This window comes from Anopheles funestus, chromosome 2RL (genome assembly GCF_943734845.2).
Source record: "Anopheles funestus chromosome 2RL, idAnoFuneDA-416_04, whole genome shotgun sequence".
Classification (NCBI taxonomy): domain Eukaryota; kingdom Metazoa; phylum Arthropoda; class Insecta; order Diptera; family Culicidae; genus Anopheles; species Anopheles funestus.
Window position 1 is genome coordinate 61,582,021 of NC_064598.1, and position 140,426 is coordinate 61,722,446.

Sequence of the window (140,426 nt, forward strand, 5' to 3'; positions counted from 1 at the left end):
CGGAGCTAGCGGAATTCGAGTAATATACCACAGAAGAGGGAGTTGGCATTCGAGATTTAGGCCATACCTAACAGAAATGAAAAGGATCCGAACAACACGAGAGTATGTACTAGAAAGCCGCGAAAGCCATCACCATATGCAGTATTTCAAGAGAGAACTAATAGAGGCGTTGCGACACGCGAATTGTTGCGGCAACGGTGCAGTTTCAATTTATTTTAGTCTTCTATTTCAATTTTTATTCCCACAAATATGTAGGTATAAAAGTGCCTTTGGGATGCACGCGGAACTTTTGAAATAAAATATTTTATCTGTCATCAAACATTTTAAGAAGCTGTAATTGTGGTAATTTATCTATCTGTATTAAACTTATCGAACTTTCATGGTTTAGTAGAGTATCGGTTTTATCCAGTATAGTGCGCACTTTTTACATTTTAAAATGTTGATGAAATGCTATCTGCGCACTATATTCGGAAGTTACCAAAACAGCAAGTGAGATTAGCTGGATAAAGGTTCATTTAGTGATCGAGTGGAAGTGAACATAAAATTTTGTTTTTTGAACATATTTCACAAAACAATTGTCCAAATATTATATGTTATATACCAAAAGAGAGGAAATTAAATTCTCTAATTGTTGGTCGGCGGTCCGGTGGTGCATGTGATAAACGGCGCCAGTCCACACGGCCGGACCGGGTTCAAATCCCATCCGGACCGTTCCCCCGTAGCAAGGACTGACTATCCGGCTACGTGGTAAAATAAGTCTAGTAAGCCAGAAATGGCCGGCGTGACCTGTAAGGTCGTTAAGCCAAGAAGAAGAAGAATTGTTGATATTGTTAAAGTGAATAAGATATTAAATTTTATCTATTTCCTCGTTATTCAAAGTTCCCCATTAAATTCCACCGTAAAATTCAAGTTTTTTTCAAAAATTGTTTGTAAAATTTAGGTGCGCACTATACTTGATAAAATACGGTACATTACAACAATCGCAAAAGACTCGTACAATTAGTACGATCATAATATTGATTTGAAACAAGCTTTAATAGACTTATGACCATAGTTGCCGGTCTCATAAAAAAAAAGTTGAGGTCTTGGAGCGCAAGCACAATATAGTGCATTAATAAGGCAGGGCCCAGGAAGCTGGATTTCTCTATCACAATTTGTCTCTGGGAAAAAAAACAAGCATTGAGGTTGTTTATCCTTATCCTTATGTGTTGATCTGTTGCTCACAGTAGTTGTTATTAGAAGATACACCTATCCATGAGCTAACAAATCTTCATTGGATATCCACCAATGGCGGATTTAACGGTATGCGAAGTAGGTGGCCGCCTAGGGCCCCGTCGATCAGGAAGTATTTGAGAACACTTTGAACAGGGTCTCTCTATCTCTCTCTCTCCCCCCTTGCCGCACAGAACTGATAGAACAAAGCAGAACATATGTTTATGGGGGTCTCATGGGGACGCAGTTATGTTCTCCAAAAATGAATTAAGTCCCCGGTCAGTCCTTTCGAAGTTAGGTTCCCCGCGATCGGTCACAGTAAGCCAATGTAAAAAAAATATCTCCCTGATTTCAATATGTCGACAGTGCGAGCATCTTTAGTTGTGGGCCCTGAACTACCATTTCGCTTAGGTCCTCCGAGAAGCTTAATCCGCCACTGATGTCCACCACATATTCTATTCCAAGCTGTGCGTAGGTCGGTTCCGCTAAAAGTAAACAAGGTCCCTATAATCATACTGAAATTAGGAGTAGGTAAATTTACTAACCGCACGAGAAGAAATTCAGCAAAGTTATGACATATTGTGGAATATCACCAAATGGCAACAATTTTTTTCGGTTGCTATCGTGTTAACACTACAGCTAGCGATACGAGATAGCGATACCAGATAAACAAACCTTTGCTTCCACAGTGACGTGCGGTTAAATAAATGTCAACCAGCAGATGTGCTAAACCGTTTGTATTCAGCATTTCTGCAAAATGCAAAACCATCCCGCCAGAAACTCCACAAATGGTTGATGCTTGTGCGTATATTACAGTTCTCTGAGCTGTATTTAATAAACATACATACATATTACAACCAGGAGTGGCTTTTAAAATTGTGATGAAACATAAACGTGCTGTACTAAAATTCGAATTCGAGACTCAATTTGGTTACTTGGGTAAAAGGCACAACCGCTCCGTTCGGCAAATGTCATATCAGCTACGCTTTGTCTACCGATTCGTTGGAAAAGCGCAGTACATGAACCAACCTTGCGCACAAGTTCTTCGTGTTGCAAAAAACGAACATGGCTGCCGTGTGGAAAATTTTTGCCGTCGATTTTGTCAATATTAAACAAGTTTCTCAAATTGGACCTCAAACGAAACGATTGTTTTGAACAAGTGTAACACGACTGCAAGGTGTTAGTGTTTGTTGCATTCCTCTTTCCGGTGCGTAATAGTGCGTCCGAGAGCCCGTCGTGCGAAGATTATTATTAGGCAATTGACTATCTCTCGGTGACGAACACAGCTACGACGACGTACGACATTGCGCGAATGCGACGAAAAACAAGCAAGAAAGATCAATTTTCCGTGTAGACAGGGTCAGAGTGGCGTAAAAAGAAAATCAGTGAGCACTCTGAAGGAAGGCGAAAATCGTTCAGAAGTTTGTTGTTTGGTGTAAATCAGTAATGGCGTGTTTTGTTTCCTTCGCTGCACTGCCAATGACCTAGAGTATTTGCATTTGATGGTTAAATGCCATCAGCTGCCGAGGCACCAACCTCCGTTCCGCATACCCCCCGATGGCATCGATCCGTCGTGATAGGAGTGACAGCAGTAGTGTGACTTCGAAACACACGGCCAGCATACGGCTGGAGAGAAGAAAGTTAGGCATAATTTTTGTTCCACTGCGTTTTGCCCCAAAAGGGTAGTTTGAGGGGATTCGGAATTGCATGGTGTGCTCATTCATAATTGTCGACGCATAGAGTGTGTGCGTAGTACGTGCGTGCGTCGTGCGGCAGTGTGTGTGCGATAAATGAAAAACGTCAGTGCATTTGACAGAAGCAGGTAAAGAGGAAGATGCAGAAGCTAGGAGAAGCAATGAAGAAAGGCATGGATGCAGCAGTAGGAAAGGATTATTGATCTTCTCACGGTTTCTACTTTTCCTTTAATGTGTTGTTGTTGTTGTTTAGTTTTCCATCAGCTAGTGCCAGCAGCATAAGCAGCAGTCGGAACAGCTTACAAAGTCGAAGCAAGCAACTGTAAAACCATGCACGTATAACACTGCAAAAGTGGATAGTGTGCGTTGAAATCGTGTGTGGAAGAAATGCAAACAAAGGTGAATAAGTACAGATGCACAATCTTCACCGTACCATCATCATAGTGCTAATGGGTGTCCACGAAAAGCTGCACAAGAAGTGTGTGACCCAAGTGCGTCCCTAAGCCCCGATCCCGTGATGTAAACCCGTTCCCGTTTTATAGGTGTCGCCCATTTCAGCAACAACAGCAACACCAACAAGATCACCACCAACAACAAAATTGCTTGATGAATGCGTGAATAAATTCTGTTTTCGTAAGCGAACCCATCCGTCGAACCGTGGGCGGGTGCTCCCTGATAGTGTTCCGGGGGAATGTTTTCGTCACGTTACTAAAGCTACGTAAAACCTTTTTACAGCCACAGACGACGTCGTTTACGTTGGTGAAAAGTGTCCTAGGAAGAGAATCAACACCGCAATGGAATAATCGATCCTTGGGTGGTTGACACACACAGCAAAGATTTTCCAGCTGTCAATAAAAGTGTTTACTAGATTGGTGTGAGAGAGCAGCACCAGACAACCGCGTAATTCACACACACACAACGCACTACCGCAACGCTATTCTGCCGCCTCTCCCGGCCTATAGTGCGTCTGGTGTCAAAACATCCGATCGACAAAACACGTTTTTGCCTGGGGTACCGTGACACGACGAAACGGGTAGATTGCGCGTTGGTGTGTGAGTGTGTTTTTGTGCTTTTTGTGTGAAGGCGATTGCGTACGTGTTTGTGTGTGTGCGTGTGTGGTTTGTGCTTTTTCTGTAGCTAGTTGTAAAACACCTCCGTACGTGTTTTGGTGCGTGTTTTCGACATTCACAAGAAGTCGTGCGTTAGTGAAAACATAATTGGTGCAACAAGGAACCGCATTCCGGCTTCCCGGAATTCCCGGACCGTGAGGGATCTGGAACGACGGATAAACGGGCAGATGAGCAGAAGCAGCAGTATGGCCGAAAACACGGTCTCCAACAGCCTACCACCGTCGTCTGCCCAGTCAAAGGTCACGGTCGGGGGGAGCGGCGCTGCCTCCGGCGTAGCAGGAGGAATGCATCATCATCATCATCATCACCATCATCATCACCACAATCATCATAAATCGATGGACATGGGCGGAACAGGCAAAGCAGGAGGTGGAAGTAAACATCACACTAATGTAATTCACCGGACTACGAGTGAAAGTTTACGATTGGGTGGTGGAGGAGTCGGGAGTGGCTCATCAATGAACAACAGTGTAAGCGGCAGCGGTGGCGGATCAACGATGGGCACTGGCGGTAGCGGTGGTGGAAACGGCAACATTGGAAGCAATGAAAACTCTGTCAGCAGCAGCATGCTAAATTCGTCCACATCGGCGAACAGTATTTCGCGAAAGAGTGGCAGCTCATCGACAAGCGGTGGCGGTGGCACCGGGCATGGCGGGGCTGGCGGGGGTATCGGTGGTGCTACTGGACCCGGTGGCAAAACGTCGTCCTTCACGATCACATCGGTGATCGTTGGTACGGGAAAGCACAGTGCCGACAACGGTGACGATTCGGCGGATGATCTAGATGAGTCACACACCGATGACAATAGCCGGATAACGGACTTTGAGAATGAAACTCCAAGCTTTTCGGAGGACACCTTTAGCAAGGAAGATGTGTTCTTTACGAACGCGATCGGAAGTGTGCCAGTCATTCCGACAAGTTCGCAGTACGGGTTGGCGATCGTAGCGCCGAATGATCGAACACATGGTGGGGAAGTGCTGGCCGATGCGATGCACGTCAGCGTTACAGATGGCGGCATTAACATAATGGGGCACGGCAAGGGTGAAATGAGCGACGGGAAGGAGCTCCATCATCGGAACGAGCGGTTTAAGGTGGTCAAAATCGAAAGCACCGAACCATTCAAGCGTGGCCGGTGGGTGTGTATGGATTATCTCGATCATACAACGCTGCAGCAACCGAAGGAAATCTCTACCGGTGCGGAGGGTAACGAAACGACTGGTGGTACCAATGCATCCGTCACAACGCAGGACAGTGGCGTTGGCATGAACGATAATGCTAGTTTCGCACCTTCGGACGGGACGATTGCCGGTGAGCTGACCAGTATAGATTACCATCCGAACGCGGTCAGCTCATCACCGGTTGTAGTGGGTAGTTCGGTAGCCGCCTCGACATCGACGACTACCAGTTCCAATGTAAGCAGTGCGTTACACGGAATGCTAAACAACGAATCTCCCGGCCAGAGTCTAAATCTTCCTCTTGGCGGTGGAAACGCAAGTGGAGGAGGAGCAGGAGTGGCTGGCGGAACTGCTGGCAACACTACAACTAGTCACGTGCAGTCTAACGCTACGGGCCAAGGCAGCGGCACTGTTGGCGGTGGGGCAGGAATACCGCACAGTTTACCTCAGTCGCAGCTTCAGAATGCGCTGGCGGGCCAGCAACCGCAGCAACCAAACGCAGCATACTCGCAAGGACAGCAAGGACAATCCCAATACTATCCCCACACGATGACGAATCTGGCTGACCTGAATCAGCAGTCTGTATCGAACCCACAAGCGCATCAACACCATCAACACGGTGCTACTCTTCCAAGCAACATGCAAATTCACCCGCAATCACAACCTCCCCAGCAGCAGCAGCAACAACAACAGCAACAGCCCAGCAACACTGCTGTCTCTTCCAATAACATTCTTCCGCCACTGGTCGCGCCGATCCCAACATCACAGGAGATGAACATTATCATCAACAATCCGACCATCCAATCGAGCTTCCCATCGCCCCACCAGCAGTTCAAGCCACAGCAACCGCAGCAAACTGCCTCTCAGACGAACTCGCCCGTCGTTGTTCCCACGTCTCTGCTCGACAACAACACGACCGTCACTGGCGCCGCCGGGGAAAGCGTTCCCCTTAACAATGGCACCACGGGAACAACCATTCTGTCCCCATCCGCCGGCACGGGCAATGCAGTTTCTGCCATCTCGACGACCGGTGGCGGCAGTGCTCATGATACAGCTGGCTCTGTATCGATCGTCACGGATCCACTGTTGAATTCGTCACCGTCAGCCACCTCTTCACCGGTGACTTCGTCCGCTCAGATAATTCCACAACCGGCAACGTTTGCACCACCATCTGGTGGTGCTGGTGCTTCGTCCGCTTCCATCGGTGATCCTTCCTCCACGGTTGCTGCTACGGCCCCGAATTCCGTTACTAGCGGTAGCAACAACACTGCTGTCGGTGGTAGCACTACCACGAACGGGACAAACTGTGTCGTCGCGGCCGGATCGCCGTCGTCTACCGGTGCTATCGGTTCCGCCAGTTCGATCCCCGTTGCGTCGGTCGCTGGGAGCTCGGGCACCGATCAGTTGTCGTCGGAAGCGAAACTACTGTCAGCTGTTTCCGGTGTTACGGCTGGAACCGCTGCTGGTGATGGGGAGGATCCAGACAAGGCGAACGCTGAAGATGGTGAAAGGTAAGTGATCTTTCGATTGGTAGGGATCACTGGGTACAAATATGTTCCTTTCTCGATCGCTTTTGTTTCATGCTTGTGTTTTATTTAATGTTACTGAATGTTGTGGCTTAAATGTTATTTACCAACTACTGTTAGATTTGTTAAAATATTTTCATTATAATGGCCGTGGTGATGCATTTGCTTTTCTTCTTAATTTTATTAATTCCTTCAAACACCATTAGCTGAATTGGTTGAATTGGTCCTTATTTTTATCCAAAGAATATATAAAACTTGTTGTCAGCAATAACTAATACTAAGACAATTTACAGTTCAACCAGAATGCAACTTTTCGAGCGTTTTAATTAAATGACTTTATGAGCTAAAGTGAAATAGATTACATTGATATAGTTGAATGTGATCAGCTTAAATAAGTTTCTTGTTGGTAAATAAATGTATGTATATTGCCCAAGCACATTTTACTGTACATGCAATAGAAATTGAAATATTCTTGACATATACGAATATTAACTAACTCATGTTGCATTATGTTAATAGTATACTACTAACAACCTCCGACCATTTAACCGTTGTAAATAATGTGATACATACATGACCGTATTTTAAAAACACAGCAACTCTATTGAAACAATCTCTTGCTGATTGTTTGTAAATAATTGTAAATAATACATGCGACATTTCAAATCAGAGCCATTGTTGGACAAGCTTGCAATTAAGAATTTGCTAAATTTGTAATCAATTACAGAAACATGCTATCATTTCGATTTATTTTTCAACTTATTCTCAACGTATTGAATAAGCTGAATAAGGGTTGAATTGAATATGGAAAATCTTAATACAGTCTTTTCCCGAGCTTTGTGTATTCAAGCGACGTAGATTTGACAGTGCATGGAGTGTTTTATACGGAAACAGTTTTCATTCTGCAATTTTTTAAATATTCCCAAAAATGCATTATATATTATTAGATAAAAAATCTATTTTGGTAAATATTTGCTCAAACTCTCTCTCTTCTCTTTTCTTGGTTTAACGGCCTCTAAGGTCATGGCGGCTATTTCTTGCTTACTACAACTTATTTTTACCACGAAGCCGGATAGTGACAGTCCTCGCTACGGTTCTGATAGAATTTGATATCCGGTCCAGTCGTGTGGAACCGGGCCGTTTATGATATACTCCACCGGATCTCCCTACTCGAACTAAAAAAATTTTTTTTGGAATGTGTCTTGTTATGTCTAAATAAGTATTGAATTATTTCATACGATATAAAAACAATTTGTTGTTCGGGAAATGAGGGTATTTACTCCCTTAAAAACAGTTATATCATTAGCAAAATGTTTGCAGGCCTACACACAATGTTATTATTTTGCTAATGAATTCTATTTCATTTGGTTAAAATGAGCAAAAACGTTTGTTCCTTTTGCTAAACCATTACAATCGTTACTGAACACAGTATTGTTCGGTGAGCGCTGTTTTGGTCAATTCCTAATATTTATTGCACTTCTTGCTTGCAAAACCTGTGGGGTGTATGTATGGGAAAGCAAAATCCATCATCGAAGGTCATGGACAATTCCGTGTCCGGATGCGATGTGCAAAAAAGTCAAGGTAACCACGAACCCAACTAAAGCACTCTACCGGACCTCCGGGCAGCTATTTTTCGTTGTGTGGGTGTATGTAGATGTACGGCAGTGTGTAATATCCTATCATGTGGATGTAAACTGCACCACCAAGTATACAGATTTGGGTTGGATCTAGTGAACAACCACCCTTACGGCACAATTACTTCACTGTATAACAATACCATCCCTCCCATCGAAATGAGCAGAAAGGAAAATATCGACTCAAGTTGTACTACCGGCAAAACATGGACATTCCTCGCTCGTTCTGTACTATCCCACTCGGAAAATAGTATAGCAGCAGTGAATTCTTCATGGTACCGCGCGTCGTATGGAGGATAGCGATTCGCGTGTTAGTTTGTTAGTGAGCAGCTCCATTATCGTATTTTCTTTTTAGACCTTATGAAAGGAACTTGTTGAATCGATATTAACTGCTCATGTTTCGTTTACGGGATATGCGTGCTGGTTCATTGATGATGTCTAATCATACGGTGGGACATATTTGATTAGTAACTTGATTTTAATTAATTGCTACTTTTTACTTGCTTCGCTATAGGAATTGCAACAAAGAATTCGATAGTAATTGAAATTATGACAACGGACAGCCATTTTCTCTTCGACAACTTGCAAATAGCTGTGATAATGTATACTTCTAAAAAAATTGATAAATTATATAATTTTTATTTCAAAATCAGTGGCACATGGGGTTGGAAAGTCATTAACCTTTTAATAGGGTTTTCACGAGCCACGAGGACATATCGAAAGCTTAATGACTTGTTTAACTGTTGTAAACAATCGTGAGCAAAGCTTTCAATGTGCTGAGCTTAAAGTTTCAGCCACTTCCACTTCGAGTGTAACGATCTAGCACCCAACAATCTGTCCAATAAAGAACCATCGATGTGGTGTACGTACTTACTGCTCCGTTCTACTTCCTCAAGCATGACGAATGACGATCACAGCGGATCGTGTTAGGTATCCTTTCCTACCGGAAATAGTCTACTACAACTGGCTGCACGCTTAGAAACGCAGTGGCAGAGCTCGCGCAGTTTAGTTTAGTGTTGCGTTGTGGTGCACCGAGCCTATCATACCCTGGCAGTAGAGTATCCGATATCGCCGACGCGTCCGACGTAAAACGAACCTAGAAACCTGTGTACGATGATGAGCTTTCATCACTGGAGGATCGACCGGGTCGAACTGTATTTGTTGATGTTTGCCGTGTGAACGAAGCAGTGCGTAGTATGTACGTGTGAGGACTATTTTGCGAATGAATAGGCAAATTATTGAAATAACTCAAATTAAATACCACAATACATTTTCCCGATTCCAAAGAATCTATTTCGACGCTAACTTCCGCCATTTCGATACTGTGAGGTGTTTGTTCAAGCCATCCTCAGTAACTTGTGTGAGCATCATAGGGCAAGAATAGACATAGAGGTTGTGCTGGTAGATGAAATGTGCGTTCCTGATATGTATTTCTTTTGTTTGATCGTGCATCGTCAGTTGTAAGTAAACAAATAAATCTTCCTGCAATGCGTCCCTTTTTCGAAATCTACCTTGTCGACCTTGCCATTGCACACATCACCCACCCCGCACACAGTAGACGCATGACGCCGTGACGTATGCAGTCGGTCAGTCTGGTGTGTGGCTTTTAGTCTAAGCGGTCCAAAGTTCCCAGACTCCGTTTACCGTTCCCCGGAGGAAGATCAGTTTACATGGTACGGTCGTGCTGTGCACATAGCGCTGCATCCGTGTGCTACTTCATATATAACCGTGTTAGCAGTGTTAGCTGCTTCAGTGACATTTCTGTGATACATTAATAGGTGTGTTGTGATCAGTGAATGAATTTTGGCCACGCAAAGCGAGTAACCATGTTTGGGAATAATCTAGCCGTTGGGACGTCGTACTATCGAAGCTCCAACTTTTACATCCTGCGAAGAAACTCCATGGTTCCGAGATGGTGAGTAGTGGAGAGATTCGGGTGGTAGCGAAGAATGGATCGAAACGTCGGTTTCGTTCAATAATGCTGTTCGCATCCAATTATTAACATTGAGTTGAGTATAATGTCTATAATGGCCACAGCGCCATTCAACCGCCATTCAACAAAAATACCATCGCCGTATCGAACAATTTTGGATTGCGTTCTACTTGAGCTGGTTTTAAAACGTTATAATTAGATTCCATACACCGCGCTGGACACTATCGTGGGGGATTAACGAAGCGAAAATACTGCTCAATATACCGCGAGATTGTGGTCAAATCAAAAATTAATTTCTTTGTAAATTTAACCGAAAAAACAAAAAGCCCCTTGTTCTTCTTCGCTTTCCAACAACGCAATGGCATTTCTGACAGCAGAAGACTTTGTTTATTTGTACGGGAAAATGCAACGCGGCAAACAACGCGGGAACACCCCGGGCCAGTAAAAACTAGACCAATTCCTGTTTACTTTATTCATCCGCATTATTTTTGGTTGCATCTTTATGATTAGTAGTGGTAGTAGTAGCACAACCGCACAGTCGGCATAGTACAATTGTGAGATCGTTCTAAAAATATTCGATGGCCAATGTTAGAATGCATCATTGGACAGATTAATCCAATAGCACATTGGTAGTAGGGGCAGGATAATAAAAAATAACAATGAATTGATAAGTCCTCGTGCCAAGTGACCGCTACGGGAAGAAAACGAACGGCCTGTTTTGGCGACATCTATCGGATGCTAGTAGAAACAACGTGTGGAGTAGTGTTCACAATCTCACGATAGTCGGGAATCGAATAAATTCATCGGCCATATTTTGTGCGGTTTTACTTTTCCTAAATAAAAAAAAATTGTACAGACTGTCGGGTTGCTGCAAATGAAACAAAACATTTCTAAAGGGGCATTAATGGTCAGATTGATTTGTGCCATTTTTTTCAACGAGATTATTGTCCAGCATTCCGTTCCGGGTATGTTATGGATCGCCAGCCGGAATCACCGAGTTACGTTCTGTGGCGTCGTGCGCAACGTACCTTATCAAGGAATGTTCTCGCTTTCTACTCGATTCGAGCCTGAGCCTGCCGTATATGACATGGGTGTCATGGGGAAGGCCCAATACATGAGAATAAAAAAAATATACGAAAAATACATAATCACTTGACTAATTTTTGGTCGCAGGCCGCAACAATTTATATATATTTTTGGAAATTTGTCCTTCAGAGCTCATCGAGATTAACACCCCTGCTGTACAGTGTTCATTCTTTCGCGTTTCATCAGCATTGTACTGACATCGGCACACTCTGCTGCACTTACAAACAGGGTGATCATGTAACCGATGCAACCGCTACGTAGAAGTTTGCTATCTCTTGTCGCCCTCCCGGGCAACCTGTAGTTGTGTCAAGTATAGTTGTGTTTGTGTGTGTATGTGGTCGGGAATTCGTGATGAAATACGTGTGAAATAGTGTACATGGACGGCCGCGGGTTCTCCCATGGGCGGTAACGTCTCGTTAATACCCTTAGGTGAATTGAATCATCAACTGCTAATGCACCATTTTACGCGTGCCGCATGCACAGGGTGAGCCCTAACGGGAAGGATATGCAAATCTGCATCGAATTTGCCTCCCACGGTTTCTGTATTAGTAGTGTATTCTACTACTAAACGTGATTAGAATGGATTAAAATGAACAATGTGTTTAACGAAAGAAAAAAATTAAAAAAAAAATAATTTACACCTACTTACTCACAATGCTACATATTGCAGATTACGTTAGAGTAACGATTAAAAAGACAAATGGTTGAAATATTGAAATAAACTAAATTAATGTGATGTTTCCTTTCTATGGACTCTTATACAAGCGGAAACGATTGGCATGTTGGCTACATTCCAAGATAGTGATATAAAATTGGGAGAATAATAAATTACCAAGTTCTTTGCTAGTATACGTCATTCTGTACAGAAATCCGTACTAAATATGAGCTATACAAGTGATCTTTTTTTATAATTCATCTCAAATACGCTCGTAGCGTATTGCGTTTGTTGTTTCTGAGGTTTTCAAGTTTTCTACACACATCCTTATCACCCTGTGCCGTCAAGTGCTGTTGTTAGTATTCGGATGGAATGTTTTTGCCGCTTGCGGCGGTCGACGCGGTCAGTTTTGTTTATATTTCTCCTTCCCCCCGTAGTAATAGTGTGGTATACGCGATAGTACATTATGATCTCTGTGCGATCGACAATGATGTGCGCCGTTTAGGGTTGGAAGAAGGCGTCGAGAGCAAAGCGCAACAAATCGTAAATGCACCAGCGTACCGTTTCATTCAGACAATTTCCTTACGCCGATATTGTCGTGTTCTAGCCATCCGTGCATAGTAAATCGCGCGCGCACTCAAAGTGATATAATCTTTTGTGTGGTTCTGAGTAAAAAAACGCTTTCTTATATCGAACATCACGATATAGTTCCATCCCAGGATGGTAGTAGTATAATCTTGACCAATTTTAAGTAAACATTTTGGTGACTATTGTGAATTAAAAGTGATTTCGAGCTGCAGATCCATTCTACTCTATTGACCCAGGATTTGTGTTCCTGCATCGTTTAATTGCAACGCAAATAGCATTGATGAAGTTCGCGAACGATGGTGTTTCACATTTGAAAGAGCCACTAGTATTTGTATATCTGCATTGTTGACTGCACTACAGTTTGAGTCTAGTGATTTATACGCATCTCGCTACGACTGATAACACGTGCGTATACGTGTGTAGGTAGTGTAACTTATGACAAGTGCATCGTATCAGTGGGCTGCGAAAGAGGTAAACCTACCCGCAGTCAAACATTGTGTGGCTGAGTTTAGTGTGCGGAACTCCTCGATCCATTCCCCACGGTCACAACCCTATCCACTAGACCGGTATAAACAGCACTCGATGTTACTTGGTTCTCGTTACGACGAAGAACGGCTGTTGTTGTCGTCGTTGTGTGTGTGGAAACAGGATAGCAAAAACATGTCTACTCCACCAGTCCGCAGAATTACCATCGGTGGTGTCCCGTCAAAAATTGTCAGCATCCCAAGGCGCATCTCCTTAAGGTAAATGGCAACGATATTCGGCTTATTGTTGTTCGGTCGGTCAATACTTCAGATGGGGTCATACGTATATTTGGGGTTACGACGATGTAAATTAATATCCCAAAGACTTCCAGTCAAATAAACACCATTGATTGTGTTGCACTTGAGAGAATCATCGTGTACATGTCGTGACACATAAGATGGCTAAGAATTTGTAAAACTTCTGAATGTTGCAAAGGTAATTCCTCCTTACCAAAGGTTGGTGTGTGAGTCATGAAAGAGAAATTAGATCCCCCAGAAGAAATCCTCATGTCTGTTTATTTTCGTTGAACTCCGTGATGCACTGATTTGCATTCTGCATTACAAGGCTTACTGCATTCGTCATGCTCCAAGTTGATCCGGGTTAATCATTGCTTGTCTTCTGATACTGTGTAATAAAAAGGATTATTCACCATTCTGTTTCATCGCTAAATAATACGATTTTGGATAGGAATTTTGTTAATCTACGACGAAAAGCGCCTTTTTTGTTGCTTAAATTGGGTTACATTTTTTTAAATTGTTTATTGTTACTGCTGTTAGTGAACAACTCTATGCTACGAAAGGTTCAATTTAATGCAATCATCTGTCTCTGGCTCCATTGGTACGGTGTGCTACGGGATGATGAGACCTCATTGTCCATCGTCTAATTTGCCCATACCAACTAGTCTCTACGAAGGTGGGACGACTTGCCCTACTGGCAGAACGATGGAGGAAGGAAGGCCACCGTGTACACGCCTGATGCGGTGTCCGACCTAACTGCCAGAAGATGATAACAAGTCGGCTAAAAATAGTGTATAATCCGTTGGTGTGTTGGTCCGCCACTTATTGCACTAACGAGCTAAAAGCCGTGTGTTTCCTCCCGATCGAGATCGGGCAGACGGCGGGCATAGTCGTCGGCGAGCATCTTCGCGTCTTCTTCGTGCTCTTTGAACCAAATATAAATCCCCAATCACGTTCCCTTCTGACTGATCCTCCCACCCTATCTGCTGTATGCTGGCGATCCGTTGTTGACAAGCGGCATATCTCCTCCAGGGGACGGGTCTTTCGTCTTTTTTTTTGCTTTTGCTCTCCCCATCAGTTAGTGATAGTTCATGCCATGGAAAAATGTTGATGGTTGAACCAGAGGTACGGTACTGGGGATGCTGTTTGTTTGAAAAGTGATCGAATGATCATGCCGTTCGACAACGTCGTCATCAATGAGATTCACAGTGTAAGGAGAGTTCCTCACATACCCCTATAAACGTTCGTCGTCATGTGGTTCGAAGGACATGGAAAATAGGAGAGTAGAATTGGTGATCGTCTAGGCACGCAGGGTTTAACGACGGGGTCGAGGCGAGTGGCAGACGCAGGGCTATACGCCACTAGTGTTTGTGCACTTGTCAATGCGACGTGTGAAACGACAACGACAGAAGCAATTTTGTCGTCGCGCTTCTCGCGCACCAATAAGGCATTTGGGTAAATGCGCGTCCGACAGTGTGTGTTGTCGCTGCCGTTTGCATGCACGCGAGATATTCCTCACAACAGGTTGCTGTTATTGTTGTGCACAGCAAAAAGGAATGGCACTTGAGAAAGGCGCTACAAATCAGTAAAACAAAACAACAAATTAAAGCAAACTCGCGAGTTTTTTTGTGCGCGACACTACAGTGTGACACTACGGCGAGAGGTGCTACTGATGCCGTCTGCCGTTTGATCAACCATCCGTCTTCCCGCCCAAGCCGCGCATATATTGCCGAAGTTAGAAGTGCACGTGTTCGAAAACATTAGCGTTAATGTGCAACGTCCACTCCCACCTGCACGGATGCACACGCACATGAGAGGATAGTGTTACATTCACCAGTCCTCGAACCGGAACTGTGAATCCTTTTTTGTCGCTGCCATGCCATCGTTGGTCACTTGATTTTTCCTCTGTTCGCTTGTCCGCAATTTTATACTTTACGTAACAGAAGGAAAAGTTCGCGTTGCGTTGCAGGTGTGGAGCAGTAAGCTTGCTGTGTGTAAATATTTGGTGGTGTGCTTGTGGTTCTATCGATTTGGCATCATTTTGGTGCCGCTTTGATGGTGCCGCATATTTTACGAAATGGCACACGTATGGAGCAAATCTAGCAGAAGAAATCAGCCGAACGTTTGCGCAGAAGAGCAGCCAAATCTTTCCTTAGGGTAGGTGACATCGTGTTCCGCATGATCATCATACGCAGCGCGAACCTTGTTTGATTTTCATTTAAATTGTTTGTCAAAAAAGCACACACACTTGTCTAATAAGCCCGCTCAATACACGCAAGGGTCGACAACATGTCGGTTTGCATCATTCCGAAACAAAGCGCATAGTTGCACGATGTCAAACCAAATTTTGGTTTCTCATTTTTTTTGCATAAAATTTTGGCAAGCACACCAGACAGCTGGCACCCCGTGTTCATTTTCCGCTACATGTTGTGCTAAAATAATCCGTTTGAATTTCGTTCGCCCAAAGTGTATAACAATTTTATTTCCAACTGTTATACTTTTTTAGCGCACCATCAGTTTACTCGTGGCGCTGTATGCGCTTGCATGCATATAGATGGCGCTGTGCGCATTCGAGGGATATTGTCGTTGGTGCACCATGACACGATTTCTGTTGTCTTTTGTTGAGTTTTTTTTTAATTTTTAATATTATATTAGTGAAGATTCATATTGTGCTTAATTTAGTCAAAAACTTCAAACGATAAATAATTTAAAATAAAATTCTACGGCTTCATCCCTATTAACCGTATTCTTTTTACTTTCGTTCTGCTCGTCGTGCAAATCAGTTTGCCAAACCGACAGTTGTACGCTAACCAAAGAAAAAGCATCCAACGCAAATTGTAATATCGTCACATCCTGAATCTGTACCACCATAATGATATCACCCAATCATGTATGAGATCACCTGGAGTGGTTTGAACGATTTGCTATGTCCAAACGACGGCCAATAAATGATCATAAAAAAACCTGACCAGAATTGTGGTAATGCGTTAACAAACAGGATTTGTTTATTATTTTCGAGCGTTTCTGAACCAACCAACAACCAACGATAAATAAAACCCAGTGAATGTCCTCTGCAACGTTGTGCGTCCCTGCTTCAAGACTTTTGTTGTATAACGTTTTTCACACGCACTATTTGTTTACATCTAGAAGCTTCGTTGGACCACTTATCGGAAATTTTCTCCTTCTTGGTTTGAATAAAACACACTAGGTGATTCGTGGCATATGATGGAATATTACATTGATTTCAACCATGTAGCTTAGCAGTCATTCCTAGTTACTTGCAGGGTGCCAGTTATAATGACTAGTTTAGACAGAACGCTGAAGCACGAGGCCATGGAACCACCTCCGATATAATGCAATGAAAACAGCATTTTGACTAAATACTACACCAACCTTCAATATTACAATGATGTGATTCTTATATTCCACAATCTTAAGAAGAAAACCATTCTCTATTACACAAAAAGTCATTGGTGATAATACGGGAAAGCTGTAATAATAAAATTAAAAAATTATTTGGCTTTGGTTGAAAATTCTTAACCCATTTTGTATGCTTTTACCCGATTTAATACTATTTTTGAAACGGAAATATTAATTTAATAAACAATCAGTGAGCTTCAACATAAATTGGGATGAATAAATTGGGTGAAAGATTTTACATTTCTAACAGATGTAATAGAACATTTGAATAATTCTAATAAAGTCAAAAATCAACAGACAATACATATGTACGATTCCCTACAAGCGTTTGTAGTAACACTAAAATTATTCGTATTTCACATTCTTCAATATATATTAATGTGCTTTCCGATGTGGTTTAAAATAATATAAAAAAATGATGGTTTAACTTTTCGCAAATATCCAATGAAAATTACATTACTCGGGAAGGAGATGAAAGATTTAATTTGTTTTGTTGTGTTGGATTATTTTCTGTAGAGGTCGAGGAACTCCCACGTATTATGCAAATAGAGATATTAGACTTTTAACATGATTTGAAATGAAAAGCATTTAAGTTCACAGTAGGTTACGAAAAGCAGTATTATGACTTCTAATAAACATAAAAAAAATACATAAGAAGTTTTGTAAAGACTGCATTTCTACACATGGTCATGCACGATCAATGGTTACGCTAAATACGCTAGCTACGGAGTAATGTAAGATTGAACCGCGGATGATTTAATCAGTTATTTTACCTTTCTTGGAAACAAAGTTGCGACGGAATAAAAGGTACATATTAATCTTCGACGAATCTTCATGTGATCTCAAATGAATACAGCGAAAAGTATCATAATCGTCAAGCTAATGCAAAATGCTTCTGCTATTTCTCAAACCCTTGAATGCAACATGGACGGTGGTTCATCGTTAAAACTAATTGCAGCAATGAATCTAATGCTGGTGAACCTATTGCAAAAACCATGCCGTCATGCACGTGCATGTTACATGTGTTGCTGGATGTATGATTTGGAAATACTGGTCGCCCGCCACAATCCTCTGCCCTGTTCCGTCAATGCCTATGCTCAGTGCTACTAGTGCTCATGAAATGAATCGTTACCGATCGTGACTGATTTAGTCGAAGTGATAAGGTAGCGTGTGTAACACACTGGCTGGGGTTAGAATTGCTCTGTTATACAAGCGAACTTGTCACTAATAGTACCGGTGTAGCTTTCTAGTCACGTAGCTCGTTTACCGTTTTGCAGAAATTGAGATGAAGGATTTTGCTGAAGAGAATCAAATTTTGCCATGTATCCCGATGTACAAAAATAACATACACAGATGTGTAAATTCTCAAATACGATCGTTCTTGTTTGGTGTAATTCATCAATCATAATGTTTCGCTTTTCATCTGGAATGCCTTGTTCTTAGTAACAAGATCTTAAAATATTAGCTGGGATACTGCGGATGCTGTTCGCAGCACTGTTTAACGCGGAATGGGTGTTTTGTTACTGCTTTGTTGATGCATGAGAATGCAATCGTTTCGAGCATGGTTTGCGGTGTTCGGTTATACATATTGTGCTCTGCCGGCTGCTTCATATCATCGCTATCCATTCATACAACGCTGATCGGTGTTTGGTTGCATTTTGTACTTGTGCTTGCTTTAACCAGGCGTGTGCCACATTTCGCATATCTGCTGTTGCTGATTGGTAATCCGCCTGCTCTTGATTTCACGACTCGCGCCCGACTGCTCACCATTCACGACGTTCACGGACTGTGTGTGTTTTTGGTCGTCAAATGTTTGCGACCAGTGCGCTGACACCATCATCAAAATGCATGTACTTTCATGCGACTTCAGGGAAACAAATCATCGCAAAACCGCCTACCTTCCTCCTTTCGATCGTTGCGATGTCCTGTTTCTTTTTTGTTTGACTGGCGATGTGGTTTTGAATATTTCTTGAATGATTATTTCGTTGTCTATAGCAGCAGCGGGTTGCAGGCGCAGCAGCAACTGCCGTCTCTGCCATCTGCAAAGCAACAGCAGCAGCAACAGTTAAGCGCAAACGCTTTTCCTGATGCAAATGTATCGAATGACAACTTCCAGAATGCTTCGCTAGATCGTGGCGTTATGCAGGCAGCACTGCAGCCACATATCGCTCAGCAGCCACAGCAAATGCCACAACAGCAGCTGCCGCAACAGTATCAGCAATATCATGCTCCGTTGTATCACGATAATGCAGAAAAGCTATCGAAAGCATACTCACTGCCACCGTCCATGAGTGCCGCGGCGAAGGAATCGCTTCGGAAGGAACTTGCCCAAAGTCGGCTGGAACAGCAGCAGCAACAGCACGCAGCCCGCAAGTTCCAACCTGTTGCACGCGCTTTCAATGTTGTTATTACCTCTAGCGGCACGGCAGGGACCACTAATCCTTCCAGCACAACGCACGTTTCGGGTCAGGCGAACACCAGCAACATCTACACCGATATTGCACTGGGGAAAAGCATCCAAAACCTCATGAAACCCACGCCAATACTGGCAACGGCAGTGTCCAATCGCTTGGTCGGCGGATCGTTGACACGTTCAATCGGTGCCCTCGGGTCTTGTCAAGAGCTGCCGGAAGGCACATCGGCCCAGGAAGCAACGGGTTACTGTCGAGCTGCCAGCAGTCTGCTCGGCAATTTCACCGGCAGCAACAGCGTGAGTGCGTGCACAGCAACGCATCCGCACCGTTGTGTGCAAGATTTAATCAAAGAGGAGCTGGGCGGCAATCGGCTGAGTAAGGCAGGAAGCATGATTAATATGAGCACCGATTCGGATCTGTTTACCGCCGGCGGTTCACAGTCGCATCCTGCCTCGGGACGCTCGAGTCCAGCGTTCATGCAAGGAACAACACCGGTTGGTAGTCCGCCCCGATACCTGAACACCCTCGGTCCTTCGTACAGTGGCGGAGGAAGTGCCCGCGTAAGCAGAGCTCCCTCGCCCTCTGTTCTTCATGCAAGCGCTGGTGGCGAACACGCAAGGTTTGAAATTTTTTTCGAGTGTCTATTCAAAATTTATATCTCTAAAAACAATCGCAATAATTATATCAGGTCTTGCAAAATGTCCTAACGATTCATGCGCTCTCGATGAACCTTCCATCAAGTGTGAATTAATGGGTTGTGCGTAAAGAATTTTCACGTCAACACGTTTGTACTCTCTTCCTTCGCGATGCATGCAGCCTCATACGCTCTCGGCTTAGTTGTTCTGACATACTCGAGAAGCGATCAATGTTGATCGCAGTTTTAATCTCATGTATCACGAGATGTAATTTCTACTGTAACACAACTGTCCGCTTATCGATATCATTGTTAACCGTTGTGTCCATCGTTTGGAAGCTGCTGATTTGTGTTCCTTTTATTCGTTTTTTTCTACTGCAAACTAACATTTTCTTGCATACACGCCACCACACATATAAATTATAATTATATACACACACACCTGCACATAGTGATGCTAAGATTCTTTCGCAGATGTAAACGTTTAATCGAGAGTGTAATAGTTCCCTTCTCGAATAGTTTTACTTATGTAGCTAATGTTGATTGTTGTTGTTCACTATTTTTGGGTTGAATTTTCAGTTCTTTATTATTCTTTTCGAATGCTATACAATAGTTGGTATCCCTTTTTTGAGAAAGGTTTCGTCTTTTGCTCTCCGGAATGAAATGCGGGGTTGGGTTATAAACATATCAGCTTCCTAGCGATAGTATTTAATTCTGTTTTATTCTCTTTCATTACAGGTCAGTATGGGTATTTGTGGTAATATGTTACACAAGTAACACCGCGGGTTTGTGTACGTAGGTATTGTACAACTTGGTACGTTCGAACATGGTAATACGTGTTGCGTTACGTTACAATAATCTATAATCTACACTAGCGTAAGTATATTGCAACACATCTTATGCGCCAAACAGCTGCTCTGTAGTAAAAGGGGTACGAGGCGTGTTGTTTTATTTTTGAAACATTTCACTTCACACATTTCTCTTTCCGCAATGTATAACGTAGATGAAAAGGACGACGACGGGGCAGGGCAGTGACTTAGACCGGACCTTAAACATATCGGCCTCAATCGCTTTGCTAATATAATTAGTGCTAATCAAATTATCAGCGAACGAACTTGACAAATGTCAATGTGAAGAGAGAAACCTACCGCAACAGTAGACAGTTTGTCGCCAACGGTCGAGGTAACGGGCGTTCATATGTTGATGAATGATTTGCACGCATTTACACAACATTGGCTAGGTTTTTGAATAACCTTTCTTTCGACCGCAAAAAACATTCCATGCAGGGATGTGTGAATCAAATCGGAAGATCAAAGGATTGCTTTACTATTGCCATTAACACGTGTATTAGCGCATATCATGTCATACATGTGTCGTACCATATTGTTTAGCAGCTTTTATTTGTACACATTTAGCTATGACGTTTCGCTAATGTTAAATGGAATATAAATGTGAACAAGTATGTTACCTACATCAGTTTTCGGTAGTTTACCTATTTTTGGGAATGTGAGCCATATTTCGCCAAAATGCGTAGTTTGTGTGGCTTTTTATCCATTGGCCGCGTTGTTTATGACTTCCATCACAAAGACCTTCACTCAGCCAACATGATTGCTGAAATGGTCAATTTTAAATTACTTAACAAATTTCAATCTACGTTTTCAGCAAAATAAGGGTTGAAAAATGTTGTAAACATATTTTTCCAATCATTTACGTTGATTAAAACGTTTAACGCTACATCCTTTTATTGAATTGCAGATTTTTGTGTGAATTTAATTTAAACTAAATTTGAATTGCAGAAAATAGGAACACATTCTGCCGAAAACAAGAGCATAATAAAATAGGAACAATGTTTATGTTTGCATTTTGATGAATATTCCTTGTTAAGGGCATATGAAGCACTGGAATAAGTTTTCTGAAAAATAGTACGATAGTTTATCAAGCGATATAACATTAATTTGAAGTTATTTTAGTTTTTGACATGGAAAGTATGATGGAAACAGCCACGGCTTTTTAGGCACTGGATTTGGAGGCGCCAGTATAGGCCTCGAGATACGAGTGCTCTTACATACGTGCGATTTGATATACGAGACGTCCAGTGACCGATATTTTGCTTTAATTTTAATTTTGGAACTTAATAGGTTTGAATGTAATGATTTTTTAGTTTGGTATATGTTTACGTGTGTAGAGATTAAATTTTAAATGAACATTAAGCATTAAATGTATCAAATATATGTTTATATATAGGTGTTTTTGGAGCTGGAACGGATAAACGATATTTCAATGTAATTCGAAGGAAAAAAAGTTTTGTTTAACGAACAATTTGAAAAACGAACAAGGTAACGGAACGTATTAAACTCGTATCTGAAGATACGCCAGTGCATTCTAATAACTTGACGAGTTGAGTTTTAAAAAATCAAATTTAAGACATTATCAGGTTATCTGTTAGGCTGTAACTACGATAATGGTGGTTGTATAAATAAGAACAAAATTAAACCGTTACTCAAATGTTTTTACGAACTTATCTACGAGATCTACTGTGCAATTCAACAACTTGCTGAAAACGTATTTTATGTGAAAGAATAAAACAACATCCATGTAACCCTGTCTCGATTCGGTCGTTCTCCTAATCGCAGATCCGCATATGCGATATGCAGAATTTACATTAATTGAATGGAATTCCATCTGTTTGACAAATAGAGTGAATAATTTTACAAAACCCTCGTTTTTGGATGGATAATCATGCCTCGTATAAATTGTTTGAATGGCGCTATATATGGGATTGCTGTCAAATCATTTAAATCTCAGCGTCTTTTGCTCACCTCAGAGCAGGAATCGCGAATAATGCGATATCAAATCACAAGCAACTGAAGCTTAGCAGATCGCATCGTATTATCGATACGTGTGTATTGATTTCACAGACACTTCAACTCCAAGTGTTGCATAACTTCTTTGCCAAGACATCGAAGTGTAGCTGACGATCTAGCCACAATGAGCCGTAAGCATATCTAAGTGACAACCTGTATACTTCATCGTCATCACATCGTCGTTTGTTGCTGTAAGGCTCGACAGTGTACAGCAGCGTTTGAATAGCAAAACCATACTCGGGTGTCAGAGAGGTTGCTTTCTCGGTTAGCAGAACTAATCGCGCTTCTGCTCCTCGTCCAGCTGGTACGAATGACGCAAACGCAAAATGCTTAACTGCACAAATGAGACGCCAGCGATTGCACAGCATGCGTTTATAAGTGCTACTGGTGCTGTAGGCGAAATAGAGGTATATGTACTTTTTCCCCTCCTAACGTAAGCGCACCGCTGATGGAACCGACGTTTAGCAACAAATTAGTGGAAACCATTCCAGGCAGGCAGACAGGGCAGAAAGCAGGGCAACCAGATCGTAACCACATTGAAAGTGAAATACGCACAAGCCAGACCAAGTTCACCAGGAAAAAGAAGGAAATATGCTTGCAAATACTGTTGGTGGCAGTGATTGAATTGAATAAAAAATCAATCATTTACGCTTATCAAACCGGGATTGACAGTTGACGGCAGCAACCGTAACCTGATTGCTGTTGGGTTGTCCTTATGAGGAATGTTTTTGTTCTACGTTGTACTACGTGCATGCATGTGTGGGATTTGTGGTTCAAGTTTTTTTTATCACAGCAGAGTAATTAAATGCAAACGAAACTCAACCAACTGCACTACCGTCTAAATCAGAGTAAAAAGCTCACTTTATTTCCTTTTGGGCGTAGCACATTGGTTTCTAATTCGCAACTTGTGCGAAACCTTCACGTTTGGTACGTTTGCATAAATACAGAGTGGCGGTAACATTTTTTTCATATTGAGCCACACAGCGCAGAAGTCGGTGTAAAACGGTAGCGCGATGGTTCGTGCCGACTGTTAGGGTTATTAACGAAAATGTCGTGAGGGCGAAAACTAGTCTCAGAAAAAACCTACCTGACGTTGCTGAGAGAACTGTACGTTCGTGGTCAACCGATGGTCGTCATTATGTTTGCCCCCGGCCAAAGCTCCATGATGCAGGAGTTTGAAATCAACCAAAAAAGTAGAACGATAGAATGGAGGCGAAGGAACGCGTTAATGAGCTGCAAAATTTGACAAACGACCTTCGCAATTATACGAACCATTTGCTATGGCGAAATCTGCCAATGCCAGCGTCAAGCGGTGGTTTTGAACACCCAAACCTTCATCGTGTTGTACTATGTGACTAAAATTGTTTGTTAGTAGAATATTAAAGCTGTCCCTTTTTGTATCTAGAAAATCTCGTCTATCTTCTAATTCTGGACACGCCACACTGCATGGTTTTGTTTGAGAAGGAACTTTAACATAACGAAGATCATTATACATCTTTTGAAGCGTCTGCATGAAATTAATGCAATCTTGCAAAATGATTCCCATCCAGGAGAATTGAGCACTCAGAGGAATTTCGATTTCGAGTTCCCGTTCTGGCCCTAGGTCATGGGTTTCGTTCTTGATGTGCGAAACTTATGCTCTTTTCGTGAGTGTCTCCGGGAATGTTGGTGCGCAGGCCCAGACAACAGCACCAAATCAATAGTGCTACAACAGCCAAATCCAACTCACTACTTTTTGTTTTTGATGTTTGGTGTGGAAATGCGTCACGATCGGAAGCGATTATTTGTGTTCTTCTTTCGCTCACATACTATTGCCTAGTTTTGGGCGCAAAAACGACATACCAATAAAAAGTCACACTGACTCACACATACACACATCGATGAAACAGGGAACGAAACGGATTTGTGATTACAAAAATATTCGTTCTGTAGTGAAATATTGTGCGCTGTGTCAAGGCCGTCGAAAAAGTGCGCGCAGAGAATCATCTTTTACCCGCCAATTTTTGGCTAACGTAAGAGAATATTAACCATATGCAAGCAATAACCATTTTGTACCATAGTGTCCAAAATGGAAAAAATATGTGATAAAACTAAGTAATAGCCCAGAATCGTGCATATATACGTGGCATCAATAATATTCCTGGTTCGTGTTGTATTGGTTGTGAAATGGTTTTCTTCTACCTCGCTCGCAGTGGCAAAAGTTGACGCATGGAAAACAAGTTCATTGACTTTCCGAGAAAAAGGACACAAACGAACGCTGGTGCTGGTCGTTTAGGCAAAATAAAAAAAGTATTACGAGGTTTTCACCACACAACGTTTACACAGGTACAATGAATTATTGAGTGTGTTCGTTCATTCGGGCATCTTATTTCCAACGCTTAATCGACTTTGCTTGGACACAAGCGATTATCGGTCGCGTTGTAAATATTGAAAGCAAACGCTGAAAATGGTTCCCGGTTCTAACATCAAGTGTAGTATGTGGTTTAATCAGGTGATTTTCATATACTTCGAAAAGTACAAATGAAAAGGAACAACATATACACATAGCAAGCGCATGAAGTGCATCTTAAGTGTAGTTCATTGACGACATATATTCCCCACGTCAAACACTGCCATTGCGTCCCAGTATCACCATTTTTGTATGCAGTATTTTCCAAGGACTACCATTACTGTTTTGAGGGTAGGTTTTAACATAGTAGATGATTTTATAACGCAAAAATAAGAACCAATCGGTTATATATTTAATTTATTAATAAGTTAAATGATCTAAATAGTTCGTCTCCGGAATCTGCTCTTCTGAAATGTATTTTATTATTTAATAAATTTCTTTCACTGCATTCCACATTTAAATCGTCGGTCTCTATACGCATAGTATATGCTTTTTTTAATATACAAAAACGTTTACAGTAAAGAGAAAGATCATTAATGGTACGGATGGTCGTTTGGTTTAAATTAGTCATTATCTACCCTGGTTTTTTTTCGCCGTACATTTCATACCAAACGAATAGTGGAAAGAGGAAAGCTTTTCGATTAATAATGTGTGAAAATGGTACATTCGCTGGCTCAAGCAGTGCGTACCATATACGGCACGGATCGCGCAATTCGCCACCACGATCGCGCAGCCGAACTGCTGTTGCGCACACACTTACGCCACCGCAACGCATAGTGCGTAAGTATTCGTGAGCGTACGCACTTTTTCCCTTCCTTTTCGCATGGTGATCGACGAGATGAAATTTAATGTGTTTGCATCCGCCACTGGGAGGCCGCAAAGGAACTGTGTTGGGGATCAGTCGGGAAGGGAAGAGTATCGGATTTAGGTCAGCAGCAGCAGCAGCAGTCGTACGTTTTTTGCTGTCTCCACTTCGAAACGGAATCCACCACACTCAGCACAATTTGCCGCAGACGTTCCTTGTCGTTTTTTTTTGCCATCGTTATAATCTTCTCCCGTCTTCTTTTGCCAAGTCCAAAGATGAAGCCGGTACGGTGGATAAAAACCGCTAGCATGTGTGTGTGCGTGTTTTCTTGTGTCCGAGTGTGCACACGTTGTTGAAGGGTTTAAACTTTTACTTCTTAGTTCCCATGGTTGGCCTTTATAAAAATGAGCTAATGCCATCTTTATGGTGTTCATGGTGCAGTGCGTAGTATGGGACCGGCTTAAGATGGCGGTATTGGTATTTGTTTCGTACATTTGCGATTGTCGTTCTCTTTCGCTCTGTTTCTATTACTGATCTGCTCGCACAATATCCTTGTCGAAGCATGCAGTTGCGGTAGTTTGCCTCGTCAGCAGCTTACGCATACCCGAGCCGGCAAATAATTTACTCGGCATGTTCAGATGATCTTGAATGCGATCACGTTCGGCCGTCCTTGAGAACTAAAATAAAATACCATGCCAGGTTTTTGTAGGGATAGTTTCGTCTTTCCCCACAACATTCTTTCATCCGTTTCCAATTACTTACATTCCGGAAATGTAATCTCCTTGCCCTTGTTGATATGTGAATCTTGATGATCAACTTTTAAACATAATGTGATATAATGATGAGACTTTGCAATATGTTATGTAAGATAAAATAAATAAAAAAAAGTTAAACAAATTTTTAGTGTTGGGTGAATCTGATTCCGTTTCATTCATATAAATGAAACACTCTTATTCATATAAATGAAAAATTAAACATAACACTGCAAGTTTTACTCCTTCCCGTATGCCTAAATTTTCATCCCTATTGCTCATATTTTAGCTCCACAACGAGAAAGATTTCGTCGAAAGACACTCACCTATCCAATGCTGAGCACTTATGTTGAGTTATGCAGCGCTCCCTCCGAAAATCTTATGTTTGCAAGTGTGTTTGCAATATGAGCAAGATAACGCTCGTCACGGAAACCAGCATAGCATAAACGGTGTGGTTATGCCTTGCTGTCCTCAAACATTCTTACGAAGAGCCCTAACATTGCAGACACCATGGGAGGAAGTTATGTTTGTTTATGTTTTTAGAAGCTCTGTTCGTATTTTGGATGTGATCGCAAACGCCACAACGCACACTACTAGCCGATAAATGCTCTTTCTCTGCGAGCATTGATTCTGATCAAATCCTTGTTTGAAGAGAATTAAATCCCATTGATACTCACATTTCTTGGGAAAGGTGTGTGTTTGTAGACTAAAAGTGAAAGAGAAGTCTTTAAATTGTGCCGAAGTTTATTAAATGGCTTTCAAAGTTCGTACGAGTAACTTTTACTTTTACATAGTCTGATACACGTCACATAAAGCATGCATCACTGTGGAGCACACAACTACACTAGTTCCAAAGTTTTAGACTTCATTTTAGTATAGCCAACAAGACAGACAAGATAGAAGATTCCAATGGATGGAAATATCCATTGATTGTCTTTGATATGAGTTCATTTGTTTTGATATTGGCCGTCGAATTACAATTGGAGTTTTAAAAACACATTCGAACCTATCTCAACATTTGGCAATTCACGGGAACGCATTTCTGACTACCAAATTCCCATTTTTAACTGCATTATGCTCTTCGGGAATTCGGTTCTCCCAAACTTAACTACCGTTATTGCTCTTATGTTGGCCGGCTCACGTAGAACATAGAAGAGATCGTGTTTTGCACTCTGTGAAATATCTTCTCCCCTGTCCAACACCCCCAACCCCCCTCCTTCCCCTCTCCTCTTCTTCCTCTTCTTCATCCCTTCTACAGCTATAAAAATTACACATATACAGATACTTTTGGCGCACTCTCGAAACTCAGGGTCTCTCGAAACATTGGAAGCAGTGGTCTTCTCTCTATCATGCATCCCTATCGCTCGCAGTTGTTGGAGAAAATGGTCGGAAAATGTTACCATTTACTATCCGTATGCTCCTTTTCATAGCACGAAACATACGATGTATGCGTTGCGTACTCGCGAGAGCTTTTTAGCAGATCAGAAGAAATGCAGAAAAATTGGAAAATGCTCTCCGAAGAGTGCGAAGGCGAAGCAGTTAAAATGAGAAACACTACCAACCCCCCATTTGTTGTTTCCCACAGCGCCACGGGCCTCATGCTGTGTGCCGTCTTCGCAATGCTCTGAGAGCTGAGGTGTCGCGTGTATGCGTGTGTTGTTGGGGCTCGATGTTTGGCTCGAAATAACTGCATCGTGTGGCGTACATTCTCGTAGTAAAGTGCGGACTTTTGAAAACACACCATGTCGTCGAAGCGTCGGGCAGCTTCAACTGCGTAGTGTAAAAAACCAGTTCGTTACCATCATCATCACCGTGTTCATGTCTCGGTAAAGCGGTGTCCGCGTCGTGTCATGAAAGTGCGTCCGTGTGGCTAAATATCTACAAAACGGGCCTGATACTACGCCCCAAAATAATCAACTCTCAACCTCCAAAGCGAACAGACCATCGATTCCGTTCTTGGGAGCGAATCTCGTCCGCCACCTTCGCAGCTGTTTCAGCTCGAAGATCACCCGAGATATACGTGTGGTAGCATCGAAGCAACGACCAACAAAAAAAAGAAACAACGAAGGAACTAGTCCAACAAATTGTGTTGAGTTTCAAAAATGTGATCTACACTCTCATCCGTACAACCGTCGCGTCGTCGTTCGGTGTGTCGTGCTTGTGCTGTGCTGCATCTTTTCTCAACGCCTTCGACGGCGAACCTTTTTCGTGTGCGGTTTAATAGCGTTTCTGTCTTTTTACACCACACACCAAAGGAACCAAGAAATACGACGAACGGACGAGGAGTAGTGCAAGCTAATATTACAGAGTTTTCTTTTTCTTCGACGACGACGAAAAGGTCGAATATAATGTTGTCCCTAAGTCATCGGTTATTGTGGCATTAGTGTATGCTGTGATTATTCATAACCCAATCAAAGGTGAAGTAAACGACAAGCCCCTCACGGGCGGTGGCACTCTGTACCGTTCGCTTATCAGCACGTTGCGCTTTCAAGTCAGCAAGTTGTGTCCCATACCCAGGACAACGACCAGGAAAACATGGTCGGCTTATGTGTTTAGAGCTCCGTTTTGTTATCTCACAGTCAGCCCTATTTCTATACGCGGCTCAATCAGCCGTTATTGGTTCTGCAAATAGTGAGACAAACCTTTACTGCAACGCGTGTGACTAAAAACAAAACAAGTGCATTCGTTATTTGAGGTACTGATTCGCGTCAGCTCCAGGTTTGATAGAAACAGTGTTTAAGGATAAACACGACAATTTTGTCCCTCTTTCTCGTAGCTAGTACAGTAGCTAGCTGCAATTACTCGTCAAAAACCTTCGGCGACCCGCACAGGGTGGCAATCGGCCATTTTGGTTTCGTCTGTATTATTGATTGTGCTGGGTTGTGAAGCTGCTGTTGCTGCTGCTGGTGCTGCAACGTCGTGGTGTGCGTTTATTTAGCCCCGTGTACGCTAGCTGTTGTGCATGAATATATATGTGCAGGTGTCTCTGCCCGCTGCATCGGTAGCAACCCCTGCAGTAGCAGTTGCAGTTGCTGCATAGCGTGTGAATTGTGAAATGCATGTTGATAATCTACTCTAGCATCCGCGTGGTTATTGAAAAATTCGTTAAAAACAAGAGGCAACATAATCCTTTGGACCAAGGATAAATACAGCTAGCGCCAGCACATACCACAATTCGCGCAGGCCTACGGTGGAATGTGTCGTGAGAGGAGCGATTAAAAAAATGTGACTGTCACGAAGGGCGTTAGTGATATTTTGACAACACGAATCATACAATGCAAATGGTGTTTGATCCTTTGACAACAGGGCGCTTGGTGTGAACAGGCAAAAGCGGAAAAGCGTAGTGCCACAGCGAGGTGCGATTGATTTTATTTTATTTTACGCTCTTGTTCCGGCACCTGAGAGCGTCCGTGAATTTTTTTATAGTGTGTTTGTGGTGCAAGTGCAGTAAATCGTCTGTTAGTAATTGGTGATGATTTGTCTGCCATAGCTGAGATCTTTAAATACGTCATTAATTCTTCGCTGAGGAGCCTATTTCATCCCAGTTGCAGTTTTCTTACTGCTTACTTATGCTTGGCTATTGTACGCACCGCTACTAGTTCGATTAAAACCTCGCGAAGTTCGCAATTTGCTTTTTGGTTGCCGGCGCCTTCCAAAAATACACCCTGCGTGCGTGCATTATATTTGATCCTGAATTGACGTACAAAAGCATCGAAAATGAAAAGCGATATCATGGCTATGCACCAGTATTCCGTGTCCGGCAAAAAGGACATCCTGCGGGAGGTCGTTATCAAGTACATCGATCATTTCTATCCAAAGTAAGTGCTCCTGTCTAACGTCGCCCATTCTAGTCCATTACATGTGAAATCCGAACCGTCCGCTAGCTGTGTGTGCCGTGCAAGCATTAATGTTGCATTGGACGACCGAGCAGAATGACCTATACACTGTGCCATATTCGAGAACAAACGCTTCTTGTACTCGCTGCCGTCAGTTGCTGCTGTGTAACCACATCAGTACTACAAATAAATGATCGAGGGAGACAAGGGTTCTCCGTGTATATTTTTTTTCCTTTTATTATTATTTTTTCATTCGTCCTACATTGCTCCAATGACAGTGAGAGTGAATCGTTGGGAGAAAAGTGAAAACTGCTGTACGCAACGACAGTGGCAAACTGCGCCAATGCGACTCTATACATGATGGGAATGGAATAAAATGGCCTCCGAAAACAATAATCGTAGACTTTCGAAAACTCTGGAAGTCCCTTTAACACTGGCGCTGCGTCCTTCGGTGGTGGAAGTGAAGTTTTAGAATGGGATTTTTTTCTTATTTTCACTCTACCAGTGCAACACGCGCTACTACACCAAGCATCGTAACGCAACGGTAGGAAAACCCAGTACCACCTCCCCCGAAGCAAGAAAGACGTGTTTGCGCAATATCTGTCCGTTTGTCCGTCTGCTCACACTCGCTCGTCTTGTCGCGGGCCGCGCATTCATCGATGTTTGTTACGGTGGAAAGGAAACACGATTTGCAAGCCCCCTGGCCACATCTCGTACAGCTGCTAAAGGTGGCTGAAAAACTAATAATCATGCTTCAATCTGGTGGAAGGGAGGAAATATTGATTGATGCCTTTCAGCTCCCGAGACGTGTGGGACGGTGGTAAGGGAAAGGGCCGGGAAGGGTAGGGGTTTTGGGGGAGGCATGTTTAAGGCTTTGCACGGCTACGGCCCTTTTGCAATAGCGATCAAAATGATTCTCATTTTTGCATGGCTGGCATTTAAAGCGGCATAAAAAATGTGACACACTAATCGATTTCCTTTTCGTTTTCATACTAGTAAGAGCGAAATGATGAGTATGTTTCGTAAAGGTGTGTTGCATTATTATTGGGAGTGTTGGTTTATGATTTAGCAAACATTGTCACATCGATAATTTGAGCAGGGTTCAGAGTTACATATTATTTTCACAAGTCGATCATGTGATTGTGACTGTAATTAAAAAAAGGAAAATAGTATTACAAGCTTAAAAAGCTGGTTTTTTTACGACCTGGTTTAAAGAAGCTGGTTTAAAGAACGACCTATTGCTAAACTAGGTAATTATTATAGAACTATTTTTAAAACGTATCCTTAAAGATACACCTGAATTTTCGATGATTTGAAATAGATTTCTAAACTATCTCAAACTGACACACAAGAAACTGATAAGTCGAACGTTTTCTGATGCTGACTAACGTTTTTCTCTCTATAATTTTCAAGGATACATCATTGCATTTGCTAGACAAACAATATCCAGGGTCGTTTTTTTCTAACGTTTATTGCTCTTAACCATGAATAATGCATAGAAAGCCTTCCATTGAAAAAGAAAGCGTTTGAAAGTAACTCCCAAATAGCATTACCTAACTGTCTGTTTCGTATCAGGAACTACGTAGCAATGCTTGAACTTGTACTGCTTAACGTACATAAGTTTTTCTAACGCTAAACGTTACCAGCAGCCCAAACCAAACGGTGTCGACAAAAGCTCTGATGTTATGTTACCAGACTTCACGCTCAAAACGCAGTTTTCCCACCAATACCTTTTTTTCGTTCGCATCGTGCACGCTTTAGTGTGAAGCGTGAATTAAACCGAACAAATACGCAAAGAGTTATTTAATTTCCACTCGCAGTGTGAGACACGTAAATCAATCAACCCCAAGGGTTGGTGCTGGGGCATGAAGCATCGAAGGGGGTGGGTCGAAAAGAGGCGAATTAATAAAATGGAAACATAACAAACCAATCCGAACCGAACCGATGGAAAACAACACGAAAACACAGCAGATACAAAACACTCGAACGCGCGCGCAGATCGTTTGCCATCGTTACTGAGTGCCAATGCAGCAAACAGTAGCGTTTGTTTCGCGATCGCGATAAAACAAAAGCATCGTTTCGCACGGTGCGAATTTTAAAAACCTCTCCTCTGCACACACCAACCCAAATGGCTCTGGTTGGTACAAAGCTACGGGCTCACCCCGATTGATTGTGTGATAATTTTTTGGAGCTGATCGTGCGTTCCTCATTGCGCTTTTTACACTCGTACTTGTGTTTTATTTGTTCGCCATGTGCAAGATCGCCCTCCACCCAATCAATCGATACTTGATGGTAGTTGATGGTGTACGCGATGTGGCCGTTTGCTGCGATATTTAAATTTTAAATCCGATCCGGTGGTTGTAAAACGGGTTCTTTTTTATTTCCACCGTGATGACTTTACTAAATAGATCTCGAAGTAAAATCTGTGCACTCGTTTCGATGGAAACCTTACCATAACAACCCATTCTGTTAAACGGGTCCGCTTGAAGATGTTCAGAGAAGTATACATGGCAAACATGTGTACACATTAAACAAGTGTACATGACGTATTTTGAGAACACCAAAATCAAAATGTCCAGATGTAAGTAGTTGGCCATCGTGAAAGATATATTCTCGTACGTACTACAGCGAACAACCGTCAAACGATTTGCAACCACATTCAATCGATTGCAAACCATCCCTTTTTTTCTGTTTTTGTACCGTCGATGACGTAGCACTGCCTACAGTATGACGAAACATAATACCGGCGCTTGCTACTACGCCACATGTTAGTTGGAAGGTGGGCTCACACATGTGGTCGAAGTTTGCAAATGGTCGACAAAAGGCAAAAAAACAACGGTGAGAGAGAAAGATATTAGCGATCGTGATGTGATCATAAGGTGAATAATTCGTGAATGAGCAAAACGTCGTTCGAACAGATCACCAAGTGTCAATGCAAATATTTTTTTTGTAAGCTCCTGTGTCAATAATCGAAAATGCTTTTGTTTGAAATGTTACGTCAGCTTCAACTTTATTTAAATCCGATTTGATGACTCCTTCGGTCAGTGTACTGATTTGGAATTTTGTTGCCATCAAAAACCGTCAACTATTTTATTCTTGGTTAACTTAATTATCTTCTGATTAGTTAAGTTGAATGATTAAAAAAATACACACCATGTGTGTGGATCCCTTTAAAGCGTAACAATGAATAAAAGAAGTCATAAAATACCCCAAAACAACGTTTTCGATACTGATATCGATATATCGTATGTTTTCTGATTGGCAGATAAATATATAAATTACGCTACTAGTCTATTTTTGGGACGGTAATATCTTCAACCAATTGATATGAATTTTGTACAGTTCAATGACTAATTAATTTATCTTTGTTTCATTTATTTCAGCGCTTCGGGAACAAGTGCGGTCGCCATCGATAACAAAATCGAGCAAGCAATGGTAAGTTTATACAGCACATAAAATGTCTGTTCTAGTTGAACGTAAGAGAAAATTTGTCATTCTATTCCAGTAACGTGGCAGTAAGTTTGCTTACTGATAAGATATGGAGAGAATCATATTTTTTATTGTTACGCTATTTTTATCAAAGAACACGTAATAATGTTGAAAGTGAGAAAACTTGCATTTATCATTACCACAGAATGACTAATGTAGGCATAGGTGTATTTTATTTTATTATGAATCAATATTTAGCTTGTTTTCCACACACACAAACACACACAGAGCTCAAATTTGCGGTTCATTTGCCACTAGAATTTTTTTTTTAAGTTAAAAAATCTCGTCCGAGTCTTATGATGTCACGTGGCGAAGAAACGAGCAACTAAACGTTACGGTAAACAGATCGTCCATCATGATTTCGAGACCGTACACATGTGTTTGTGCGTGGCCAAGGGCTTATCATCGTTTCTTGTTGGTTCGAGGATCCGACGAAATGTTTACTTGAACTGCTTTTTCTTTCCCTGTTTCTTGTATTTCCAAACCCAATCTTACTCGGGATTGGGATGGATGCTCCAAGGCAGCGTAAACATCGTGCAATGGCTTTACTTTATATTGCTGTTGATGTTGAAACCGGTTATGGAGATTCGACCGGCTAAATATTCACTAATGTACAAGCTTTCTTTCCGTTTTCAATTGCACAAAGCCTTACGATTACTTTCATAAACAATAGGTTATCTGATGAAACAGTTTTCTTTATATTAAACAGTATGATGATAATAATCACAGTTGTTGATATTTCACGTCTTGAATGTGTCTTTTGCACTAAATTTCTGCAACGATCATGATAGAGCCATATAATGTACAAAACCTCATCAGCTTAGCGTTCTTCCAGTTGTATTGACGTGTACACTTGATCGTTAATGTGATAACAGCATTTATGTTTATTTGACACCATTTTCAAACGTACTCTATCTAGGACTGGAAGACTTTTCCTAACATAGTGCTTCTTCCTTGGAAGAAAACAAACTCTGCTTGATGGTGGCAATGAAGAATTTGGTTTTATTTACATTAGAACGACCAAACTGTGTATGTTTGCTGCAACGTGTTGTAAAGCGATAATTTCGCTTTACAGTGTGAAATTGCGCATTTTTTTTACTGTAGTTCTTAATTAACGTGCTGTTTGTCGTGTAATGTTTGTTGAATTAGTCTTTGTTCGTAGCGTGAATTTAATGACAGAGAAAATAATACTTAACACAAAAGAAATCATTAGAATTATGGAAAGATTTTTTTTTAATTTGAAATACTTTCAAATTGTAGACTAAATATATTTTTCAAGGTCAATCTCGTTATGTCGTAGTTTGACGTTCGGTCTAATATACGAAACTGGACTGGACCTGGTAACGACAGACGCGAACAAGCTATGCGACAAAAAAATATTCCGAGTAAAACATTAAATAGCCGGCTTGACCTAGTTGGTAGTCAAGCCCAAAAAAGCGGGGACATTTACTTTTCCTTACTTAAGTTTCAAGGTTACAAAACAGAAAATCTAATCGACTGCTGAACCCACCGTACTTTGATATGGAATAAAAACAGGAACAGGCATGCCAAAATTCGATCTCAATTATCGCTAAAGCCTTTTGATATTTTTTTAGCTTATCTACTCGCGTACTATCTTGAAGCGAGCGTTGCGTATGTGAAATGTAAAAGTTTGAGCTCGCATCTAGTAAATCTTGATTACGGCTTACTTATTTCACTGCCGGACACACGTTATCGAAGGAAACACATCTTAGAGAGAGCACCGGTTCATGGTTTGTCTATTGTGGACAGACCACGACTTGTAAACTCCACATATGCACATGGTGTTGCAGTAAGAGAACGAACACAGCAGATGCACTTTCTCCGTTCACCCGGCGGGACAGAGATTTGGGGGATGTATGTGCATGTGCACGAATTGTTGCTGGTGAGCTGTAGCATGTTTTTGCAAACATAAAATGCAAAATCCTACCGTCCCAAGTAGGTCAATCCAATTAAGGATAGAAGCTACACTGCCACGATGTGTTGTCTTTCACATTTTTCTGTACTCTGAACGAATGCTATGCATGATTTTTTAACGAGGGTTTACATTGCCTATTGATTTTACTACCCACTTCGTCGTATATGGAAGCAACGGCATGAACTTACAAAACAGGTTAAATTAAAATTAAACTTCATTCATAACCATGCACCTGAGCTGACATTCATCAACTTGTTAATCCTGTTTGTTTGACACAAACGCTAGCACTCGACAATGAACAGATCGATGTTTTATCTTGATTCGTTTTTGTCCAGTTTTTTTGTAACATTTGATGTTCTTTTTAAATAATTCTTTCTTTCAATTTTATCTTTGTGTGGTAGCTTACAGCCCACTTCTCTATTGTTCGTAATATTTAGTTACAGTAATTTCTTATCGTACGATCACAGGAACGCGTGACGCATCCGATTCAAACATAATTCCAAACACACAAGATTTAATCAACGCATCAAATCGTCTTTGTTGCACCTTCGTTCATATATTGCCGTGTGTGTTACTGATAACCGCTTTGCTCGGCAAAACAAAGTTTCTTTCAATCGCCGATATCGCACCATCGGTAGAGTCTTCGTCGAAAACAGTCTAGTAGCGGGACAGATCGTGCCTCGCGATTGTTACGACACGGAAAACTCCGACACCAAGAAAACTTGATGTCAACCGACTGAAACCAGTTATTACAAGTGAAAAGGCCAAGCCTCAGCACCTCATTACAAATCTTATCAGCGGCAGCTAACGATGTTTGTCGTTTGGGCATTGCTTTTCGAGCTTAAAGAGAAGCTTTGAAGAGTAGTAATCATATCGATGTTTTGTTTTTAGATGTTTAAAACCTCGAATGAAAACAGTTTGCACTGTTTTGCCTTCACAGTTTCAAACTCGCAGTTTGCATCTGTGTGGACTAGAAATAATTTCTCGTTTTTGCACTGTACTGCCCGTGGGTCTGGTGTTTGATGTAGAACTTTCCGTTTTGTGAACAAGAGTTGTAAGAAAACCATTTTTGAAGGTAACGCTTCAACAAATATCAAATTAAATTGTTCGGAATGTGTAAACGATTGCAAATGCATAAAAATTACCTACGAGTGTCCGCACTTTCGCTTCCTTTCTCATCTGTCAGCCTGGGTGGGTTTTTTATTTGATGAAATAACAGGCACAGCCTTTATGCTTTTTCTCGTGGATGAGCGTGAGCGCGACTCGTCTACGTCTAACATGTGATGCTAGGTGCTAGCGTAATGACCTTCGCATTTCTTCTATTGCATCGAAGTGAATAGAGAAAATGTCTTACAGATGGAGCGCATTGGTAATGAAAAGAAAGATATACAACTTCCAACAAAAGCCTTGCCACACTCTCTCCTATGTACATATTTAGAATCTGATTCCACCGAATACTCGTGTCGAATGTTGATAGAGATCTACACTCTTTCACATTTGCCTGCCCCATTCGCCTTTGGCAAAGCTTGAAAGGACGTGCCGCTGGGCGTACGGCAAGGTGGAAACATCAGCAACGCTATCACGCCATGGGCTCGTGTTTGTGCGGTGTACGATTGAAAGAGGTTGTATCAGCTTACAGTCAAAAGGTGTAGAACGTTCGTTTACGTCGTTTACAAGCGAAATTGTAATGGTAAGAGTGCACAGTAAAGAGAAAAGGGAGAGTTTGGATAAGATGTAACGATGCACCGAGCATTCTGATAAATGCGGCTTCTCCATATTGTGCAGCACAGATGCATTTGCTCCCCCAATTTTCCACGATCAGTCTCACATTTTCCTAGCGAGGCGAGTGTAAACCTTTCGCTTTCGAGCGATTTCGGGCCCATGAGAGCTGCTCACATGTGCTGAGCGAAAAAATCACTTTTTGAGCGAGACACCCCAACTGGCAGCTCACGCACTAACCTCTCCACATTAGCTCACTCACGAAGGAAATGTTGAACAAAACAACATGAGAGAAAGAGAGAGAGGGAGAGGGAGAAAAAGAGATAAGTAATCAGTAGAACAGCAAAACAACCCCATTTAGAGGGAAGGTTGTTTGTGTCACAGCAGGTCCGTGGGAGATGACGATTGTTTGTGCAAGCAAGCTGCACCGCCCTGACGTGGAGAGCACTGTGTACAGTTCACACATAAAACTGTTCACATCCTACCGCCAGACAGTCAGTCGCCGTTTGAAAGTCTGCCGGATCGTAACAGCAACATTATTCATTTCGGTGGTGCGGCATTCTTGAGCCTCAAGCAGTACCGGGAGCATTTATAAACCGGTTCGTGGTGAGACAGCAACAAGCACATTTCGCGCGATAACAACAGCCCCCCGGGTGTGGTGTGGTGCAAAGTGTCCAATCGCATCAGCTGTAGACGGGCGATAACACCTAGCAAAAGCCGTGAATTGCGAATTGTTGTGCCATTATCAAAAAAACAAAAGCGATCGTCCTTGAGTTTCGTCTTGAGTTAGTCGCAGAGTGTGAACTTGCTCAAGAGCGCGAATAAGATATAGTCGTGTCTGTTCGCATCTGCGTCATCTTGGTATAGTAGAGGTGTCGGAACACGTATGTTAGTGCAGAATCTCACCTCACGCGATCACGTGATCAAGGAATAAAGTGCCTTTTCTTTCGCAAGAGCTACACCCTGTGCCAAAGTGTTCTTAAAGACTGCTAAATTACTACGTGCGCATAATCCGTTACTGATCAAGGAAAACTTCGTTAAAGTAATAGACACACACATACGCGTATTTTATTGATTGAAGTGTTCGTAACAACGGGTATTAAGAATGGAAACCCTTCCGGTGATAAACAATCCGTATCCGGCCCTTTCAACGGTTCTGAGACAGCAGCAGCAACAGCAGCAACGATCGACGTCATTGGCGGAGAACTGGCTTTATGAGATTAAACAAAAGGGTCAGGACAACACCTACTACGTGATGGTGCAAAATGTGAAAGTAAGTCGACCGAACTGGACACTCCTTTTATCCGCCAAACTGCAGGAACATGTGCTACGAACACGTGCAACACCTCGCATCGGCTATCAAATAGAACGCCATTAAATCGCCATCGAAGGCAAGGTGTGCGATTTGTGTGTGATTTACCTGCGTTGTTCTACACTGCGCTACCGTTCGGTTTTCTTGGGGCTCATTAAATTTAAATTGCAGTGGCATGGTTGAGTTCGATTACTATTTCGCTGAAATTAAATCCGATAACCTTCACCCTCCCTACGGGGCCAAACAGCGCCCGGTAGCATATGGAGTGGCGTTGTTAAGAATGCGGGATAGTGTGTTGTTGATGAGTCATTGGTTTGGCTATAAAACACCCTTTTTGCCTTGTCAGCATACGCCTCAATTTTAGATTTGAGACTACGGTCTGGTCGTCCTATTGGAAATTAAAAAAAAAATACACCTCATTTTCTATTACTTCAAACCCACCCTTAACCAAATGGGAGTATCTCAAAATACATTTCTTCTAGCAAGAAAATTCCTCCCAATGGTAAAGAAATGGAAAAGAATTTGGCACAATTAATGAAAAATGACATTTTAACGAACCTCGATGGAAGCATGTATTTCCTAGATCGGTACCAACCTATTTTACACCTGTTGGTTGGTTACACCTTTACCGACCCGAGGTGTGGTCCTTGAACTCGGTCGTGTAGGTTCGCCCAAATATTTCATTGAAACCGGGACAAAGTTCGATTTTCACTTTTTTATTTTTCCGATCATGAAGCATATTTAAGAACCACTTTCGAACAGAAACCTACAGCTAGTGTCGGGTAGCTTAAAAGCTACAAAACACACACCCTACATCATGTGCTGCTAGTGAAAACATTCTGTTCCCTTTTCTGTACCACTTGATCAATCGAACAGCACCCGAACGCGTTGGTAACATATCTCAATCGAGGCCACGGAATCTTCCTCTGCGGCCGATCGTTCGTATTTTCAACCATGTGGCCATACATATACCATTCCGATGCTGCCGTTGTTGACGACTGGCTGGAATTGATTTTAATTGAGACAGGCGGCCAATCACGTCCCCCACTTGCGCGGTACCGCAAATGTATATTTTGCTAGTTTTAAAATGGATGCACAACCCCAGAGAAGGCAAATGTTTTTTTTTCGGACGATGGTGTGAATGGAGCAAACAGCAGCAACACCCAGGATATAAATAGAATATGTTAATCTGTGTGTTTTCGTTCCCGCAATCAATCGGCTCGAAAATAGTTAATGCTTTCTGCCCTCCCAGGAAGGCAGTACCATCCGTCGTGCCGGGCGGGCAATCGAGATTGGTCCAGGGTGAAATATGTTTTTTGTTATTTTGTTTGTGAAATAAAACGATAACTATTTCGAACGAATGCAGCTGCTTGACGGTACCGTGTGAGCGTTCGGTTTCCTTTTGCGAATAATACTTACTGATAATTGAAAATAGAAGGGACTGTTGGTCTTTATACCAACCGCGAATCGATTCCAATGTTCATTGACGCGCGAAGATGATCTTTGGATGACAAAAGTTGGACGTTGGGAATGAAAATTTGGCGATAAAATTTCTTCCTCATTCTACCTGTCTGTCACTATCGTGACGTATAGAGATTACTTTATCGCGTTGAAACAATAATAGAATAGGGTGAACAAGGTTGCGATAGCAAAAGCAAGAAGTTGTTTTGTTGCCTCGGAGCAGAATAACCAACTATGTACAAAACAGTGAACTCCTCGTAGGAGTTTGTACAGGTACACAGATATACACACGAGTGGTTTTATCTTATCTGTGCATCTGCTTCTTTTTATTACTTCTGACAATTACAAGACATGTTTGTGCGGACGTTTTGTTCCCCCTTATTGGTGACGTTTTTGTCTAGATCTTTTTGATTTTGTGAACCGGTTTTGTGGCGAATTGATTAAAAGCTTTGCACGTATGTATATTACGTGCCAAATAAAATTTGGTATTGATAATATAAGGATTTTGAAGGAGGTGTATGTGCTAAATGGCGCTGGTTCCACTCGATAGGATCGGGTATCAAATCCCATTCGGACTCGTCACCCCGTAGCATGGACTGACTCTCTAGCTACGTGGTAAAAACATAAGCCTAGTAAACCAAAAATGACAGGCATGGTCTTAGAAGTTTAAACCAAGAAGAGAGAGAGAACGAATATTTAAGGATTTTCTTTTATTGGGCACCTTTTTATTTCTTGTCCGTCCAGCAGAGATTGGTCCGTACTGGATGGCAATTGAACGCTCTTCCGTCATGAAGTGTTTCTAAATATAGCTGCCATTGATCGGATGCAGTTCAGTAAGGAACGCAAAATACTCTACTACCGCCGTTTAGTATCAATTAGCATCACAAGACAAAGCGGCTACCCGTGATCGAGTCGCGTCTAGTACGATCGGGTTTGCTTCGAACGTGTACCATGACGTTATGGTGATTCGTTTTTCCGCAATGTTGGCATGGTTTTGCGTCGCGTTCGATTGGCTTGTGCTGCGTCGAATGACGATCGCTGTGTAGTAGTAATGGTTTCATGTGTCGTGTGTAAAATATGGTACCGATGACGCCATCAAAAGCCTTTCTTTACCTTTTTCGTTCTTTTGTCAATGTTTGTCTCGAGCGGAGATTTGAACTGGGAGATCATTTTTTTCTGTAACGTGATCAATTCCTCACACACCGGAAGTGTTGATGATTCAAGCAATTACTAAACATTATTCGCTATTGACATTCGCGTCAACGATCGTTACGTGGGAAAAGTTGAGAAAGGGGAAAAGTACTTTGTCCCATGACCAGTTCCTTACTGCTTCCGATTACATTAAGTAGTTGTACAACCTGAATGCTAACTGAATGCTATGATGTGTTGCGTAGAGGCCAGTAATTGAGTGCTTTAATTAAAATAATATAAATAATTATCCATATATCAACAACTGATTTCAGGAATTTTATTAGAATGTATAGATTAATAAGTACAGTTGTTGGTTCTTTTTATACATTTGTAATAAGAAGACGATGGCTTATCAATTTAGTTAACATATTTGCTTTTCTTCTTGTTTTAGGATCTGGTCAAATCGCACCTTATGTTTGCCGTTCGCGAAGAAGTTGAAGTACTGAAGGAGAGGATATCCGAGCTGATGGATCGCATTAACCAGCTCGAGTATGAGAACAACATTCTCAAAGCGAACGCATCCCAGGAAACATTGGCGCAACTGACGACCGGCGGTAGTAACGTGACAGCCGCGCCAGCAGTTACAGCAACAGTGACACAGCAGGTCACGACGGCCCCTACCGCCAATGCCGGTTCCACCAAAGTACCAACCTCCTCGGCAAACCCTGCCAACGGTTCTGTTTCCTAAGCTTAGCGTTCCAAACCAGCCGTTAGACGTACACTTGACATAAAGACTATAATTACTACTACTACTACTAGTACTAACCGAATCAAGTAGCATCATCACTGAGAGAGCATCCTATGCGTGTAGAGAAGCCGCAGATATTTCGGGTTAAAAGAGCTCCCGCTCAACGCTACTCGAAACTATTGGAACAAAATAGGTCCACATCCTACGTTTTTGCGATGCTTCTTCCTAGTCCAGCGGGTAACTGACTCTCTGTGATTGTTGAAGTGAGCGGACAGAAGTGTTCCCACTCCGACACTGGTTGTCTCCGGAAGGAGAAGCCTTGTGTGAGCTGATGCTTTTCGATACAGCAACTTCAATTCCAAGTCCCTGTTTAGTATTAACGTTATTGCACACCGAGACCCGCGCGGTTCATGTTTGCACATTAGCTCGAAAGTGGCGGTTCGCGTCACCGAATGCCGGTTCGGGTTTGCAGAAGTGGCAGCAAGGTGAATTGAACAATTATACGTGCACCCACGACTCGCGGATATATCTAAGGATCAGCTAAATGAGAATATGGAACGTTTCATTTAGCTAATTCGACGATAGCGGAAAATGACGCCAAACACACTAGAAATCGAAGCTATACAAACATGCGGCCGTGGTTGCTGCAAATGTGTAGACGAAGCACGAATAGTGAAGGAATCCCGAAAGAAGAATCTAACATAATGTTGCCAATGGTAGTTGAAAACAAGTAGCTAAGCATTCTCAAACCCGTATGAAGCGTAGCACCACTTCGTAGAAGTAGGGGGTTAAGGTAATGTTTATTGGTTTATAAAGCTGAACCATTAACCATCTCGACCAAAAAAAAGGCATCGAGTAAAACAGCAAGGCGACCAGTAAAAGTGCAGGCCTATTTAGTTGAAACGATAGAAGAATAACACACTCACACAAACAGTTGTCTAAATTTTATATGGTATAGCTTGGCGCACGAAATACAAGCAACCAGATTGTGTAGGGATGGAAAGACAACAGGTTAGCGAAACGTTGCAGAACGCGGAAAGAAGCCAACAAACGGAACTGAGATACGTTAAAATGTGATTTAATGATAGGAAGTGACTAGTGACAAGTGAATAAGGCAAAGTGTTGTTGTTAGTGGGAAAGCAGATCGCACCATACATTTAGCCGACTCCCAAAGCAAGTAGGTTATAAAACGCACCGGAGAGTAATAAACGAACGCCGTAACATATGCTGGCCGTAACTCAGCATTATTCAAACTATGTGCTTTTATTTCAAAGTATTGATATGTACTGTGTTTTAGCCTTTGGAGTTTTATCTACCTAGGTTGCGTCTTTTTGTAATTATTGGCCGTCACTGAAAAAAAAGTAAAGAAATATGCAGTTTAAAGTTTATTGGCTATTTACTTTTCGCTGGCAACTACGAAAAAAAAACGATCGCTGCCCCTTCGCCGGTCCGCACGAGTGATGTTACGCGAAGTAATGTAGCAAACAGCAATGATAGGACGACAGAGAGAACGAATCCTCCCGGCTACAGTTGTTTAGTACTGGTGGAAGTAATACTTTGTTAAATTATTTTCTTTTTATAGTTTTCCTGTTTGATCTACTAGTTCGTTGATCTTAGTGCAAAACCCATCAAAACATAAGGAAAAGGTGTATCACAAGAAAAAGCAGGTCTTTGTGTGAGTTACTAGGATCCGAAAATTCAACAAGGATTAAGAAAACAGCTGGTTAAAGGCAAATAAATGTGATTCGTTTGTACATAATGATGATAGGGAATGTTTAACAAAAAAAAGAGATTTATCGAGCCGGAAGGCACGACGCAGAGTACCATTCACGTTCATGCCATGGGCGTCCGAGATAGGTATAGAGTATACATGTAATAAAAAAAACACTTCCGGACCGTAAATCGATTGGCAAGCAAGAAGTATGTGATCGAAAGGATCGCTAGGTGTTTACGGCCCGTGCTTTTTTATTGTTTGTGTTTTTATCCCGTGTCCGTAGTCTAATTGGTACCAAGTACCAGGCGCCTGCACGGAATCAAACGAAAGTAATAAAAATCAGCTACTGTTATCATTGTTCCGTACCGCAAGCAGAACACAGAACCATGCAAAAACTGACGGTCGTCGGCACTACTGTACTAGTGGCCCAACACTCAACAAATTAATTCAACTCTGAAGCGTGCCGTGCTGGTATAAAACAAGTAACAAATCAAGTCACACATACATGAATGCAAGCACATAGCATCATATTTAAACACCGTAAACAAGTATCAACACACACACACGCATTCGAACGATCGTTTTGAAGAATAGGATATGATAAGGATGAATGTTTAGCAAACCACTCAAGTTCATCTCGCCTCATATGTTATATATTTTTATCGAACAATGCAACACAATACGATGTGAACAGCATGGTGGTTCAAGCAACCAGCAGGCTAATGGATTCGAAGAAAAGAAAAACAAAGTCATGAAAGCATAAATAGTAGATTACCCTTATTGCTTGTCAACCGCGCCTAGCGTTTAAGTTTAATAGGAAAAGAAAAATCCATTTAATTAAAACTCCTACTCGCAGGGTTAGGAAAACAATAGAGACAGAAAACTGAAGGGAAGTTACACACATTAACGGATAAAACAAGACGGCTGCATTGTTTTAGCATGTGCCTGTAGCAACGGTGAAAACATTTAGCTTCTGCTTTTTGTTCGAACAGAAATGGTAGAAATATTGTTTCCGATTCTATCGCTTTAATTTCCTCGGCGAAAGCATGTCCCCTTTTATTTACATTGTTTTATTTATTGCAACAAAAGGTCCTATCGAAATAATCCTACTCTAATGCAAAATAAAATACCAAAAAAAGGAACAAAAACTGAATCGAACCTACTATATTGCAATGGCGTGCTGACGCCATTAAAGGAAGGAAAAAACATGAAAGTACTGAAAAAAGAAACGGATTATAATAAATCAAAATACAATCAATTAAAAGTATTGCCGGTTGTGAAATTTCAAGAATCCGAAAAATATAAAAGCTTAGACTCGATTGGAATCTTAAAGACTGTCAAAGAAACAGAACAAAATCTATACAAAACATTATAACTTAGCGATTGTTTTGCTTTCCCTTAACAAGTTTCCAACAGTTGTAAAACATGTTTTTTCACTTTAATTTTTATTAAAGAATTTTATATCTACTTCCTTTGCGTTGAAGTCTTACCGATAGGAACTATAAACTTTATTTTAAATATACTCTACTAACAACTTCAAACTATCGTTGCGCTATATGCCATTGGATCAATACCTATGAGCAAACTTTATACTAGCATTTAAACTTAAAAATCTGTTTCCGGACTCATCGGTCGGCCGGAAACATTTCGTGATTGGAAAGCGAGCCCACTTCTTCCCGCCTCCGTACTTTCTGGTGACATAGCCCGAGGAGAAAATAGCCCATCTCGGGCATAATCACGCCGCACTCCAGGGTCAGCTCTCGGGCTCGATGGCTGTTGCTGCAGGCGCCCTACCATCGTGGAACGATACTCGCTTTCATCATCGCTGTCTGTTTGGCCGCGAGGTAAGCTTGTCGCTGACCGGAAGTCTAGCTGTTCATCGATATCGCTAGAATTTTCTCTCTTGGGCAGTTCGCGCACCACCTGAGCATACGTTGCGGAACTTGCAGCAAGTGGTGAAATTGATCGAACCGTTGGATAGGAGGGTTGGGAGTTCTGAATTGTGTGAACCGAAGGTACACCTTCATCGGCGATCAGCGTTTCCGATTGCATGATCGTTTCGGAGGTCGTCGAACGATCCACCGTGTCTGCGATGGGATAAGTATTATTCAAGGGCATCATTTCCGTCATGGTTTGTGTCCTGGCTGGCGATATGAAACGCATCTCGATTGGATCGCTGAAGTGAATATGAAGTAATAACGAAAAAAGTGTTTTTTGACAGGTGACACAATCACTTACCGAAGTAGTGTCTCGTCGTCTTCGCCATATAAGGACATATCCTTAACAAAGTAGAACACCACCATCTCGAAGATTAACCCAATTATGATGAACGCTGCCGTAATCATGTTGAGGATATTTCCAAACGTTGGCGTCTCATGTAAGAAGCATTGCCGCTCATTTGAGGACCAAAACTGACAGGTGTGAGCTATAAAATATAGAAAATATAATATTTTCCCACACCATACAGCTTGTATAGCAGAACAAAAACGTTGGAAACCCGATAACTTACTTGCCACCACCTGATAGATGGCTGTCCCAGGTAAATGTACCACCAGTCCCACCAATGTCAACTCCACCGCTAGAGCCATCGCCTTGTCTTGCGTCAGCACCGAGCGCAAGCTGATGATCACCTTACCCGTCAAGCCCGAGGCAAGCAGCATCGCCACAATCACCGTCAACACCTGAAACACGATCCAGTACGGTTGGCAGTCGTCAATCCCGCAGGCACCCTCAGTTGCATCGCCACCGCTCTCCAGCACAATGTCCACATCAACGCCGCATGAACAGTTGCGATATATGACGATACTGTTAATTTCTTCCCTGTCCTGGCAACCAGCATGGCACGGTGAAAAGTATGTGAAGCGACTGTCTATAGGACAGACCGGCGTAAAGGGCACATTTTCCGTACAAACACAATTGGACGCACAGAACGGTTTGATCAGCTTTCGGCCACGATAAGCGCCAGCAATCTGTTCTTCGCCGCAAGAGATGAAAATGTATGCTGAAAGTAATGGAAAGGTTAGTCTTCCAACGTACTTCATAAAATATTTTTTGAAGTTAGTCTATTTCAAAGCAATTGTTGTAAAACTAACATTGAAGTAAAACATTGTTTATTGACGTAGTTATGCTACTCTGTAACAGATGGCGCCACAGAAAAAAGCATGGCAAATATAAAATTTTAGTTGTTTGTGGTTTCTTTTGTATTTGCATTGAAAGTAATCGTTTTGAAATTGCTGATTCTAATAGTGATCAATCATCTATTATTTTCACTAATCACTAAACCAACATCAATTTATTTAGTTTTGAAAATTCATTGAGCGCTGTGAGAGATAAAGTATCAGGAAGGGCTCATACATTAAGATGCAGCAGTTTCTGAATATGATTTCATCATGGTTTAAGATGGAAATGGTGCCAGTCGTACATGGCAGGAACAAATCTCGCCCGAACTATCTCCCACTAAGGCCGACTTGACTATCTCGCGAAGGATAATTAAAGTCAAGGCAAACCAGAAATCGCAGGCCAAGACCTCTTGAGGTTGTAGTGTCACAAAATGAGATTAAAAATATGTCCTTTATTCGAAAGTAGTACAACAATTAATTTTGTTGATGCTTGTTCTGGCTGATTGACATCATTTTAAGTTTGTTTAATTTTCCTCAATTTTTGTGCTAAGCTTTTCGGCCTTTTAAAAAGATTGCATTGTACATACCTATGAATAAGGCTGTAGCCAGTACTCCAACAAAAAGGTTCCATCCAGCTAATTTCCTACAAAAAAAAGCAAAAAATAGAGCATATTAAAAGGAATCAATTATTAATATTTTCTATTGGTGCTTACGATCAACATTTCCTATTTGTGCAAGGTTTCCTTTTAATAACCATTTATTGCTTGAGTTTGGCCATTGAAACGCAGCTCTTTTATGTAGCAAACCGGGGAATTATATTAATTAACGACAGTTATCCTCACGGTTATGGCGGTTATGCCCGACGGATAAATTAGTTGCAGTGCCTTGAACAACTGCACTGACTTCAAAGACAATGTAGAGAGTTTAATACGTTTAATTAAAATTATTTAACCTGTTTTGCTACGTTGTCGGTACGATGCTATTACTAAATGCTCTTTACATTATTATTAGCAAATGTAACAATTTATTTTTGAATAAAGTTTTACATTTACTGATTTGTAATTTATATTAACTGTTCAAAATGTTATTTTCTTAATATTTAATGATTTAAGAAACACTATTTTTCCATCGTCTCCAGCATCCCTGAGATTCTTCCGTTTGTACAGAGAACATTCACAACACAATACATAAACGTTACATACCTGGCCGAAGGATTCGCGCTTGCGATGACGAGTGCCGCGACAATGACACCCATAGCAGCCGCGAATGGTCGTATCAGGTTGGTAATCAATCGCGACGCCCACTCATCGTTGATACCGTCAGCGTGCGATGTCGGCAGAAAGAATCGCGACTGCAGATAGGATTGTTCATGCGAATGGAAGTTCACCATGCCGGTCTGGATGAATACCAGCGCTAGCACATTGCAGAGGAGTATCTTGTTGGAAAAGACGCGTCTCACCGTGGACCAAAGCGAAATATCCGCGAGCCATTTGTCGGCGGTGGCGATCGATTGCATGCTGTTGTTGGTGGCCGTTTCAACGATATCGTTTGCCGCTTGCCGTACCATCGTGGCGAGCAATCGTTTGGGAAAAAGTGAGATGATGAAACCGAGCAGGAATGTTAGCGGCCCTATGATGGCCCATCCGAGCCACCAGCCGAGTGTGGTCGCTCCGACCGCTAAACCGATCGCAAGTCCAAGCTGGGCGCCCCAAATGCGAGCCGCTATGACGCACCCTGCCGAAAAGAGGTACAATATGATGTTCGTGAATACCGTATGTTCGTACCTTTTGCGAGGGATACGCACCGATCAAACCAGGGCTGTGATGTGTCCGCACATTATCGTCAACATAGCTGATGCCAAGAGTGTAGATGGCAACATTCGCGAGGCCAATCAATATCTGTGCGATAAACATTAGCACCAGTGTTGTAATGGCGTACGGCCGATCCAATACCAACTTGGCCGATTGCTCCAGTGTGCAAGTTTTGTCCATGTTTAGTGCCTCGATGGTGTTGCTTTCCTCCGTGCTGTACAGTAAGAGGTAAAACGCATTAATAACTTAATAATGACCTTCCATAACACGATTCATAGAGACCGGAAGATCACTATTGATCGTGCACAAGCCTTTCACACACAAAATACTAACAAATTCAGCATAAACACAATTTTGATCACTGTTTCGAAGGAGGGGTTTTGTTTCTAAAACCCGGCTCCACGTTATCACTCACTGCGTACTCACTTGTGCGTCAGCGTCGGTATTATAATCACGATCAGACTGATTGCCTGTAGCATAAATATTCCTCCCAGCCATGATATCCGATGAATGCGATTGCCCCAATAGCTTACTAGCAACGCAAACACGCCCTGGGCAACACCGGCCATTACCAGCAACCAGTCCAGGACGATCGGATCGAAGCTTAGCTCACTGGCAGCTTGATGCGCCGCCAGCCGGAAGTAGCTTTCGATGCCACCGCTGACGAAAGCCACCAACGACAGACATATTACGAAGGAGGTAGCGGTGCCAAGTCGTATACAACCTGGACCATTACAACAGCTGCATGCCGTCACACCGCAGTCGATCGAATCTGTCAAAAAAGCGGTACAAATTCCGAGCGCAGAATGGGTTTAGTACGAGGTAAGCAAGCGCTGATAACACGACGCTATCTACCGAACATTGGGCGCGGACCTGACTACGCAACCTGCGGGCTGGTGAGTAATGTAGTATCTCCCTACCGTACTCACCTTGCTTGATGTTGTTTGCGTTGGCCTCTATACGCGGCTGTCGCTCGTGGTTGCTTAGCAACGATTCTTGGCGCATCATTTTGTAGATTTTACAAGCTGGGTTCCGTTTCCTTAATCAAACACCATCCTGTCTCACAAATTTAGTATCGAAACGTTGTAAAGTTAATCCTGAATCGCCGTCGCCAAATTGCCAGAATTACTACGTGCCCGTGGATTGATTCACAGGCAAACTCTTACTGAACCATGCAATCGGTGAGGCAAGTTGTGAATTCCACATTATCTTATAGTACTGCCACCAACGTTATCTAATCTTATCGAAATGGTTTTACTCTTGCTACAGTGACACTGGGTGGTTCTGAAAATGCGCAAAAACGCGACCTTGTGTTAGAAATTTTTGTTAACTTTCCGTTACGTTGAACCTCTGTTGGTACACCTTAAATACTCCAAAGATGAAGTTGTTTATTTGAAAGTTTATTTATTGAAATTTTGTAGATTCTTCAGAGTTGCTCAATGTTTCACCATATAGAAACATTCCATCACAATACCTAACTCGTGACGAGTAACAGTCATAGCTGTAGGTCATTCATGTATGATTTGCTAGGTCAAATAGCCTTTGAAGTTCCGAAAACTTTTACCTGATTAGATTAGATAACTAATATTTCCTATAACGCACAGATATCATCAAAACCGATATTTGATATCGTTAATACGTTTTTCAAAATTCCTGCACGTACAATATTAAAACAGAATACTACATAAGTGACTAACTTTTCACATTCACAAAAGCCAAAGTTTAAAGTAATAAAAAAGGCGAAAATGAATTGTTTTTTTCATAAATTCATTTGCATACAGAATAATGATGATATTAAAACTTTGTATTTAAAAAAAAAACAATTCCCTTTTGTGTGATACAACTGCACATCTTCGTATCTTAGGTAATATATAGTACAATGCACAACACGGAAAGATGCTGCTGTGGCCCTTATTAACCGGTCCATATTCGTGTAGACTCACAACGTCGATCAGTGCTTTTCAATCATAAATTTACGGCATGAAAGTTATGGAAACGTTTCTTGTTGCGCTAGTTATGCCGAATGAGAAACTCAATCCTTATGATAGCGTATATTTTTTATATATAATACGGTTAGAACGTATTGGTATAAAGTTAGCCTTTCGTAATTGGCAAATTCCTAACAATAAAATTGATATTGAAGAAAAATAAATACATAGTTCTGAAAAAAATATATAATTTTAAATTCAATAGTAATATCAACGTAACATTTATATCACAGTAGACATCATAATAATTACTAAAATGATGTGTTATAAATCTGTTCTCCATTCTTCTCATAATCATGTATTTTTCTCTTTATCTCTTATTGATGTTGCTTTCGTTTACGAAAAGGTTGACTGTCCGAAATTTATTTCACCCTTTGCTGAATAATGGCTCTTCCATTTTGGGTTCAGCAACGAATGTTGTTTAATCGGTCATTACCAATTTACTAGTGTTGAGTGAATCTGATCCGGATACATGAATCTGAAAGAACTGAATAAGTGACTCTGAATCCCTGTTCTGAACATTAATGAATCCTCAAAGGCTTATGCATCCTTAAAGATTCCAATGGAGAACTGGTGATCCTCAAAGATTCGAAGAGAAAGCTATAAATAGCAGGCAACGCAAGATATCCCTTTACGTTCTAATGCCACAAAGGAAACAGTTGTAAGAAAACAAAATTCTGCTCAATCGATCTTCATAACCGAATGCTATCAGTACTTAGACTATGTTTTCTTTTACTGTGGAACAACAAGAGGTCTTGATAGTTTAGAGTACGCCCAGGGTTGGATTTAGTACCGGTCCCATCGGGTGCGAAAGTCTGGGGCCGCTACTATACCGGGTCGGTCATTTCGGTTATTTCTTTTGTAAAATAATAACAATTTTTCTGAAGCCAAACACGTTAATGTGTAAATGTGTAAAATCCTAACACCTTAGAGATATGATTTTATTAGGTTTTGTAAGCCCAAAAGCATTCTTTAAGGTGTCGACTCATGATTTTAATGTCTCTTCACTGAAGATTCATATGAATGACATTTTTCATAGGATTATTAAAGCACAATACTAAAATTAAATTACCAAATACAACAATACAGAGAAGATAAATTAAAACTTATATCATTTTACTTAGCAAACCTCAAAGCTGGGGTTTACAACTTTGACATCACAAAAAAAACTACGGCATAAACTTAGTGCAATAGTTTATATAGGCCCAAACTATCATTCCTGTTAAGGCCTCCCGGGAGCTTGCATGATGATCGATCGACTGCTCGATCGCAGCACAAAATACAATAAGAATAAAAAACCATATGTAGAATTGGTCGATCAGTCAACAATAATTAGCTATAAAACCGCAAAATAGTGTAATAAAATTGGCATTCACCAACAGAACGAGTCAGTGATAATTACTCTTTAGTCGGAGTGACCAGCGCATATCTAGAGAAAGGCGTTGCGAGGTTAGCACGCGACAGTATTTCATATCAACCAATTTCTTCAATTATGATTCAAATACTAACGATTGAGCATCCCTGACACCGCTTCGCTGCAGCGTTCATTGGCCATCGGAAGCTCTCATTCTTTAGTTTGAGATCACGTCCCGTGCGCACTGCAGGCACATTTAACAAGTGGTCGAGCAGCTTTCGAGCGCGATGTCCCGCGGTGCCAATCGAGTGAAACTTCCAGACCAAGTGACCAAGCTGGTCGACGAAATATCCAAATAAAAATGTGTGCACAAAGTTTGACCCGCCGTACTTGAAGCTTTTCTTAAATGTGCTTATCGATTGTGCGCGGTAGTGGATGTGTGTGACACTTAATGCGAAACTCAAAGTCTTCACATCTTCACAATACAAATGCATGCTTGTGCTGCTTTTGAGGCAACGCAAAATACACTAAAGTAATGAATGTGACAAAAATGTGCTACATAATTAAACACTTTAAATCCCATTCGCAAAATCATTTTACCAATCGCGCTCAGGCTCAGGTTTCGTACGGTGATCAAATTACTGCCACGGTTCTATTGTGCGCCTACTCAACGCCACAAATTTCCGTCCCTTCGCGCGTTCTCTGTCGGGTGTGCGGAAGCACAGATGCGCTGATGTTATTATGATAATAGTGTGAAATTACTACTGTCCACTGTAGACACCGACGCTTGTGACGCTTGTGGGCCACGTTACCGTTTTGTTGTCGGAACGGGTTTTTTTTATTCATTTGGAAACATTTTTTTTTTCGGAACCATGCTATGCTCACATGAGCGCATCCGTGCTGTAGAGTGTTCCACGTGTGTTCACTATCTAGAAACAGCGTGACCGCAAAAGAATGTTCTCACTACTCGTGTTATTACTGTAGCTCGTAGCGCGGATTGTAGTGGATAAAGCTGACCTACTGATCATCTGTCGTGCCGGAACGCTGTCCCATTGTTGCTGGCTGGGATGAGTGGTGGAAATTTTGAGATTAAAAAAAGTAAAATCCAGCATGCAATACTATGAATTAAACGTTATCCAAAATGATCACCGACAAACACACGAACACGATGGTGAAAAAGCTAATGATCATGAAGATTTCCAGAACATCCGCTAATTTGCAAAGCGGCGCGTTTGCATGTTTGTGATTGTGTGATAGACTATTTTATAGTCGTTTTTTCTCATAGTTTTCCGATATTGATTTATGACCATGTTTGAACGAAAAATTTGAAGTGTCATACGTGGGCAGCAGAGTGCTTTAAAGATCGTGCTTTAAAATAAATGGTGGAAGTACCTATTGTTTAACATTATTTAACAAACGCTGCACTGTTTGCAGTTTATTCAATACGTAACAAAGCTCTGCCTAGCCTTTTTAAGATGTTGTTTTTTATCTGTTCCCATGTTCAGCGTTCGTATGAAGTAAGTTGTTTCAATCACTTAAATTACTCTTTGCGTCACCCAATGCGCTAGATCGTAACCGCCGGTGTATTGACATTTGCGCTCATTTTCTAACACGAAAAAGGTATTGAACATGTTGAGAATGCCTACGGTTGGTGTTGGAGTAGAAATTCTAAAACCGGTTGTACGACCTTTACGCATTATGTTCATACAGCTTCCCAGCTCATCATCATCAGTGGTAGCATTACTGAACAAGTTTTCAATTTGTTTACTGCATCCATGCGTGTAAACACGCAAAACACGCCACAAGAAGTAAAAAGTGGCTAAACAAAAAACTAAAGAAAAAGTTTGCTTTTTTCGCATTCAATGATAATCGAATGGAAAGACAAAAAAGTAAACCACCCGTTACTGGAAACATTCTACAAAAGATTTGTAATTTCATTGGATCTTGGATCTTGAAGTGAAGTGGGAATTCTAAAACGAAAATCTCATGAAAAACTAAAAAGAAACTAGTCTAACTACTAAAACTAAAACCATTTATTTGATCAAGAACGATCATCGTGTTGAATTATGATTCTTTATGTTGCTTTAATATAAAACTCTCCCTATATATGGAGAAGGAAAGCCATTAGTCGTAGATCAAGCTTATTTGTTAAAGTTTTAGTCCCAAAAATAACATTGATAATGTTAAATTATGCCAAAAAGTAATAGTAAAAGCCTTATAAAAGAAACCTTTTTTTAATTATTAAAATTCCTTTTCAGACCATTTTCATTGTATAATCATAACAATCTCTTGAACTTTCCTCCTAAAACTCTAGTGTTTGTCATGTTCGGACGTTAAATGCTATTTGTCGACAACGCAGCATCAAGTGCAATGGTTCACATCTCGTGCTATTTGTACTGAGAACGACTCATGACATCATTTCGAAATTTTCTACGGTTTGATTTTTTTTTCTTTATTCAGGTAGAACGGCCTGGTCGTGCTAATACGGTTTGAATTCTTAAAAAAAATAAATACACTTTGTTCCTGAGTCTAAGAAACATTAATCATGTTGAAGTTTGTTTGTAGAAAGTCCCTGAGTATTCCTGAGTCTAAGAAGAACTAATATGTAGTTTTGTAGTAACTAATATGTACAATATGTAGTTTGAAAAAAGTCTGCAAGACTCTTTATTTCTGAGCCTAAGATCAACTAATCATATTGAAGTTTGTTTGGAAATAGTCTGCACGTATGTCCTCAGCACTACTCCTTGAATTGCTATTATCTAAATAACCGTCATAAGTTGTCGATTATCATCAAAATGAGAGGTTCCTTTCCACACTAAAATTTAAAGGACTTCCTTGTCTGAACCAGTCTTTGTTCGTTTTTTTTTATATCGAACTTCGATACACGATCGTGCGTGCGTTTCACAACGCTTGTTAACTACCACGATAACGTCCACGTAAAAGCACAAGCATTGTTAGTACATTTCTTAGCTGTCCCATAAGGCAAACCAATTTCGATGGCATTCATTTTAAATTACTAAAATAGTCGACCCCACACAAAGCATACCTCTTTAGTATTCTGTGTGCGCACAGCGAAGCAGGAAATGTACGGCAAATCCTGCCAGGCCCGATAACATCCTTTCCCTTTTCAATTTTTACACGCGTTATGGACGTAATTTAGCAGCGGCTTCTTATCGTGTAAAATTCACCTGATAGTACAGCAACAAATCTCCCGAAACCCTTCACCATACATTCAATGGCAGTTATCTCCGTATTATCTCCTCCAACGCGACAACACATTGACGCGTATCAATAAAATTAACCCTCAATGGGAGCAGGTGTCAATACCGCATCATCAAACCCACAAAGCACTTACACACCTACATGAATGAACAACTAACTATGCGCCATTGTTCAAATTATGCATGCTTGGGTAGAGTGATGATAGCCGGACAGGACAGGTTGTTTTGGTGTTTCCACGAGAAGTGGAACTCTCGTCGCTACCATGGGCGGTCTTGTCCAACAATGGACGGTACCCTATATCGAACCATCCTCCAGGCTTTTCGCTGGATTGTCATTGCCCATCAAAACGGTCACGATGAAAGACAAATAACAAAAAAAAACTGTCCATTCATTGCCTCCTTCTGCTCTGCGCCCCATTACCGTTCCGACCCACGGGACCTGAAACAATTCCCCCGTTACACTCTTCTCCGATAAATGATCTGATTATCTCGCAGCCAAACACGGTACGGCCGTTCGTATCAGCACTTGTCCTGTGAGCGAGGGCCCAACACCAAATATATCGCACCCTCTATCAATCAATCGGGCAACAGTCGTGCGCGGGATCGGTTGCCATCGTGGGCGAATCCACGGGAAAGTTTTCTTCCACCGTCCGGAGTGGCCTTAGCGGGCGGCGAGTTGCGTGGTCATTATCGAATCAAGCGCATCTTCCAACGTTTCGTTCCAGCCCGTTCGACGCACGCAATGATAAGTGATAGTGATTTTCGGGACTTTTGCAGCGAACTAACAAAACCTAACTGGAACCGAACGGACCGGTTCGCTCGTCACAGTAAGTGCAGTGCATAGGCTAGTACTTATCCCTTTTGGAAGTGAGTTCTACGGTGGGTGTTCAACAAGTGACGTGCAAGTGGTAGTGGAACATCGGACAGGTGGTGTTTAGAGGGCTGTAGTCTAGGTACAACGTTGCAACATGAAGTCCAATCAGCTTTGCGGTATATCCTGCTGGCATCCGGCCTGGCTACAGCGGTTTGCCACGCCGCGATCGTTTATTATGGTGTATGGGTTTCTCGGGACCGTGCAAGCGATGGCATACATCTACTTCGTCATCACACTCACCACGCTGGAGAAACGCTTCAAAATACCTTCCTCGACCACTGGTAAGTAGATGGGTAATTGCAAAAACGGATGCGGGACAAAAATGCTAATCGCTATTTTAATGGAGATGAACCCGTACCCGTACAGTCGCCTGTGCGTTACAAATACTAAGGAGTCAGTGGAGCGAATCTGTCGGAGGTTCTCTATCAGCAAAGGAAACCGATCGGCTTTATCATTTGGCACGTTCGTTAGTCGTCTAGACCGCGTATTGATATTGCTGTACTAATACCCTTGCTGTCAACGTCTTTATTGAGCGTTACCACTTGGCTGAAGTTTTTTTGTGATAATACCATGCGCCATTATATGTTTTCCAAAAAGGCATCCACTATTTCAGTTATCTCATATCTGATCAATTCCCAATTTACACAAAATTTTCCACTAAATATTTCACGCACACGCATCTTGGACAATCCTTTTCTACCACCAATCTGATCGAAACCCATCGCCCTATCGAAGGTGGAATTTGTAATGGAAAACTCACTAACCACAATGTCAATAACCTGTGCACAACTGGCTGTGATACAGTGGCCTCCACAGCGAATGGATTCCTCCGATAAGTTCAAGTAGTGTCGCTACTTTATCTACTACTCACCGTTCAACTACTGAACAAATAGCAACCTTAAGGGAAATCCTTGACGCGGAAGGCAAAAGACTGGATGGAAGGCTTTAAAATGTGAGTCGTTAAGCTGAATTGTTTCCCCTTTTTTGCTAAGCTTGTTGTGCGTTATGCAACGAGTACTCCTATCGTTACCAGACGCCATGTAAACGTTGGCAAAACGGACGAGTGTTTCAGTACTTTTACTCTCTCGCATGCTGATACACAGCTGCACAATGTTATCGATCGGTAAACAGCTGTTTTTCTTCGCTGATATCTGATAAAAGAAAAGCTTCTTTTTTTCTCTCTAATAGGACACCATGTCAACAAGTAGTACTGACACATTTGTGGAGGTTTTCTTCTTGCTTTTGTGTTTTCGCTCAACTCCATTTTAAATCTCCTCGTGTTAGTTGTGTGCATCTTCTTAGAGCCTTAGAGGAGCACTTAGTAGTTACATTTGGCGCCATTTTATTGGATGATTGATTGATTGGCTGATTGATTGATTGCTCACAATAGGGAAACGGCATTGCTTTATCGCTCCATAGCCAAAGCCTCAGTTGCCATTCAACATTTCCCGACGCTATAAGCTCACTGCTAAACCAAACTTAACAAACACACACACACGCAAAGAGATTAAATCAAATCAAATGACTTAACAAATCGTGCGTCTTTATTATTGCATGCTTTCCTATTGCAGGTATCATCCTGAGTGGTAACGAAATATCTCAGATCCTGCTATCTCTCATACTGTCGTACGTCGGCGGCCATCGGAACCGGCCTCGCTGGATTGCTTGGGGTGTAGTGTTCTGTGCACTTTCCTGTTTCATTCTCGCTCTGCCACACTTTATCTACGGTGCTGGCGATGAGGCACTCCAACTTACCAAGGAGTATATCCGCGAACGGGAGGAAGACGAAGCACGGATACGAACGCACCAAAACTACACATTCATGGTGAAGAGCACTAACCGGCTGTGCTTGGATGCGTCGTCACCGAAGGAATGTCTCGAGACAATATCGGTCGTACCGCTGGTACTGATCTTTCTGTCCCAGTTCGTGCTCGGTATCGGCAACACGCTGTACTATTCGCTGGGCCAAACGTACCTGGATGATAACACGAAGAAAACCAACACACCGCTAATGTTGGCGTATGCGTCCTCTCTGCGCACCTTCGGACCAGTCGTTGGGTTTGCACTTGGTAGGTAGAACGAGCGTTTCAAAGCCACCAGGGGAAATGGTGTCATAAAAGGGATTATCGTTCTTTTTTCCTTTCAGGATACTTTGCGCTTAAGATCTACATTGATCCCACCAAGACACCGATTATCGATAGCTCCGATCCGCGCTGGTTGGGAGCATGGTGGTTGGGCTGGATACTGCTCGGCGTTGCGATGATCATCTTTGCCTTTCTTATCGGTATGTTTCCGAAGGAGATACCGAAAAAACCCAAATCGGTGGAATCCAACACAAAGCGACCGCATTCCACCGTGCCAGTCATTCTGATGAACGATGCTGAAGCATTCGGCAAGGAGAAAGAAAGTCTTAGCAAACGACAACAGCGCACCGTGTCGGAGAATGCATCTGAGTTTGCCGAAAGCATTGTAGAGTTCCCGCAACTGAAAGGTACGAATGCAAGAATGTTCTTATGGACCAGCCGCTTCTAACGTTCGCTGCTTGATTTCCAGATTTTCCTGTAGCCCTGATCCGTCTTCTGAAGAATAAGCTACTCATGTTCAACATACTGTCCGGCATATTCTACATTCTCGGTTCTAGCGGGTACATAACGTTCCTAAGCAAGTACATCGAGGTGCAGTTCCATAAATCCACTGCTAACGCGACGGTCATAACTGGTCCAATAACGCTTTTCGGTATGGTAGCTGGATTTTTGATATCCGGCATTATCATATCGAAGAAAAAGCCTTCGCCCAAAAAGCTGCTTTTCTGGAACGTGATCGTCGGTGCGGGATACATGGCTGGACAGATATCCTACCTTTTCCTCACCTGTCCGGACGGTACCATGCCGTTGGTAAAGGGTCGGCTCAATCTGACGACAGACTGTAACAGTCACTGCCATTGCGACGGGATCCCTTACAGTCCGATCTGTCAGGAGGAAACGGGCATTACATTCTTTTCCGCCTGTCATGCCGGTTGCGATACGTGGCACATGACCGAAAAGTATTACGACAGTTGCTCCTGCCAGAATGAAAACTATTCACCAATCACAAAACTACCCTGGGAACGGTCGACAACAACCTCATACACACGGACGACTAATCCTTATGATCCTCACACCAATACACCTGGAACGGGTCAAGAAAGTACTACGAAAAGTTTGTTACCTTCGGTCACTATGAGTACTAGTTCGTCAACGATCGAACATCCGGATACAATGACACCTAGCCTCGGAACAGACACAATCAAATTGTTAGCTGGCAATGAACCAGTGGTCAACTATACTCTCTCACATGACGAGCTAAAGGAAGATCCCTACCTAGAACCTAAAGACGTTCCCGATGAATCTACTGCAAAGACTGAGAATAAAGAGGACGATGAAGAGACTACGGTGCCTCCTGTGACAGAAAACGTCCCCGAGGATGCTACAGAACCACCTGCAGAAGGATCCAGCAGACGAAAGCGAGCGGTGGAAAAGATTGATGAGCAACAACAATATTCGACAACAACCGCTTCGAGCCCACCGAACAGTATACTGTACACGGCGAAACTGATACCTGGTGCTTGTGTGAAAGGCTGTGCAATGGGTTTCTATCTGTTCTCCATCATCTCCAGCATTATCAATTGTTTGGGTGCATCGGGACGGATCGGTAACCTGCTTGTTAATTATCGGTAAGAAAGGGAGGACTGTAAATGGGTTACCCAGAGAGTGCCCTTTACTTCTATACTAACATGTCGCTTATCCCCATTCTAGATGCGTCTCGAAACAGGACAAATCCTTCACCCAAGGTTTGATACTGATGATGATCAGTCTGTTCGCGTTAATTCCCGGCCCAATTATTTATGGCAGAATCATCGACAGCACGTGCTTGGTGTGGACGGAAGAGTGCGGCAAACGGGGCAACTGTCAGCTGTACGATCAGAAACTGTTTCGGTATTATATCAACATAACAGCACTGTGTAAGTAATCTCCTTAACTGTTTTCTATCCTTTCGAGTGGATTTAGTTTGCCACTAATAACTTCCGAGATACGATCTTATTCATTTCAATTGCATCAACCCATATCAACAGGTCTTACATCAGTTGGAGTATTCTTCGATGGATTGGTATGGTGGTACGGCAAAACGTTAGACCTGTACGGGGAACGTGAACTAGCGGAACAGCAGCAACGACAGCAGCAGCAACAGAACAACAAAGTTCACCCAGAACCAATCAGTAATCATGCGTTTAAACATGATACGTGATACGCAACCATGCGCCGTGTGCGGTGGTATAACAAGCTGTGTAAATGTACTACTGTTAACATACATTTGATGTACTGTTTATGGTCAATAAGAGATAAGGGTTAATTTACAATAAATGGTATACGTCTTAATCATGTTAGGGATGCTGCTTCCATGTGTTTCTTTCGCTGAGGCTTGCTTAAATTTGAATCAGAAGGTAAGATTCGGCAACCCATTAAACTGTGTTAATACACGGCTCTATCAAATCGGGTCAGACGGGCAAATAATCACCGCTTACTGGTCCAGCACAAAGACATAAAGTTTGATGATTCAACGCTTACGACGTCCATTGCTCTCGATAGACTTGCTATTACTACATGTTTTATCACTTATAAAATGGTAGCAAATGTAATTAAATTTAGCTAATTGCACTCCTAGACTACATTCAATGGAGGCGCCTAATCTTTGAGAGGAAAGAGGCCACTAAGCCATTGAAATTGTACATGAGATTGACATCAACAAAGTGGTTGAAAGCAAAGTAAATTATAAACGATGATCCATTCATATGCGATCACTTACGTTTGGGTGGCATATATATTGAAGTTGCGTTAAAAAATACCATTCGGAATGTTCCCCCATATGGCGGAAGGACTGACTATGCAGCTACGTGATTAAAATGATCCGTTACTAGTATCCTCTGGAATACGTGTGTAGAGAACGGTATTCATTGGTATGCTCTCGCCCTGTTAGTGTAACTTGATGGTCCGTTTAGGAGGGACTTCTAGCTCTCACAAGTCTAATCATCGGTTTGGCTCCGTCCTGTCGCCCAAGCAAATTAAGGGAGAAGAAATCGGCTGATGGGAAAAGAATTCTCCAATAAAACATTTTATATCGTGACCAAAAGCGAAGATCGCAGAATCTACATGTATGAAAAGACTACAGTGTGATAGTCCTAGGTAAAACCCAGAAGCAGTGACCGAAAAATTGTGCCATTAGTAACCCGTTCAAACCACCAGCGATCGCACAGGATATCGAAATACACATAATAGATTTGATGACACTGAAGAAAGTGGACCAGCAATGACATCAAAATAAAATGTCTCATTCATACACGAAAGTCAAACAAACATCTCGACTGTTATTTAGACCTATGCCTACCTCACTTCCGTTCGTCAGAAGCATGACTAGCATAGTAATTAATTATATGCACCATCGAACGCTCAACATGGGTGCATAGGGACGAACACAGTTGAGTTCATCAAAATTTGACATTCTCTCTCGGCGGCTTGCCAGCTAGCTCCTGCGCATGTCGATCACAATATTTTACGATCCTCATATAGCAACTCAAATGCCATAAGATCTGCAACCAACTTTCTTACATGATGGATTTTTCGATAAATAGCGTCCCATTGTGAGAGTTATAAAACAGAAATAGAGATCGTAGGATAGTTAGCCGGGGGCGGCCCGGTGGTATATGTGACAAACGGCGACGGTCCACACGGCAGGACCGGGTTTAAATCCCATCCGGAGCGTCCCCCCGTAGCAAGGACTGACTATCCGGCTACGTGGTAAAATAAGTGTTGTAAGCCAGAAATGGCCGGCGTGGCCTGTAAGGTCGTTAAGCCAAGAAGAAGAAGGATAGTTAGCTCCGCAAAATAGCGAAACATCACTAGCGATCAATAACATTAGTTTTATTACGCAAATAGGAGAAAAATCGTGTTATTATAGAGGACATTGTAAAAGGCAATTAGAGCGAAACCAGAGAAAGAACAAGTTAACAACATTTTAAAAGATACATCTGTTTGCAGAGGATATTGTAGAATTGGTGATCAAGGGAAAGTATCAGGTAGAATTATAGAAAAAACATATAAATGGTTAACAATTAAAATAAAAGAGGACTCAGGATATACGCTTGAGGCACAAGACACCATCCTACAGTAGTATGTTAGAGAGCATTCAAACTGTGTATGATATAACACTCACCAGCTGACTAACGATAGTCGGCTTTTGATTTATAAACTTGGTCTCTACCAAGCACATGACCCCTCGTAGTACGTTCTTCCAACGTTTACCCCATTTCAACTACACCTGTAGATCACCACAGCAGACATATAAGCGCAATTTTCAGACCTTTTTTAAAATGTCTTGGCTTCGATTATGTCATTGGATATAAATCTGTGACGATAGCGAAGCGTACACCCGAACAAAACAAGACAATGAATTGGATTAATGATTAATGTGACCAAGACGTAATACCTACTTGCCAGAACCATTAACTGAGGTAGGGTTCACCCGGAAATCAGATTAGCAGTTCACGGTGTAGATGAGTTCTGTTGCACGATCGTAACGTTTGATAATAATCTATGCGTCCAATCCTTAGTGGCACAATCTTTTGGGTTAGTTGTTCAATTATCACAAAAGGACATTAGCTAGACAAGACACATAAAGTCAGATGAATTCCTTTAACGTCTTCCTTGAAAACGTTTTCTCATTACTAGTAGAACCGAAAATATCACAACAATACATAAATAACGTTTAACGAACCGGTTTTTTATTTCGTTTTTTTTTGTTTTGTTCACTTTTACGACTGATTGTTGGTTTGCTAAAATGTCTGCTTTACCTACTTGTTCACAGCTATTCCATACCTCTTTTCTTTTTTAATTTTTCATCCCAACAGAATCGCGACTTAAAATTTGGATTCAAAAACCTTGTGTTCTTCGAGTGGACTGTATATATTTGCAAGAGAGGACACAAGTACGAATTTCGGGAGCAAAGAAAAAACACGTCCTTTCACTAAGTTCAATACTTGCACTCTGCTTTATTCATATTGGTATTTGTGCACACTTTACAGGAAGCCAAGGTGTCCTTATGATTGAGGTATACTTGGCTCCCAACTACCAATTTCAAAAATACCCAAATAGCATTACATCCTCCCCGGCGTTGAAATAGTATTTCAATCTTCATCTTCGTCTAACGGCAACAAACAGACTTCGGTTACCGCACGTTTGAACTCCGCTCCATTCGACATTCTAACAGTAACGACGCGCGTTGCACCGTCATCTCCGGGGTGTACAGCCGCTATTCTTCCAAGAGGCCACTGCAGAGGTGGTGTATTCTGGTCTATCAGCAGCACAAGAGATCCCACCTTGATCTCCTTCCGCTTCAACCATTTCGAACGATTCTGCAGCTCCGGCAGATACTCTGCAGTCCACCGTCTCCAGAAGTGTTGCAGCATAGACTGCACCAACTGCCATCGTGAGAGACGGTTTTCTTTAAGGATAGAATAGTCAGGTTCAGGAATAGTTTGCAATTCCCTCCCTATCAGGAAATGTGCTGGGGTGATTGCAGTGTAATCGGACGGATCATCAGAGCTCGGTATTAAAGGTCGAGAGTTTAATACCGCTTCTACCTGTGTCAGCGTCGTGTAGAGCTCCTCGTACGTTAGTTTTCTTTCACCAACAATTCGTTTCAAGTGGTGTTTGACCTGCTTCACGCCAGCCTCCCATATACCACCAAAGTGCGGACTTCGAGGTGGTATGAACGACCAGTCAATACCCTTGTCAGTGCAATAATCGGTGATCTTCTTCGTGGCGCATTCGTTCTGGAACATACGCCAAAGCTCATGCAACTCCGTTTTGGCCCCTGCAAAGTTGGTTGCATTGTCAGAACGTATAGTTTTCGGGTATCCGCGACGGCTGGTGAATCGTCGCAAGCTTGCAAGGAAGGCATCCGTCGTCAAGTCCGAGACCAATTCCACGTGTACGGCTCGAGTTTGCAAGCATACGAACAAGCAGACGTAGGCCTTCGTAATTTGTGGCTTGCGAGTTGTGGAAGACTTAATCAAGAAGGGACCAGCGTAATCCACACCTGTATTCGCAAAGACAGGTGCTGGCTGAACACGATACGACGGCAAATCACCCATTATCTGCGTCGTCTTCAATGGATTTGCCTTGAAGCATACGATACATTTTCGTATTACCTTACGGATGATGCTCTTCACATTCAGTGGCCAGTACCGTTGACGTACAACTGCAAGCAAACCTCTTTGTCCGATGTGCAAGTTGTCGTTGTGTAGTTCACGAATAAGTGCCTCGGTGACAGGATGCTTAGCTGGTAGCAGCATCTGGTGACGACTATCGTATGGTATGAGAGCTCGCTTGATTCTACCCCCTACTCGTAAAATGCCATCGTCGGGATCCCAAAACGCCTTCAGTCCATTTAGTCGACGGTTTTTGTTTGCACCGTCCATCAGCGCGAGGATATCTGGCTGGAAAGCTTCGCGTTGAACCATCCGCACAATTACGTACGTCGCTGTACGCATCTCTATCGCTGTGAGTCGACCCTTTACCAGCTCCGTTTTGCGTGACTTGATGAACCTAGCAAAACGCACCAAGTAGGCCATACTCCTAACCATTTTTGTAAAACTGCTCAACCTCTCAAACATCGCGAAACGTTCGAAAGGAACAGTCATGGTCAACGTCACTCCAGATCGCATTTCTGGTAGCTCGTTGTCTGGTATTTCCAATTCGTCCGCATTCTTGGTGATGAGTTGCAGTGGCCACGGTTGCCACCACATCGTTGATCTAATCAATTTCTTAGGCGTGACTCCACGGGAAATCAAATCGGCTGGATTCTCGTAAGTGGAAATGTAATGCCAGTGGAATGATTGGTCGAGTTGTTGAATCTCCCTTACCCGATTTGAAACGTACGTCTGCAGGAGCTCCGGTGGTTTCTTAAGCCAAGACAAGACGATTTTTGAATCGCTCCATAGATGAACAGACTCAATTTGAAGCTCCGTAGCATTCAGGAACTTTACGACCATTCTTGCTAGTAACAGTGCCGCCAACAGTTCAGCTCGAGGGGTCGTAATGGCCTTCTCCTTCGGATTTCTCTTCTTCGGTAGAATTCGGGACTTACTGCAAATCAGTTGCATCCTGGACTCCTCGTTGGCAAAAGATCCCTGTATGTACAAACATGCACCATAGGCTTGGTCGGATGCGTCAGCGAACCCTTGCAGTTCCAACTTGAGCACATCCTCCCAGGAAATCCATCTTGGAACTCGGACTTCCCTCAGCGCTGTCATCTCGGTTCGGAAGTGTTGCCACTTCTCGTTGACTTCGGTTGGGACTGGGTCATCCCATTCGATTTTCAGTTCGCCGACCTCACGTAGTATCAGCTTAGCATATGTAATTACTGGCCCAAAGAATCCAAGCGGGTCGAAAATCTTGGCCAGCTGACTCAGAAGTCTTCTACGAGTCATTCCTTCTAGGTTGTCGAAGTCAGGAACGGATACCGAAAACCAATCCTCAAACGGATTCCATGTAATGCCTAACGTCTTAACGGTCGTCTTGCAGGTGTTGTCGGTAACCTCAAAAGAATTTCCTCGTAAATCTTCTGCTACTCCTGCAACGATATCGGAATGATTAGCACACCACTTATGAGCGCTGAAACAAGCTTTCGCTAGCAATTTTGTCACATCTCGTTGTAGTTGGCATGCTTCCGCAAGTGTATTGGCGCCCGTCAGTGTATCGTCCATATATGTTCCTCTGTTGACCACCTCGGCAGCCCTCGGGAACTCATCCTGATGATCGTTTGCAGCTTGTTTGAGCGCCATGGTTGCTTGGAATGGAGAAGGTCCCAAGCCATACGTAACCGTGAGCAGCTCTCTTACTGTAATTGGATCGTTCCGATTGTATCTCCAAAAGATTCGCTGGTACCTAGTGTCTTCCGGATGGACGATCACCTGACGAAACATCTTCGGAATATCGAGTGTGAAGACGTATCTAAAACCTCTGAAACGAAGCAAAATTGCAGTGAGGTCGTTCTGGACTGTTGGTCCAGTCATCAAGACGTCGTTTATCGAAACACCTGTTGACGTCTTCGCCGACCCGTCAAACACGACTCGGAGTTTAGTTGTCGTGCTTGAAGGCCTCAGCACGCAGTGATGAGGTAGATAAAACACCGACCCTGGATCCTCGTTCGGTGCTTCCACAATCTCGCGCATGTGTCCGAGTTTCTCGTACTCTCGGATGAACTGCGAGTATTGCTCCTTTAGGTCCGGCTGCTTGTCGAGTTTTCTCTCCAGAGCCAGAAAACGTCGCAGCGCTGTTTCACGCGAGTCTCCTAACTCGCCCTTACGTTCGTTGAAGGGATGTCGAACCACATACCGACCCTCCGCAGTTCGCTCGTGAGTGCGTTGGAAATGTTCCAGACACACCTCTTCGTCCGCCTTCGGAGAAGAGCGGGGCTCGTCGCAGGATTCTACCTTGTAGAAGTTCCTCAGTAGATCGATCGAGCGACTCATCGTCAGCAGTATGGCAAAGTGTGCGCGCAACGATCGTCGTATCACTCGCAATCACACCGCCGGCTATCCAACCTAGCTTCGTGTATCGCAGCACAGGTCGATTAGGACCGAGTTCGCATCGGCCATCTTGCATCAAATTCCAAAAACAATCGGCGCCAATCAGCATATCGACAGGTCCTCTTCTGTTGAAGGTAGGGTCGGCCAGCACCTGTTCGCTCGAGATGGGCCACTGTGATATGTCAAAAGACTTCGATGGAAGTTCACCAGTGATTCGTGGGGTCACTAGAAAGTCCAGTTCAGCAACAATGTCTCCGGCACGAGACCTGATCGTCGTGCGCAACCTACGGTTTAAACGTGTTTTATTACCATTTAAACTACTTACGATGACGTCCGTGGTTTCCATTTTTATCGAGAGAAGGTTAGCAAATCGTTCGGTGACAAAGTTTAGTTGTGATGCAGAATCCAGAATTGCTCGGCACGGGTATGGCGTACTACACAAACCGTCTACTAAAACAACTGCGGTCGAGAGCACGGTTTGTCTTTCCGGATCCACTTCTTTTGCACACAAGGTGGTCGGAGCTTCAGCAGGCACGAACGTTGGCGCTACACTAGCGGGAACATGGCTAGGGTTGTCTTCGTGGAGTAAGCTGTGATGTTTCTTGCCACATCGACGGCAAGAACCAGACTGACATGCTCGGATGCGGTGACCATTCGATAAACAGTTGAAGCAAGCGCCACACCGTTTCACTATTTCGTGCCTTTCACTGACACTCTTCTGCTTGAAAAGCTCACAGTGTCTTAGTTCATGCATGGCGCTGCATATTGGACATTTTTCCTGTTGCTGAGATTCACCGACAACTAGCGTTTTTGCCACTGCCCTTGGCTTCGCAGCTTCCGTCGAAGGTTTCACGCCGGTGTCTATCTTCTCTGAAATTCTACATTGCTCCTCCAAAAACTCGATCAATGTAGCGTAAGTTGAAAACACGTTTTTCTTTTGTTTAGTTTCCCACGCAACCCTTAGTTTCTTATCCAACTTGTTGGCTATAAGGTTTACCAGCATTTGCTCACCAAGACCATCTACCGGAAAACTGTGATTTTTCAACGCCTCGACGTTTTTCGTACAGGTGTCGATCACCTTACGCAAGTTTGCTGCATTGTCGCGACTGACTTTGGTTAGACCAAAGAGGTTCTCTATGTGTTTGTCTACGACAACCCGTTTATCCTCGTAACGTTGCGTAAGGATCTTCCAAGCTGCTTCATAATCGTTGTTGTTTACTAGCTCGTCGTCGATGATACCTGCCGCCTTTCCGACCAGACTGTTCCGGAGATGGAACAATTTCAGGGCTGGTTCTTCCTGCTGGTATCGATTCATTACGGTAGTAAACATAGCCTTGAATGAGTACCACTTCTCATACGATCCATCGAAAGTCGGTAAGGGCACTTTCAACGGTGGAAGGTAGGGCTGAGCTTGCGGCAGGATCGATGGCACAACTGGAGCTGCTGCCTCCATTTTGGGCACGGAATCTAAGCACATGCTCAACTTCAGCGAAACTTCGTTAAACACTTTCTCAAACTCGATGTACTGATCGTTCTGCTCTTCGTCATCGGCTTCAGAGAGCGGTAGTTCGTAGATTTTATTCTGCACTTCATTGCATTCGTTGTACACGTTTGCTAAAGCCTTTTCTTGGAGCTGAAGGAAGCGCACGTTTTTTACGTTGGTGTTGGGTTGTTCATCGCTATCACACAAGGCTGCACTCACACGACTTAGCTTTCGACGCACTGCCTCGCGTTGCTTCACTAAAACCTTCAACTGAGCATCCATTTTGTTTGAATCTTTCTTTACTTTCTGTTGTTGCTGTGTTGGTTCTAGAGAATGAGATGTCGATTGTTTTTCTGGTGTTCGTTTCAGTTTCTTTGACCGTGTAAACGGTGATTGCATTGTACACTACGTATGCACACTCACTACTTCACTTGCGCCGGTCCGCCATTTGCTTTAGGCAAAACCCACGCCAAGCTAAGTTGCACGCGGTTCTATACTGAATACGCACTTTTTTCGATCGGAATGCCTTCGGGCTGACATCCGACGACTCACACTTTCCGAATTACGGTCCTTTGTTTTTCGGATAGTGCTACTCTATTGGCTCGGTAGCGACGCACCACGTGTCACGCCACTAACATCCGACTGTGGATGTTCCATAAACCGATTTTACGCGAAAAGGCACAGATAACGCACACTGGTTTTCAACGTATCCGGTTCCGTAGGACCAAACTGTTCTTCGAGTGGACTGTATATATTTGCAAGAGAGGACACAAGTACGAATTTCGGGAGCAAAGAAAAAACACGTCCTTTCACTAAGTTCAATACTTGCACTCTGCTTTATTCATATTGGTATTTGTGCACACTTTACAGGAAGCCAAGGTGTCCTTATGATTGAGGTATACTTGGCTCCCAACTACCAATTTCAAAAATACCCAAATAGCATAACACCTTGCTTTAACCAATTCGGCTAGAAGAAACGCAACAATCTTCCAGATGGTTTTAAAAGCATTTTTAATATATTTCTACCGTACGGGGTATATAAAAAGGTTTTTAATCTGTCGTCATTCAAAATGACCCATGGGTATCCAAACATTAGAGATAAAAGTGTTTAACACATGCAACATTTAACCATATGGTGTGGCAGCGTATGCCTTTCTAGCTTCACTACAAAACAAACTATTTTATAAATTTTTTGCATCAGTTTTTTTTGCTGCAGCAACGTTCCAGCTGCATTCCACCAAACGGAATGAGAAATTTACTTTCGGCATTGGCTTGGTTTCGAGACTACATAATATTAATGGTTAAGTCTTCTCTATCTCACCAGGTGTGATGTGGTACAATTCACCAACATACGCAGTACGCAGAGGATCATCTCATCCTCTTGTATTATCTTGTAGGCCCAACAAAAGAAATAACGATTTACATAGTTTGTTTGCAGCTTCCGTGCGTAGTAAAATTAATTAAGGCACGGAACAATATAAAACTGAATCGAAACATTACACGGCAGTTAATCCACATAGGTTTAAAGCTACCGTAAGCAAATTTCTATGGATTTTTTTTCTCTACAATATCGCACAAAACACGCAATTTTGCTGAATTGCCCAGTACAGTTCTACACGAATGATCGCATACCATGCTGATGTTGCTGCGGTTGTGATGAAGGACGATTGTTTTTCTGTTTGCGAAATTCCGACGCTCGATTAACCGTTGGTATGCCCAGTTTTTGCGCTTTCGAAAGTGATCGCCATATCTATCAGCAAACGTAGAGGAACAGTATGAATTAGCTACTAGGATCAATAAGCCAATATATCAATTGTTAACCCAATGTACCTTAATCTCGTAATCATCACTGGTCGTCACAAGCATCTCATTGTCACGTGGGTTAAAGGCCACACTATTCACTACATCCGAGTGCTGGTATTTTGCCAAACACACACCATAATAACGATCCCACAGGTAGGCATGCATGTCTTCCGCACCGCTACGGTAAAAAGGGAACAAAACGAATAATTAAATTCTGTTACAATCTTCTCAACAGCCGACTGACTCGTTCGTCCTACCTGGCCACATAATTATCACAGACGTCCAGAAAAATGAAGAAACACTCCGTATTCGGTGTATACGCTTTGTGAGCGCGCAGCATTTTGCCCACCTTCTTCAGTGTCATCAAATCTATTACGTGTATGTCGATCTCCTGTGCGATCGCCGGCGGATCGAGCGGGTTCCGAATGACACAATTTTTCGGCCACGGTCGACTATTCACGTACAGGTAGCGATGGTCCGGGCTCAACCCCATCCCGATGATGTGGCCGTGGAGATCAATCAGCTTGTCCACCTTGTCGAAGCGGCCGGCAACTGCTTCATAGTTCGCCCAGTTTGGCTCATTCGGAGGATCCTCATTCTGTAAGATATACTGCAGGCGGATTTCTTCCGGTGACATCTCGGCCATAATTACCTGTAGTTCGCGCTGCCGGTCGCGCAACGCTATGCGCTCACGCAGCGATGGTCCCGGATCGAGACGGCGCGGAAAGTTTACGCTCGTGATGCGCTTGAATCCTATCTGATGCGGAGTGTACGTTTTTGATCCGGTGGAAAATATCAGATACTTGGGACAAAGGTTTTCCAAATCGTCCTCTCCCTCGGACAGCTCTTCCTCATCGGCATCGTCCTCGTCATCTTCCAGACAGTCGTCCGACGATTCGTAGTAGGATTCCTCATACTCCTGCCGAAATTCCTCTAGATACTGTATCGGACTGGCATAGTCTGCCTGATCACCAAGGAGCAACTGGTACGGCACATCCTCTGTAGCCTTATGTTCTTGACCTGCAATGAACACAAGGAAAAATTTATTTAGCCCAACCTGTCCGCATGTACGGCTAGGCGATACTATGGCAAACACTCGCCATCATCCAGTCCTTCATCCTGCTCATCGTCAGAATCTACGTCCTGATTCATCTGGTAATGAGAAAGTGGATTTCCCGCACGACGATCACCACTACTGGGGCCAGGTTCTTCATCGGATGATTTCAGCTCGCTGCCACCGGTATTGGCGTCCTTCCCATTTTCTCTTTTACCCTCAGTTTCATCACTCAACCAAGGACAGTTGGCAACCATGATCGCACGTATGGAGCTGGCATTGCGGTTGTAAAATTTGTACATCTGATTTCTCACTGGCGTATGCTCGGAATCGACCTCCTGGTTCGCTTTATTGAGCCAAAGTATCGACGAGCTGACCAAGTGTGCCAACCAGCTTAGATCCCCGGACAGCAAATGTTGATCACTGAACCATGTACCGAATATGTCGTAGGGCCGATTCGTTACCCGACACTTTAGCTTAAAGTTGTCTGTTTCTAGAAAAGAGGTAACAACGAAAATGCATTATTTGTTCCCCTGCAAAGGTTCACTCAGTGGCGGATTTAACGGTAGCGAACTAAGCAGTCGCAGTGGGCCCCGTGCTTGCAAGTGTATAAAATCAGAACTATTTTTCCTTTTCAAGCATTTCGAAGGGGCTACGTTTGCTTTCCCGCTTAGCGCCCCCGATTATGTAAATCCGGATACTAACAAAGAAACGAGTGTTTCTCTCATTTTCACTTATCAAAAACTTACGTTGTACAGTGAACACCGCAATCTCACCGGAAGTGCTGTGTGGCGAACCAAAATGAACTCCGGACACGAGCAGGAGTGTGTCGCTTTGATTGAACTGAGAAAATTGAGTATATTTCCAGCTAAGTTTACGCATGTCATAAGAATCGCGTATCGTCGACGGGTAGGCCGAATTCCATACCTACAAGAGAACACGTAAAAGTCATCAAAATCAATTATGCTAGGTGCAAGACTCTTGTTCCGTTCTTCCACTATACTTACGATGACGAACCCATCCTTCGAGCATGTGGCAAACATTTTCCCATTGTGTGAGAAGCTGACGTGTAGTACTTGATGTGAATGGAAGGTCAATACATCCGTCATGACCATTGGTACATTATTAGTCAAACGTCGGTACTCAGCGCGCCAGGATTCCGCACCTGCAAAGTTATCGAATAAGGAACGTGAGTCATTGAATGATGAACTGCCTACTTTCCTGCACGCCTTGATGCGCAGTTTATAAACAAGATTGCTCTGTGGATTATGTCACCAGCAGCACGTTGATCGAACGCAGCTTCTGTGCTCTCTCTTTCACTCTTTGGCAATGTTTCTAAAGATGTAATGGTACCGTGTGTTAATCGAGTACCTACCCCTTTTCAGCGGAATTGAGGCATCCACATTGAACTCCTTGCGGAAGTACTTCCGCCATATGTAATCATCCTTGGACAGTTTGTGCCACCGCTTGCAGCATTGCCCAGCGTTCAGGACATCACGAGCCTCAAGCTGCAGGAATATTTTGATGAACAGCGGTTCGGGCAAGAACACCCACGGACTGTTATCGATGTATGTTCCGTCGTCCGCACCCTGCTCGCTGTTTGACGAACTAAATGAGCTATTGGATTGCATACTTTCGCGGACGCGATCGTGCTCCATCAGGCCCTCGCTGCTGTCGGCCATCGGTACATCGTCAATTGTTTCTGCCATGGCTATCGTCTCAGACCGTTATTACGCCCCCGCCAAAGCTTTTCACACACGCTTGAGGAAGTTGCGCTGCGTACTTTCACTATCGTTGTGTATCTGTTGCTACTGATTTTCCTTCCTGTCTCTGTTCTGCTCTTTCTACGCAAAATACGGCGCACGGAACGGAAGCATTCCACCGTGCAATCGACTACGGGAGTTTACGAAGCTGAACGTTCTTGCTGTACCAGATCAATCGACGGATTATCTGTTTCACCACTTTAGCCAGATATGTTCGCGTCCTATCGAAAAATTGTATTACACATCAAGAAAAAAAACCAAAATAATCGTTAGGCAAATAAAAATAATCTTTGACAGCACCTAGACTTCCCAAGTAACAATTTTGTTATTCGAAGAATGTCATTCTTTTGCCACCGAATATCGAGCATGGCGCCGTAGATTGATCGACAAAAAAATATTTACTAAAGTATGATATAGTATAGTATAGCATAGTATGATATACCATCGTCGTCGATTTTGTTGGCTCTGGACTATCTGCGATATATTTTTGATGTGCTCTATTGATGATTGCAAGAGATGATGGTTTACCAGTTGAGCTTTTCTTCGGTTTAAAGTATTTTGAGATTGTTTGGAATATTTGTTGAGTCATGGGTCAATTGTGTGGTATCGACAACTCCGCAACAAACCAATATTCGAGTCTTGCTTAATCTAATCATACGTTCGCGATTGTTAATTCTTCACCACATATTGCTCATTAAAGCTACAAGTTTGTACTTTTAAATTTTGTTTATATTTTTCTACATCTTGTCATATTTTGATTTCAATTACAACAATATCGACCCAACATCAACCAAACCCATCATTGGATTTGGGCTTCAAACGAATACTAAAACAAATTAAACATTAACTATAAAGCTCCTTTCTCCACATGTAAAGACAACTATACTGCTAGCGGTATACAACCGAACAGGAGAGAATAAAGCCTATTTACTCAACTTAAATCTTCATTTTTTTAAATAATAATCTTCTTTTATTCAGCCTTACCCCGTGCCTACATGCTTAGCAATTGTCGCGTTTGCGAACGCGACAATCGTAGCACAGTTTTCCCAAAAAATTTTGCGACTTTCGGCGCGACTTCAAGGTTGTTTAAGTTTTTTCGTGCAAGGTTTGTTTATGTTTTCAATCTGGCCGGTAGCGGGAAATTAATTTCGAATTAAATTAAATTAATTTAAACAAAGAAAATTATAATAAATAGTAAATTTATTGTTTTGATGAAGTTGATGAGAAAGGCAAGTTTTTTAACTCCAGTGACGATGTTTCAAAACAATGGACCATCAAGAAAGCTCGTGGCAGGATGCTGCTAACTCCTGTGATACAAATAACGGCTGTTGCTAACAGTACCGCAGATTGGTCCGTTTTGTTTTCTTGTGTGTTTAACGCTGGAAAATCTTTTTATAATTTTTTCCGGTAGCCAGGAAGAATTGTAACAAGATAAATAGGTGAACGAAGATGTGTTTGCCCACTGCGTCATACACCGGGCAAAATAGAATTGGGATCGGCAGCTTCGAGTAGCATAAAGGTAAAAATCTTCGAATACGGGTAATCAAACGTGTATGGCTCCTTTCTCATTTCATGTCCGTCACCGTACCCTCAATATACAGGTATACATAACCACAATTCCAACACAGCTTCCAAACTACCATCAATATACAGGTATTCATAACCACGATTCCAACACAGCTTCCAAAAGGGATCGCTGTGGACTATCTAATATTTTTTCTAATCAATTAATTCAATTAATTACTAATTAATTATTAATTAATTTATATTGTTCAAGCAACTTCAACATACAAGTAATAAATTCATAAACAATGCAGCCATGCATTTGTCTTCTTCTTCTTCTATTTTCTGAAGCATTTGTCCACGATATGGGATTTTTGTTTTGAATTAACAACGATTCTTCTGTTTTAAAAATAATATTGACATTCACAATAATTATATACAAATCCTGCGTACTTTTAAAAAATAAATAGCACTCGATTTGTTAATTTAATTTACAATATTTAATAACACTCAAAATATTTAATTTTTTAATTTGTATTAGTTTACCTTGGTATTGCCATGTTTACCTTGTTATTACAGAAAACTGTCATGGCGTCAAGTCGCGCTTCGAATCGCGATTTTTCGCTGAAAATACACGTATAGCGACTTTTCACAATTTTTTTTATATGGAGTTTCACAAAATTTTTCTGATTCGCGTTCGCAAACGCGACAATTGCTAAGCGTTTAGAGCCGGGGTTAACCTAATTTTTCAATTTAGGTTTATGATTTTGAAATTCAAATGAATTCTCGATCGCTCTTTTCATTCTTTCACTTTTGATTTAATTTCTCTCGCCGTCTGCGACCCGCATAACTTTCGCCTTATTTGTATGTCCAGTTTATTAACGATATATTTATGTACACATTTGGTTCAAAATGATAAATTATTACAGGTTCGTCAATATTGCAAACTTTGCCGAAGCGATTTATGAATTCAATCATTGGTGCCGATTGTGGTAGTAGTTTCATGTAAAAATTGTATCTTAAACAACACGCAGATAGCATTTTGTTTATGAAACTATTCTCCGCTTGGTGCCATCGAAGGTTCATTTGCTCTGCTGTTTGCGGCTGGTCCATTGGAAGTTCCATCGATATCATCCGAATGATTTGCATCTCCGTCATCGTCGTCGCCGTTATCGCCATCGTCTCGTTTGGCAGGCATCGGTGGTACTTTCTGGTTTTTTTTCTTCAGCTCAACGTGACCAAAACAATGCTCACACTCATCCTCACTTTCGGACGAGCTTTCGCCAAAAACTCGTGGTTTTACGTAGATGCAACAGCATTTCGACTTTTTCTTATTCATATGTTCATTATCGACGGTCCCATTCGTCCATTGTACTTTTTTGCCATTACGAGGCTTTTGCAACCGCAACCGTAATACTGGTGGGTCCTGAAAATCATTTACAAACATATGTTTAGATTCTTTCCATGGTACTGTACTGTATTCGTAAAAGTAAAAAAAAGATTATCTGTTTATTGTATAATTTTTGCATCCCGCAATCGTTCCATTTCGGCGTCTCCATAACCAAGCAAATTACGAAGCACCTCGTCCGTATGCTGACCGAGCTGTGGTGGAATGGATGTAATTTCATTCTTGGCTTCCCCGTACACTACCGGTGGGCCTACAAGTTTCACTTCGCCCGCCATCGGATGGGGAAGAGTCTTAACCATGCCAATTGCCTGCACATGGCGATCCTCAAACACTTCCTTCATACTGTTAATCGGACCGACAGGAAACGAAGCGTTTGCGAAAATTTCCATCCATTCCGAGGAAGATTTGCGCTGCAGGATGTCCGATAGTATAGCAATCAACTCGTTCCGATGTTTAACACGCGTTTGATTGTTAGCAAATCGTTCGTCCTGAAGTAACTCATCCATTCCCAGCAAACGGCAGAGTGATACAAACTGGGCATCACTGCCACATCCGAGCGTAATATAGCCCGTGCTCGTTTTAAATGCCTCATACGGAACAATACTTTCGTGAGCCGTACCCCAGCGTTTCGCTTCCTTTCCGGCATTCAGATAATTGCTTGCAACATTAATCAAGCAAGCGACTTGTGTGGAAAACAAATTCACATCGATCTTTTGTCCCCGTCCGGTTCGGTATCGCTGTAAAAGAGCCGCAAGTATTGCTCCGTGCGCATACAATCCCGTTGCAATATCTGTGATAGCAATACCGACTTTGGCTGGTGGTCCATTCTCATTTCCGGTAATGTGAAGCAGTCCACCCATCGAGGCAGCGATGACATCGTATCCGGGTTTGGTTTTGTACGGTCCCTCCGATCCGAAGCCCGTAATCGAACAGTACACCAGCGAGGGGGCAATTGTTTTCAGCGCATTGTAACCAAGCCCGAGCCCGTCCAGCTTCCCGGGTACGTAGTTCTCCACCAGCACATCGCATTTCTTGGCAAGCTCGTAGATCACCTCACGACCTGTTTTCAAATTCACGCATACGCTCTTCTTGTTGCGATTCGCAGCCATAAAGTACACAGAATCTTTCGAATTGCGCATGAACGGTGGACCCCATTTCCGTGATTCATCACCCTCAAATGGTCGCTCGATCTTGTACACCTCGGCGCCAAGATCTCCCAGCACCATGGTACAGTACGGGCCGGCAACGATGCGCGTCAGATCAAGGATTCGGATTCCTTCGAGAGGAAACTGTTTGCCACCATCGAATGCAGATGGTCTTGTCGCTGAGCTATAATTCGCACGGCAGATGCCATAGTGGTGAACAGAGAAGCGCAAGTACTTAAGCAACATGCTCCCGAAACAAATGACCTACGCAAATTAACTGTCGCACAAGAGATAACGCAGCGCAGGTGGAAACAGGTGGGGCGTAAAAGTTTGCTACGCAGCAACACCACTTCCAATACACAGTGTGGATTTATGAATGTTTACCCACACATCCCGATAAAGCCCCGCCGTTGTGTGCATAACAATCCTGTGTGATGCTACTTGCCTGATGGTTGCTGCTGCTCGTGCCGGGAATCGACTCATTCTGCAGGACTGTTTCGGTGATGGTTCCGCCGATACCGGTTGGAGTTTCAGCGCTCATTGATGTTTCCAGCAGCGAGTACAAAGGCTTCAATTTTCGCACCTAGTGCGCCGTTTTGGATACAAATTTTCTTTAATTTTCCAAACTGCGTTTTTTACTTTTTTCAACTCGTTGACGTTTCTGCCCGAATGTTGGATGTAAATAGAAAAGTGTAGTAGTGTTGGTATTCGGACGATACCCAAATAACCAAACGAGCAATGTCAGCACGCATGTACAGTTGTCAAAGGGTAATAAAAATTACTGCGACGGTTTTCGTTTTTATTCCACAAAGTACTTGCCTAAAGCACTAAAATTAAAAACGTTATCAAACTGCAATTATTTTTCTTTAGTTTTCACAAAGATTTCTCATATAGGAAGAATTTGTAGGAAATTGGTACTTGGGAAATCAGAGTATCGAAATGACGTGCGAATAAACACACTTCTACAATATTTTAACAACAACAAAAGTTCACATATTCCAGTTTTGGTTAATTCTTTCTTGTTCGCTGGCCTTAGAATAATCTCCATGTGAGATATTCGGTAAGCAGTGCAATCCCGTGAAAAAAGAACGTACCGCACATCCCCGAACAGGGAACTCCGCAACGTGCGTTCACTTGAAACTGTGCAGTACTCTGTTAGTGTTGGTGGAGGAGGTGGGAAAAAAGAAAGTGTCCGTGTGAGGTTTGGTTGCAAGCTCCGATCGAAGTGCGACCAGCGTTGCGTGGCCATCTAGCAGGCACTGCTTTCAGGCTAAACCGTACCGATAAAAAACCATCAAGACGCCGATCGTAACTGAGAAACTGCCCCGCAGACGAGGTCAAGCTTTGGGCTCAAAAATTGCTCTTCGGTCGAAAAGGCAGCAGCCCCCTCGTCGGAAGTTGGTCCATCCGCCATTTATGGACCTTCCGAGGAATTTGCACGATTGCTACTTTTTCTACTATTCGACATGTAAAAAGGGGACCAACTGCGAGTATCGCCACGAACCGGCGGCACTCGGCCATGAGAAAACCTGCAAGCTGTGGGCGGAGGGCAAGTGTTACAACCGCACCTGCACCATGCGCCACATGAAGATCGAAAAGCCGCGCTCAGCCACGCCGTGCTTCTGGGAGGATCAACCAGGCGGCTGCCGCAAGCCGCACTGTGTGTTTCAGCACAAGATTCCGAAGCCCGCGCAGCCAACGACGAGCAATGTGGGCGTTCCGGTGCAACCGGCAGCTGCTGCCGCAGCAGCAAACGCAGCCGCGGCCCATCTCATGCACTCGACTTCGACCGCCGTTGTGCTGGACTACAACTATGCAACCTTGCTGCCGAGAATCATCTAAAACACAAGCATTTGCATCTGTACCGAGGAACGGCTTGGCAAAGCTCTAATGGCGACCAAACATGCGGGAAGTTGAATCGCATCTGTATTGTGTCTTTCCACGCTAAAGTGTGTGAGTGCGCGCCGATTTGCCCAGATCCTGATAGACAACAAGTGCACAGGATTAACGCTTCCTCTACGCACTATCCCTTTCTCTTCTGCGACGCTTTACATGGCGTATTTATTATACAATATCCTTAAATGGGTTGGGAAATAATCAGCTATTAGTTTGTATTTATTATATTTATTATTTTTTCTTGCTTACCATACTATTGTTAATATCTCGAACAGCATCAAATTTACAGTTGAATAATGCGCCTCCTTGTGTGGCATGCGGTTTCGAATTTGCAAAACAAAGAGAAGAAAAAAAATAGTAGAATCCGTTATTCGGACAGTCGTCTTTCCGTTGTCCGAATAAAAGTTATGAACTGAAAACAGAGCGATTTAAATAGAGCCAATGTTCAACCATTTGTAGGACTGGGCAGTAGGGTCCTTTTTGTTCAATCTGCATGTGGCTCACGAAACAAGAATTATTATTATTGAACACTTTTGGGAACTTACAATTTAAAGGAATATTACGTAATTGAATTTGATTTATATTATGCGTCCAATTAAAACTGCAGAAGAAAAGATCAACTACGATCACCCAGATACAAACACAAACACACATTAAAGTCGCGACCAAACCAAATCGCTCCACTACCCAACTTAGTACCAGGTTATTACATTGTTTTTCGCTGTGTTGATACTCATTTGCAAACTTTCATAATTTGTAAATCAAAAGCAAAAAGTAACAGAAAGTAGATCCATAGCCATTTCAATAGATAGTGTACAACCGCTGGTTTTCCGATACATGCAAGTTTCGTTGGTTTTTCGTGAAGGTTTGTGATTGAAAGTTCCTTATGCGAAACAAAACAACATAAATGCTGAAAAAATAAGGAAAAACAATAAAAATAGAATCAATGCAAGTTAGTATATCAATTAAAGGGAGTATAGCAACAAAAAAACAGATGAACGCACTAGAACATTGCAATGAAAATTGAAGTCTAGAAGTACACCAGGAAGTTAAAAATATAATCGAGATTCACTAGCATTGGACGTTAATTTCAAGCGACGAAAGTAAGACGAATGGAACTCTTTCTACGGAATAAATGAAACGAAAATGAACATAATGGTAACCATTCTATACATACACACAGCAGACGTGTAGAAAAATGCTAAAACAAAAAAACAAGCTAAACCGAAGTCATTGTGAATGCAAATAGGAATAAATTGAAGACGTTAAAAAGCAGATGGAAATACTCTGAACAATGATCACGACATAATAGGACCGACAGATGCAACAAAGACAGCTTAGCACACTTGTTCGCCCCGTGTACTCCATAGAAATGAAAACCTTGCAGGATATAGAGATTTTTTCATTTTGTTCAGTCCAGTTTATGACGAGTACCGGTTGCAAAAGATGAAATTGATCAACAATAGCTTTTTAAAAATATACTTGGGTGGCATTCTGCATCCTATTCTTTGAAGCAGTAACACATGAGATAAGAAAACGAACATGGTCTATCTGCAACCTAAGAAAAGTAAAGGAAATAAAAGTCACAAACATTATTATCTAGCAAAGGTTTCTTTCGGATTTGCATTCTCAATTGAATGACTACCTTGAACACGAGTTAAATGATATTGGGCGCAAAATAAAGTGGACTATAATCGCAAAATTTAAACGTAATAAACAAGTAATCAATGGATTTAATGCAGCGTTTTATTTCGGTTGAGCTCAAGCATAACAGCACCGCAGTTTGTGTGATGTCTGGAACTTGCGTTACTTTATGGATGGAAAGAATATTTTCTTTTGAATATCATGAATCTGACATGATCGTTTTGATCAGTGAAAATTCACAATTATACACTTCGATCCGATTCGAATAGGGAAAGTGGGTAGTTTTGCAATATATCTGGATAAAAGCGAAAAAAAATATGAATCTCTTTCCGTGCAGTCGTTTTTGAAGCGACGAAATGCGAACTGTGAAATATTTCACAATAATTTAACGAATCTTTCGTATACACCACACGCTGGCAGTTTGCAGTCAGTTTTGACAGTTACATGCAACAGCTATATATAGATGAGGTAGGCCTATCGATTTTTTTGTCCGTTCGTCCCTTTGTATGCTGTCATATTGTACTTGACGGACGATCTGTATATTCTATTGACCTTGGTATTTATTTTCATTCATCATATCGCGAAATTGTTCGTCGTCGCGAGGAATCAGATCTTCTCGAAAAAAGCAGAAAGGTCACGCGTAGTGAAACAACAAACAATGGCAAACGCACTAGTGCGTATTAATTGTATGCCAAAGCAGCAATTAGGTAGGTACATGCAGTAGTTCGCCACGAACGCAAATTATCGATGTTGTTTTCCTTGGCTACAAGACAGGTGTAAATTATGTAATTTCGCGTAATATTCTAACTTTTCCAAATCTATTTTGCACAGTTGCTCTTGTTCCGGCAGCTCTGCGCAACACTGCGGTTGTTGCTGGTTGTAATAACAAGCAGCAAGTGCGCCTCCAGTCAGCTCAAGCATCCGCACCACCACCGCAAACAAAAACCAAGTTCGGTGCGTTGGCCGATCAAGACCGTATTTTCACCAATCTGTACGGTCGTCATGACTGGCGTTTGAAAGGCGCCCTCAAGCGCGGCGATTGGTACAAGACGAAGGAAATCCTACTGAAGGGCACGGATTGGATTTTGAGTAAGTGCAGCAGTGTATCATCAAACCCTAAATTCAATGTTTATTTGACCTTCTCCCATCTTTATCCTTTTTAGATGAAATCAAAGTGTCAGGTTTGCGTGGTCGCGGTGGTGCCGGTTTCCCGACCGGTATGAAATGGTCCTTCATGAACAAACCTTCTGATGGCCGTCCGAAGTATCTGGTCGTTAACGCCGACGAGGGCGAACCGGGAACGTGCAAGGATCGTGAGATCATGCGCCACGATCCTCACAAGCTAATTGAAGGTTGCCTGATCGCAGGACGTGCAATGGGAGCTCGGGCAGCTTACATTTATATTCGTGGAGAATTCTACAACGAAGCTTCCAATATGCAGTTGGCAATCGCGGAAGCTTATCAGGCGGGTTTAATCGGTAAGAATGCCTGTGGTTCCGGTTACGATTTTGACGTTTTTATGCATCGCGGTGCTGGAGCGTACATTTGTGGTGAGGAAACCGCCCTCATTGAATCCCTTGAGGGTAAGCAAGGTAAGCCGCGACTAAAGCCACCATTCCCGGCCGATGTCGGTGTGTTCGGATGTCCTACGACGGTCTCTAACGTGGAAACAGTGGCTGTGGCACCGACAATTTGTCGTCGAGGTGGTGTTTGGTTTGCCAGCTTCGGTCGCACCCGTAACTCCGGTACGAAGCTGTTTAACATCTCCGGTCACGTCAATACGCCGTGCACGGTCGAGGAAGAAATGTCGATTCCGCTGAAGGAGTTGATTGAACGCCATGCCGGAGGCATTCGTGGTGGATGGGACAACCTGCTCGGTATTATTCCCGGAGGTTCCTCTACTCCCGTCATTCCGAAGTCGGTTTGTGAGGATGTGTTGATGGATTTCGATGGTCTGGTGCAGGCTCAGACCTCCTTGGGAACTGCTGCCATTATTGTGATGGATAAATCGACGGACATCATCAAAGCTATCTCGCGTCTGATTATGTTCTACAAACACGAAAGCTGCGGTCAGTGCACACCGTGCCGCGAGGGAATCTCGTGGATGAACAAGATTATGCATCGCTTCGTAAGCGGCGATGCACGTCCGGCAGAGATTGATATGTTGTGGGAAATTTCCAAACAGATCGAAGGACACACCATCTGTGCTTTAGGCGACGGTGCTGCATGGCCAGTTCAAGGTAAGCACTATAGAAAAATTCTCAGTAGATATGTGCATCACACTTACATGTTTGTTTCTTTCTAGGCCTTATTCGACATTTCCGTCCGGAAATTGAGTCTAGGATGAAGCAGTACGAGCAAAAGCAAGCTGCCAGTAAGAACTAGAAACGATTAACTATCTCGCTCACGTTGATATCCTACAAATGACGCTGCTGTAGTGATGGATTGAATATTAAAACACGAAAATGGGCACCGCACGTCGTACGGATGTAAAACCTTCAAATCAGTTTGATGATGCTTGTTAAATGAAGTTTTTGAGTATGATATCAACAAAATAAATAAATGCCGTACTACTTAGACATAAACAAATGCGACTAATCAGTGTTTTAGGATCAACGGCCGCAACGAGATATCATGTAAGTTATTTATTGTCATGTAGTTATTTATCATGTAGTATATTTATAAAGATGTTGTACCAGAATGGTCCACAGCCTGCATGTGGGCTGACCATCAATACATTTTTTGTGGTATCCCTTTCATGGCTTGTTCAAGCTTCGCATATTGCCCGAAATGTATATGAATATGTACATATATGTATGTCTATCGAATGTATCTTGGAGTAGATGGTGCCAATATTCCAATCACGAGGCATCGTTTCGTTATTCCATACCTTAATAATAATTTGGTCAATTTCGTGTTATAGTGCTGCAAATACATTCTTGATCCGTTCAGCTACTATTACGTCGGTGTCGCGTGTCTTGCTATTCCTGAGCCGACTGATTGCCTTTCGGATTTCTTCAATAGTAGCATGACATAATTTGCTTGTGGAGCCTCTAGTTGGTCGTTGAACTGATCGTTTAATGATTTTTTTCAAAATATACACAGGCTCGTTGAGTATTTACCCATTTCAAGGTTGCCTATGTGTTATCAAATTGTTCTGCACTGATACCATTGAAATGGAAAAAGTCAACTAATTTTTTCGGCATTCAAGAATTCATAAACTAGGCACATATCTCACATACATTTGTCTTGTTCAATGCTTGCCGAGGGCAGACAAAACGATCACAACTAGTTCTGTACTAAAGGTAATCTTGTTGCTCATTCCGACTTCGGTATAGGGGAAATTTCACATTGGCTTCAAGTAATTACTAACAATATTGCTGCATGATCGTTAAATCATTATCGATAAGAACAAGAAACAAATTTTAATCTACCTATCATTTATACTGGAATTCTGGTGCTTGTTGAATCTGTCATTTGAATTTAGCTAAATGTAGAAGACCTTTCACAACAACAGAGAACTGCACCAACGCCTATAAACACATCGCACGACCCCGGATCAACGAAGCAAAGCTGCGCTTGTGTATGTATTTTTTTTATTCTGCGTACAAAAGCCAACGCGAGAGGAGTGTTGTTTGTGCGCTAGCAACTAGTTGTGAAGTTTCGATTTGAAAAGAAAAAGTTTGTGGTAAAAATGCTGATTTGAAGTCTTTGAATTGGCCTTGTGTGTGAGTAATAGTTGGTGTAATATTGTGAAACTAGTTAAATGTTTTACTCATACGTGATGTGTTTGTAAATAGCCATTGGGTGTGAGGCAAACTAAAGAGGTATTGTGAAATGTAGTGGTTATTTTTAATGAATGATTTTTCTTGCTAGTATGGAAAAAACATCAATTGTGAAATACGTTGCTCGTTTGTGTAGAAAGGATCTAGTATCCCTTAACAAAGTGACAAAGGAGACGAACGTGTGAGAAAGAAACAAGAAGCATTAATGATTCCTTTGCGCGAAAGGGGTGGCTTCAGCCGTTTGTCGAATGGAGTAGGTCATTGTTTCGCACGACCTCTTTTTTATTTCTGTTCAAGTTTGAAAGATAATAGGAACAAGGGAGAACAAGGATATGAAGGATTTTCCGCGTCCTCGCCAGTGTGTACGCGTGTATGAGTGTGTGTAACGTTGAGCAATGTTTGATTCATGCCATTCCAATACAGTCCGCTTGTTTCTAGTGATGCAAATGGTTCATTTCTTAAAAGAAAGAAAAACACAACTAGAAATGCTTAAACTTAGTGCATAAATTGCAAACTGGTGCTCAATGTGAATGTAACGGCGTACAGGTAAAAGAAAACTAAAGGTTGAGTGAGTGAAAGCAATGAAAACTTGCGGTAGCGGTGGCCAGCGCTTTGATGCTTAAGTTCCGTTGGATGACCTGTTTCGTACCGTTGCCATAGTGACAGGGTGCATGCATCCATAGCCTAGGCTGATATTGTGGAAGGCAACCGGATCTACGTACGATTTAGAATAATGCTTTTCATAAAGGTTTTTCCGCAGTAGTGCGTTCGTTCGTTTCTGTGAAAGGCAACTAAATTGCCTTTGGAGTGAAGTAGGAAAAGCAGTTTTGCAAAGCTTCTAATACTTATGGGTTATGTGAAAATAGTGAAGTAAAAGTATTAGCAATACGTAGAAATATGCGACATAATTGAAACATTTCTCTACTATTGGTCAAGTGTGGTTTGTTGCGATAAAACCCTATAAGACGAGCCAATCCTGTCTCTCCTGGTTGCAAGAATTGGAATACACAGAAGATAAGATAAGGGTGACATGTTGTTGCAGTTTTTCCCCTATGTTTCCTCTCCATTTGAGGTATTGGTACTATCAGCCGCAAGAGTACTGCCACCGTCGTCATTCCATTATCTAAAGGTGGTTGCGCCATTCGTCATTGCAAAGCGCGAATTAAAGGAAACGAAGAAGACATCCGCGACCTTTTCCATAAACTGCTGTGTGTTGTGAAATTCAGGAATTCCGGGACAGCTATCAATCGATACTTGTAGATTGTCACGTTTCTCATGGTGTTAAAGTACGGAATTGCACGTTTGCAAGAATTGCTTTATTCTCGCCTACTTAAACCGGCAGTCATTATTCTCTGTGGAAATCGTATTGCATTTTTTTTTTTTGCTTACTCACTCCTTTTCTTTCTGGTTTCTTCTACATCAGCCTTATCGCCGGTCAATATTCGGGAATCATTCATCGCAACGAGAGACAATGACAACCGGCTTCAGCTAAAACCCACGACGTTCGCGTGTTTTGTCCATCGTAAGGTTCTTTTTTTCGTCACAATTCCACTCCAAGGAAGAAGTAATAGTGGTCGTGCATTTGGTTTAAACGTAACCCGTCGTTGCCAAGGAAAACAATGTGTTTACTATAGTGTGTGACGTGTGCCTCCCTGTCTGTGATAACGCGCTGTTGTTCATCAATGTAGCGAAGGCGAAGCGCTCGGCAAGTTGTGTGTCTCCTTCGTTAGTTACGATTAGATTGTTCGGTTTCGGTGTGCGTATTTGCAATCGCGAAAATGTGTACATGAAGTGTTTGTCAATGTGCCCGGACCGTTGCTATATAGGCTCGTGTGACGTGTGATAAATGTGTAAAATTACGTAGCAGAACTGTTATTTTTAATTTCCGCAAAATGAAGCATCAGAATCAGTCATGCTCATTTGCTCTGCTACGGAGTAGCTAATCGTTTGCCGATCACAAGTTCCATCTGCAAGTCGGAAGGAATCCTGCTGGGTGTTTGTACATAGCAGCGCGGTGCCCGAATCGTTCCTGATTTTGTGTAAAAAAATTATATAGTTTTTTAAGTGTTGATAATAGTTTTAAATATCCCTATACTTAAGTAAGTGTTGTTGCAAACCCCTAACACTAAGTGCGTTATTCTACCACGCGAGATATCATCTGTTTCAAGTGTTCTACATAGTGAAGCTTGTTGTTTTACTACTGCCGGCATTGTCTACGGCTTTGGTGCGCCTCACCAGTCCTCGCACGTTGCAGATAATGAATACACTAGATACGAGTACGGGTAATGCCTCACCGTCGGCTTCGGTAGTGCATATCAATGATTTACTACCCCGCTTGAACAAGCCCGACGAACAGGTGGACGGTTCGGTCGGTTTTGTGCCTCTGATTGGAAGTGTGGTTACCGATGGTGCCGCAGTCGTTACTGGCGGTGCTACAGTGCCAAATTCGGCACCCGTGCCAGTTCATGCTTCTCCGGGCGCTGGTTCAACCGCAGGGCCGGATGTCAGCGCTAACGTGGCCATACTGAATCGTCTACTTTCCGCCCAAATGGGTTCGGGTGGAAATGGGATCGAACTAGGACGGAATAGTGGTGGTAGTGGTACATCCAGCAATAGTAGCAGTACAAATTCCAGCTACAAAAAGTGTCCCTATCATCGCCACTGTTCGAGCCATCCTTACCATCTGCATCGGCATTTGCAACATCAGCAGCAGCAGCAGGCTCCCGGAAGTTCGTTTTTAGCTGGATCGAATCGATACAGAAACGACGGTAGTGCGGCGAGTAGCAGCAACGGTGCACCATCCGCTTCCTACCCGTTACGGGATGCCATCTCGGCGAACGTTACGCCGCCACCGTTAAATGCTGTTATTCTAGTCGACCGGTACCTGTTGATGGAACCGGTCGAAGGAAACAATCTGTATCGATGCTACGACATTAAATCGCACGAAGAGCTTGTGTGCAAGGTATGTAAAGTGCGCGTTACCTGTTATCCCAATATTGGGCATAGTATACCACGCTTATTTTCTACCTGAAACGTTATTAATTTCCCTTAAAAAATATATTTACCTGTGGATGTAACATTGTTCAACAAATTATCTATGACGACTGTTAAATTGGTCATTAAAAACGAACACACTAGAATATTGTAACAAGCAGTTAAATGGTTTTCGTGTTAATAGCATTTTAATTGAACATCATTTGGCGCAGTTTTTAGTCGCATAAAATGAATAAAATTTTAAACGGCCGTACAACGATTGCTGAGAAATTGCAACGATTGCTATTGGGGAAGTTGAAATAAAAATAAACACAATCATAATGATACGTGCTTGTTTGTAGCACAACGATGAATCACTTGTTGTTACGTAGTATTCTACTGCGTCACTTTGGTGTAAATGCGTACGCCGTCAAGCTTATCTATTTGTATTTCTAATTTTGGAAAGTGGCCCGATAAGAGCAATGGCTTGAACACAACAGCAAAAAAGGATAGAAAATGTGGTATCAATAAGCTCAGGTTGTTTTATTTTAAAAGAGCATCATACTTACATAATGACATTCAATTGCAGATTGCAAATAATCCGTGCTCTAACCTGCTAACGGCGCACTTTCGTTTGGATGGACACCAACACGTCAACTCGCTGCACAAAGTCATACAGGGCAATAATCAAACATATTTGCTGTACAGCCCTTCGGAGGTTAGTATTAGAACACCTGTGTGGAGATTGATTTTCTTCAGCTAAGCATTTTTTGTTTGTTTTACCTTTTCGATTCAACAGGGCGATCTACATTCGTATGTGCGAGTGCGCAAACGACTGCGTGAACCGGAAGCGCGGCGATTGTGTCGGCAAATGTGCGAAGTAGTCAAAAGCTGTCATGAGCAAGGCATTGTCTTGCGTGATCTCAAGTTGCGGAAGTTTGTATTTGCGGACCGTGAAAGGTAAGTAAACGTATGCAACAAAACGCCATAAGTTTAGAGTTGTTGGTAGAGGCAGGCTTTCCTGGACTTCGAATTTCATAAATGGAGCGAACGGGTTATCTACCCAACATAAACTTCTTAAAAAAGCTAAGAGAATTAACTCGAAAAGAACATATTTAAGCAACTGTGGATGCAACAGGTTGGCACTCTGCTACTAACGAGCAAGATTTTTTCGTTCGCCGCGTAGGTGGAACGTTAAGATGGATCTGGTTTCCACTTTTGGAAATCCAAAAATTCTCAACCAGTTTGTAGCTACAGCCTTGCACTATGATGTCAGCCATGAGCCACAAAGTGTGAAAGTATCGACACAGCGAATAATGCGTTCTTGATCGTCGATTGTGCATTATACCTGGCAGTTGCTGAATGAATCAGTGGCAAGCGGCAATTATACATATGAGTCTTTGTTTGAGTTTGAATAAACGGTGCACAGTCGAATAGTTACATTTGATACACGTGGCATTCAGTAAGCATATCATAGCCGCAACGTGGTGTTTGTGCTCCGAAACTGATTCATTGTTGTAGTAAATTTTACAGTTTCCCTCAATACAACGAGTCATTGAACAGACGGAACGGAGAAGGTTACAAACAGTTACACGTACACGAGCATGTTTACATTGTGAGTAAAGATTTTTCTCCAGCATACAGTGAAGAAAGGGAAAATAGCCGCACAGAATGTTTTCAAATGTGAATGAAAACAGTTCTCACGTTAGCGAAACAAGCGGGCGTTGAAATTCATTAGTAAAACCGCAGAGATGAGATTACACTTATCAGAGAGAACACATTTTATCTGAAGCTAGTTGTTTGGTTTGTGGTTGGAACGAAATTCGCCCTCTTGCTAGTTTGTACATTCGTAACCGAATCACAAATTTTCTACATCGACGAAATCGAATGCGCGGGAGCATAATTGTAGCTCATGTAGCTTATGCTTCGTCTACCGTTTGGTGAAGGTTATGGGAGATTTTAAGAAATGATGCAAAACTGTATGTCCCATTCACCGGAACTTCCTGTAGCCTAAATGTGTGTCAATCACGCGCACGGTTGCCGTAGACCGTGAATCGGATCATAATTGCTGGGTAACAAAACACTGTGGCCTTTTGAGTCGAATTCAATGCGCGAGTGAAGTCCGAGATTGAGCAGCAACTATGCTACTGTTTTTTTTATTTTATTGTTGCTGCTGGGGAGTGTTTGTTCAACAATGCAATAGTGGTGGTCTGTAGATGAGGTTAGCTAATAAAATTAGTGTCTACTTATTAGAGAGCTTATGGGTGGACGACAACCTAACCACCAGTCTCGGGGGTCTCCGGACGTATTCGCACCGATGTACAGAGGTTGTACAATATTAAAATGTGTTATGGGTTTTCTACATTTTGAAATCCGTCTCGTTGGAAAATTTTCAAAGCATTATTACAAACCGATAAGACTTGCCAGATGGAGTGCGTTGTTCCTTATAAACACTTATTCTACTTCTTACTTTCAATAATTTTTCATAGTTGTACAGACTTTCCTATTTCCTATTAATATAATTTTCTTGTATTAAAAAAATACCAGTGCTAGATATCTAAATTCTGTCTAGGACCACTTACATTCAACCACAACGATTATCACACATCGGATGATAATTGTACATGATAGCGACACGCGACACGGACGATCGTTTTGCTGTTTTCAAAATAGAAGATTCTCCCTTGGACCAGCGAAGAGAACTGAAGCAGATCGCTTTGTCGGGTTTCGGCTTTAGACCAATTAAAAAGTTAGGGCTGGACGTATTAAAAAGCACAAGGGTGAGCAAACCTTCGTCACCATTCCAGTTCAGTGAGCAAAAGCGTGTTTAATGTAAGAATCAAGAATCGGGAAAAGCAAATTCGCATAAAATTTGCCACTGCCACGTGTTGCATATCTGTTAGAGTAGATGTACGCAATTACTATAGTGCGCGTGTCGGAAAGGATGAGGGCGCTGCATTTTAAGAAAACCGTAGAGGGGACCGAATTCTTTACTTTTACCTCGTAGCCGGAACCGGTTAATCAAGCCAGTATCTGGGTGTTTGAGCACGCGTCATTCTTAGTAAAACCATTAGCCATGCGTACTGAACCGATATTCTTTTCTTCACTAGACCGTGAAAGGTCATCATCATTGTGCTCGCGTGGCTCATGTAGCATGCGTGTTTGGACAATATGCAAGCACCTGGTGGAGCAAAGAAACATATTCGTCTTTGATGATGAAGTCCCTGCAGCATTATGATTTTGATTTTCGCGAAAGGGTTCCATATTCTGAAGCATGTTTCAATTGTACCATTGTACCTTTATTTCAGCAAAGACTTGATTTGTTCTGATGAGAGAGTTGATGCCGAGTTCAGCGCTCGCCATTGCTTACCACCGGTTGGCAAATTGTAGACCTCCGCCGATACCACTTTGGTGGGTAGTAAAGTGGAACAACGGAACCTTGAAAACTATGGTTCAATGAGTAGCCTTTACACGGACAGACTGGCCACAGATGAGAGCACGTCATGTTTGTTCATTCTCTCCCGCACAGTAGGTCCTCGTTGTGCTGTCTTCTTCGCTCCGGTTTTTTTTTACCACGGTGACGCTGGTGCAGCAGTCCAGGTGGGACCGTGTCTTGGGTGCGGCATGCTAGCGACGGACATACGGGTTTTTTACTCTTGTTTTTTTTTCGCTACTCATTTTTCTCACCCAACGCAACACAGTATGCTTACTGGGTAGTTCGATGCTGGGGTTTTCGGTGCTTGCCCGCGAATGTGCATTGCCTTTGGCCATATGCTCTATGACCTCAATATACGACCACAATATAAGCATTGCAGTGAAACACACCATCATAATTGGAGAGGAAGAGGTAAATGTGCAAAGGGATGGAAAATCTAGAGGAAATAGAGTCGCAATCGTAATGGAAATCATGTTCCAAGGCAAATCGTAGTGGTAGAGAAGCATAACGCGAGCGCAAGCGCGGTGTCCGAAAATTGGAAGCACGTGGTTCTTAGTCATGCTGTCATGCAAGCATGGCTTATCGATAACAAATTGGGCGCAATTCGTACACTTTCGGATGCTGCTACAGCTTCTGAATGATCTTGTACACAAGAGAACAGTGGTTAACTGTACTGTATAGAAATTTGGAATAACTGTCATAAATACATTACAAAATAATCTAAGAATATAAAAATGTTTAAGAACAAAAGGCATTTGTCATAAAGCTGTAATTGAAAAAGCATAAAAACGATATTAATTTAGCGATCGTTTTAGTGAGCGAGAAGACGGATCTGTAATGAATGGGGCAGAACAGAGACAAAAATAACCGGTTAAAGCAGGCTAGCACGTGTTGCAACGTGACATTGGATGCGTGGTGTAGCGGTTTCGCCGTCGCGCACGATCGTCAAAGTTATCGCAATGCCAATAGAGGAGACCCCACCGAGCAAATGGGCAGTCTCTCCGCTGCTTGCCTAGCAGCTCGACAGCAGCTCCAACGCACTAACACACAAGCAAAACCAATGCTGTTGGTGTGTAATGCCGCGGTGCGAAAACGTACAACCGCTTCGGATGTGTGACCACTACCCATGCTGTAAAACAAAACGGCGTTGTACAGTGTTTGAGTGCGCCGCCGGTGTGTTGGAGTATTGCGAGGTCAATTGCATTGCTTGCGTTGGGTGGTACAGTAAATGGAGGCTGGTGCTAGATCGACGATTGGGTGGCATTCAACATAATCTTCTCACCTAACACCGAATACCGCCCTGCTTATACGCCGAGCATGTAGTTGTGTTTGTTTCGGCTGTACGATTGCCTCGTACGATCGAACGCATCAGAGACGTACAGCAGGGTTGGCAGATGAAGGATTGAGCAAGGAAGCACGCCGGTGTACGAAATCAATGGAAAAAAGAGACAGAGAGTGGGACGCAATCGCGACACGAAGGTAAACCGACATCTCGCAATTCTTTCAAATAATGGAAGTTGATCTTTACCGTTGAAACATGCGAAACACACCGACAAGTCTGGCGCTCAAATGTTGGAGTTGTAGGCGAGATGGTGATGTCGCGACACTCTATACAACATCTGCTACCACTTTTTAGGTACGTGGAGGCCAAAACTGCATCCTATAACCTAACAATGATGCGTTGGATTTTTGGAGTGAAGACAACATAACCATACCGCTGAGACCTTACAGAGAGAATGTAAAAGGTTAATAGGTAAACATTGTGAAGTTTGCGACCAACATACTTCACTCTTTTGGTGTTTCTACTCCGGTGTTAATGCGGGTGGCGCTACTGATTGTGCTACCGAACATTTGTGTTTCGTGCTGGCTGTTGCACAACATCCAGAACAACTCCGGTGCGCCGCCGTCGATAACTGACCTTCGTTGGTGCGGTTGTATTGATGGCGGCTGTGCCGTGAACAGAAAGAGTGTGCGGTGCCTAGGAGTAAAGGCAGGTATGCGGCCAAAGTGTACTAATTAGTACCCTTGAATAAATTAGGCTTAACAACCGTACACTACGGTGCTCAGAGCAATGACAACACGAAGTAGATGGTCGATATCATGAAAAGGGTGGAACAAGGGGTACCGTGGCAGCTTAGAAGGACAACCCCTGTCGGTATGATGCAATTTTGATGGATTTAAACAACAAATGATTTTCCCATGGAAAAGTCGTTCGGTGTTTATTTACATACACACACACACTGGCAGCTTACCTTCCACTAATGTTGTTAGCACCTGTCTAAGTATATTGTCATTTGGTTATAGGTTAAAGAATTTAATCAATGTTGCACAAAAAACTATCAAATGTATAAATTGTTTAAACATTTAAAATTGAAATATGGAACTCTTTTAACAATACATGTGAAAAGACTATTGAAATGAAAAATAAATAATCATCAATAGCATGATCACCACCCATCATTCTGATCTCTAAAACAATGAGGAGGAGTTCTTGTTGCAATGATTACTACCAATCGTTAAGTAAAGCTTACGTACGCAGTCGATAAAACGAAATTTATCGAATACGTATTGCCAAGGTGATTATAATTCCATCTTCTGTATAACACGTCGGCAATTGTTGCAATATATCGACCGCAACTTAACTTCATCAGTATCATCTTCCACATAAGCGTTTGCTAACAGAATAAGAAACAACAAGACAAGACGGTGGTGGGTAATATCATCTTCCGCTGGAGACCGATTTTATGACCGACGGAACACTGTTGGAGCTATACGGTTTTTCCGTTTGAAGGTCTCGATCGAGCTACAACGGGGTAGGAGGTATTTGCAGTGTGACAACGGACGGTGTACATTTGACCGAGATCAAGACCACAGAAAAGGCCTTTCGTCTGGTATTTGTCCACACCATCTTTCTGGTTTTTAGCGGTGGGGCGAATATTGAAGTAGAAGTTGCAATTGGTTAAGTCTACCAACCGCTCTCTGCACACCGATACCTTCGAGACATTGAAGAAGAACGATTGAAGACAACAATTGCAATCGTAGACGAAAAACAGTTAGCAGGCAGGGAGAAGCCACGGGCACTGAGAAGGTGAGAGCTGTTTGACCATGACCAAGATTTTGTTCAGACCGCCAAAAGTCGATCCGCGGCCAGTGGAGTGTGTATGCCCCTCGTCCAAGTCGTGGACGCGATCTGCATCTAATGCTTTTGTATTCGTCATTGTGGGAGATGTATCATTTTTCATTTTCTCAAACAGAAGATCAAGCCAAAACCTTGAGTACGGTTCGGTGTTGTGTATGGCGATGTCGGTTTGGAGGAAAACGGTACATATTGCAACAACCAAGCACAATTGGATTGGCATTGGAGCTACCTCATCATTATCCCTTCTTATCCGTTAGCAAATTCTAAACTTCAAGCTAAATGAAGTTTTGTGTAGCGTTTATGTTTAATACCATATGAACAATATTTGGTATAGTTTTGTTGTGGTATTTATATCTTAATTGTCATATGTTTTTTTTTAAAATGATGGGTTCATTATTCAACCTATGCTGTTATACAGTTATGCTCAACTTTGTTTCGCTGCTGCTTAAAAAGCCAACTTTTCGTAGTGCGTATAGCGCCATTGTATGTCTCCTCGAGAAGTATTATTTATTAGATTAACAGCAATTAGTTCCTACTCATTACCTCATCTACTAAGTGAATATAGTCAAGTCATATGAATCGCTTGCAGAGAACGAAGGTGGTCACTGGGAAAGAGAGCTGTGAGCGGGCTCAAAACACGATCGCGAAAGGGCAGTGTCGATTCCAAATTGAATTAAAGTGAGAGAAAAAGTGCGGTGAAATAAAGTAAAATTAGATAAGCTTAATTCAATAAGCATAAATTTAATAAGGGGAACACATACTCCCCAACATAGGCCACCAATGTGTCAGCACATTTGTATGTGTGTGTTGATACGTATGTAATCTATCTGTGTGACAAACACTGTTGTCAGTGGTTTCTCAATCTCAACGTTAATTGAATCGCAATTTGACCTATCGAGCATAATTAACTTCTAACTTTATGCGTCTAGCTGCACTTATTCGATTAGAGGCGCTAACGTAAGACTACAAAATGGTAACACATACAATATACCATTTTGTTTTAGTAGTGTGTAATAGTCTATTTCATGTAAATTTTTAGAATATGTTGACAAGACCGAAAAGTGGTAGCAATTGTCAGAAGAGAATTAAAGACCAGAACGGTATCAACCATCAGTAAAAGAAGAAGTGTTGGGCAATCACTCGAAATTGCAAGTCGCAAAAAGTAGTGTGAACCAAATTTTCAAAATTAAAAGATAATTTAAAAAGTAATAATAAGTTTTGTAATACTTTTGGAATATACTGTACGCAGTGTTTATTGTCATTAAAGAAATCCCATTTGATTGCTGCAGTTTGATCAGCTGTAAATTGGTTTAGGTTTTTGTACGGTATGGTAAACGAGCTATCATTCCCAAACAGTACTATTTGGGGGTACAAATGCAATTAGAGTACGTACCGAAAATAATCTGTTCACACGATCATGAATCTTTGCGTCACCAAACATTGTGTGGTGTGCATGGTTATTTCTTTAATTCCCTTCTTAGACGTTCTTGAAATTTATCAGCATTTGTAGGAGAGTCAGTTATGGCTGTACAGCGTGCTGTAACATATTCTCCTTTGATCAACTAAATGTAGATAGCTAACGCAATAGCATGTTTGAACGAAACATGTTTTTCGATTTTTTTATCTATTTTGGAAACAGAGACACAGAAATACAGAAGCGATAGGAGAAAGTACGTACATTCGCGTTCGTATCTTAACGTGATAGACTAACAATGATTATACGCACACATCCATTTTGTATTAAAGCGGCAAGAATCTGTGGGAAAAAATTGGGATGTTATAATGGTTACATTGAAGCAATAAAATCACCCACATATCAGTATGTGTTTGCATTGTCTTTAACATAGAAAAAAAACAGTTGTCCTTTTTCATCCATTTACGACTGATCGTTCGAATAACCAGACCGAATAATGGTAGCAAAGAAAGCCCAAAACCGTTGCAGATGTTCAGTGCTACAGCGCAGTAACTACGGCAGGATGATCGGTTAAGTTTTTATAACACATACTGTTTGTTGCACTGTTTTACAACGGCGTGCTGCCTTAATGCACCCGAAGAGTCCTGCAAAGAAGAACTACAAGTCTTGTGCTTGGTGCAGCATTGCACTTGGTTTCCAATATGTTCCCACTGTAGAATTCTATGCGTTACACGTCGGAAAGAAGCAAAATATAAAGGTGGTATGCATTATCGACCCACATACACGCTTCCCTTACGATAGTTCTTTGATGCATGATGCACATTGGATAGTTGAGTGTATAAATATGGGAACAATTTTCATTCGATTTTTCTCCTCTTTCGTATCTGTGTTGCAAACGTTTCTTACCTGAGGTACGTGAGTTTCGAGGTCAGGGATAGCCTCTAGCACGGTCGTTTTATCTTTTCTATTTGAAGAAGGAACGGTTGCCGTATGAAAGATCAAGGATTATTACGGTTACCCAAAGGAACTACCCAGAAATAGAAAGGGCATTGTTACCCTCCCGGACCGCCGTTTGTTATTTGCAGCGATACTCCTGTGGGCTTGCTTTGAACGTTTGATTCCCGACCGGCTCTCCATATGTTGCATGGTACGATCACATGCCTGGAAGGTTGGAAATGTTGCGGGAGGAATGCATTAGGGTTCCTTTTTCCCTGTTTATGTGCGTTAGTCGCTAGATTCCACTTTTGGATTCCAGTACACGGATAACTAAATGATCCACTGGAGCACCGAGCGTATAGTGAAATCTAGACAAAGCCAAAATGCGGGTGACAAAGGCTCATATGCGATACGTGTACTCGCAGCATAGTTTGGCCTGCTGTTGTTTGATCGAGTTTCATAGAGCCACAGAGGAGGTCTACCTAGGATGTGTGAGGATCCTTCTGGTCTACCTGCGACCTGCGTTGGTGTGAACGCAAAAGGGACTATTTTGAGAAGATTTTATCCCAACACAAATGATGTTTTAAAAATCAGACGGATAGGATGGGAACTGGGCACGTCCTTTTTAGAATTGCATTCAATTGGTTCATGTTGGACAGATGCATGTTGGGATCGATGCTGTGGAATTGTTTGTGAAGTTCATATAGGAAGCTTATTGTCGAAGTAGGAAGTTCGAAGTAGGAAGCAGAGTCATAAAGAGGTAAAGCAGATCAATTGATTACTTTGAGCTTCTGAACTGACCTAATAAAAACGAAATCTGAAAGTTGATAAAACGTTGCATTCTATTGGATTGTATATATATTCCTGATAAAAATAACACTAACGAAACAGACTTTTACATAATTCATGTACGTCTACTCTCTTAATAATCTTTATGCCTATACAAATGTAATGATTCGTAATGTATACCTTGAGTTAGTTGGCTCACCAGATGCATTATTGCAAAAAAGAGCGGTGAAATTGCGTAACTATTCGTGTACATACGATCACTCACTTTTCTTCCAGTTGCACTTGCATTTCACCACTGCTTAGTAAAAGTGTAGTTTTCACCTGGCCAAACAGGGCGTGCTGCGACTTGAAAATGGGTCTGTGCGTTATACATTCACTTCCCTGTTGTCGTGTAGCGCATGGAAGGCGCGCCGTTGAACGGGAAATAATTCAAAGTGCGTTTCAAGTTATGTGCTGCCGTCGTTTGAAATATGTAACGCACTACGATTGGGAATAGAGTGATTCGTTATGTTTTTCCCTCTCGTTTTCTCTTTCTCTCGTTTCGTTCGCTTTTCTTCGCTTCGTACATATCGCACGATCGTACGTTTGGTTGGTGTGGGTTTTCCTGTATGTTCACCTAACCGCTAGTGTGCGATCGCCTTAGGCTGATCTATTGCTTAACAAACGCAATTGATTATTAAACGTATTACCGTCAGAGACACACATAGTCAAGGTGGCATTCCTCCCATGCCCGGTAGACTTCTTCCTAGACGCTCGGACATTGTTGGTATAAGCGAAAAATCACAAGATCGTAAACTTTGGAAACGATTTACCGATCACCGTTATACTTTACTGATAACGAATATCTATTTAATTTATATTTATTGTATCCATTGTATCTTGAACAGCCTTATGTGTGACGAACGTGCCTTATAAATGGAGTCGCATTCAACAAGAGAAAGAACACAATTCTGTCTTTAGGAGGACTCTCTTCCATACGTTAAATCCAGTTTCTCTAAACTAGAGGACCATGTTTCGCGAATGTATGTTACTGTAGTTACATGAAGTGATTGTGTAACAGCTCTATTCAATGAAAAGCAATCACAACCAGGAACTGAGAACTTGCCCACAAAAACAAAAATCAACCTCTCTTGCTGAATACCTTCCCGATTTCACATTGACGAGAAAAGGTCGATCGCTTGGGTCGCAGAGGAGAAAACATTCAGAAGAAAAAAAAACCCGGAGATAGTACCTGCCTGTTGGTGGTGGTCGGCCATAGCATGCCGTAACTTTCTCAGGTTTTCCCTGTGTATATAAAGTTTGCTTCGAGCTATTAATTTGCTACGGTGCGAGGTGCTTCCTCATCCCATTCCTCTCGACAACAACAATTTTTCGCAATTGCATATTTTCGTTTTACGTACAACCTTTGGTAGGATTTTCTTCGTTACCTTATGATCTTCATTCTTCGCTATCGTGTTTGCTGGAACTCTGTGGAAATAGAGTTACTCCGGGCTACAGACGCGCGCTGTAACGGTACGGAAGCGAAATCACAACGAGGAATGTCTGAATGGCCATTAGTGTATGGCGGATGGAGGCATGAAGTTGAAGGCAGGAAAATTTAGATAATGAACAGGAAATCAATGGGTTCCGGGATACGTAACATGTTTTCAAATGGTTTTGTAGTTGAAATCCAATAGGAACAGGAAATGAATATATGTGAGACTCTGTTACCCATTGAGATAAAGAACGTGCTGGAAACGATGACAAACGCAGATTGATTGGGATCTACTTGACGCTTTTCGCGTTTGTAATCACGTCTCATACATATTTGTTTTAATGAAGAAAAGCAAACACACAACCGATCAAGGGATACGAAACAGTTTTATCACATTGTCGTAAGTATTGGTATTGAAGCAAGAAGCTTGCTAAAAGATACCTCCAAACAGTGGCAAATCACACCTCACGATCAGCAGCTCTAGCGCCAATGGCCATAAATAGCTGAAACATTCTCCCATGTCAAACTGCGTCGCGACGTGGCCCAAGCCGCCAACACCTACATATATTTATATATATATATTTCCACTCGGTACTTGGACTGTCTGTCAATAACCTTTTGCCGACTTCAGCAGGCGTGTTCGTTGCAAAAATGGCATCGTGCTCGCAATGACCACGATCATGGTTTAATGCACGACCGAGACACGCAGCTCTCGATGTCGTCCACCATTCAATTTCATTATGCCATGAGTGAGCGTAATGTTTGCTGCAGTTATATTCGATACTTTCCTGTGTCCATTTCCTTTTGGAAATAAAATTTAGAAGTTTAGATGTTGGGTTTTCCGACATAAGGGGATACTATTATTTTCTTGTACATTAAGTAATATTCCTTTAGTTCCATTTTATCGTTTCATATTCGATAAAATACAACAAATGTGAAAAATATTATTGTTTTTTAAATACCGTCGGTACATTCAAACTTGCTAAAAATATATACAAATTTGTCCGAAAATTTGTTTTAACGTATGCCTCGGATGTCCTATCATTGATCGATATTACAAAAGCAGAACACATTTAGTAATATCATATACCTGCGACTGGTTCGCATCTCATCTGTCACTGCGCGCGGTAGTACTATTTTTATTCAAATGTACACATACTTATGTTGCACCATCCATTGCTGAGACAGGAGAGCGTGTTTGAACTTGAGAGCTTGTGAGGTTATTTCGCTAAGCCCCGACTCAACGCTGAGATGATCGCAGCGTGATAGCCCGGCTTTAGATCCACAGCGCAAACACTCCCAAACGTGGCGATAGGTGTACCATACACGCAATATGCTGTACCCGTAGTATAAAGTGTACAGAGTTGGCATTTGCTCGTGTTGCTCGTGTTGGAATTTAATGTTATTCGAACACATTTAGCAATATTTAACGGATTGCAACGAATACTACTGCTTCGTAGTAATGTATCCCCCTTTACCGGAGCGTCATTCAAAAGACACGCGTTGGCAATAGCTTCGTATCACCAACACACACGTCGTGGATTGTACCAAAGCTGTCTATTTAAAGTAATCGCAGCGGAACCGAGTTCGCATTCGGTAGACTTTCTTTCGCGTATTCTCGTTCTAGGTTAGCGTATTGATTGCAACACACTTTACGCGTCTACACGGGTTCTAAGCTGGCGAAATGATCGGCATCAAATCATCACCTCCTCCAGGTCTCTCGCCCTCGTGTACTCTGGCCGGACGAAGCAAATATAAATCACAACTTGAAAAAAAGGTCCACAACACGGTGTTATAGGACAGCGGGGCTTGTTCGTACTTCTTAGATAGATAGTTACTCGCATACACTCAGCAGCAGCGAACGTGTATGGCTCGTGTTCTTTCAGTTGGACCTTTTTCACGTGCGCATTGCATTAGCATGATGCAATGCTAATATACGTTACTGCACTCCACCACGTCGTACCACGTACACAGACACCGACTGCCGATGACGCACTCAGAAACGGACTCAGAGAGACGTCGCGGTCGAACCATGTGGAGAGTAGCGCGCGCAGTTGGTGGTGTAGAATTGCGTTATTCGAATTTGGCTGAATGGTACGCCGCGCGAAGTAGCACGCGGATTTGGGAGTCTCGATTTGTGTATGCTTTGGCGTAAAATGTTTGTGTGTCCCTTTGCAATCCCCTTTGTGCACTCCCGTTCATGCGGGGTTTCGAAACTTATGAACTGAATCTTAGAAACCACCACCGTTTTCCCCCGGGGGTTAGCAAAAGAGCAGTCCCATTCGGCGCACACATGAGAGATCAACATGATTGGTCGGAGGTGTGTCTGTTGACATTTTTTTTTTCGTTTGTCCGTTCATTTTAACCCGTCCCCAAACGTATTGGCTATTGTGCATTTTTGCCTAAGGGTTACTTGTCTTCACCCCTGGTTGTTGTTGTGTGGATGTCTTACAGAGACTTTGATTCCAAAGGAATTCTTTCGTCTCTTTTTCACCCTTGGTTCGTGCCGATTCATGTGCTACAATTAATTAAAAGCGCAAGAATATCATAGATAATTACCGAAAAATCCATGAAAATTTTATTACTATGAAAAAAAACGAACAGATATATTGCTTTGTGTTACTTTGAAGGAGTTGTAAAATCGTTACATTTTCACCATATTACACCACTCGCTTGTGGGTGTTGTGAAATTATAAGAACAAATGATTTCATTCTGCTCAAACATACACAGTATGATATGCAGTCGCTAGCTAGCGACCATGAAAGCTATTGTGTGCATTGCATGAACAGCGGGTATTATGTTTCAAACTCTTTGAAACTAGTAGATTAAAATATTTCCTAAAGGAAGGATCTAAAGTCCCGCATAAATCGGTTCCTATACCTATAACCGGCGTGTGCTTGCGCGGTGGTGTAATGCAAGTTGTAGTATGTGAGTAATGGTTTATTTGATTCATTTCACGATGTTGCGAAACGTGTGGCGCACTGTTTTGCACTGCGCGGCTATCCCTGCGCTCCTTGACGCTCGATCGAACAGCTCACACACCGGTATGTGGTGTTTGTGGAGATTTACGAAACATTCGGATTCAACCTTTCAGGCAAGCAGGATGAAGCGAAAACCCCGATCATATACAAAACTCGATCGCGCGCTTGACTGTCGTGCTGCTCGCAACAACGATTGACGACAGCGTTTCGGATTTTACAACATACAACGCCCAACGCTAAATCTGTCGCATGGTTGTTGGTGCCATTGCTTGCCTGGTGTGGCTATAGTTCGCGATTTATAATCATCCCGCGTTTGTCGCAGGAAAGCAAAAACGGGACGCACACGGGGTTTTTGTGCTTTTGTTGCGATTGCTTAAATTTTGCATCATTATTATTATTATATTGCGCGAGAAATGGTTGGACCGAGGTATGGGGCTGTGTGTGCGGTTTTGTTTGTTGATAAAATGTTGGCCCATCGTGTTGCTTTCCCTTTTTCATATTTTCCCATTGCACCATCTCGCAAAGGAAGCGTAAGTGTCACGTAAAGGTGCAAAATAAACGAAAATGTTAACCGGTGGCGAACAACTTTATTTTAACAATGAGGGTGAAAATTGTTTCTATCCTAAATATTGTTGCGGCCATATTTTGGAGACGCAGACACAAACAAATGCATATGCAAAATAAAAGTGCATTGATATAGTGTCACTGCATATAAAAAAATGTTTTGAGGAAGGTGCATTCTGCTTATTTTTCTTAGGTTTAAAATAATGATCAATGTTTATACCTAATATTGAACAGATGTTTTTTTTACTTGTTATTTAAAGAAGTTTTAATTGGTTCTATATTTTGTATAATTTTATATTTTATTTTTTACGTTTCGATTTTCTATCAATTCGCTTGTTCGATATTTTAAATGCTGTTCAAATATATGCATGACCTTTTTTTTAAGGAAGCGTGCACTCGGTTGCATTATAGTGACCTTTATTTTTTTTTTTCAAGGGAAAATTTGGAAGGAAGATTCGTTCGGAGTGGGTGAGGAAGGGTTGATCGCGGGTGATAAAGCGTAAAGGTGACGATGCGTGACGCACCATGCGAAGAAACCGTGCATTATAGAAACCGCGATGAAACCGTTCGGTGCACCGAGTGGAAGCTCATTTACATGACAACAATCCGGTGTTTCACCTTCGGCCAAACCAGCGCGGCCGGCAATGGGCACCGGATATATCTGGCCGGTTCGGTTTGCCGCGGCCCAGTGTTGGTTCTGCGCAAGTAACAGCCGAAGAAGGAAGGGGCTGTGCATTTACAGTCAAAAAAGAGCGAAAAAGACGATTAGTGTGTGGAGAATTGGAAAACAGAGAGAAACGATAGATTTTTTTATGGTTGTGGTCATGAAAATTTCAGTGTGAAACCAAACCGCCTGGAGGACACACTACCACTACGCGTAGCCAGTGGTCCATCGGGCATTAGATGACGAAATTGATGATCGTCCGCTTGTTCAGGGGCAAACGTGCTCCATTCAGTGTTGACGAAAAGAGAAACAACAAAATGCTATAACAAAAAAAAACCCACTCATGTGAGAATCTATCACTGTGTGCTGTGCGTCTTCTAAAGACATCATTTGCAATGTAAAATATTTGCCGAAGTTATCAATTCCGATAAACGATGCGTTAGTTAATATTTGAAACATTGACTTGTCTTTTTCGCAACGGAAGCAATTTTTGTAGGGAAAGTGTTAAATGCGACAAACAGCCGACACCCAAAAATTCCGGCCACAAAGTGCAACCCATGCCGTATACACGTTGCGCCACCCTTCCCAAAGCACGTGATCATGTGATATTCCACAGACACGCGCGCGCTGGTGGGGTGGTGTAATGGAGAAACATCATGCCCCCTTCAACCCTGAGGGCCAAGGTAACGGTCGTGAAATTGTTATTTACACAATGCGCGAGTAGCGAGGGTTTTTGCAATCGTGTGCAAGGATATTGTGGTAGACAAATGTTTGTAGGTAGAATATTTAAGCTTTGCATAGTTTATGCTGCTTAAGAACGATGAGAGCACAACACGAATGCATAAGGTCAATTAAATAATCTTGTACATACTTTCATAGATACGTTTTGTCAATGGGCCAAGAAGAATCTTCCATGTAAAAATTAAATAATTGCTATTTGCTATTTTCCTTTTGGGAGGTCCACTTGAAGTCAATTAAGAATAATTACTGTAGTTCGATTTTATATCAATGGAAGTTATTTACAAAAAACTAAAAAGCAATATATCATCAACACACTGGAATCGCTCGTCTAAATGATCTACCTTTTTTTGCAGGACGCAATTAAAACTGGAATCGCTGGAAGATGCCGTCGTACTCGATGATCCGGCCGAGGATCTGCTGCAGGACAAACGGGGCTGTCCCGCCTACGTGTCGCCGGAAATCCTGCGTGTCAATACGACATACTCGGGCAAGGCAGCCGACATGTGGTCGCTAGGCGTTATACTCTACACGATGCTGGTTGGAAGGTAGGCGCCACACCAATACACCACTCATACATTACGGAAGTGGCTAATTGCCAAAATAGAAGTAGGAACGGTTGTAATTCGGGTCGGCGGTCGGTCTCTGCAAAAGAACCCATTATACTCACTCATTATGTTTGATCAATGCCGGTATGCTTAACTTGGTTTTGATTTAATTTGATCGCGCTCAGGTTCGATGATCGATCGGAATTGAACGTGTGAAAATATTCTGCCTCTAATAGACCACGCAGATACTGATCAATGTTTGTGCAAACGACGTACATTGGCGAGTAGCAACATCATTGCATTGTGGTTTTGTTTTGGCATTATTAAGAGATTGCTCCAGCGACGCTAATCACTCTTCCTGATAATGGAACTCTTGATAGTGCATAACGCTAACGCTAACGGCGCAGCAAATGAATGCCGTTCCATGTTGGTATCAACACGATTATTCGTGCACATCTGTGACTGTGCTGTACGAAACAAGAGTAATGGTAACTTATCGAAGATAACCAATATTTGTCGTTGTTCCGTGTCATCAGCATATTGCATTCCTGGTTTTCACCCACCCTGCTCTGGATGCATTTTGTACGAAAACCATTGTAGCGTGGTGGAGGCATTCAAACGTTTCATAGCGCATGACGATGATCTCCGACTCGAACGCCTGCCTTAACCTGCCCGAACATGATTGTACGAACGCGTTTGTGCCGCTGATGACTCCCGACGGAATTATGTCAGTCGTTGACTTTCGAAACGATCGTTTCCGTGCTTTTCATTATCATCGACTTTACAGTTTATTGCCGCGACGGTGTGTGATGGGCAAGCGTTGGAATCACGTCGAAACATGCTTGCGTTACTGTTACTCAACGAACGCGCGACACGATATGTGTGTCGATCCGAGTATACGATAGAATGGTTGCCACTGCAGAATTTGAATGCTGCTGCCAAATACTGGGGAAATTCGAATTCTTGAACTCTTTGAATTTTTTGGTATTTCCCTGTCGTACATCTCATGCGTGAGGGAGATTTTACACATAGGTTCGTGATGTACGTCACGATGATATCTGCTGACATCAGACCACGTTGAGACCGAGCATAATTTGACTATTTAGTGAAGATTATTTACGGCAAAAGATTTCTTTTGTCTGTCGTTAGTCATTCTTTAATGCTTCAAACGGGTAAACAGGAATGAAGAAGCTAGTATGAGTCATTCAACTAGCTGTTGTGTTTGGGTGACGCATTTCTTTCATGATTATCTGTGCACACGGCTATGTTTTAGTGAGAGTAAATAAATATTCTTACTTATGTTTTTTTTCTTTCTATTGTTTAGCGCTGAAGTGCTACAAACAAAAATGCTTACTGAATTGTGTTCAAAGCATTTTATCGTTAAGATTATGTTGGTTGTACAAGATTATGACGTATTGTGGCACAGTACTGAGTAGCATTTGTTGTGCGTAAAATACAGCACTAATCGCGAAAGGTAAGGAAGTATCAAAAGCAAAAGAAACACATGTATTTTTTGCCACGCTTGGAACAAGGAAGAATAAGGAACAGCTCAACTGCCCAAAGGGCAATAGCCGACGCCAAACGTAGTAAAGACGAAGGATGCGCAAAGAAAATAAAACAAAACACGCAACGGTCAAGCGGCCATATTTTCTAGCAAAAGCTGTTCAACAAAAGCAAAAGCGAAACTATCAGCGAGAAGCGTGTGGACGTGAAGAATCGAACCAAACCAAAAAAACAAAAACGTATAAGCCTTTAGCTGGGAAAGGATATGGACTAACAACAACAGCAGCAGCAGACAACCAGAGGCAGCAGGATATGACCAAAAACGGAGTAAAGAATAGCTGCGCGGCAGGTGCACACGCGACCACATTTTGTTTTTGGCTTTAATTTGCGTGCTCGTATACATATTCACACATACCGGTCCTCGTTCCTGATATGCCGGACATCCTATTCTTTTCATTTGTGCCTTTTGTTGTATTCAGGGGACCGGATTAAGCTGCATTAGAAAAAAACCAGTTTGCGAACCGTGCACGAAGATTCGCGATACAAAGCGTTGCATCTGCACCGGACTGATGATTGTAGAGCTGCATTAAAAAAGGAAGAAACTCTGAATTGAATAACTTCGTTGTACCATGTACACATCACGGAAGAAGTGTAAAGGCCACTAGCATGCCCACGCAATTATACAAGCAAATGAACTTTAATGTTAAGTTAGTAAATTAAGATTTTGGTGATCGCACAATTTGATACGAAATACGTATTTCAAAATATCACATTTCCTTCGATAAAGAATGCAAGCATGTTCGTCCGTATCGTCAAGTTCAAAGTTAATCACATGATCAAACATGATGGAGTGATGTCATTGAATATGACAATATTTCGTTTACGATCGATCGTGATCGTATCACAGCTGTCATCGTATGACCCTGAAACAAACGTGGGGCAAGCTGTACAAAGAAACACATTTGAAAAGCAATACGGTCAAATAGTCACTGATAAACTGTAGCTAAGGACGCGATCGTGAAACCAGTTTTATCTTCAACGTGCGTCACTTAATCAAAATAGTTCAATCAGGCATGTTTAGCCTGCAAGAATACTTTCCGAGATGCTAGAACACTAAATATTTTCGATTTTATACATTTAAAAATAGTTTAACTTGCCATTTCGCGATAAAAAACGCAGTTCGTTTTATCCGCAAGGCACACATGTTTACTAACGACAATGAAAATATGTAGTTTTAAATCCCAGAAAAACGCATCCCAATCATGCGTGTCCCTGCCAAGCAGTTATGCAGTTAGCAGATAAGCATCTGTGCTTTGGTGTATGCTCTGCGCTTGCACTGTTCACATGTCAAGCGAAGGAGGTCCGGGGTTCGAGAAACCTGGCAGGAAATATATGAAATGAAATGCACTGATCGAAGAGAAACCGTAAAAAACAAGCAGATGTATTTCTTTTCTTCGATTCGGCAGTGTATGTGTATTTTTTTCTCCAAATTTCCTATTACACTTTCTGAACTATCCTCTGGCCATGCTGCAGCATGGGCGATAGTAGGTAGCTGCGCACCGCCACCACACCATAAAACGAAGGAAAGGATATTAAACATCAACGTTTTTAGGTTGTGTTGCCTGTTGTGCCTGATGATGGCGTCCGGGTATATGCCCTATGGGTTCTTTGCTGGCATGCACTTGGAAGGACAGACAGGACACGACTGCCAAAGGTAGAAGGACGAAGAGGGCAACATAATGATGAAACACATGTTGCTTGCCAGTTTCCTGTCGTTGCCAAAGGATATGTGTAGCCGGCTGTTTTGTGTATTATCCTCGTCGTTCGCACCGTTACACCGCGTACTACGAGACGAATGTAAGGATGTTGAAGAGCGAAGAACTAAGAGGAAGAAGAAAAAAAGCTTGTAAGGAGGAAACTGGCGGGTGGACTTTTCATAGTCATCGAGAGCAAAAGCATTTGGAGTCGCGAAGAGCGTATCTTGCTTCTGTTGCTTGAGCAGAAGATGATTCTTCGCTATGATACAGGTTCCCGGCACCGCTACTGTCAAAAGGAATAGGTTCCCGAGGGCTTAAAAAAGACACAGATGCACGATCAACTTCCAGGTCCAGGTCCTTTCCTTATCCCATTTTGAAACTGATGCATTATTTTTTTTTTGCTTTTTCTTTCGCTTGTCGCTTGGACGCTTTGCACGGATGACGTTAAGATGGATGGAGAGAAAATTATGCTTTTCTCTGATTGCCACTTCTTGCGTTCTCTGTCTTTCTGGATCGCTGTTCATCTGGTGGAGGTTGTGCGATGTAAAGCCGATTCCATTTAGAATCCTGCAATTATGTTAGTCCACCTGCCGTCTGTTTGATTTAATTTTTCTTACGAATTTACAATTTTTACCACGAAACAAAAAAAAATCGCTCGCGTGCTAACCGGTTTGATGCAAGTGGTTGATAGATTCACATTTTTAATTTAACCGATAGAAAAATAGAATTAAATATATTTTGGAAAACGGCTTCTATTTACTAGATATGTAAAGTATAACTTTATCATCCTTTTTTTGTTTCATTTTAGGTATCCGTTTAACGATTCTGAGCATGCATCGCTGTTTGCAAAAATTAGCCGCGGACAGTTCACTGTGCCGGAGTGCCTTTCATCGAAGGCCCGCTGTATGATACGTGCCCTACTCCGGAGAGATCCGGAAGAACGTATTGCCTCGGAGGATGTGCTGTATCATCCATGGTTGCTGCACGACGATAGCAAAGATCATGCTTACGGCTTACATACGGGCAGCCGTACCAGCAGTAATGGTACCGCTGTCGATGATCACTGTGTGCCGGAATGGTACGACCCATCGGATGAGAACGACATCGGCAGATCATCCTCCCGTCTGCATTACTCCACTAGTGGAGATGCTTTCGATAACTAGGGAACGGTGAGAAGGCAGTGGTAGAGAGATCAGTTCTTCCTATATATTAAAGCACAATGTGTTGCTAACTATTACCAGCCTGGATCAAAACACGGAAAATGCTCCAGGATTCACGGATTATGCTGTGATTGTTTGATTTGTAAGAGGCAACAGAAGAAGTATGATCAGTGTATCATTATCTCACGGAAGTAAAGCGAACAGACATGCACAGTTTTGCTAAATGCGATTAATTGCATATAAACAGCAAGTAGTGCACGCCCAATAATATGTAAGAAGTCCGGCAACACTTTTAAGCAAATACCCAAAACAAGCTAAGAAACTGCTCTAGCACTGGCATGCGACTTATGTTGTGGTAAGCAAAAGGAAACGTGCGCTTTATAGAAGAAAAACACACTCAAAAAACACAGAGAAAAAAAAACCATTGCCGTTTTGAGTGAATCGAACTCGTATCAGAGAAATTGCTGGACTAAACTTACTATGTAAAAATAGCTCCACAGCAATCGATTCCGCTTGACGATGTTCGTACAAATTACAACTAGTAAGTAACTTCTCCTTTTTTTAAACTTAATTCCGGTTCGCCCGAGGGCTGAAGAAGTTACGATGTATGGAATTATTTATACCAACAATCTGCGTAAGTGTGATCAACGTCCATTATTTCGCACATGTCGATCCGGAAACAAGCGAATCGTGATGGCAACTATTATTGCGTTTTCATCTAAAAGCGAATGTTAATTTATTTAAAAAAAACTTTACTTTGCTCCTGTTTTAATGTGTCGCACTAGTGCAATTAATGAAAAGGGTACGCATACTGGGTACACCGTCGCGCCAGCTTGTTATAACGTTAGGTTTTTTTTTCTCTTTTAGGATTTTTATTTGGCAGATATTATTTAACGACTGCTTCCGCCAACATTATATTGATAAAAAATAATGGCAAAGCGGCTTTAATACAGAACATTTTTATCAAAGCATTTGGTTTTTTTTTATTTTTCACTCAAATTAAATAGTTTGGATTAAAGAATTGAAAACATGCAAAGCGGACGCAAAATTTTACTTAGAGCCAGATATTAAAGTAGCATTTTTTTGTTCTTCACATTTCACCTACTCCATACGCCTGAAGGGATGGTTAGTGGTGTATTCAGTGTGTACAGTAAACCAACAAGCTACAGTAGCATATCGGAAATTCATACAATCTGTTATTTTATCATATTCAATCAATGTATTCTTTTAACAAACGGTAGGATATTTTTTTACAGAGAAAATGCAAAGAAACCATGGAGTAAAGCGAAGAGAGATATATTCTGTAGATGTATAACGTTGGTATTCTTAGCTATTACGATGAAAGAGATTTTGCAATTATAAAAACTACTACAAATCTTCCAAACGAAGGAAAAACATTTTTTTTCTGCCACTATACCTATAAATAATGACATATCTTCCCAACAAATATCTGTTAGTGTAGCTGTAGGCCACTTTATTCAGATAAATACCTTCCATCCATGCAATCAGCGTAAGGCGCGAAACGTTTTGGATCATAAAAAGTTAAAAAAAAAACAACTATGTTATCTTAATTTTCCTACGAATTTGGCCAATTCTGATGTTCATGTTTGTTGTTTGAAAATTATTTTTTAAACTACTAAAACAATGAACAACGATGTACAGTAAAACGTATGGAAGCAATACAGGAATTCCGAAATATGCCCCAAGAAGGATGTATGTGTAGTTTAGCAATAAATGAAATTTGTTAAAAATAATTCAACGAAAAACAAGTCCTTACATGCGAAAGAAAACAACCAAAATTTAATGTTATGTATAGTTCGTTTAAAGATAAAGCCGTATTGGCTAAGGCTTTTTGTGCTTAACCATATCCATTTCATGTCGACTATGAATTTAAAAATGTTGTTACAGGTCCTAGCGTTTTACTTACTATCTGTCCACATGTTGCTTCCAACCCATTCCAACTTGCAATTTTAATATCAATATTCCTTGGTTATTAATGCGCTTTTCTGGCGACCATTTGATTTCATAAATATTTTCTCTGCTCGCGTTTTATGGGGTAACTAAATTGAAAACATGTCCTGACATGTTTAATAATACCCTAAATTATAAAGTATATGACTAGACATTAGGGTTAGTTAGGGACAAAAGTTCCTGAAATAAATTGATCACGGTTGGGTTCTCGTTGTTTGCAAATCGTTTCTGCACATAAGCAACCTCAACTTTTGGCGACACTTAGTGGTATCCCAGAATCTTGAGATTGTGCCATCCTCTCCCTCAAGAATGCGATGGTGACCATTACAATCCTTACTATCCAGGTAATCTTTAGTAGTTATCTTTAGTAGTTATCTTTAGTAGATAACTCCTTGCCCAGAGGAAGATTAAGGACTTCGGAGGTTCTAAGCAAAACGACTGAGGGAAGTTAATAAAAAAACTGGGTGAAGGTTGCCCAATGGTAACCCAAACCTGGCTATCTTAGTTCAATGTTTCGGTGAATTGGTGAAATAACAAGAAACTTCAACAGCAAAAAAATACAACATGGTTTTTCTACTTATTGGTAACCTCGGAGCTCAGGCCCCCGCGTCCCCGCTTATTCCACTCTTAGGATGATCCGACTTTATCAATGCTTGAAATCAAAGAAGAAGTAGAATAAGTTAAACTTATGTTAAACTGGATGAAAATCTGAACAGTCTTTGTTTTTCCGTTTTGAAGTTTCTCCTGTTGGAATTCATTCTTTTATACATGGGACTTGTCCATCTTATGGGATTACCGATTGCAATAATAAAAGATAACATTCTTCAATGAGTGCCGAGTAATTGTTAACCCATTATCAGGGTAATTGTACTATATTCACACTCAAGGCGACCGAGTATCGCAATACGGATGGTTTTACCCGATACCTAAAAAGAGTTGTTTGTTTCGCAACTTTATGATCTACCTTCAATTCGTTGTTGTGATTTTAGATGTGGAAAATAGGTAAATCAATTGTAAGGAATGGTGTTTTTTGTTAACTACAACAGTAAATAATTTCATCTTAAGACCGTCATAATGGAAATATTTACTTACACCTCTTCATTGTCTACAAGCAGCGGTAAGCGATATTGTAGTGGGTAAGGTTCACTGACGACAGTCAGATTTTACTTTAAAACTTGAGACTTTAAATGGTTGGTATGCGACCGTCTAATAAAATAAGTTTCTTCAAGAAAGAAATTATATTTCACAGCTACGAATTTCCCGATGACCGTTGCTGGTCCCAGGATGATTCGAGAATGGGCAATGTCGGACAATGTGCATCAGCGTATGTGACCAGCAAGGTCAACGATGGAAGGTTTTGAAAAGAGTAGCTGACAAAAATTTCCCTATTTTTCTTGAAAAGTCGCTATTAGAATTATATGTACATCTTCAAACCCGTAAATGGCATCATCCAGTATTCAAGCAACAGAATGGAAAAGTTCTTTATACTAGCTAACCGGTTTTGGGAGGTAACTCTATTTTTCGGATGAGAAAAATGGCAGAAGTCCATTGCCAACGTCAACCATCGTTTCCTCATTCGTATTTCTGGATGTTGGTGCCGGTTAGTTAGCTCCGCTATCTTCGGGATTATATATTTGATATCTTTATCTTCCGGCATCCTAGTTGCTACTTCCGATATCTTCTCGTTCCTCAAAATCCCAACCCCTCCAATGTACTAGACTTAATTTTACCAAGTAGCAAGCTAGTCAAGATTTTGTGAGTATAAAATTACTTCGGAGTATACTCCGATTTTTATACGCCGGAGTCGGAGTGGATTGAAGAATCCACACCGGAGTTCCCACCACTATTGTGAACCGACCGCAACTGAACATGCTAATGTGTTGGTACGTGTATTACTGGCAGTTTTAGTACGAGTAAAGAGCATTCGTATGTGTAGTCGGCAAACTGAATCATCCTCACACTGATTGATATCCTGTCGCCATACGGTTGGCGTGCGGTAGAATCGTCATTCATGATTCTATTGTGCGGATCTCGTTCACTCAGTATAAAGATTGGAACGAATCGAACGGTTCTGATTCAATACGCGCATGCCTACACCATTAACATACCACATGCTCACAAACCTCAGCCTAGGCCTGCGTGGAATGTATCGAGTGTCAATCTACAAACCCGTCTAACACAATACCAAGCACAAAACATTCTTATAAAATTTAAATTCTGTACTCTACAGAATATTTTTGTCAATGCTCAATGCTCAATGATCAATGCTCTACGAACATTTTCGAAAAATTATGCTAAAGCAAAAAATTAACATTGAAATAGAATCAATATACATTGGAGTTAGAACAAGATAATCAGATAATCAGATAATTAAACAAGAAATAATACTACCTAAAATATCACGATAAAGAGCAAACAACAAACAAGCAAATACAACAGACTGACTGCCGGTACTGTGTTCTGCACGAATGTAACGAACTAACGGTATATGTTTTATGATGCGATAGTGTGATTTATGCCATAATTGAATATTAATTTTATTACCAATGTTTTTATTGCATAAAACAAACGATTAAATTGATAAACACTCATACCCAAGCACAACCTATGGATCTACATATATCTAGCACATGTTTTCAACTAAACTAGTAAGCAGCATGAATATAACAAATATTCACAGCATAAGTGTTAGATCATTTAAAAACATATAAAAAATAGATAATTGCATTATTCCTATCTATATCGGCTAAGGATTAGTGACTAATTCTAGGCAACTACATGATATGTACGTACCACGGGGCTTACGGGCTAGTATTGCACGATTTCGGAACAAACAACTGTTCGTCGCATTTCATTGAAATTTGCTCGAAACTTTCTGTTTTTAATCATCTTTGCTTCGTGTTGCTTTCTAAGCGTATGTTTTTGTCGTACATCGTTTGAAAAAAAATACATTTTACATGGCTAGCATATTAGCAAGCAACTGGGAACGAGAGACTGTATCTCACACAATGGCGTAACTGGTGTACTTAGATGAAAATCTTTCGCCCTCCAATAGTATTAATGGCCGACACCGTTCTGTTCGTTCAACGGTTTAGACAGACACCGAATTCACGGAGCATATCATTCGATCGACTGGTCTGACCGGCCGCAGTTAAGTTGCAAGCAACGGACCTGGAACAAGAAAATACAAACAAAATGTCCCATAACTATCAATTTCTATTAGATGAATATCGTGTGGTAAGTAGGGCATCATACCTGCTGGTGTCGTTGCCTGATAGCTTACAGGTTGCTGGTTTTGCATGCATCCGAAAGCAAATTATATGCGCGGAATAAAGCAAAGTTTGTTGTTTAGTTTCTACGCGATAGCCATCCAATTCTCTATGGCACTAGTACCGCCGCGGTATTGTCGTTGTATCCGGCTGCCAGGTTGAGTTTAAACTTGTGGAACGACAGACAAGAGGCTACACCCTTCCGGGGGGCCATAAATCCTTCATTGCTGCGTCCCGTACTTAGGACCACACCGTCTAACCCGTAGATAGTGATTAGACTGGTCGCACAGGCCAGAATGTCCGCACTGGTGTGGATGGCCATTGCTGACACATCCGCTCCGGCGCTCCAGTGCTGTACGGAGGAGTACGCTTTCCGTATGTCATACAGCCGTACGACCGCATCAACTCCGGCCGTTACTAGCGATTCGCAATCATCCCGGAGGCAGATGGCCATAACCGGGTTAATGTGTTCCCGTATAGTCGCACATCTTGTTTCCGATGGTGGACAGCGTCGATCGAATATACGAACACTTCCATCGTAAAAACCGGCCGCAAGCAGACCATTAGGCGCGCAGGACATCTTCAGCACGGCCGTGTCGGACCCGCTTGGAATATCACAGATACGCATCTCCCGCTCAGCATCCCACAGACGTATGTATTTCGCTTCGCCCGCTGCCATGATCGTTTGCGACCGTTGGTGCCACGCAAGAATTAGACCACCCGGGGCGCTACTGCTACCGTGAGCTACCGGTGCCGATTCAGTGCAGCTCACCTTCGCTGCGCTCGAAGTATTGAAATCCAGCAAACCGTGCCATGCGGAAAGCAATTGATTTTCATCGCTTGTGTCCTTCGGGCGCCACAATCGTATCGTGCTGTCACTGTACCCGGCCATTATCACACCGACATCGTGCGCATTGAGGAACTCCAGCGAAGTAACTGCTAACGCTTGGTTACCGATCCCATGAGTGGGTAACGATTCGCTCGACGACTTCGACTGGTGGTGCGGAAATGATAGCGGTTGCTGTGACTGTGACATCGAAGGATGGTGCTGCTCGAGAAAACTCATCGATTGATTAATTAGGCGATGCGATCCGTGATGCTGGCCAGACTGGTACCCGCTGCTGCTGCTGTTACTGATCAAGCTGCTAGAACTGTCGTAAATGGATTGTCTTTGGGCTGTAAGAGTGTGCGTCACTTCCGTACTCATGTTCACTACAATAACTCGATCTCTGAAAATGGGAAAATAATAATCCAAGAGATTTGTGAGAATCTTGTTCTGATAGATTATTATTGTTGTGTAAGATTGAAAATTGCCACTTAAATACGATCACTCACTTGTAGGCAAATGCCACCTGCTCGTCGTACGGATTCAGCTTAATGATCGTCGGTGCATGCTGCGTACGGCAGTACCAACTTTGCACATCTAACCGCTTAAAGATGGCCTTCTTTCGCTGCAACCGGCCCTCGGCCCGTACTTCTTTGTTGCGCAACCAGCGAGACTTTCGGATAAGAAATTCGTACGAATTGTGGTCCGTACCGGCTGCTATCGTTTCGTTCATGCGTTTCGACGGTTGGGCAAAGAAACTAACCGACCATTCGATGAATTTCGTCCCAACGATCGGTTTAGGCGGTGTTGTGGACGACTGTAGTGAGTGTGAGGATGTCTGCGGTGTTTGCTGATTCGTAAGCCTATGATGGCTACCCCCGTTATCGTGCAATCCGCCATGCGTGGGGGGTGATTCACCGGCCAGAAAACCAACACGGGTGTTCGGCGATGGAGGTAAACTAACGCTGGCCGCACTGCCAGAATGATGCGAGCTCTTGTCGCATACCGTTACCTCTTTTGCGATGTCGGCGCGTACATAATCAACTACTTTCTGTGCCATCGTTGCCACCTCCGGGAAAGGATCCTTCGACAGGGAAATGAATCCATTCCAGAGCTTCTGATAAAAGCCAACCAAGACGGATGCTTTCCCCACACCAATAATGTTGCTCGTGCTTGACACACGTTTCATCGGGTTGGTGCTACGTTCGGGGCTGTCCAGCTGTAGGAAGGTACCGGCGAACTGCGTTTCGAAAAACAGAACCATCCACTGGAGCGCCGCTATTAGCTCCATGCGCACGAGCGGGCTCATATCGTTGCTAACCGTGGCAAACAGGTGCATGGCCGTCGAACGATCGATATTGTTTGCATGATCGGACCGTTGCTTCACGGAGCTAATAAATGTGCCGAGTGCATAGACAGCGGCAGCTCGCACCTCTGGGTAGGGATCGCTGAGCAATGGGTAAAGCTTTTCGTTCGCATTGTCCCGCACGCCAGACCAGCGAGCTTGCTCGTAGTTTTGCCACAGATGTCCCAAGCAAATGGCCAACCATTGTCGCAACAGCGGGTTACTATCATCGTTCAGTTGATCGAGGCAGATTGAAACAAGCTGACCCTGCAGTGCACTCGACTGTCCATTGGGGAAGTTATGCACTATGCTAGCCAGCACGAAGGCAGCGTACGTTCGGTGATTGCCCTTAAATGGTTGTCCACCAGGGTTTGTATCTTGCAGGGCGGCAAGGAAATACTTATGGCCATGCTCACGTATAAGATCGATCTGGCACGTACCGTCAACTGCTACTATTTTCGCCCAAATGAATACCAAACAGGGTCGCAGTTCTTTCGCCGAACTTTGCAACAGCTTCAGCACGTACGGAAAGATACCAACACTCAGTGCCAAATTCACGGCCCATGGTCCGAGGTCGACAAAGTGTCCTAGCAACTCCAAGGCACGCAAGCGGTGAACCTGCGACAGAAGCACCTGCAGCACGATCGGCAACTGTTCCGGGGGGCTTCGCTGTTCGGTGCTTCCTTCCAGCCAGACTTGAAACGCCGTTAGTTGCTCCTCGAAGAAAGGCGAATGCTGGAATGGTTTTCCTTTCTCAAGAATGTCCGGTAGTTGAGCAAGCGCTTGATCGAGCGCTAGATCCCACGCGGACCACATTGGATGTCGATAGCTGGGGGGTAGTGCTGGGCTCGAGATGGGCGTACAATCGTACGCACGCAGTATGCGCTCGGCGAGCAGGAAATTACGAAACAGGCTAGCGACAAGCAAATCCTGCCGGAACAGTTTCTGAAACAGCTCCGGTCGAAGAGTATTCCACGCGATCGTATCCGTAATCGCGGTAAATATCCAATTTAGCTCACCCATCATCGTGCGACGATCATTTAGCTGTCCCGGAATCTTCTCGATCAGTTCTTCCGTCACTTCCGGCACAAGCTGAGAGGTGGATTGAAGCGTAAACCATCGCAATGCCATTTTAACCGGCGTTGTAAGGCAGGAAGTAAACAAATCCGCTGGAAGGCTTGGATTCATCGGCAGCAACTGATCGGAGGCACACGCTGCAAGTTGAATACAGTTCCTGTACGTCGTTGTACCAGCCGCTCCGGCCGAAGGCGAAGGCGATACGCGGCTTTCGTCCGTCTGCAGATCCGTGCCAGTGTGCAGTTGCCCTGCTGTACTTCCGCTCCGGTTTCTCATCTGTTCCAATTCGCTTTCGTGCTGTTCGGCAAACATATTGAAGCTGTTCACAATGATACCGGCATTTGAGCAGTCGTACACATAAATCGATGGTGCACCCATCCACGTTTGCAAATCGTAGATCGACAGCGGGATGTACTGCGTGAACGTCCTGTTAAATACCCATATCTCGCCGTTGGAAGTCGGACGAGGTACTCCGTGTCCGTTGTAGTGGAACAGCACCCGCTCTTCTTTCGCGGTTCGGCGCAGCGAGGTACAGAGCTTCTTGACGTCTTCCATCGTTGGGTCGAGGGAGTAGCGATAGCGCGCACGCGGCTGCCATCGTTCGTACTGCTTCTGCAGCTGGTAACTGATCATTTCCAACGCTTTGCCGGGGGAATATGATGCCGGATTGATCCAGCACTCTACCCGCGCACATTTGTCGATTTTTACTACATCCGGTGGATCGACGCCAATGTTCAGACACAACACTAGCGCAACGCTGACCGTCTTCATACGGTCTCTTACGCGCCAACATTGCGTGGTACAATTGATGCCCAGTATCTTGCCACGGTGGCGTTCACAGTTGAAACAGATCGGTAATAAAGCGTCATCCTCATCTTCCGTGTCGTTCGAATCTTTCGATTGTTCTGTTGTTTCAATCATGATTTACATTCCTTTTGCCGCTGCTACGGCAAGAGTGGTGTGACGATTTGATGATGGGGAAAAATTCTGCAAAGAATATTGAAGGTTGAAAAGTTAATTGAACGGTTCGTTTGCATAAAGGTACAATAACAAATTCTATAATACAGTGTTATGGACAGTTGCCGGTTTTCATTTGTTTTTAACTGTTTCATTTAGTGAGCTTAAAGTGTAGAAATCAGCCATTTCACTAAAATAAATAATGTGCAATACGATTTCAAGAAAAATATACGCATAAAGTTGAATAACTACAATTTATGAACATCAACATAAAAAAACCCAATGCTTCCCAACATCCTTTAAATACCTCAATTGTTCGGATAGCGGATGCGGTGATGCTGCTAAGAATTCCAATCAATCTTTTCCCTCGTATTTGTTGTTATCAATGTTGCGCCAGATAGTGCCACAGGCAACTGTGGGTTCTTTTTCTTATCTCTCGACGGACTTCCTCACTGCTACAGCTGGCTCTTGGGTTCTAGTTGCAGGATTGCCACCTCATGTGCGACACGGTGACAATATTATGGACATTCACTATATCCGGTTTCACTACGGCGTACGTTTGTTTTTATTTATTTGTTCGTGCACTTCGCGTGAAAATTTTGGATCTTCTGCTGGACCGTTGCTATGAGCAGATGTTTGTTTTGTGTTTTGATCACATCACATGTGGTGCGCAAAATGAATGGGGAACGGTCGATACGTAAAACTATTCCTCATCTGAGCTGGGAATCGCACAGCGCAATTTTATACTTTCATTTCGCAGGTACTGGAACGGTCCAGCGGAACCTGTTCACCGATAAAGCGAATGCTCCGTTGAGTTTCAATCACACGTCCCGCGAACGAAAAGATGGGTAAAGTTATATTTTCCCGACAATAAAAACGCGTATTACGACAGTTCGCACAATCTAAAATGCTCTATTCGGATAACATCAGAGGTTAGAAATCACACACTTTTTCGTTTTATTGGCGACCTTTTCTTCTTCTTCGCTCTAAACTTTGACAGTAGGCTTGAGTCATTTGCTTGTGTTTAGATTTCGATTCAAACTGCAGTAATTCCGGGAAACATCAGTTGCGCGAAGTATTTGAATGAAAAACAACCATAGATTAAGGCACATCTGCATAAATAATACATTCGTCATTAACTTGGACACTAAATGTTGCGTATATTTCCCCTACAACGTTTTAAAAATGTTGATTTTCAGCCAAAGGACATACACACATGAACATAAAACTTCAAGCATTGGGTATAAACACGTATAAGGGAGAAAGACAGAAAAGCCAAACGTAAACACCACTCAGCTTCAATAATATTTATTGTCCTACGTTGTCTATCGCGCGTACTGTGTTAATTTTCCCTACAGCCATGAATCCCGGTAGATTGGGGCTTACACCAATGGTTCAAGAGAATCCGCTATGGATTTCGTGGCACGACTCAAACTGGATACCGGTTCTCAACCCTGGCAATGTAATGGACTACTTTTCGGAGAAATCGAATCCATTCTATGACCGAACATGCAACAACGAAATCGTCAGAATGCAGCGACAAAGTTTGGAGCTTCTGAAGTACGTCTGAACTTCGTCCACCAGGAAAGTGTGGCAAATCCAGATTAATATCTTTTTGTCATCGTTCGATTACAGCAACATGACCGGTGTGGAATATATTCCCCTTCACGTTCAAGATCCGATACTGTACGTGATACGTAAGCAGCACCGTCATTCTCCGACTGAAGCTACGCCGTTGGCTGATTACTACATCATTGCTGGCACAGTGTATCAGGCACCGGATTTGGCCAGCGTTTTCAACTCGCGGATACTTTCCACCGTACATCACTTACAAACAGCATTTGATGAAGCCAGCTCTTACTCACGTTATCACCCGAGCAAAGGATATTCGTGGGATTTCTCCTCAAACAAAGCCAGTACGTGTTCAATGCATAAACCATGACAAATTGAAAGCAATCAGTGTGATATTAAACGTTTGTCCTTGTTCCGTAGTTGCCGAAAAGACGAAAACACAAACCAAGAAGGAAGCTCCAGTTAAAGAGGAACCGAGTTCCATTTTCCAACGCCAGCGGGTGGATATGTTGTTGGGTGATTTACTCCGCAAGTTTCCTCTACCCTTGCCACAGATGACAAACAATCCAACAGGCGTTAATTCGTCAGAAGGGAACAACGTGAACAATAATCATAGTGGTGGTACCGGCGAGAATGATCACACCGGTTCAGATCATGCAATGATTAAACAAGAACCAACCGACGGTGGTGGTGGTGGTGGGCGGGGAAGCAATAGTGATGCACCACCCGAAAAGAAAATGAAATTATAATTCTTTTAATGTATTCTAATTATATTTAATAATAAAAATTAATATCCCTACAAGAGATGAGCCTTTCATTTGCTATAGATCCATAGGAAGTAAATCGTACCTTCAGAACGCACTTCCTGCAGAATGTAGAGATGTCGCAGCATTTGTAATTTGGAATAGCTCTTTTTGTCTAAAGCTTTGCCAGTTTTACGAGATAAGTCGTCCTGCGTAATGAATTTTTGATCTGCGAAGAAAACGGAGTGAACGGAGTCGAGCGAATACAACGTTAGCGTATTTTGAAAATACTGCTAAAATACACAAAAGTAGCACTTACCCGGAAAGTTGGCTTGCATACTGTTGTATACTTTCCATTCATTAAGATCGTGCTGGTTTACGAGAGCCTTGCGATGTTTGTACATAAGCGTGTATTTTTCCTCGAAACATTTTACGACTTCCTTTTCGAGAAACTGTTTCAACTCGGACAGTTGCATACGGCCTTTCAAATACCTGGGAATCGTTTCGAATTCTTCCTCCGTGATGGCAACATCAAAGTCATAGAAATGGATGTTCCTAGCTTTCGAGCGTGATGCAAACGGAGATTTGGTGTAATCCTGCAGGTACATTTTGGAAGGATTTGCTTCGTTCTGCAGCTGAAAGGTATACGAGAGTGGAGTTTTAAAACATCGTTTGAAATGTACATCCGTTTGCACGATCAATAAGGACCTCTTTTAGTGGCGTCTCTTTCGAGATAGAAGATTGAGCTGATCTCACAGTCGCATTTTCATTCTGTGCTCCCACTTCCAGTAGATGGAGCATAAGAAGCTCATTGCGCCGCATTTTCTGCATTATTTCAATAAACTGTGAACACACATCCTTGCGATCGGATTCGAGATATAGCTTGGTGCTTTGTAGTTTCTCTCCAGCGCTGCATACTTCTTCCTTCAGTTCTCGCAAATCGTCTGCTACGATTGGTTTGCATTTATATATGTCCAGAAAGAGCTCTATACGCTGCATGGTGTCCAACTGTTTTTGGAAAATTGTGTCCAAAGATTGATCCATTTCGTACGCTTCGTTTGATTCCGCACAATAGAGTTTGTTTGCGTTTGAAATTGTAACTGCATTTTTTTGTCTACTTGAATGACATTTAGTTTTATGGCACGTGACGTTTATGCCATTCAAAGCAACCGTTGTGTTGATGCTTTTGACCGTTTTCTTGAATGATTTAAAATTTTCGTTTTTTCAGCACCCAAATGTATTTTGTAATACTATCCATATACGAACGAAGTGAAATGTGATTCAAAAATAATTGACCATATTTGAAACGTTTATTATTAGATATTTATGAATACAAATACCAAACCGCCATTTGCTGGCTAATTTCCAAACATCGCTGAAATACGTTCCAAAGTTCAACGATGCCAGAATTTCCAATATAATTTACTATACTATTAACTTCATTGGAGGGATCCGCTGTTTTAATGATAGCGCTATCCATTCTCCGCAGTCCAGAACCGGTACCGTTTCTCATCCGCTTCGCTACCTTGTAAGCAGAGCTGATCCGATGCGGCCACAAAAATATTCGAGGATGTTACCGATTAGCCGAATTATGAGTTCTGTTACGTATTCTTAGGCTCGAATCCAATCCAATTATTCCAAACGACATTTATACAAAGTATTGGCCCACTTGTGCAAAGCGTGACATTCGAAGCTTACAATGTTTGAACCACACGAGCTCCATCGTGCGTTGTACAAATAGACGCAATAGCTTGCAGCGTGCTACACATACACACAGCTAATGCTGAATGCACTTGCCATGTGCGGAACTGCCGTTCTATGCATTTAACGAATCCTATTTTTATGCTCGTATAATCGCGATTTAAGTAGGTATGGCGCACATTGTTCAATGTAGCAGCAACCTCAGCAAGTCACACCCTCTTTCGTGTTTGTTAAATGTTTTGTACTTACACCTTTACCGTAGATTTGTTTAACAGATCACTTAGCGCTCCGTAGTATATACAAATTGTTCTCTACATACGACATGGCCTTTTTTCTCGTAATTTGTACTGATAGGGGTGGAAGATGATGTAAATGTGGTTGTGTTGATCAAACCCGTACAATCAAGCAACCTCGGATCACTCACAGCCTATTGCGACGGGAGCAAACTTTTCATTTAACGTTGTGCAGTCCGATCTATCGGCACGTAGTTGAAGATTTTCCACGGTTTGGTACAGTTTCCTATCGTTTTCGAAATGGCTTCAAAATCTGCTTTCAATTGTCGCTCCCATGCAAACAGCATCGATCGCAGAGAAAGTAGTAAAGTTTTCGAAATTGAACAATGCATGTACAATTTATCAGAGGACTTTCTCCGCCAGACCACTCTACGAGAGCCTGTCGACATGGAAGGCAGCGATGCCGGGCTAGTCACACCGACAGTGTTACAAACAGAGGAATCCTTCGATGCGGCATCCATGGCACATTCCGTGCACCAGCTAGAGGATATTCTTCGTCGTCCGATTTCCGATGAGGTTTTGCGAAAACTGTGCTTCAGCGAAACGTTGCTCGTGTGTGATGGAAACGAAACAATCGTTGGAGGGGCCGCTATCAATGTTAGCTTGATAGCGGACGAAGTGTTGGCGGCATTTTCCAGTACGAGACTTACATTCCTTGGACATTCTACGGCCGAAAGTGAGCTGATGTCATTTGCGGACCGAAACTTTCGACCGTTGCAGGAGCGAAAATGCGAAACGTTGTTGTCCGGTGCAACAGGCAGACAGGTGGGTTGACGAGGGTTGGCTGGTTTGCGCGGCCGTGTGATAATTAACACATCGATTATCGATGGTAACTACGTCAAACTTACGTATTATTGTGAACTTCTTTTTCAACAGGAGAAACAAATACAGCTCTATTTTGATGAGGCGTACAACGTCACGGCCTACCGCCAGGAATGTAATGGATTGCACACTGAAAGCTTTCACGGGTTACTATCGGGCAGGGAATGTAACGGAGAGGATAGCGGTGACACAAGACAAACGATTCTACCGGATGGGTTGCAATTGCTGCTGGTACGCTATTTAGTGTTGAGCAACTTTGTAGGCGAAATCTGTAGCCAAACAATCGACGTTCAGGGGAGAGTTGGAAATTGTATACATAACATTTCAGCCTCGGTCCCAGTACCGAAAACGCGTCGCCAAAATGCATCCGAAGCAGTCAAAGAAGTGAGAAAAACAATATGGTACTCGGACGGAACGGAACCGGAGGAAAGCGTATCACATTACGATTCCGCCACGGGTCGGCTGCAAAGGCATGGTTGGAATAGTTCTAGCTATATCCTTATTGCAAATCCTCTCGGTACGACGTCACCCACAGCGTTGGTAGAACTTGAACGGAGCATGCAAGATTACGTGCGTGCTTTGTCGGGTGTGATCAAAAACCGTTCCTCTGTAAAAGACTTGCTGGATGATATGCATTACTCCGTGAAAGAGATGGATCAGTGTAAAAACATTGTTAATCCAGTATTAATAGACATCATAAAAGAGTTATGAAATACATAGACCATATGTTTCAAATTAACACATCTTATTTGGCTGGAATAATCAAGGATACCGTTGTCTAGGCGCATGCGTTGTCTTGGTAACAGTCTTTATAGCAACATAATGAATATTTCTAGTTCATATTTCAACGGTCTAGGTAGGCCATACGCGTTTTTGCTTGATGTTAATTATTTGCAATAGAAATTTCAGTAAAGTAGAAAATGGCTCAACTTAACTGTCCACCCTGTACGCCGTGTGCATCCGTGTGTATCGAACATCAACCAATCCAAACGGTAAACAGCTGCAACTGGTTTAGCGTATATCGATGAAAAATTCACTCCAACCATTTTGCAGGAAACTTCGGTTGATAATCCATTTCATAAGCCCAGAGAACCGTCGGCAGCGGACATTCATGCATATCAGCAAGAGGTATAGTAATTTCTTTAAATTATCTATGAATTGCTTTATATTATACTCGTTATCCATTTAGCTACAAACGAGCCCGGTCGGATTGCCTGCTAGTGACCCACCGCCGTATCTTCCGCAACGGGTTGGAAACTCGGACGGATATCCTTTGGCAAAACCGATGGGTCCGATCGGCCCTTGGGCTACTGGTCGTGTCGATTGGGGTGCTTTGTCCGGTCAAACCGGAACACGTCCCGTAGTCAACCAGTACTCTATTACGCGTTACAGTGTGGACGAATGGCGCCAGAGAAACGCGAATATGATAAATGCATGCGACACCACCGTCGATCAAAGCGTTCAGGTGGAAAATGCAAGTAAAAATACGATCATACGTACATACGCCATAGCGGACAAAACGCAAACCGATTGCACTCATAGTTTGCACGTGCGGGCCAAAAATATAGATAACTTAAAATGTGAACTGAATCGAGCCATTTCCAGCATGCAGGAGGAAATAGCCGCTCTCGAACGACAACGCAGACGCTTGAAGCAATCACTAGCAGTGCTTCGTATGCCAGAAGCAATCGGTAGAAAATGACCATATTGACCATGACATTTTAAATATTCTTAACTTTTCCATTTACTTTTAGCAAACGAGTGCTTGGAACGCCGTACGGGTCGTCCGGACACGGAATTAATTCGCGATCGGCCCGAAGAGGAGTTGATACAAGAAATTAGTTTGATTTCGGAGATAAAAGCGATTTTGCTGCAAACGCTTGCTAACATTGAGCTGCAGCAAAGCGATAACCGAGCTGTGCGGCAGCGAATGGAATTTGATTGGAGTGAGAAAAAGGTGGCCCACGAAAACGATGCCATTAATTGTAACCTACGCAACCAATCCACTAACACGTTGTTCAAGCCCGGTGCTACCAGATGCTCTAATGAGTAAGTGTTATGATAGATTGCAGAACCTTTGAAAATAGCTTTGCTTTTTGTGTTGATCCTATAGGCAATCAACTGAAATCTATTGGGAAAAATTCACACGTGAGACGCTGGACATGTACCAGAACTGTCGCCATAAGTCGGAACAATTGCGGAACACGCTGGATGCAATACTTACAAACGCGGCTAGGGATCTGCGTACACAGGCCGATAGCGTGGAGCGGGCTCTAGCTACACGTATATCTTGCATGGAAGAAATTCGAGAAAAGCTGGAGATTGATCTGCGAACTGTATGCAAATCGTTTGTTCACAACATACTTCACAATTACCATCTTTATCTTATTATCATGTTGTAGATTCTGCAGCGTTTGGCAGATACGGAAATTCAAATCGAAAAATTAAAGGTGGCAATAAGAAACATGGATTACTCCATGATGGTTGTACAAACTCGTCTGGATAATCGCAATCAACGGCCAAGGGTGGAAAACTGTCGTGACCAACCGCAAAATTTACTCACTGCCGAAGTAAAATCACTGGAGGTGGGAACATCAGCCATGAACGCTCAGCTGAAACAGGAAGAGGACGTAAAGCAGGAGCTGGTTAACCGTCGCAATGAATTGGAACGGGAAATCATGCTGAAGAGGCGCACTATCGCTATCGATCGTGACCGTTGCCAACTGCTGAGATCACATTTTCCTTCATCCACTGCCTTGAGTGGTTACTGAAAGCTTACCAAGAGGAAGAATCTCGATTGCGCTGCTAGTTGGTAATCACATTTTATTTATGCATTTCGATAGCACCTGCGTTGCACCTAATTGTTCACAAACAATTCCCATCCCATCCACTGCACGAGTTTGAATGCTAAATACACTGGAATGAGCGTTAGTGAGATGTACACGTAATAACTGATATCTTCCTCCATTCGAAGCACATACTGTTTGGCATTAACACATAAATGCTTCTTGCTTATAAATTTGCTGATGCGTGTAACGATTGATTTACGGATTAGTTTGTTTCCATCCTGAAAGAAAAACAAATAAATTGATTTAGATATTGTGTTTTAATATACAAATCGGATTGCTTTTTGTACTTTTGAGCGAGTGGGGACTACTTTACGTCGCAGCGCATGCAGGAAAGCGGAAAGAATTGAAAATTATCGAAGTTCCCGCATCAAAACAAACCGGTTGTCAAACTGCGTAACAAAAGATCAATGACAGCAGGCGTTAATTCCCAAGTAGCGAATTGCAAGGGGACAGCCACACATAACGAAAATAAACAAAAAAATGTTTCTGATCATTATAACGCCGTGTAACGCTCTTGTGGTTTAGAAATCGAACAACCCACAGGTAGCGTTTATTTATTCCAGTTTAGATAAAACGAAAAGAAATAAATTAAAATGTAACGTAAAATAGACAATACTAGCTACCTTATCGGAGTAGAACTGTTAAAGATTCTGATGTAAAGATTTGTTGTAACTTTTGGTTCCGTTCCATTCATGTGTCTGGTTATCCGTTGAAACTGTCGGCGGATGTATGGCAAAGATATTCGATCTCCTAGGCTTAAGATTTTGTTTCCATCCTAACTTAAACGGAATTTGACTGAGAATGCTGCTTATCTGTAAAAGTTAAAAACAATTTATGTCATTATATGGCCCAAATCCGCAACGAAACATACTCTCTTACATATCAGGGAGTTGTTATCTTATCATCTTAGTCAAATAACCCGATCTCCAAAACACTGAATCGTCCGTTTCCAACTCATTTTAACGAACATCTAAACGCTTTTTCCCGTTTTAAGTGTATTGCCGGATTGCTGTTTTTATACCCTGTGTGAAAATTGAAAATCATACCAGATTATGTGTTCGTTTACTTCAAAAGTTTAGCTGTAACGAAAGAAATGAAAATGAAAAAAGCATTTCAATTAAATACAATTAATACATGGGATACCGGATATGCACTTCTACAGACAAATAAAGATTTTAATTAGTTTACTCAATTATTTACCTAATATGTAATTTATCTGTTAAATAAAGCATGAATCATTCGGATATAACAAGTCGAAGCCTTATTGAACATTCTGAACGCTATTGAATTGTTCTTTTATGGCACTTCAACCTAAAGAAGTCTTGGGCTGTCTGACGTTATTTACTGGCTTTCCTTGACGCCATTTACCCCAACAGGATAGCAAATCTTTTGTTACTATGCTAAAATACTTTTGAATTTTCTTGAAATTTTTTGCACAATATTAACGATTTGGGAAGCTAAATGGATCGTCCATTTGTTTATTTTATTTTCAGTGTTATTACCTTGAGTAAAATCGTAAAGTGCAAAACTGAAAAATTAAAAATGCAAAATTGCGGATATTACAATGCGCGTCGTCTAAAGTAGAACCCCTTTTTTAAAAGAGATAAAACATAATATAAGACTCACCATACGATACTGCGATGGCAAATCGTACTGCAAGGAATCACTTACTGCCCTATAAATAGTACAAACAGCGGATTGAATGCATTCGTTTTCCACAGATGTAGACGTAAATATTGTTATTAGTGAACTTTCTGAAACAATTATTACTAAATTCCTTTACACAAAACACTTTGGCAAAGGAGAAACTTTTCACATCCATCGACATGGAAATGAGACAAGTGAACTGGAAAGGAAAACAAACCCTTCGCCAGTGAAGGCATTTGGTCTCCGCGTCGTGAATAACACTGCGCAAGTCCACCAGTGATGCCAGTGTGCTGTACGAACTGTACGTTTCCCTCTCCCCTTCTAGCGTACAGGACGCACGACCAACAAAGCACGCTCCTCCCCTTACACTCGCAATGGTGGTCTAGTGGGCGGAGCAAGCAGCGCTACGCTCGCGTCCAACAGTCGCGCTTTTCGCAACGTCGGCGCACCAGCGAAGAAATGCCGGCAGAATCTGTTTGTTGCTGAGTGCGGACGGATGCACATAATCTTTCGCTCGTAGTGCAGGGAAGCTGTCGTGATTTTGTAGTAATACTGTTGGACAATCGCCGTAAAGGATAAAGTAAAGAACACAATTAAAGATTAGTGGACTCTCGGTTTGGAAAAGTGCACGTGTTACTCGAACGGAAAAGCGAACCCATTAATTGCTACGGCACGAATAAAGAACTCGTGAAGTGTGTGTTTTTAAATGACTTCATATCGTGTCTATTTCCTGGTTGAAACATTACTTCACCCTTATGCAACGGTCGGATGAATCACGTGTTCAGCAGCGGTTTAGTTCAATTTGCGAGAAAGTGGAGAAAGCAGTGCGAGTTCGTTCAGCAGTGAGCGCAAGGTGTTTTGCTTTTAGCCAAAGTTAAACAAGCTACAAAACAAACCATCTTCTTGTGCTAGAAGAAGTGCCGTTCCAAATATCGCGCAAAAGTTTGTTGTCGGTGCACACGGTCCCCGCTTTTTGCACTGCCCCGTGTTATTGTTTCCGTGTGTATTCTATTTGTTTTCGGAGGAAGAAGAAACAAAGTAAAGCAAAGTTCCACTGTGCCTGGGAAGAAGGGAGTCGCCGCTGGAAAAAAGGGAAAGCTGTCTTCGACGTTCTTCGTGATGAGGAATGGCAAAACAGTGATGGGTTGGTGTGTGTAGCGTATTGTTTTTCCTTAAGTCGTTTTTTTGGTGCAAGACAAAATCTTGCCAAACATAGCTGCATAGCGAATGGGACAACTTGCCCGGTTGGTACAAATGTAGGACCCGTTAATGTCGGTCAGTGCTTCCGTGTGTACGAAACCATGCGTTTAAGTTTAGTCTTTAGCGCCGATGAACCGGATGAAGTGAGTGGATTGTAACAGGTGGCTGCCATCCCAACCGTGTGGTGATCTTTCTAACGATAAAGTGTACACTAGGGGGGCCAGACACAAGGCATCACAAGACATCGTCCCAGAACTTTGGAATACTCGAGTTGACGCGTGACTCTATCGGAGTGGCGTTCCTTGCAACAGTGTCCCTTTACATTCTATGCGACACCAGGTCGGCGAAACAAAGCGATCTTTTATGAAACTGCCGTTCGATCGTCTAGCTAGAGTGATGAATCTGGAAGAACCCAGCTTCGGTGATAACTACATACAGGAGTTTGTCCTGGAGCATTTGGACCACGATACGGGACCAAATGTGAAGCGCGAGGATACGAGCCCATCTGTCCTCGGCAATGGTGCGGGCTCGAAGCATCTCTGGAACGGTACCACAATGGACGAGAATGGTGGCATCGTCCCTATACGGTTGAAAGCGGTCAGCAATGGTGTGGTCGCTGCGGGTGTCGGCAGTGGATGGCATCTGGAGGACGCCCGCAAGCTACATGCCTGTTCACCCGGTCCCGGAGATCTGTTCACACACGTCGGTGCACCAACCCATGGTCAACCGATGCTGTTCAATCCGCCACTCAGTGGCGTTCCATCCACCCCGCCGGAAACGCCTCCAGTTATTGGATCTCCAAACTCGTCGGGAGGTGCTGGAGGTGTGAACGGAGTAGTGGCCACCAATGGAGGATATGTCGGGGGTGCGTACTACGGCACACGGTCTCAGACAGGGTTGGTTGAGGAGATGATGTTCCTGCCACAGACAATGCGCGGTGAACAACCGCTCGATCTTCGGCCTCTGCATTGTTCCATCGGGCCGGAAGGTGATTGGATGGATCGTAAAGAGTACGCCAGTGTGCTGGCGGTTTCCAATGGGCCAAATGGGCAGAATGGTATGCTTGGAGCGGGTGGTGGTGTTGGTGGCGGTGGAGGTGCAACCGGACCCAACGGAGGTGTCGGCACGGTGGGTAACAACGGTGTGAGTGGGGGAGGTGGAGTTGGAGGTGGATTCCAGCATCATCATCACCATATCACGGCTCAGCTGGAATTCGGACCGCTGAACATGCACAGTGTTTCGCACCAACATCCGCACCACCATCACTCGCATCATCACCATGCCCTGCACACGAACCGGCCACACTCGGTCAGCTCCACCAGCTCCACTATCTCGCCGCGCCACGGAACCAGCAGTAGTGGCGGAGGAAGCTGTTACAACGGCCTGGGAGGATCGGGGTCCGGTAACGGGCTTTCATCCGAGGACCTCATCAACGATGAGCTGCTGATGACGCTTTCGGTGCGTGAGCTCAACAAGCGTCTGCACGGCTGTCCCCGGGATCAGGTCGTGCGGTTGAAGCAAAAGCGACGCACGCTCAAGAATCGCGGCTATGCACAGAACTGTCGTTCGAAGCGCCTGCAGCAGCGACACGATCTTGAGATCACGAATCGGCATCTGCATCACGAAATGCAACAGATGAAGGTGGAACTTGCAAAGATCAAGCAGGAGCGAGACGAACTCATCCAGACGCTGCAAATGCACCAGCGTGAACAATCAGCACAGCAGACGGCCAATGTGCTGCAGCAGCACCAACATCAACAACAGGCCCACCACAAGCAGCAACACCAGCAGCAACAGCAGTCGCAACACCAACAGCAACACCAACATCAGCAACAACATCAACAGCATCAACACTATCAGCAGCAACAATCTCGTCAACAGCAGCAGCAACAGCAGCAACAGCAACATCATCTCCATCATCAACAGCAGCAGCAGCAGCACTTGGGATCATCGCAGCATAACGGTTCCTGCGGTGGCAGTGGAGCCAGTGGTGGCAGTGGTACAGGTGCCGGTAATGGCAGTGGTGGAGGTGGTAGTGGAGGAGGTGGTGGCAGTGGAGGTGTTGGTGCAGGGTTGGTTTCCTCGGTGAAACAGCTGATCGCGGAAAGTGTAACGTCACAGGAGTACTACGTATGACGCCAGACGTCGCTCGGTAATCATCAAACACCCTCGTGGGTTGGGCGCTATGCCTGTTAATTCCGAGCTGCAGGTGGGAGAGTGACTGTGTGTGACTGACGATCGAGTGGAGTGTGTGATGGGGAATGGGGGAGAAGAAGAGAGGAAGAAGGAAGGAGGAGGCCCTCGGAAGCTGTAAATAGTAGCCCTTAGTATCACAGCGCCACAGTCAGTTCGGTCTGTGAGAGGATGACTGTAGATCATGTTAGTGAAGGGGAAACTATCGCGGCAACGACACACGGTGAACAGGTGTTCGTATTCCTTTTTTTAATAGCATGAATGCTATGCTTTGAGTTAAGCTATAAATTCAAATTACATCAGTAATAGTTCAACATGAAAAATATTTTGGCATTTGTGAAAATGTACAATAGCTGTTATCGATGAGTTATTCATGTTTATTGGTTATTTTTAAGAGGCCAAACAACCATCATTTGCTAATCAAAGTACTTCTGCTATGAGGACATCGTTATTTTTGCATTAATTTGAATGTTGAAGATTGATTTTTGGTTACATGTTTCGTTATAAAACTATCAGACTAGTTTTAGAATTATTTTAATGATTTTTTTCGAGACAATTCTGATCGCTTATCTTCGTTAAGGTGCATTTTAGCTTCCTGCTCTTTTGTAACGCAGCATTTAAAAAACCTGAAGAACTACTGTAGCAGTATACGAAAGTGTTGAAACGATTCTACTTCTACTATTGAACTCTGTCATCGTTTAGTAGTGACAAGCGATCTCCTAAAGAAGGAGAAAATGATCATTTGGGTGTGCCAAAAAATAAGAACAAAAACTTTGTATAAAAACGGCCGCAACTAGCAGTAGAACAAACGGCTAATGTTTACGATGATAGCAATAAGAAATGTAGCGAATGAAATATGTTGTAATATTCACAAAAGGCACATTGAATAACTGTGACAACAGCAGCTACAAGCAGTGAAGCAATAAAAGAAACAAAGTTCGGGAAGAAGTAAATATCATGTTAATAAAATGTAATAACTAACGAGCAGAATCCATAGAACGCGATAGAATCATTGTATTATGTGCTCAACCATTCAATCGGTTGAATTATGAGTTTTGTTACTTCTTAGTTTATGAGTTTCGGTATCTCTTTACGTAACTGCAAAAATGTAAAAAAAGAAGAAGAGACAGATCACTGATCTATCACTAGTGTATAAATAGATAAGAATTCAAATCAAACGTACGATAACGTTTATCATTAAATGATGTTGAAGAAAAGTAAAAAAAAAATATTACAAAACTAAAAAAGTAACACAAAACCGGTCTTTAGTGTTTTATTTCTTCCGCAAGTGGGTGAGTTTGTTGAGATTGGTTCGATCGTTGGGTGTTCGTCGTCCGCTGAATAAAAATGGTCACCACAAAGTTCGATAGCGGTGGCAGGAAACTTCAGACCGTTGTTTGTTTACTGTTGGAACCGTAACGAGGATGGGACATTTCTGTTTTTTTCTTTTATTTACCATTTGCAGAAAACTGGTTTGTTTTGCAGTGTTTTGTTTTATCCAAATGCCGCCGACCACCAATCGTAATAATCGTAAAGCAACGAACACTAGCGAACGTTTCGCATAATGTATACGCGCGGGTGGCATTAGCATTTGGCCGGATCCTTCCGGATCATGTATGGACATCAGTAAGGCTGCGGGAAGGCAAGAGGTTTGGCATCGCTACCATGGGTGGTTTTGTGTTAAGCGGACATATAACGCTCCGTCTGTCAACAGGGATGGCCATTTCCGAGAAACTGGAGAAAAACATTCTTCCCTTACTAGTGGGTCGCTTTATGTTTATGTGCATACAATTATGGTGTAGTGTAGAGTGTCCCCGAACCTGCTGGTAGCATATGCGTGTTGGAGAAAATGTTCTTTCTCGCGTATAGGCGTTACCGCATTTTATCACCTTGGAGTTTAGGGATGTTGTGTAAAGTTTAGTATGAAATACCCCTCAAAGTTATCTATCGGAAAATGGTTTTAAAAGTAAGCAGCTTAAGTAGAGTTTAATGGAAATAGTATACTTCCATTTTTTTCTAAACACTTGCAATAATTTTTTTAGAAAACTTTCGAGATTTTGATGATGCAAAATTCCCAACATTATTCCCAACATAAATACAGTGACTATTTCATTCACATTCGCCAACTTTAAAATAGCATTGCCTCATTTTATCAAGGTTCCAGACAAGCGCACTTTAATGTAAACACTAGAACATACATTCAATTGTCTCGATACTTGGGTGACCTTTCCCGTCAGTGACTTAATTATCTAGCCATTTGTTTATGTCACCAAATAGAAGACCTATCGGCACTGCATTCTTCTCATCAGACTGGGACAAAGAACAATTTTGAAAGCCGTTAGAAGAAAAAAAAACTCCTTCAACACTTGATCGAACGGGTCTGTGGAGAAGGCGATTAGAATTATTTCAAAACATAAATACTCGCATCAAGCGTTTGTTTAGGCGTATAAATCAATGCGCAGCTGCAAGTGCCTACAACCATGAATGAATTCTTTCCCTTTTCGCTATCGGTATTGGTCTTTGTTCGCGCAGTCTTCGCACAAGTGCGGCAAGTGTTTAAGTGAACGCGTGCAGTTTAAGTGTAAACACACACTCAACGAACGCAAGTGTGCTTCGCCCAAACTTGGGTGAATGATTTATTCAAAAGGGTAAACTAGAAATTTATTTCGGGGGGTATTGAGGTTTGAGAAATGTATCAAATAATTCTATATCCGATTTGCTGCGATGTAAGATCAATTGTAAATAATACATTTGTCTAAAATTTATGCTGTATTGATATAATGTGGTTGATTTTTTTAATCGACGACATGTTTGTGACAATTTTTGTAAATTTATGTAAAGCAAGACAAACAGGTTTTACTTTATGTTTACAAACACACTCCTATGAATGACCGGTACGGTAAGCAACTAAGTAAGCTAGAGTCCAAGAGTCCGAATGTTCAAAAGATTATTCACATAGCAACATCACCCTACCAGCTGCATCCTAGCTTGCCATTAAACACCCTAAACCACAGTGCTAAAATAACGCTGGGTTAGATATCGTATCGTCGGCATGTTGCACTCTTGAAACTGACAAGATAAAGTCCAGCCGGAAGCTAATAAAATAAAACACCAAAAAATCCTACCGTGGATCAAAGCGCTTCCTTTCCCACACAACACACACACACATGTGGTGGTGGGGGAATGGATGTGTAAGAAGAAAATGGTAACGAGGGCTGGACATGGGTGGACATAGTGGATGATGTGTTTCATCTGATAGCACCCAAAAACGCAGACCACTGCCAGAGCAGAAGCAAACCATCGTCGACGGCTATGATACTGGTAACGACGTACGAAAAAACGTGACCAGGATAATGATCGTGATCTGTTCGGGACAACGTTTTCGCACCCCTTTTTTGGATGGGTGCAAAATTCGTAAAATCCATTCCATGTGTGTGTATGTGTATATGTGGAAAGCTAAAGTTACCCCTCATTTGTACGAGTGGACATTTGAAGTCTGTAGTTATTTTAACGGGAACAAAAGTTAGAAACTGTGGAAAATCTTTGTTTCCATAAAAATGTTCATGTTGTTCGCGCCTAACGGGTAGGCAATGCGCATCACACGCCACAGGATGCAAGGATGAATTATATCACAAGAATTTTCCATTTTGCGAACGAATTTTAAACCGAAAGAAACACAAACATTCGTATCACAATTCCACACGTATTCTAACACTCTGCGAAAAAAAATAATTCCAAGAATATTGAAGAATATTGACCATTTTGAAGAATATTGGGGATTTCTTAGGAACCCTTAAATCCTTTAATTTCATTTGAACATGCCTAACATTAGCTGACAGATATAAAATAATTCTTCAAAATCAATAAAAGTCAAAACATTCATAAAACATGGATGCTGCACATCCTTTTTAACAAAGAGCAAACACACTAACCGAAATGCGCAAATAAAAACAATCCGCTATCACATCTTTCATTTGCTTCCCGTTTTATTAGGATGGCTTTTAATCAAAATTTAGTGCGTTATCGTTTTATTGCCCTTGTGTCAACCAAAAATGGTCAATCGGAACCGTTTAGACGCTTTGGACCATAAAAAAATACACAAAATACAACAGCTACGGAACATCACACACACACACACATCATGGGGACGTGCGGCAAATAACGTTTGCCGTTTCCTTTTTTATGTTTTTTATATTTAGTCATCGATCTTTTTTTCATCCCTCTCCCCCGCACATTTGCCCCTCGCACTCACTCTACGGCTCATCCGCAGTGACTTCCGTTGAGCTCCAACGCTCAATGCGTCGAGACGCGACCGTATTTCTAGCAGGTCCTGATAACGGATAATCTATTTCGTAACTCGTACACTTACCACTAGCTGATCGTTTGCTATAAATGGCAATAAACTGCAACTGGAAACAATTTTGCAACTCTGTTGCATCGAGGAAAGTTCATCGTTTCGATCACTGATTACCGCGCTTCAATAACGACGATGATAACGATCATGAGTTCTAAAGTGGGTCTGATTGTCATCAGCTGTTATTTGACGTGTTGGCGCGGTACAAAACGGATCTGTTTGTCGAAGAATGTGTAAAGCAAGGTTTCGATTTGTACGTGTAAAAACAGGGTGTCGGATCGGAAGTCTTTGTGTAATTGGAACACGAGTTTCCTTACATTTATATTCGCGTCCGAATGCACTGATTAAGTATAGTTTGAGTAGATGTGTTTAAATATTCGAAGACAAACGAATACTAATGGGCTTTCCATATTTTTTGCCTGATGCGATCTGATGTTGATTAAATGCATTTTTTGGAAAGTAATGTAAAAAGAAGAACAGTTTGCACTCATTTCTTCACGTAAACCTTTCCCATACGGATAAGAAATGTGGCTAAATCGGAACCCATAGTTTTGTTGATTAGATCAGAATGGAGAAGACAGATGCTAAGCCATGCTAACAATCGTATCGATAAAAAAAGGTTCCTCTAGCCGGTAAGAACCGATGCACATTTGTTTGTCCATTTCTAATGAACCAACTCTGGAAAGCAATTCCAACTCCCGGTGGATCGTTGAAACTGCCTATCCAATCTGTAGACCTGTGCATTTAAGAAGCAACCTTGCCCGTCTGTGTGCGTCTGCATGCGGCCTTGCTCCGACGAACGTCATCGAATCATCGGTATAACCACACACGGGGCCGCTCAGCACGTTCCAATGTCCAAAAAACCTGATATCCAATTTGGTAAAATCACTTTTTATTGTTTAGTTCGATTTTTTCCCTATTCTTTGTTTTTTTTGCCGGTACTACTATTCGGCGACTCTGACCTTCATCTTCTCACTTCCCATCATGAGAATATATCCAACTCCTGTCACTCCGGTTCATTTTCCACCACTTCATGGAAGGGAAGAAAACCATGGAGCAGCTATCGAACGAAGCTTACAAACAGACACACACACACAAAAGTGCGTTCAATCGTTCGAGGGATTTTCCACAGCAATGAAGACGTCCTCCTGGTTTTGTGTGGTGGGGTTTTTTTTGCAGAAATAAAAAAGAACCCTCGTCTAAACTATGGAATTCTTCGTAGAGCTCATTACGCCAATCAACTGAAGAAGCGACCGATCAATGGTCGGGATAGGTTTTACTATCAGTCTGGGACGATAAAACTGTTTACGCGTTGCCACAGGGCTTTAATAAATACTTTTTTTGTGTGTGTATGCATGTCCCCGTTTACAGGAGGGTGATGTTAGTGAGACACTAGGGACGAACTTTTTTCTAGCGCATTTTCTACTCAATCCACGGCACTTTGATTCTTCTATTTAGATAAATGTTAACTATTGTAATAGTTGGAATTTTTTGTCAACAATCTAATGCTTATTACGTTAAAAATATTAAAATAAAACAATTTTGAATACAAATACTATTAACAATAGCGATGACTTTTCCTAATAAACCACAAAAGAAAAACTTAATTTCCATTTTTCTTTCAATACTTCAAACTTCATTGTACGAGTACGTTCAATTTAAGATGTCTTCACGAAGATAAAAAAGCCCAAATTCTCCACACGGCTACAAGCATTGTTACAATTTTGTATTTTTTTTTCGCTCGTCTACCTATTGTGTATATGATGCTACACACTAAACGGGAAGCTGACAAGTTCGGAAAGGGGGTGGCAAAACCTAATCGTTGCAAGGGGGGATGATACCGGACTGGTCGGGTAGGGTTGGAAAATTAAATTCATAAAAGTCACGTTTGGCTCATATAAAGTGTCACAGTACGATACACCGAGGACACACTAAGGACATTGATGACGAAGTCGCCATGGGACTGGGACAGCGGGTTGCTTTAGAGGCACGCTTTTCGTACGAAACGAAGGACGTGTGAGAAGACGAGAAGAGACGGGTTGGAGAAGTACATTCACACTTTTACCCCATTTCATAGCTCGTGTGTTTTTTATGGTGGTGTCCTCCTTTTTCTCGTTATTAGTCGTATGATCGCTACGGTCTCACTGACCAAGATTTACGTACTGGTATCGGAAAAGCAGCAAAGATGTCACCGAATTTTCATTGAAAGAAATAACAACAGCAAAAATCACATTTTCCAACACTTTTACTTTTCTCCTGTTCTTTAAACCTTTAGGAAAAACAAAAGCTAAAGGTGCGTGCCAAAACCTATCCGAGAACAGTGGCATGGTTTTACATACTGTTTCCGTACATCAGTTGTTGTTTCATAAAGCGTATGTAACTTGGTACACGTTAGCAAGTTTTTCATTGCAACTATTTGATGAGCTGTTAAAAAGGGAACACATGCGGCGCGAAGGTCGATGAACTCGGTCGACAGGTGGAACTTGTGGAAAATCATATGCTAATTGGTTCCGTTGGCACCTTCGTCAATATTGTCTTGTTATGATTCAATTTCATTTATGATGAGGGAAGCGATTTCGACGATCATACGGGTGGTCGCGTGTACGTGTCATTCACCCAAAAGCCCACCGTGCTTTAAGTAAAAAGTTGTTCTAGAAAGTTGTGCGGAAAATTGGAATAAATCGTTAGCTCACTTTTTTTTATTTGAATGGTTTGGTAATTACCTTAATGGTAATAATTGGAAATAATTGTTTAATTTGTGTAAAAATATTGAAAAGCACACCAACTGTTGTTGGATTTAACGTAAGAATTCTACAAATAATTCATTGAGCGACTCTTTGAATTTTTAACCAAACTAGTCTTCAAGTTACAAGATTTGGAAATTGATTTTTCCCTATTATCTATTCAAAAGACGTTCACAAAAATGCTTTTTTGTGGCCCTAAAACCTCAGCAGGTCGTCCTCCTGCCATTTCTGGCTTTCCTTCACTTTAATTACCGTACGATCCGGATGGGATTTGATACCCTTTCCTGTCGTGTAAAACTGGCAATGCTAACATCTACACCACTGATCCACCGAAAATCATTGCTAGTTACACCTATTAACCTTTATCAGAATGTGGCTTACCGTGTCCATTAACATGGAAAAAAGGTTTACTGCCTATTCGGAAAACGGCGTTGACAGGGAACACCTTTGGATTTCGTTATTTAATCCCCAGCACGGACAATGATGTACACTACTTTATTCCGCTCATGGGAGTATGTACACCCTCGAGCTTGAACCGGCCATGGGTCTCTTCAGTTCCCTCTTCACACTAGATTCATAATTTACATATGGAACGCATAAAAAAAACAGTGCAGTTACATCCACACTACTGTCCGTACGAATTTCCTTTCTGCTTTTGACCATAAAGCCCAATTGCTAGGTTGTTCGCAACCGCAATTGCTCCGAAAATGGTTCGTGAAAGCTGTAGTGAATATAAAATCGATCAATATGGCTAGGGGAGCGGACATCGGGGCATGCGAAAGAACCACCCGGAGGTTGCGAGGAAAAGCGAGACGAGCCACAAAAACAATAAATAAAACGTCCAGTAACCGCAAATGGTTCAGCATGTTTTGGGATTTGATTTGGATAACCGGTGCGCCTGCTTTTCCATGTAGCTGGACATTATGTTTTTTTTTCTTCCTGATTTTCCTCACTTCGATCGGAGATGCTGCAGGGGCATCGTATCACACGTGCGATTTGGAGATCATATTAAATTTTTTGGAGTTCTGTTTTTTATTATGTTCTGTTGGGCCGACACGGCCCAAAACGGTCCTAGGGCGCGGGAAGGACAGCAAACACACATCGGAAGACACAGGAGTGTCAATAAATAATAAAACATATAACAGATTCGATGTGGTCAAACGAAGCAAATTGCGAACTATCTTGACCGTACGCGAACGCTCAACGGGAGGGCAAAATGGAAATCTTGAAGAAACCGTCGATGGACGATGGAAATTATGTGCAGCAGGCTTTTATCAATCTCCAAATGCTTTGTGTGATGTTGCGAGCGAGACTTAAAAAATGGCCATCTCACGGATCCTCCATGCGATGAAGCGGAAGGATATGAACGGTGCCCCGAAGTGGGACAGAGGTTAAATATTATGATAATGGTAAAGGACTAAAGATAACGAGCACTAATAGAATCTTCAAAGCTAGCATGTCCTGGAGAATGGGGGACAAACGTAACACACTGGTCGGTTTGAATGGCACGAGGGTTATGGGTGAAGACAGTATTAGCCAAAAGTTAGTCCACGGGGCACGGTCCGAACAACCGAAGCGGGGGTTTATCTAGAAAGATTTATGGGAAACCAATATGTGCGTCCTAGATGTTCTTCCTGCTCCGTATGCTTTCTGTTGCTCGAATGCCATTATTTTGTTTAAGATGTCTTTTTAGGAGAATATGGGGAAGAAACATAACTACTTCTTAAGGTAATTTTCGAGCCGGATTACATAATTTGTACTTAGAACGTTTAAGAAAAAAACTAAATTTTATCCTACTTCTAAATTTAAAAAATATGTTCCTGACAAAATTTGATTTTGCGAAAATATACTATTTGAGTTTTTGGGAGTCTCTTCAACGCTATTATTCCAGAGTCTCTTCAACTCCTAACTCATCAGAGAGTTAGAAAATTCGAATAAATTTATATACCGAATATTTTTGTATTTTCACTATTAACTCTTTCATTATTATTTGGCTCTTCTGCAAGTGCTTGATAGTCTTTACCTTGCCTTCCACTTGTGCCTTGAATAGTCTGTCCTTATTGTGTGTTATAAACTTGTGTTTAACTGAATATATAATTTCAGTACCGGACTGAATACATACAAGCGGTATTATATGTATTTTTGTTTTTTTTTCTTTTCAGAAATATGACCAATAGTTAGAAACAAAAAGTGTGATTAAAAATACTATAAATCAAAATGCAAGAAATTTTGCCAGGAGTCTTCTGATAATTTCAGAGCGAAGGGAAATTCATCCCTCATATAAGATTTTTAC

General features: G+C 42.3%; 17 protein-coding genes across 35 annotated transcripts; 9 read left to right on the forward strand and 8 right to left on the reverse strand.

Annotated features, from left to right (window-relative positions):
* The first annotated feature begins 2,262 nt into the window (after positions 1–2,262).
* On the forward strand, positions 2,263–45,282 carry LOC125763723 (protein bunched, class 2/F/G isoform-like). Of its 9 annotated transcripts, none has more exons than XM_049427132.1 (5): positions 2,263–2,419; positions 3,160–6,722; positions 18,810–19,847; positions 33,892–33,943; positions 42,008–45,282. In XM_049427132.1, exons 2-5 carry the CDS (start codon positions 4,204–4,206, stop codon positions 42,302–42,304), a joined length of 3,906 nt encoding a protein of 1,301 aa, XP_049283089.1. In that variant the 5' UTR covers positions 2,263–2,419; positions 3,160–4,203; the 3' UTR covers positions 42,305–45,282. The 9 variants fall into 9 exon arrangements, with proteins under 9 accessions (XP_049283089.1, XP_049283095.1, XP_049283094.1 ...); XM_049427138.1 differs by having other exon boundaries at positions 3,642–6,722; XM_049427137.1 differs by having other exon boundaries at positions 2,270–2,391.
* A 128-nt stretch (positions 45,283–45,410) lies between these two features.
* On the reverse strand, positions 45,411–50,865 carry LOC125763725 (solute carrier organic anion transporter family member 4C1). The gene is made up of 8 exons (XM_049427144.1): positions 49,878–50,865; positions 49,375–49,720; positions 48,942–49,162; positions 48,340–48,871; positions 47,725–47,780; positions 46,528–47,019; positions 46,257–46,443; positions 45,411–46,194 (listed from the first exon to the last, which is right to left on the reverse strand). Exons 1-8 carry the CDS (start codon positions 49,954–49,956, stop codon positions 45,624–45,626), a joined length of 2,484 nt encoding a protein of 827 aa, XP_049283101.1. The 5' UTR covers positions 49,957–50,865; the 3' UTR covers positions 45,411–45,623.
* Positions 50,866–52,510: 1,645 nt separating this feature from the next.
* Positions 52,511–60,808, forward strand: LOC125763724 (solute carrier organic anion transporter family member 74D). Of its 2 annotated transcripts, none has more exons than XM_049427142.1 (7): positions 52,511–52,822; positions 56,237–56,666; positions 57,957–58,454; positions 58,532–58,876; positions 58,939–60,097; positions 60,180–60,385; positions 60,497–60,808. In XM_049427142.1, exons 2-7 carry the CDS (start codon positions 56,480–56,482, stop codon positions 60,667–60,669), a joined length of 2,568 nt encoding a protein of 855 aa, XP_049283099.1. In that variant the 5' UTR covers positions 52,511–52,822; positions 56,237–56,479; the 3' UTR covers positions 60,670–60,808. The 2 variants fall into 2 exon arrangements, with proteins under 2 accessions (XP_049283099.1, XP_049283100.1); XM_049427143.1 differs by having other exon boundaries at positions 52,511–52,653.
* Positions 60,809–63,177: 2,369 nt separating this feature from the next.
* LOC125763726 (F-box/WD repeat-containing protein 5) lies at positions 63,178–73,410 on the reverse strand. Of its 2 annotated transcripts, XM_049427147.1 has the most exons (9): positions 72,725–73,410; positions 72,357–72,514; positions 72,099–72,276; positions 71,396–71,842; positions 70,948–71,315; positions 70,553–70,893; positions 70,323–70,473; positions 69,441–70,242; positions 63,178–63,355 (listed from the first exon to the last, which is right to left on the reverse strand). In XM_049427147.1, the coding sequence occupies exons 1-8, from the start codon at positions 73,056–73,058 to the stop codon at positions 70,105–70,107; spliced, it is 2,115 nt and encodes a 704-aa protein (XP_049283104.1). In that variant the 5' UTR covers positions 73,059–73,410; the 3' UTR covers positions 63,178–63,355; positions 69,441–70,104. The 2 variants fall into 2 exon arrangements, with proteins under 2 accessions (XP_049283104.1, XP_049283103.1); XM_049427146.1 differs by having other exon boundaries at positions 70,553–71,315.
* On the reverse strand, positions 63,602–66,952 carry LOC125774925 (uncharacterized). The gene has a single exon (XM_049445295.1). It carries the CDS (start codon positions 66,950–66,952, stop codon positions 63,602–63,604), a length of 3,351 nt encoding a protein of 1,116 aa, XP_049301252.1.
* Positions 73,411–75,350: 1,940 nt separating the features above from the next.
* LOC125763729 (E3 ubiquitin-protein ligase PPP1R11) lies at positions 75,351–77,832 on the reverse strand. The gene is made up of 2 exons (XM_049427150.1): positions 77,614–77,832; positions 75,351–76,041 (listed from the first exon to the last, which is right to left on the reverse strand). Exons 1-2 carry the CDS (start codon positions 77,707–77,709, stop codon positions 75,670–75,672), a joined length of 468 nt encoding a protein of 155 aa, XP_049283107.1. The 5' UTR covers positions 77,710–77,832; the 3' UTR covers positions 75,351–75,669.
* On the reverse strand, positions 76,106–77,515 carry LOC125763728 (succinate--hydroxymethylglutarate CoA-transferase). The gene has a single exon (XM_049427149.1). It carries the CDS (start codon positions 77,412–77,414, stop codon positions 76,125–76,127), a length of 1,290 nt encoding a protein of 429 aa, XP_049283106.1. The 5' UTR covers positions 77,415–77,515; the 3' UTR covers positions 76,106–76,124.
* A 291-nt stretch (positions 77,833–78,123) lies between the features above and the next one.
* On the forward strand, positions 78,124–80,801 carry LOC125763730 (zinc finger CCCH domain-containing protein 11A-like). Its single transcript, XM_049427151.1, has one exon. The coding sequence runs from the start codon at positions 78,585–78,587 to the stop codon at positions 79,008–79,010; it is 426 nt and encodes a 141-aa protein (XP_049283108.1). The 5' UTR covers positions 78,124–78,584; the 3' UTR covers positions 79,011–80,801.
* A 442-nt stretch (positions 80,802–81,243) lies between these two features.
* Positions 81,244–83,297, forward strand: LOC125763727 (NADH dehydrogenase [ubiquinone] flavoprotein 1, mitochondrial). Its single transcript, XM_049427148.1, has 4 exons — positions 81,244–81,415; positions 81,540–81,797; positions 81,872–82,948; positions 83,014–83,297. The coding sequence occupies exons 1-4, from the start codon at positions 81,367–81,369 to the stop codon at positions 83,091–83,093; spliced, it is 1,464 nt and encodes a 487-aa protein (XP_049283105.1). The 5' UTR covers positions 81,244–81,366; the 3' UTR covers positions 83,094–83,297.
* A 1,025-nt stretch (positions 83,298–84,322) lies between these two features.
* On the forward strand, positions 84,323–110,324 carry LOC125765252 (tribbles homolog 2). 3 transcript variants are annotated; one of them, XM_049430181.1, is made up of 6 exons: positions 84,323–85,779; positions 85,917–87,455; positions 88,056–88,184; positions 88,266–88,426; positions 103,959–104,150; positions 108,219–110,324. In XM_049430181.1, the coding sequence occupies exons 2-6, from the start codon at positions 86,751–86,753 to the stop codon at positions 108,571–108,573; spliced, it is 1,542 nt and encodes a 513-aa protein (XP_049286138.1). In that variant the 5' UTR covers positions 84,323–85,779; positions 85,917–86,750; the 3' UTR covers positions 108,574–110,324. The 3 variants fall into 3 exon arrangements, with proteins under 3 accessions (XP_049286138.1, XP_049286137.1, XP_049286139.1); XM_049430180.1 differs by having other exon boundaries at positions 84,323–84,535; XM_049430182.1 differs by having other exon boundaries at positions 84,323–84,436.
* A 2,729-nt stretch (positions 110,325–113,053) lies between these two features.
* Positions 113,054–118,003, reverse strand: LOC125765499 (regulatory-associated protein of mTOR). The gene is given in 3 exon segments (XM_049430705.1): positions 113,054–113,712; positions 113,797–115,039; positions 115,146–118,003. Coding segments are annotated over 2 exon segments (3,963 nt in total). The 5' UTR covers positions 117,989–118,003; the 3' UTR covers positions 113,054–113,712; positions 113,797–113,919.
* A 977-nt stretch (positions 118,004–118,980) lies between these two features.
* On the forward strand, positions 118,981–120,389 carry LOC125765502 (mediator of RNA polymerase II transcription subunit 6). Its single transcript, XM_049430711.1, has 3 exons — positions 118,981–119,575; positions 119,651–119,931; positions 120,008–120,389. The coding sequence occupies exons 1-3, from the start codon at positions 119,376–119,378 to the stop codon at positions 120,334–120,336; spliced, it is 810 nt and encodes a 269-aa protein (XP_049286668.1). The 5' UTR covers positions 118,981–119,375; the 3' UTR covers positions 120,337–120,389.
* Positions 120,390–120,401: 12 nt separating this feature from the next.
* On the reverse strand, positions 120,402–122,399 carry LOC125765503 (spindle and kinetochore-associated protein 1-like). Of its 3 annotated transcripts, XM_049430713.1 has the most exons (4): positions 122,281–122,399; positions 121,039–121,580; positions 120,650–120,965; positions 120,402–120,559 (listed from the first exon to the last, which is right to left on the reverse strand). In XM_049430713.1, the coding sequence occupies exons 2-4, from the start codon at positions 121,372–121,374 to the stop codon at positions 120,402–120,404; spliced, it is 810 nt and encodes a 269-aa protein (XP_049286670.1). In that variant the 5' UTR covers positions 121,375–121,580; positions 122,281–122,399. The 3 variants fall into 3 exon arrangements, with proteins under 3 accessions (XP_049286670.1, XP_049286671.1, XP_049286669.1); XM_049430714.1 differs by having other exon boundaries at positions 120,650–120,959; positions 121,039–122,399; XM_049430712.1 differs by having other exon boundaries at positions 121,039–122,399.
* Positions 122,400–122,472: 73 nt separating this feature from the next.
* On the forward strand, positions 122,473–123,885 carry LOC125765501 (uncharacterized). Of its 3 annotated transcripts, none has more exons than XM_049430708.1 (3): positions 122,486–122,628; positions 122,688–123,089; positions 123,201–123,885. In XM_049430708.1, exons 1-3 carry the CDS (start codon positions 122,599–122,601, stop codon positions 123,855–123,857), a joined length of 1,089 nt encoding a protein of 362 aa, XP_049286665.1. In that variant the 5' UTR covers positions 122,486–122,598; the 3' UTR covers positions 123,858–123,885. The 3 variants fall into 3 exon arrangements, with proteins under 3 accessions (XP_049286664.1, XP_049286665.1, XP_049286667.1); XM_049430710.1 differs by having other exon boundaries at positions 122,486–122,625; XM_049430707.1 differs by having other exon boundaries at positions 122,473–123,089.
* A 4-nt stretch (positions 123,886–123,889) lies between these two features.
* LOC125765500 (tektin-4) lies at positions 123,890–126,165 on the forward strand. Its single transcript, XM_049430706.1, has 6 exons — positions 123,890–124,138; positions 124,200–124,274; positions 124,336–124,837; positions 124,901–125,195; positions 125,260–125,482; positions 125,549–126,165. The coding sequence occupies exons 1-6, from the start codon at positions 124,067–124,069 to the stop codon at positions 125,915–125,917; spliced, it is 1,536 nt and encodes a 511-aa protein (XP_049286663.1). The 5' UTR covers positions 123,890–124,066; the 3' UTR covers positions 125,918–126,165.
* Positions 125,952–127,769, reverse strand: LOC125765504 (uncharacterized). Of its 3 annotated transcripts, none has more exons than XM_049430716.1 (5): positions 127,627–127,769; positions 126,875–127,017; positions 126,619–126,807; positions 126,283–126,384; positions 125,952–126,213 (listed from the first exon to the last, which is right to left on the reverse strand). In XM_049430716.1, exon 5 carries the CDS (start codon positions 126,112–126,114, stop codon positions 126,004–126,006), a length of 111 nt encoding a protein of 36 aa, XP_049286673.1. In that variant the 5' UTR covers positions 126,115–126,213; positions 126,283–126,384; positions 126,619–126,807; positions 126,875–127,017; positions 127,627–127,769; the 3' UTR covers positions 125,952–126,003. The 3 variants fall into 3 exon arrangements, with proteins under 3 accessions (XP_049286673.1, XP_049286672.1, XP_049286674.1); XM_049430715.1 differs by having other exon boundaries at positions 126,875–127,074; positions 127,622–127,769; XM_049430717.1 differs by lacking the exon at positions 126,283–126,384 and having other exon boundaries at positions 126,875–127,074; positions 127,622–127,769.
* A 312-nt stretch (positions 127,770–128,081) lies between these two features.
* On the forward strand, positions 128,082–132,265 carry LOC125766188 (transcriptional regulator ovo). Its single transcript, XM_049431911.1, has one exon. It carries the CDS (start codon positions 129,170–129,172, stop codon positions 130,976–130,978), a length of 1,809 nt encoding a protein of 602 aa, XP_049287868.1. The 5' UTR covers positions 128,082–129,169; the 3' UTR covers positions 130,979–132,265.
* The last annotated feature ends 8,161 nt before the right edge of the window (positions 132,266–140,426 follow it).

Bases quoted from the DNA above. Each gene is read 5' to 3' on its own strand.
- LOC125763723 (XM_049427132.1), top strand. From the start codon at position 4,204: ATGAGCAGAAGCAGCAGTATGGCCGAAAACACGGTCTCCAACAGCCTA. The intron at 6,723-18,809 runs GTAAGTGATCTT...CGTTGTCTATAG, and splicing joins AACGCTGAAGATGGTGAAAG to CAGCAGCGGGTTGCAGGCGC. The intron at 33,944-42,007 runs GTAAGTTTATAC...TTCTTGTTTTAG, and splicing joins ACAAAATCGAGCAAGCAATG to GATCTGGTCAAATCGCACCT.
- LOC125763725 (XM_049427144.1), bottom strand. From the start codon at position 49,956: ATGATGCGCCAAGAATCGTTGCTAAGCAACCACGAGCGACAGCCGCGT. The intron at 49,721-49,877 runs GTGAGTACGGTA...CTTTTTTGACAG, and splicing joins CGCAAACAACATCAAGCAAG to ATTCGATCGACTGCGGTGTG. The intron at 49,163-49,374 runs GTGAGTACGCAG...CTTACTGTACAG, and splicing joins ATACCGACGCTGACGCACAA to CACGGAGGAAAGCAACACCA.
- LOC125763724 (XM_049427142.1), top strand. From the start codon at position 56,480: ATGAAGTCCAATCAGCTTTGCGGTATATCCTGCTGGCATCCGGCCTGG. The intron at 58,455-58,531 runs GTAGGTAGAACG...TTTTCCTTTCAG, and splicing joins AGTCGTTGGGTTTGCACTTG to GATACTTTGCGCTTAAGATC. The intron at 60,098-60,179 runs GTAAGAAAGGGA...TCCCCATTCTAG, and splicing joins AACCTGCTTGTTAATTATCG to ATGCGTCTCGAAACAGGACA.
- LOC125774925 (XM_049445295.1), bottom strand. From the start codon at position 66,952: ATGAGTCGCTCGATCGATCTACTGAGGAACTTCTACAAGGTAGAATCC.
- LOC125763726 (XM_049427146.1), bottom strand. From the start codon at position 73,058: ATGGCAGAAACAATTGACGATGTACCGATGGCCGACAGCAGCGAGGGC. The intron at 71,843-72,098 runs GTAAGTTTTTGA...CCTCTTTTCTAG, and splicing joins TGCGGTGTTCACTGTACAAC to AAACAGACAACTTTAAGCTA. The intron at 70,243-70,322 runs GTACATTGGGTT...GTTTGCTGATAG, and splicing joins GTGATGATTACGAGATTAAG to ATATGGCGATCACTTTCGAA.
- LOC125763728 (XM_049427149.1), bottom strand. From the start codon at position 77,414: ATGTTGCTTAAGTACTTGCGCTTCTCTGTTCACCACTATGGCATCTGC.
- LOC125763729 (XM_049427150.1), bottom strand. From the start codon at position 77,709: ATGAGCGCTGAAACTCCAACCGGTATCGGCGGAACCATCACCGAAACA. The intron at 76,042-77,613 runs GCAAGTAGCATC...AATGATTTTCAG, and splicing joins CGAGCAGCAGCAACCATCAG to GACCCACCAGTATTACGGTT.
- LOC125763730 (XM_049427151.1), top strand. From the start codon at position 78,585: ATGGACCTTCCGAGGAATTTGCACGATTGCTACTTTTTCTACTATTCG.
- LOC125763727 (XM_049427148.1), top strand. From the start codon at position 81,367: ATGGCAAACGCACTAGTGCGTATTAATTGTATGCCAAAGCAGCAATTA. The intron at 81,798-81,871 runs GTAAGTGCAGCA...TATCCTTTTTAG, and splicing joins GGGCACGGATTGGATTTTGA to ATGAAATCAAAGTGTCAGGT. The intron at 82,949-83,013 runs GTAAGCACTATA...GTTTCTTTCTAG, and splicing joins TGCTGCATGGCCAGTTCAAG to GCCTTATTCGACATTTCCGT.
- LOC125765252 (XM_049430181.1), top strand. From the start codon at position 86,751: ATGAATACACTAGATACGAGTACGGGTAATGCCTCACCGTCGGCTTCG. The intron at 88,427-103,958 runs GTAAGTAAACGT...CTTTTTTTGCAG, and splicing joins GTATTTGCGGACCGTGAAAG to GACGCAATTAAAACTGGAAT. The intron at 104,151-108,218 runs GTAGGCGCCACA...GTTTCATTTTAG, and splicing joins TACACGATGCTGGTTGGAAG to GTATCCGTTTAACGATTCTG.
- LOC125765502 (XM_049430711.1), top strand. From the start codon at position 119,376: ATGAATCCCGGTAGATTGGGGCTTACACCAATGGTTCAAGAGAATCCG. The intron at 119,576-119,650 runs GTACGTCTGAAC...GTTCGATTACAG, and splicing joins CAAAGTTTGGAGCTTCTGAA to CAACATGACCGGTGTGGAAT. The intron at 119,932-120,007 runs GTACGTGTTCAA...CTTGTTCCGTAG, and splicing joins TTTCTCCTCAAACAAAGCCA to TTGCCGAAAAGACGAAAACA.
- LOC125765503 (XM_049430713.1), bottom strand. From the start codon at position 121,374: ATGGATCAATCTTTGGACACAATTTTCCAAAAACAGTTGGACACCATG. The intron at 120,966-121,038 runs GTCCTTATTGAT...TATACCTTTCAG, and splicing joins AAGAGACGCCACTAAAAGAG to CTGCAGAACGAAGCAAATCC. The intron at 120,560-120,649 runs GTAAGTGCTACT...TTTTCTTCGCAG, and splicing joins TATGCAAGCCAACTTTCCGG to ATCAAAAATTCATTACGCAG.
- LOC125765501 (XM_049430707.1), top strand. From the start codon at position 122,565: ATGGCTTCAAAATCTGCTTTCAATTGTCGCTCCCATGCAAACAGCATC. The intron at 123,090-123,200 runs GTGGGTTGACGA...CTTTTTCAACAG, and splicing joins CCGGTGCAACAGGCAGACAG to GAGAAACAAATACAGCTCTA.
- LOC125765500 (XM_049430706.1), top strand. From the start codon at position 124,067: ATGGCTCAACTTAACTGTCCACCCTGTACGCCGTGTGCATCCGTGTGT. The intron at 125,196-125,259 runs GTAAGTGTTATG...TTGATCCTATAG, and splicing joins GCTACCAGATGCTCTAATGA to GCAATCAACTGAAATCTATT. The intron at 125,483-125,548 runs GTATGCAAATCG...ATCATGTTGTAG, and splicing joins TGGAGATTGATCTGCGAACT to ATTCTGCAGCGTTTGGCAGA.
- LOC125765504 (XM_049430716.1), bottom strand. From the start codon at position 126,114: ATGGAGGAAGATATCAGTTATTACGTGTACATCTCACTAACGCTCATT.
- LOC125766188 (XM_049431911.1), top strand. From the start codon at position 129,170: ATGCGACACCAGGTCGGCGAAACAAAGCGATCTTTTATGAAACTGCCG.